Raw genomic sequence first — 144,179 nt, 5'->3', positions numbered from 1 at the left:
CAGAAGAAGAGAGACCATCAATAAGACCATTGTCGTAGTTTGGATGAGACAGGATGCCTTCTTGGACCAAGAATGGTGGCAGTTGGAGATGGAGGGCAAAGCTAAATCCAGAATATAATTTGTAAGTATGAACAAAGGAATTACTAATCATTTGCATGTAGCAAGTGAGAGGAAGAATTTGGGTTTGAATACTTGGGTATGTAGTTCTCAAAATGGGAAAAACCAGAAGAACAAAGATTTTGGGCAGCATCTGGTTAGATGTAGTAAGTTTGAGATGCTTTTGATGGCCTCCAGATTCTCTCCATACAGAAGGGCTTGCTTCACCACTCTCCCCTGCTAAAGCAGCCACTGTCTCAGGCAGCTCCACTGGCATCTGACCCTCTACGAGCAATTACCTCCCAAGTAATAAAGCACAAGATCTCTCCAAATTTTAGAATACTCCAGGCTACCTTTATTTAGAGGTTCTAGAACTCAATATGACAGGAAATCAATATGGTCTTGCATAGATTTTGTAACTAAACTCAAAAGTAAGGCAACTCTATATGACTCAGCTCCCATTCTTCCTTTGACAGATGTCCCAGCAGGAAAATTTTTCAGTCCCAGGTCTGAGAACAAAAGGTTGTTATAAAATTCATATTTAATTGCCTCCTCTGGTATGTCAGATAACCCTAAATTGTCACCAAGAAATTGAATATTCCTTCTTCTGTGGTAGGGAAATGATGAAAGTACCTAGGACAGCCAGTCACCATTAGGGAGATGAAGATCTATTCACAGCCCACAAAATGGAAAGTTCTCCACCTCAAGTCCTTTCTATCTTAACCCTACGGTTGCAAATTGGCAAACTGTCTGGGGAGTCAAAAAGTAGTTTGGGTATGAGAAATAAATTTGAAAACTATGAACTCAAAGGAAGCATTAAAACCCATGGAAAGAAAGAAATTACTCAGAAATGATATAAAGGAAAAAGACACAGAAGAGAGCTCTGGGCTTCATAGGATTTGTGTAGAAAAGTAATCCTATAAGGGAGACTGAGAAAAAGTTGAAGATAAAGGATGAAAATCAAAACAGTATGCTGGAAACTAAGAGGAACTAATGCTTTTTTTGATGAAGAGGAAATGGGCTATTATATCAATTTTGCTGAGGGATTAGATAAAAGAACAGAAATTGAGTATGGCATTATTGGTGATCATGAAAAGAACAGATTCACTGACATGATGAGAGAGGAGACAAAATTACAATTGCTTAATGAGTGACTGGGCTATCAGAGACTGAAGATAGCTTACATAGAAAATGCCTGCCCAAAACTGGGATGTTAACATGAGCAGAGAAATGCAGCAGGAACTGGAAGGGTGTGAAAGGGAATGAATGAAGTAATTATTAGTGTACCAAGAGCTCAGCAGAGAAGGCACGGTAGGGCCCAGCAAGCTGAACAGACCCTTTTAGACAGTGTTGACCAAGCAAATACTGAGCACACTGTAGAGCCATGGCCAGAAGGGACAATGAGATTAATCCACTGGCAGAGTCCAGCATTGGGGCTTCAGGGCTCTGGGCTCAGAAAATGTTCTCCAATAACCTAAGGTAACTTGAAGTCATATTCCTCAGGGCAGTTAAGTGTTATGTGAAACATTATGGGACTCTGAGAGACCAGAGAACTGTGCGTATGACCTTTAGTTACTCCAGTATTCCTGCTAATGATACTTGCTGATGGTCTTTATTATCATGATTATTATTATTAAACCTCTTTATGGGATACTAGTTATATAGTCTTGTCATGTGTTTGGCACTGTCTTAAGTGCTTTTACAAATATTAACTCATTAAGTCCTCATTACAACCTCTAAGGTGCATACGATTATTATCCTTACTTCACAAACTGAGGCACAGAGAATTCTGTAAGGAAAAGACGCCATGACTTCATGCTCTGCATTAAGTTGGTCCTATTTCACTGAAGTACTTGTTTGCAAATGAGCACCATTACCTTCTCAAGATGGAAAGCACTTCCCGCAGCTTCTGGATGAGTGATTCAATCCAAGTGAAGAACACCTCTTCCGTTAATTATATCCAGCGCTCTTGGGGACTTGTGGCACTGCTCACCTGAAAGGTCTGTGAGCAAGCTGCCTTGGCAAAGCCTCCTCCATTACTCATTTTCTTTCACATACATTAGAAGCAAGCATCTGGTTTAAAAGCTTAATTTTTATAATTAATAGGTATGGCTGGTGAATAACTATTTGCTGTGTTTATTTTGTTTCACTTTAGGGGACAAGGTTTCTATCTGATGCCCTGACTCCTTTATACAGTTCTCTAAGAAAGCCTGAAGAGAGCCTCTGTCAGAATTGTTGCACCTCTGAAACCAGAAACTCGTCATGCCCTGTCTGACAAGCTGATTCTTTCTCTCGTGCACTCTATACTATGTGTGTTCTTTGACGTCAAGGTATCGTGATTCCTTTGGCCCTTATTTTTTGCCCTGTCTAGCACCGTACTTCCTTAACTGTCCTCCCTAAATCTGTGTGTCAACTTACCGAATCACTTTCCAGCAACCTCAACTTCTCGATCGTAATATGTTTCTAGTTCAACATGCTGAGAAATGATCCCTTAAACCCAAATATCTGCATGCTCTCCTCTACCACCAGACTTCTGAAAGCCCAGCCATGTCCATGTGGCATTTATATGGACTGAGGATGCTAACAAGTCCGGGCCTTTACCCACTGATCCTTTTAGATGGTTCAGGGCAGCTCTCTTTCCCTTTATCTCCTCCCATTAACACATGGGCTGGACTCCACCTGACTCCTGACTTCACATTACAGAGGGGAATAAAGTACTTCATCTGCTTCCTCACCATCACCTTCACCTTCATCATGTCAGAGGAAAAAACATTTCTTTTTTTTTTCCCAAGGTATTTCTTTCATTAATGCTTTCTCACCCATCCCCAGAGTTTTGTTCCAACCATTATCCAATTGTCCTGTACTGACTTTCTCATTCCAGTAACTCCTTCCTATACATGGAATCCAAAATATAGTCAAATAAGAGATGCAAATAAAAATAAATATTGGGACACTTGGGTGGTTGAGTCAGCTAAGTATTAACTCTTAATCTCAGGTCAAGTCTTGACCTGAGGGTCATGAGTTCAAGCTCCACACTGGGCTCCATGTTGGGCATGGGCTACTTAAAGAAAAAAAAAAAAAAAAAAAGAAGAAGATGATGAAGACGAAGATGAAGAAGAAGAAGAAGGGAAAGAAAAAAAAATTTTTTTAACTAAATAGAATATCTCCTACATACTGTTTCCTTTCATCTGGTCTTTAACTCTTTATATCACATCTACCCATCCCAAAGTATTAATACGTATGAAAAACTTTTAGAACGCTCTGTGTGTCAGGCACAGTTCTAAGAACTTTACATATATGTTAACTCAATCCAGACAGCAACCCTACGAGGTAAGCATTTTATTATTCTCATTTCACAGAAGAAAAACTGAGTCATAGCAAGTTTAAGGACATTTTCTAGGATCACATAGGAGTGTTTCCCATTGTCTCTTTGACTTACTAATAAATTTTATGATAAATTACAATAAATAAATGGGCAGTCACCTGCTCACTCTAATTTTTCCCAGGTTTTAAAAATTTAAGCAGACCACCTCTTTGAGGATACTTTAAAATTTCCTTTTAAATTTTCAGAAATTTTGCTTTCTTAGATTTTTCTGAGTGCTATTTTATATTTCTACCATAACTTCAACTTTACTCATTCTCAATGACTTAAATTGTTAAAAAATAAACTGTAATTAAATTTAAAGTACACAAATATGGATATATTTTTACTCACAATGAAATGAATATAAAAAATATTCCTCATATGTTATCCCTAAAATTATTTTTCCCTCAAATTATTTTTAAGTAATTTCAAAAAAACTATTAAAAAGTAGTTAGGAATAAAATTTTTAAATAAAAAATATTAAATAAGGCCAAATTTTTTTATTTTAAAAGTGGTGATTAATTCTTATCAAATATTTTATAAAAGTACAATTCATCACAATTTTGCATTTAATTTCCATCTAGTTACCAATGTAAAGCAACAATCAGTAACAATACGTGCTATTTGTGAATGTCTTGGGAAACACAATTAGAATGTGAAAAGCAACAAGAAAATAAATGCTCAGCACTACTGAGAAATGACACTATATTTTGCAAGAATCTGTTGGGTTTATACAAGCATTTGATAGGTCAATAGTTGATCTTTTCTCTTATCCAAACCCTTCCCCTGCTCTGATCCTCCCCTCACTCTGAAGCAAAGCCTATTTCCCAAAATGTCATCTGTGGTACAGCCCACAACTTTTGTAGCATTTTGACACAGTTGCTTTTGCAAGAAATGAAGAAAAATATTACCCAGAGGCAGGCATAATACTAGTCAAGAGAGCAGATATTTAGGATAGTATGAGTACAAGCACTGAGTGTTAAATTCCAAGTGAAAGAAAAACCTATTTTTTTTTTTAAATTGATGTGTACCTGTATATAAGACATTTAAGGTCTTTTGGAGTACAGTGCCTCTGGGCAAAGGCCATAGTTGCCTGGATCTAAGGGAGGCTTGCTCTAGGTAGAGACTAAGCTCAGTTGTAGAAAACAAAGAATTATACATTTGTGGTCTACCAATTCATGGCTTGAAAATATATCCAGTACACACTGTTGTAAACTGCAGGTACTTTACAAACATTTATTGACAAATCCTACTAAAGATTCTTACTAAACTACAAGCTTACTAAAAACTAGAATTAGGTCTCAATTGATTACCATAGTCCTTCCTAAAAAAAGAGCCCATCTTCTGGCACAAACAGGAAATACTGCTCTAAAGTGTGCATTGTTTCAAAGAAGGTTAAGCTCAGATCAAGCACATATATGCAATGAACATGCTGAGGGCAAAATAGCCCCAAGTGATTTAAATGAGAGTATTTCAAAAGATAATTAGGTAGCAAATCCAAAGATTATTACTAATATAGTATGTACATTTCTCCTTTTCTCATTTTTTTCTTTTTGAATGAACAATTTCTAATAGTAAATGTAGAAAACCATGAGCTCTTTAACCATTAAGTTTTCTGATAGCTATTACTTGTATGCAGTTGATATACAAGGAAAAATGTTGCTATTAAACTAAATTTTAAGTAAAAGCACATTATAGTAGAAATAAGACCCTCCAGAGTATAATTTTATGAGACCATTATTGCACGGTAGCTTGGGCAGTTGAACTCACATGAAACAAATGGCTCCATAAAACAAGTCCCAAAGTGGCCTATTGCTTAATTAAATTCATATACAAAGCATCCCTCTGCCTTGACATGTGTACATACATATATTAGATATATTTTAAAATTCAGTCTGAAAAATATGACCTCATAAAGATGCAAAGGTTTAGACACCACTTCAAAGCCAAAGAACTTCTTGAAGCAATATTTTACATGGAACTGTGACTTTTAAAATAATTGCTTTTTTTTTTCTTAACACAGTGAGGACAGTCAGTTTGATGTATACAATATGTTTAAGCTTTCTGCCTATAAAGATACACCAGAGTTCATATGAAATGCTTGCATTGAATGAAAGTACTGCTAATTCTTTCTTCTATTTCATCAAAATGGAATCATTTCTAGAGAAGTTGGGGGGGGGGGGGTGTTGGATAGGCACAAACACATTTACAAGATCCATAGCCTAATCCTTCAACTGAAATGTGTCTACTTAGAAGAATGTTAATTTAATGAATGCAAATAAATTAAGACATATTCTTTGCCTTGAATATAAAATTGTTTTGCCACAATGTATTACTCTACTCTTCTGTTTCATGAACCACCTACATGTGGGTAACAGCCCTCCAGGAGCAGAATGTGGTCCAGTCTGTTCAATAGCCTAAAAACATCCTAAAGCCATCTGGTAGTAAATGTGTTCAGGGAAGATGGAAGCAAGGGAGTAAAATGAAGAGACATTATTCAAAACATGTTACTAATTGATTATAAGATTTTGTGTCCACAAATGTTCTATCAGTTTCAGAATTTCACACTAAACAATCTGGAATGAATAATTTTAGCCTCTCAATTTTTACCTATTTTTTGGGAAATTCCTCAATAATGCCTATTAAACTAGTACCCTAAAGAAACAATGCAGGGGCACCTGGGTGGCTCAGTGGTTTAAGCCTCTCTCTGCCTTCAGCTTGGGTCATGATTTCAGGGTCCTGGGATCGAGCCCCACGTCTGGCTCTCTGCTCAGCAGGGCGCCTGCTTCCCCCTCTCTCTGTCTACTTCCTCCTCTCTCTGCCTGCTTCTCTGCCTACTTGTGATCTCTCTCTCTCTGTGGAATAAATAAAAATCTTAAAAAAAAAAAAAAAAGACATGCTTTAAAAAAAAAGAAACAATGCATAAAATCTAGACAAGTACATACAGGTGCTTTTCAAATATGGAAATTAAATAAGGTGAGTTTTAAATGCATAAGTAAGATTTTCTGCATTTGGATAAAATTCTCTGAACTTATAAACAGAAAAATTAAGAGGAATTTGTATGAATAATTTTGGCACCCAGACACTGAAAATGTCCTTCTTAAGAGCAATAGTAATTATAAGAGCAACTATTAATTACTTAGAGTTCATGGGACACCAGGCACTATATGAAGCATTTTACACTGGTTACCTCACTCTAATCCTCATGAAATCTCTATGGAGGTCTTTTTAAAATGAAGAAACTAAGGCACAGAGACTTTAAGCAATTTGCTTAAAATAACAGTAAATAGCAGGGCTGAAATTCTCTTTTTTGTTGATGTAACAGCTCATCCTTTTAACTCCTACCTCTTTTGCTACAAACTTTAACTTCAAGTCATAATCTGGCCACAAGGAGAACCTGGGCAGTGCACCCCCAGAATCTCATAGAAACAATTTCACATTTGGGACACTGACAAGGAAAATAATCTGTTAGAGATATATCCCAAACATTCACCTCACCAAAGGTGAGCACAACCTATATTCACCCCTATAGTTGCAAAGAAATATTTCTGTAAAAGAAGAAGTTTCTGTTTAGAGAAATGGCTCCTTCTGAGTCATTTATATTCATGGAGGAAAAGCACACAGTCTTTTCTCTGGGCCAATCCTCTCAAGGTGTGTGATAACTAAGGAGAGGTCACAGAACATGTACTTTGTGCTATCCAGCAAACAAGGCTGAACAGATGGTGTGAGATTCCAACAGCAGAAAGGCTGAGTGAGCCCCCTGTCTAAATGAAGAGCATGTGTGAGCTGTCATGGCCCTACTTATCACTTCCACCTCAGTCACCCTCTTGACAAATGCTGCAGCTAAAGAAGAAAGGACAGACTCAGTCTAAGAGTAGATGTTACTGCTGCCTTGAAAAAGAAATGTACCCCATATTCAAAATAATGCATAGAGAGTAATGGATAATGTTTACCAAGCAAGCAGAAGACTACGGACACTTGACAAGGAAATGTAATGTTTACTATGTCAGGATATATAATCAAGAGACCAGAGGGTCTTTTTGTTGTGACCATCACTAACCATCACACTTCACCACATGCAGAGATATTACATATTATCCAGATTGTTTTAAGTGGCTCTGATGAGATAAAATGAGTCCACAGCCCTCCTAAAGACTACTTCTGAGGATTTGGTTGTGGTGCCGAAAGCTGGGAACATAGTGATCTGTTTCCAGTCTGCAACTGGAAAATGCTATTCAAAATACTCATAACGGGGCACCTGGGTGGCTCAGTGGGTTAAGCCACTGCCTTCGGCTCGGGTCATGATCTCAGAGTCCTGGGATCATGTCCCGCATCGGGCTCTCTGCTCAGCAGAGAGCCTGCTTCCCTCTCTCTCTCTGGCTGCCTCTCCGTCTACTTGTGATTTCTCTCTGTCAAATTAATAAATAAAATCTTTAAAAAAAAATTTTTTTTAAATTAAAAAAAAAAACAACAAAATACTCATAACAAGGATATCCAAGAGAGGATACCTGAACTCGTGTTCCTCTCTGGCATCACAGCTATGTGTCTGATATTGTCGCTTTTAGCCCGAGAAGATACCATGTGACATAGTCACCAGCGAGACACCAAGACCTGACCTTTACTGCCCACCTGCTTATACTTGTCAATGTTTGTCCCATATTTTTCCTTACGCTCGTCATTCTAGCTTCTCTTAACTCATGCAAATGGAAAGTGAAACTGTCCCTCTTGCAGCTGGCCCAGACCACCCAGACCACCCAGACCAGTTTCAGCAGAACACTTGACTTCCACTTGTGCAGATGGACAATGGAGTGACTTCGAGAATGACTGACAACTACATTTAGCTCATTATAGTATAAAAATCCCCATCTCAGGACCCTCAGCCTCATTTACATAACATGCAATGTATGAACAGGCACACTTCCCTAAGGCACATGCATGGTCTTATGCCCGCTTCTACATATGATAACAAATAGTCCCATCTAAATATTCATCCCCTATCTAAATATTCATCATAATCCTAAACAAAAGGAACACATCCAACCTTGTGGAGTCACAGCTTTGGAAGTCATTCCCCCAGATCTCCTTATTTTTCGATGTGCTACAACTCAACCTGGTGTAGGTTCTGACTCACCAAGGAGCAAACATATTGGTATAGTTATAATAGTAGGATTATTTAGGCACCTCAGAAATTTTAATTAATCTTTCAGTAAGGGTAGAGTCTTTTAAGACCTCAATTGAAAGAATGCAGCACTGAGGCAAGTCAAGATGGTGTAGGAGTACCAGACTGAAATGACATCGATCACAGGAGTTCATCTAGATACTTATCAAGCCATTCTGAACACCTACAAACCAAATGGGAGATCAAAGAGAAGAAGAGTAGCAATTCTAGAAACAGAAAACCAACCACTTTCTGAAAGGTAGGACATGTGGAGAAGTGAATCCCAAGCAACGTGAAGATAGACCTCAGGGGGAGGGGCCAGCTCCTGGCAAATGGTGGAGCAACGAAGCACAAAATCAGAACTTTTAGAAGTCTGCTCCACTGAGAGACATCATTCCAAAGGCTAAGTTGGTGTGGAGCCCTCATGGGGACAGTGTGGTCTCAGTTCCTGCGGGGCCACAGAAGGATGGGGGGTGTCTGAGTGTAGCAGAGCTCACAGGTATCAGAGCGGGCAAGCTGACTACAGAGAAAGAGCCAAGGAGTGAGCTCTCAGTTCGGAGTTACCTTAAACTGTGATCCACAGCACTGTCAGACCGCTGCTCTTTCAACAGGGACCCCACAGTGGCAGATGTGGGGAGACCCACCTTCCTCCACTGGAAGAGCAGTACAGCAGGGATCTGCTGGGTTGGAAGACTCCAAATGGTGCTCTGTGCCAGAGACAGAAACACTCAGTCAAAGGCCAAGTTGAGTTCTGAGCACGGCTGAAGACCAGGGAGACGGGAGTGATTGGGCCTTTCTCCAAGGGCACACTAAGGAATGGGGCCCTGAGCTTTCATCTCCTCCAGGCCAGAGATTGGGAGGCCACCATTTTCATTCCCATCCTCCAGAGCTCTACAGAAACTATTCAGGGAACAAAAGCTCCCAAAAGCAAACCTGAGAAGTTTACTTAGCCTGGCCCCAGCAAGGGCAGTGCAGTTCTGCCTCAGGCAAAGACATTTGAGAATCATGACAAGAAGCCCCTCCCCCATATGATCAGCAGAACATCCAGCCAAGACCAAGCTCACTTAACAAGGAGAACAGTGGAATTCCAGAGCTAGGGGAAAGCAAAGCATGGAATTCATGGCTTTCTCCCCATGATTCTTTAGTCTTGCAAAATTAATTAAATTTTTTTGATTTGATTTTTATTATTATACTAATTTTTTTAACTTTTCTGATTTCCTCTTTTAACATTTTTGAACTAGTTTATCTTAACAATACCTTTCTAAAAAAAAAAAAAAAACTTTTTAAACCTTCATTATTATAGTCATGTTTTGTCCTACATTGTATCTAACTTTATTTTTTGTATGCATATAGGGTTTTTTTTTTCCTAAAACATTTTGGGATATAATTTATTCTAATAGATCAAAGGATACCCTAATTCTAGCACAGGGCTTTGTTCTAGTCTCCAGACTGAGCAAATTCTCTCCACTTTTTTTTTTCTTTATTTTTCCAACCAACTTATCTTATCAATTCTTTTTTTAGAATTTTTTTTTTAATTTTCATCTTTACAGCCATATTCCATCCCTTCATTGTGTTTAACTTGATTTTTGTGTATATATTTAAGTTTTGCTCTCTTTAAAATTTTGGAGGTAGTTTCTTATAAGAGATTAAAATAGACCCAAAATTAAGTGGGTGGCTCTGTTCTATTCACCAGTCTAATAAATGAATAAATATATATATATATATATATATATATATATATAAAATTTTTTTTAATTTATTTTTACCCCCTTTCTTCTCCCCTTGATTTGGGGTCTTTTTTCTCATTTCCTTAGCATACATTTTTCTGGGGCCTTTGTCACCTTTTTACTATTTTATTCTCTCATTCATATATTCTTTTTTTTTTTTTTTAAAGATTTTATTTATTTATCAGAGAGAGAGGGGGGGAGAGAGCAAGCACAGGCAGACAGAGTGGCAGGCAAAGGCAAAGGCAGAGGGAGAAGCAGGCTCCCTGCCGAGCAAGGAGCCCGATGTGGGACTCGATCCCAGGACGCCGGGATCATGACCTGAGCCGAAGGCAGCTGCTTAACCAACTGAGCCACCCAGGCGTCCCTCATTCATATATTCTTATTTGGATAGAATGACAAGGCGGAAAATCTGACCACAAAAAAAAAAAAAAAAGAAAGAAAGAAAGAAAGAAAGAAAAAAAAAGAACAAGAGGCAGAAAGAACAAGAAGTGTAGGGACCTAATCAATACAGACATTGATAATATGTCAAATCTGGAGTTCAGAATGATGATTCTCAAGGTGCTAGCTGGACTCAAAAAAGACATGGAAGATATTAGAAAACCCCCATCTGGAGAACTAAAAGCCCTTTCTGGAGAAATAAAAGAACTAAAATCTAACCAAGTTGAAATAAAAAAAGCTATTAATGAGGTGCAATAAAAAAGGGAGGTTCGTACTGCTAGGATAAATGAGGCAGAAAAGAGAATTAGTTATATAGAGGACCAAATGATGGAGAATAAAGAAGCTGAGCAGAAGAGAAACAAAGAACTACTGGACCATAAGGAGAGAATTCAAGAGATAAGTGATACCATAAGATGAAACAATATTAGAATAATTGGGATTCCAGAAAAAGAAGAACAAGAAAGAGGGGGGCAGAAGGTATATTGGAGTGAATTAGAGTAGAGAATTTCCCTAATATGGCAAAGGGAACAAGCATCAAAATCCAGGAGGCACAGAGAACCCCCCTCAAAATCAGTAAAAATAGATCCACACCTCAACATCTAATAGTAAAACTTACAAATCTTAGTGACAAAGAGAAAATCCTGAAAGCAATTTGGAACAAGAAGTCTTGACACACAATGGTAGAAATATTAGATTGACAGCAGATTATCCCCGAAGACCTAGCAGGTCAGAAAGGACTGGCATGATATATTTAGAGCACTAAATAAGAAAAATATGCAGCCAAGAATACTATATCCAGCTATGCTATAACTGAAAACAATAGAAGGAGAAATAAAAAGCTTCCAGGGCAAACAAAAACTCAGCCTCAGCAACCAGACAACAAAAAGAAATTAAAGGCACCCAAATTGGCAAAGAATTCAACTATCACTCATTGCAGATGATATAATTTATGTGGAAAACCCAAAGGACTCCACTCCAAATCTGCTAGAACTTGTATAGGAATTCAGAAAAGTGTCAGGATATAAAATAAATACACAGAAATCAGTTGTATTTCTATACCAACAACAAGACAGAAGAGAAATTAAGGAGTCAATCCCATTTACAATTGCACCCAAAACCATAAGATACCTAGAATAGCTAAAATTAACAAGTCAGGAAATGACAGATGCTGTTGAGGATGCGGAGAAAGGGGAACCCTCCTACACTGTTGGTGGGAATGCAAGATGATGTAGCCACTCTGGAAAACAGCATGGAGGTTCCTCAAAAAGTTGAAAATAGAACTACCCTATGACCCAGCAATCACACTACAGGGTATTTACCCTAAAGATACAAACATAGTGATCCAGAGGGGCACGTGCACCCAAATGTTTATAGCAGCAATGTCCACAATAGCCAAACATTTGAAAGAACCTAGATGTCCATCAACAGATGAATGGATCAAGAAGATGTGGTATATATACACAATGGAATACTATGCAGCCATCAAAAGAAATGAAATCTTGCCATTTGCAACAACATGGGTGGAACTAGAGGGTATTATGCTGAGTGAAGTAAGTCAGAGAAAGACAATTATCATATGATCTCCTTAATATGAGGAATTTGAGAGGCAAATTGGGGGGGTTGGGGAGTAGGGAAGTAAAAAATGAAACAAGATGGGATCGGGAGGGAGACAAGCCATAACAGACTCTTAATCTCACAAAACAAACTATGGGTTTCCGAGGGAGGGGATTATGGAGAGGGTGTTTAGATTATGGACATTGGGGAGAGTATGTGCTATGGCGAGTGCTATGAAGTATATAAGCCTGAGGATTCACAGACCTGTACCCCTGGGGCAAATGATACATTATATGTTAATAAAATGAAAACAAAAACAAAAGAAGAATGTAGTACTGATGCTTTCGAGTATTTTTCCTGCCACTGTTCCATAGTACTGAGATTTGGAGGATGTTTTAAGTATTTACAGATAAAAGGTTCTTTTGACATGTAATGCTCTTGAATTTTATCGCTTGATTTCCACCACCACCCCCACCCAGGGCAACTCATTTTTTCTTAAATTTATTATTCTTGTTTTTAGTAATCTCTGCACTAACTTGGGGCTCAAACTGATGACCCCCAAGATCCAGCCAGGTGCCCCTCAATGGGAGAAGGGAACTCATTTTAAGATCTGCATTTTTTTTTAATCTCTATTTTCAAAAAATATTTATCAATGCCCATAAAATACGAGGTATTTTTCAGTGGTGTTTCAGAAGACATGAATATATATAAGACACAGATATTTTTGACCTCAGAATTTGCTGTCAAGTAACAAAGGTAAAAAATATCCAAAGGTATAATGCTAAACAGCCCAAGGGAAGTGCTATTTGAATGATAAAAAGTCAATGCCTAGGAAAAATTCAGAGTTTCAATTTAGCTTCAGAATGTAAGAATGACCTTATAAACCCTGACTGAGGCACAGTTCAAAGCACTTGAGATAAGGAAGACTCTTTGTTTTAAAGGTCCTGGAATGTAAATTTCTTGGTATTCCATTGCTACCAGCATCCTTCCTGGCTCAATCCACATGATAAGGAAAGACCAGCCAGTAGTTATAGTGCAATTCTAGCATTGTCTTTTTCCAAAACACCAAAAACTCACTCAACAGTAAGAGAACATCTCTCCTTCATATATTTGAATACTTTCATGAATTAATGGCATAAAAAATATTTAAGTTGCAAGAAAACTTAGAAAGAAAAGAAGTTCTAGATTATAGATGAAATGCTGAAACCCAGGTAAGTGAAATGAATCATAAGCAGAAAGGAGATTAGAACTTGGGTTTCCTAGTTTCTTACTCTAGTGTTGGTTCTACTGTCTTGTCCTAATAAATCATTAAGTCATTCCAATTCATCTAGTCATTGAAAATGCTGTCTATAGGTATTTTTGGTTTGATCATCTTTGACTTATTAACATTGTTCTACAAGTTATATATCTATGTCTAAAATAGATAAACTTGTGGGGCGCCTGGGTGGCTCAGTCCTTAAGTGTCTGCCTTTGGCTCAGGTCATGATCTGAGCATCCTGGGATTGAGCCCCATGTTGGGGTTGGGCTCCCTGCTCAGTGGGAAGCCTGCATCTTCCTCCCTCTCTCCCCCTGGCTGTGTTCTCTCTGTCTGTCTCTGTCTCTCTCTCTCTTTCTCTGTGTGTGTGTCTCTCTCTGTCAAATAAATAAAATCTTTAAAATAGAAAAACTTGAGTACAGAATTCTTAAAGTAAAAGGATAAAACAACTTGACAAAAAAATAACTACTTTCACTCACATTTTATGAAACACAGAAATCTACCTTTAATATGAGAGTTGGTGTGTTATCATTTTTAAATTTTGAAAGATAAAAGCCATAGAATGATAGGGACTGAATCTGATTTTATTTTTGATGCGAATTTGGAGATCCTTAACTGCATGCCTTACCCCTGAAACACCTCTGAAGTTTACATTTCATTTACAAATAAAAATTATCGTCAAGTGGACTCCTTCAACCTGCTCTTACTCAGTTGAAAGCCAACCTATGGTAATCTCTCTCATGGCATTCTGTGGCATGCTATTCTTTTCATTCATAAAAAAGCTTTTTTTTTTAGATTTTATTTATTTATTTGACAGAGAGAGATCACAAGTAGGCAGAGACGCACAGAGAGAGAGAGAAGGAAGCAGGCTCCCTGCTGAGCAGAGAGCCCGATGCGGGGCTCCATCCCAGGACCCTGGGACCACGACCTGAGCCAAAGGCAGAGTCTTTAACCCACTGAGCCACCCAGGCGCCCTATTCATGAAAATTTCTCATGGCAATATCATGATTTGAAATCTTATATCTATTTCTATGTATGTGTGTGTTCAATAGTTCAATATCTGTTCAGTAGCTCAATATCTGACACATTGTAAGCTGTGTGAAATTAGTTAGATGTGTACCAATTTCATCCTGGCATCAGTGGTTACACAGTAAATATTTTTTGAATGGCCAAAGGATAAATGATTGAGTAATCTTCTGAATTTGAAATTTGATGGATATTCTTAAATTTTAGCTAGGTACAATTAATACTATCTTACACACAATAAATATTGTTTTTAGTCTATTAGTGCTTGTATTAGGCAGGGTCATTTTAGGTCCAATTGACAAAACCTTACCCAAAGTCATTTAAACAAAACTGAAAATTTATCAGTACAAAACCGGAAAGCCCAGGGTTGCCACTGAGGTGAGATTTGATCCTATTTTTAATGTGTGGCACTAGAATGAATAATCAGTAAAATTAGAGATATTGGTCTGTTTTGATCAAGTTCCTATGTTAGTGCTTGTCATGTATTAAATATTCAATAAATATTAGTTGACTAAATGAAGGTTCAATCTCTGTCTCTCAGACAAACTTCTTATCTGAATAATCAGATAGGAATAATCACCCCCAAAATGAATCATGAGGACCTATTCATGCAAAAAGAACTTTACTGATATGCTTAAGGTAAGGACCTTAAGATGGGCAGATTAACCAGCTAGGCCCAAACTAAACACGTATATTCTTAAAATCAAGGGACCTTTCCCAATTATAGTGAGACAGAGATATGACAACAGAAAGGAAGGCAGAGAGATGTGACATGAACACGAGATCTGCTGTTGCTGGCTTTGAAGTTTCAGGCTTGGGGGAGATTGGGGCCATGAGGCTGAGAAGCCATCAAATAGAGGAGGAACAGTTAGTAATGGAAGCATTACTGGTTATGTCACCAGAAGAAAGATAAGGAAAACTTCAAATTTCTTGACAGGTTACAGGGAAGACGGAACTTACACATGAAATAAGACAGAATTCAGTTAAAGGCCAAAATACTTGTTACACATAATAAAAACTATACAATCCTAAGAAGGAAAGAAATACCATTAGCCCAAAATGTTACTGAAGCGTACAGAGTAAAAAAACTTAAAGTGGATTTTGAAGATTATGGGAAAACAGAATGGAATGAAAATATGGAGAGAAACATCTAATTAGAACTTCTAATAAAAGCATATCTATCACAGAAAATGTAAAGAGACAAGTAATAATAGGGACTTTTTATAGCCAAAATCTTCAAAATGTTAAGAAGGATAAATGAGAAACAGAATGAAGGCATCAAGGTATTAAAGTTTCAAAAAACTGTCTACAAATGTATAAAAGATTATTTTTATAAGAGTTTTTATAAGAATATATTATAGGGGCACCTGGGTGCCTTGGTGGGTTAAGCCTCTGCCTTCAGCTCAGGTCATGCTTTCAGGGTCCTGGGATTGAGCCCCACGTTGGAGCTCTCTGCTCAGCAGAGAGCCTGCTTCCCTTCCTCTCTCTCTGCCTGCCTCTCTGCCTACTTGTGATCTCTGTCAAATAAATAAATAAAATCTTTAAAAAAAAAAAGAATATATTATAAGGTAGGGTGCCTAGGTTGCTCAGTTGGTTAAGCAACTATATTTGCTTCAGGTCATGATCCCAGGGTCCTGGGATCAAATCCCAATGAGGCTCCCTGCTCAGTAGGAAGCCTGCTTCTCTCTCTCCCTCTGCCTGAGCTGTCCCTGCTTGTGTGCTGTCTCTCTCTCTCTCTCTTTCTCTTTCTCTATCAAATAAATAAGTAAAATATTTAAAAAAAAAAGAATATATTATAAAGCAATATATTATACTTAACTCTATAACCCACTACATACTAAAGCTAAAAAATATGGCTTCTCATTTTGCTCATGTCTCAAAAATTTTACTGAAATACTACTGTCCCAAAAAGTCAAATATTCCAAACTGCAGCAAAACACACTGCTCTGTGTAGATCCAATATTATGATCATAGAAATTCAAGGAAGCAACCTTTCCTATTGAGGCAGGATTAGAAAATCCATGTAGAAAGGTCTGAAAGACTTAAGGGAATCAATGTAATTAAAGAGAAATATTGATATTAAGCTTATAAAACATATGAATCATCCTGTTGCTTCCTAGGGTGATTCTTCAAGTCATCTGATATTTAATCCTTATTTTATTCTCTTCTTCAGGGAGAGAAATGTAGCTGGAGCTATAGCTTCCTATTTGCCATCAACAAAATTATGAGCATTTTCCATCAACCGCACACCATCAATCCCTCCCTCTCTGCACGTATTTCCCCCCAAGCATTTCAAAGAAGTACTTTGCTCTCTAATTTTACTTAAAAACAAAACTAAGGGGTGCCTGGGTGGCTCCGTTGGTTAAGCAGTTGCCTTTGGCTCAGGTCATGATCCCAGGGTCCTGGGATCAAGCCCCATGTCAAGCCCCCGGGCTCTCGGCTCACCAAGAAACCTGCTTCTCCCCCTCCATCTCCCTCTGCCTGTGGCTTCCTCTGCTCACTCGTTCACTCTCTCTCTGTCAAACAAATAAATAAAAAAATCTTAAAAAAAAAAAAATAGAAACGAAACTAAGCTAAGTCTTCTCTAAGTCTCCCTCCACCTACTGTCTAGTCCTCTCTTCCTTCCCAGGCATAACACCTTCAGAAACTAAGCCTCGTTTCCCATTCAGACCTCAAATGGCCGCACTGCGCCTCTGCTTCCAACCTTCCAAAGAACCTGCGTGTGGTGAAGGGACAGGGATCTCTGTTCTTCCCATTAGTTCTCCTTTATTTCACCTCCTCAGTTCTTTGCTCCAAATAACCTCCTCACAGACTTCCTCAGCGCTCCCTCTCCTTTACCTCGGCCCCAGCTTCCCCATCCTAATGCAGAGATCTTTTTCTTAGCAGCTCCTGAACAGTTGGGGCTTCAACCCTCTTCCCAGGTGGTCTTTATTTGCTTCTCTAACTTCAGTTACTATGTGTTCCCTGACTACCTTAAAATGTACGTCTCCACCCAAGCCCCCTGTCTTGAGTTCTCCCCATGGAGATATCTGAAACTAAATAATGCATCTTTTCTCCCCTCCTAGGTAGGCCCTGTGCCTTTAATGTATATATTTACTAATTCCTAATTCATGTCTCCACCCATTCCTTTAGTCCTTCAAGCATTAAGCCTTTTCAGTTTTATCTCATCAAGAGCTCCCAACTGCCGCCATTTTCATCTATCCATGCTGAAGTGGTGATTCCTTAGGCTCTCCTTGTCTCCCACCTGGACCCTTGCCATAGACACTTAACTGTTGTCTTTGCCTGCTGGCCTGCCTACACCCCTAAATAAACTTGCCATTACTGGTTATTAGATTGACAACTTAAAAATTCAAAATAACATCATATAAAAGGCCCATCATGGTATCTTCCTTTTATTTCATCCCCATTACTGTTGAGCACATGCCCTGTGCCTTTGCTCATCTCTGTGCCTTTTTGGGTGCTGCTTCTACTCTCTCTCGGGTTTTCCCCCATCATCTCCACTTGGGTTGGCTAACTCTTACTTGTCTTTCATACCCAGTAGAAATCTTGCTTCCTGCAAGTTTCCTCTTCTGGCTGCTGTTTTCCCCCAACACCCAAAACTATGTTAGGTGACACTCCAATATATTCCCACAGCTTCCTCCCCTTCTTGTCATAGGCCTTTTGTACTTGAATTGACACATTATTAATGCTATGATTTGCTTGCTGTCATCCTGTATCAGGAAGGTAATGCTAGTTGCTGAGATAAACCAGCCTAGAATGTCAGTATTTTATCAATAAAGTTTTATTTCTTATTCCTAAAAATCGTGTCAAAACTAGGACTGGGACAAAATTAACAAAGGCTGTTTATTTATAAATTGGGGCAAGAGAACCCATGTGCCATCATTTTTATTTCATCAGAGGATCAAAGCTGTCAGAAAGGAAAGTACATTTTAAGGACTATAGAGATGAATATAAGTGTCCTATTAAAATGGTATCTTTGGAAGCAGGAGAGACTCTCTAATTGGTCTCCAGATATATTTGGCAGACAGGTTGGCTGGAGGGGAGAAGTGAATAGTTTCTGGGCATTTCAAAAGAGAAAAGGTTGCTCAGTGTTAGGCGTGGAGGGATTTTTGTGTCTGGCGATTTCTTCTAAGAAGTGGAGGTTGATGGGGTGCCTTCTTATGGCTATACTGTCATCACAGTCTTTAGTGGGATGGTTGCCATGGGGGCAAGAAGGTTCTCAGACCAACCACAGTTTTCCTGACAACTGGGTGCCTTTCTTCGATGTGGTGATTGGGAATGTAGGCTTCTTTTTGTTATGTCCCTGCTATCCTCAAGGTTCAATGAGCAGATAAAAAAAATTGGAACTATACTCACAAATCCCAAACAGGAACTAATAAACATCATTTTTTTTTCACGTTCCATAGGCAAAATCTTGTCCTATGGCAATGCCTGGATGCTAAAGGTACTAGGGAAATGCAGACCTCATTAGCCATCTCTCTCCCAGGGACTTCTTTACACTAGGGAGGCAGAACAGAACTTCCAGATAAAAGCCCCTACCTACCCTCTTTACCACACATCCTACTAGATTTTGAATTGTAAAAAACAGACAAACAAACAAAACCCCACACACACACAAAATGAAACAACAAAAAAAAACTATGTATTTCCATTGCCCTGCAGTCAGAATGCCACATATTAGCTGTTCAAACACAAGATGGCTGAATGTTTAAATCAATAAATGTTTGAATGGCTCGGTCATCTGAAAACTCTGAGTTACTAAAATTGTGTCTTTCTATTCTTAAAGATTTACTCAAGCGAATTATGGTTAATAATGAAATAAAATCACATAATCTATAAATATAAGGCTTCATTCTGAAAGCTAATATTGAATATCCTTCTACTTGCAAAAAATGAAAATGAATCTAAGAAGCACTGTATATATATTACATATCAAATAAACTAATAGCAATATTTTAAACAGTAAAAATCAATATTATAAAATAAATTACAAAAAAAAATGTGGAAAACCCTTGCCAAAGAATTATACCTAGTATATTGTGAAGGGAATTCAGAAAGTTCATGGATTTGAGCTTAATAATTAACTAAAAATGGGTTTCTATATAATATTTTGAGATCATTTTTGAGGCACAAGATCATTCTTACCAATCTGTTCTATTTGTCACTTGAAGATATTTCTAAAATAAAATTTTCAAAAGTAAAGTATGAAATAATTATCAGCACATCACCAAGTGAAAAATAGAATAAACAACTTTCCAATTAGTTTTAGAGGTATTCAGGAATGAATTATCCTCTGCTTTCAGGTTTTCATGAATAATTCAAATTCCGCTGTCAGTAGACCTAATTAGTAATTATCCAAACTATTTCTAAATTATCTGGTTTGAAGCTACCTGTGTTGCAACTAGATGTATTTCTGATATAATTATTAACCCCATCTGTGTTGGTCTTATCTCTCTTTCTGTATCTAGTAATAGAAAAGGCATCTCCAGACAGCAGGAAAACCTACAGATTCAGTTTATTAATGTACCATTACCAATAAGCCCTCTAAGAAACTGACAACATATACCATACAAAGAGATATTTTAAGGCTTTTATAAATGCTATATTCTACTGATTTAACTATGTAACACAGGAAAAAAAGCTGACTCTAAAATGAAAGAATAAACCCTCTAGTGGACATATATAAGGATAGTGGGGCATAAAGACTTACTCAGGGATGGAGAGAAACATACCCAGGTAGATATAGAGGACCCCTCCACCCCCAAAGAACCCTTTCCTCTGTGAACCTTGAAAATAATTCAACACATTTAGAAGTAACATGGTACAAAAAGGAAAATCCCTTAGTTTAATGTTGCATTCAATTGCAGTATATTTTTTGGTATATATTCCTGGACAAAAGTATTTTGACTTATTAATATCATCTCCCCCATGAGAAAAACAATGTTTTCAAAATAAATTTTTACATCCCAACCCCAAAACAAACTCTGAAAACCTAAAAATCCCTAACAAGTTTTGGGATAAAACAAAACTTAAAATTATAATTGTTACATAGAACATACCTCACTGATGGTTGCAAGTGCTTCATATACTCTGGGATGAAAATTCTAATTAATCATGGACATATTCCCTGATTCATTCTCATAATTCTAAATTTAGATGAGATTGTATCACCTTTCTCTTCTTAAAAAGTTTTTACTGAGAGCTTGCAGAGATTATAACAAGGTAGGCAATTCTTTCAAAACAATCAAACACATTTAGTTTTAACCTACAGGAGTACATCATAAAATTTTATTTCACAATAGCTATTAATAGCTTTGGCTATTATTGCCATTAATAACTTCCTTCATCTTCATAAACAGGCAAAATAAATTTTTTAAAAACTCTCTTTCTTTATTCTTTTTTTTTTTCCTCATCTAGATTTTGCCAACAACTGAGAAGTATAAAAGATGTGATAGGCTTGTGGTCATTTCTTGAGTCTGCATGCTTAACATTTTTGCTTTACAGTGTTTTTCTCTGTGTTTTGTTCTTTCTCTTGGATGTATTTATAGAAACTTTTCTTATTTCCTTTGAGTCCCTTAGCTACATTATTTCATTTTGCTTTCTTGACTCTCTTATTGTATGCCTGCATTTCTTGATGGCTAGCTTATATCTATTCCTTTCAATCTCCCCTCTTTTCCATTTCCTGTACAATTCTATTTTGTATTTCAGCACTTAGAGAAACCCACCCTCACCCACAGATATTTTTTAATCTTCTCTGTATTTTTAACCTATATTGGAATCGCTGTTGAGCTTTCCATGCTGAGCTCATCTTAAAAACTTATTTCTTCCTCTTTTTCTCTCACCTTAGCAGTCAGCCAGTGATTTCATTTGAACTGATTATGTTGCTCTACACTGTCATTTAAAAAAAAAAAAAAAACCTCTTCAACTTTAGCCACTGTTCATTTTATTAGGAACATTGAAGAGTTATTTAACAATTACAAAGGGCTTAATAGTCTGAAAACAATATGGGACATTTTATACCTATCTCCATGGTGTTGAACAAACAAGCAAATTGGTAATACAGAATTATTGTATTCTAAGTCCTTCTGAGTCATTGAGATAGGACTGATCTCCCTGAGCTAGGACAACAGGAAGTTCAGATGACCTCTTTATAGACAACTACTGTTGATCAGCTCATGGATATAATGGACAAATTGTAAGAGTTGGTACCACTACCATGGCCAACCCCAGGTTCACTTATCCTAGAGCCACTCTGTATTAAAATCCTCCTGGGACTCAGAAAATTTATTAAAGAAAACTTAGCACCAAAGTATATTTTTAAACTCTCAAATTGTATATTATATTTATAAATATAGCGATGGATCCCTAGAAGATGATGTCATAAGAATAGCTAGCCTAAAAATCAAAATTTGAGTTAAAGAACTTTTAAACCTACAGACATATATTTTCAAACAAAAATCTACCAAATGTTTGTGACCAATTTTGGATATCTAAGAAAAGACCTGAACCCTCACAAGTTTTGTTAACCAAAATTGAGCTTTAGATGTTAGACCTGTTCCAGCCCAGACATTTAATGATGTTGTCCCAATAATCCATTGTGTGCTCTTAAATGCATGAACTAAATTCAAGGAAATTAAACTAAAAGCTCAGCCTTCCAAACGTGAAAGAAATACAGGGATGATATGAAAGACATTGCAGCTATAGACTGTTTATGAGCCATCAGAAGGCACATTTATGGAAAGGACAAATATTATCTCATTTTATTTGACTGGCACCAGTTGAAAAAGGAACAGAAAATACATACTAGTTTCAGTGTGGCTATTTAGATACATCAATTTGAATCAGTCTCTCTCTCTCTCTCTCTCTCTCTATATATATATATATATATACACACACATACAATATTATATAACATGTAGACCTCTTACATTTTTGTACACAGATATCCTCAAACATCTGAAAATCTAAAAAGCAAACAATCAAGCATAAAATCAAGCAGTTTCTCACAGGAAGTAGAGGAAGAAAAATCAACTTTAAGAATCTACAAACAAGACTGCCTGCTAAAGAATTACTCTGTCCACTCCCCACCCAAGTAGAAAGGAGGGCATTCTCCATATGCATCTGTAAATAAATTACATATAAACTTAGTCATGAATAAAAGAAAAAGGACAAATTTTTATACCATGAAGAAAGGGTAAAAGTAAAATATCATCAACATTAAGTGGATTTTTTTCTTTTTTATAGATTTTACATTTTAAACACATATGCCATGACATTTTAATGTAGCAGTCTGAAATGGAGAAATAGCACATTGATTTTGTGCCCCAGAGAAAAATAAACAATAGCACTTTCAAAAAAGGTTTTGGCCTGAGATTCTCTTGAACCATATAAAGGACATTTATCCCCAAACTGAATGACATTAGTAATGACTGTACTTCCTTGACTACTCTTTCCATCTAAATATTCTGGTTTGATCCATCAGTGAGGTCACCAGAGTGCCCAAGCTGTAATATAATGCATTGATGAAAAATTACTATAAATTCAAATTGACATAAAGAATACCACCAAATCTAAAATACACTGCATCAATACAGAATTAATAAGGAAAGATTGACTGATATCTTTCATGTATTTAGCCATAAAACCAGCAATTTTCAGAAAAAATTTTAATGAGTGTCATTTAAAAATGTATATCCAAGTAGCATATATTTTAAATATTTTTCTTACCTGAAATTCTTTTCCTTTATATTTTTAGTTTGCTGGAGACAGATCCCGTGTGATGATTCTTAGTAGTCCTAAAGAGAAATGAGAGAATATGCTTTTGTCAGGATCAAACTAAAATGTTAAAATGTTTAAAAACCTGTATACTCTATTAACACAGGCAAAATCTAGTAATGGTGATTTGAGCTACATATGGCCACAGAGGAATTATTTATACCTACTCCTAGGCTTAAATACTGTCATCTAAAGAGTCTTGTTGACACATGTAATATCCGAGGTCTACTGAGGATAAAGAAAATAAAATAATATTTCTATATTTTTCGTTTGTGAAACACACTACTAACTTTGCCAAAAGATATACATTGGAATCTCATTAAAATACTCTAACTGGGATATATGATACAAGACTAATCTTTAGAAAGCATTATAAGCTAATATTCTTCCAAAGCCAGATTTGCAGAATGGAGTATAATACAACCCTAGAGCATATATAAACAACTTGGTTGACTTAGAAAGTATTATTTCAAATGTCAGTTTGACGATGGGAAACTCCCTACCATTTTTGTTTTATTACAAATGAATGAAGCCTTCTTTACCCACTTCTTTATTGTTTTCTCCAATCACAATAGAAACCTGAAGTGTGGTATGCCTTAAAGAAGAAACTCAGGATGACTTATCCTCTGTGTGGCTTGGAAAACATAGGGATGCCTGCATGACCAAGTCCCACCTGACATAGGAAGAGAAGGACCAAAAAAAAAAAAAAAGAGAGAGAGAGAGAGAGAGAAAGAGAGAAAGAGAACGCCTTTCAAAGATATGAAGGTGTTTTGGCCCTTTGCATATAATAGTACTTGCCTACAGTGCTTTAAAAGATGGAAGCAAGTTTGATGGCCCTGCCTAGAATTACCAATGCCATCGCTGTTCTGGACTCCACCCATTTTCCTTGAATGTATACTCCATATGGACAGTCATTTCTAACTGAGTACTAGGCCATAATCTGATGCCAGAGAGGCCTCCAAAACCACTGTGTGTTTTCATTCCCATTTCTATAAGACTTCTTGTGGAAGTTCCAGGGGTAATTTGAAATTTTTTATTACAGTATGCTTCTGAGTTTAAGATTCAAGACAATGAGAACTTAAGTCATCTGGCACTAGAACTATCCAAAATTATTTTTAATCCATAGACTTTTTGTAAACAAACTAATTGGCTGAAATGTGTTAGCCTCACACCCCTGCTGAATAGTTCACATTCAAGAATCTGAGCATCTCAGAAATGTCAGTACAAATCACACACTTAGCCTAATCAAATTCATTTCCAGTACAGGCAAGCCTTTTCCGAAAGACCAAGCAATTTGAAATAAATATTTTTCCTTTCAAATTGGAGACCAACTAAGTCTTGGCATTTTTCAGTAAAATATTTATTTACATAAATAAAATAGCTTGGTACTGGTTGCCTCCTCTTCATGATTCAGACAGTCAAAAAACTATGAACAAGCCCCACGTTAATTAATTTGTCAACACTTTGTCATTACCACAGATTCTGTTGGAGCTAAACTTGTGAAGTTTCTAGATAAAAAATGAAGGAGGATGCGTGCTAAATAGTGTATGTTACATGCATGCATCACTCTCTGCTCTCTCCTGTAAGCTCACTAAAATACAGAAAGGGAAAAAGAAGAGGAAGAGGACAGGGAAGAAGAAGGAGAGGAAGAAGAAGAAGGAAGAAGAAGAAGGAAAAGGAAGAGAAAAAGGAGGAGGAGGAAGAAGAAGGAGGAAGGAATAACCCCAGGACTCAGGAGGAAGAGAAACAGGTAGCCAACAGATGTCAACAAGTTTTTGGAGCATGAAAACCAAGTGGATGAGAGGTAAATAGTTATTAAAGCAGGAGAAACTGAAAACCTAGAAAAGATGAAGTTGAAACCCAGGCAGGAAAGGAGCCATGAAGCAGCCATTTATGTAGCAGAATCCCAGCAAGGCTTTAGGATTGCCAGCACCAGCTATTTCAGAATGTGGAAATCATGGTGAGACTAAAAATAGGAGTATTTAAAAATCAGTTTCAAGGAGCAGGTAGACCTCCTAATTTCCTTTCCAACCCAAACCATTCACAAGACTTCTCTCAACTTTGGTATATTTAGAGGTCTTAAATGAATCAGACTCTGGACACAGGATGGACACATCAGTAACAACTGAGAGTAGGACAGCAATTTAATACTGAAAACAGTATTACACATATAAATTTATGATTTCTCCTCCATTGTCCAGGACTCCGGGAGCCTGGTTGTAATGCTCCAGCTTCTAACTGGAGACTCTTTCCTGGGGAAACAATCAGCCCCCCCCCCCAAAAAAGGTATACAGATAGTGAAATTTGGACATCCCCAACAAATTGGTGGTTCTGCTTGATCACTCAACAGTGAAGTCCAATAGCCAACAAATTCTGCCTAAATACCAGATCTTCTGGGTTTTAAGTGTTTTGATCTTAAATATAAACAGATGGTCGAAGATCTCCCAACACATGAGGAAAACCTTCACCATAAATGTTAGAAATAAACAACAATGACAATAAAACATAAAAACAAGCCAATGCAAAGAAATAGGTATAATGCAGGGGTATAAAAGTCAACTTTGAAAAGTGTATATGATTCATATTCTTAAAGATACTGGTCAGTGAAGAAAACAACAGGGTGCTGTTTTTTTTTTTAAAGGACAGAGAAAAAGAAAGAACTTTTGAATACATAAATATGACAAACCTCCAGTTCAGGTTTTGGAAAACAAAACTCAGAAAGCTTTCAAAAAACAGTACAATAGGAAAAAATAGAGAAAAACAATTAAACAATTCATCTAAGGAGACCAACGGCTGCCCAAAACAAGTTCTAGAGAAAAAGGTAAAAAGAAAATGGAAAGGAGGAATTTTTTCAAAAAACCAAGATAACATTTCTCTAAACTGCAAGACATACAATAGTTATCACCATAACTAATGAAAAGTGACATCCACCAAGGCACATAAACATGAAGTTTCTGAGCTCTGGAGATAAAGATATCCTAAATGCCCCTCGTGATGATGATGAGGATGAGAAGGAGGGATAAACAAAGTGACAAGCAAAAATACAGGAAGAAGGTGGGTGTAGTTTTTTTTCAGAAGTTATTTGTCCTAAAATTTCTTCCAAAATTATTAGTTAAGTGGTAAGGTTGAATAAAGAAATTTTTCAAACAAATACCCAAAAATGTAACTCTCTTGTACCATAAGCTATTCCAAAAATGGTTGGCTGGAGATATAACAAAAAAAGGACATAGTAGGCAGAAAATAATGGTTCTGTTTTAATAGAGAGGTAAAGAGTACCCCCCGGATGATGGAGGGAGGGAAATGCCATGTTGATAACTGAACAGCAGGCCAAGATAACAAGCAGTGTCCATGGGACCAGGAACATGAAGGTCACCAAAAAAATGTTTCTTAGGAAAGGAAAACCCTCTGACAGATTGCCTAATATGCTTGGTCTTAGTACCTGTACCCCTGGGGATATAAATATATGTTTATAAAAAATAAAAAATGATATAAAAAAAAAGATGCATTCTTTTCTTTAAATGAACTTTATATTTAGGAGTAATTTGAGACTTACAGAAGAGCTTCCAAAGATAGTCCATACATTCCCTATATATTTTTCACTGGGTTTGTCATGGTTAACATCTGGAATTATCCTGGCATGTTTGCAAAACTAAGAACTGGTGCTTACAAATTGCTTAAAATCTGGGGCTTTACAAATATCAATGAAGGGAGGAGGCAAGGGAAAAGTGAAAATCATGTTTCAGTTGTCAATTTAGAGCACAAAAAGAGTTAAAACAAGGGGGGAAATATTTAAAAGATTCACATGTCTGTATGCGTGTATGCGAACCAATTTGACTACTTCTATATGCTTTGGTAGGAAAATGACTATAGACACCACACCTTCTTCTACTAATTTAAAAGAATGTTATTATCTTTTTTCACCCATTTCACAGATTGGGGAAATTCCCAACCAGGAAGAATCTGAATAGTTCATGAAACTCACGTTGAGCGCATTCTCAAATGTCCTGTGCTCCAACATACTAGAAAGAAATTTTGATGATACACAAAGCAAAGGGAGGGAAAAGTTTAGAATAAAATAAGTCTATCTTCCTGAATATTCAAGTAGAAATATATTCTCTAAAGATGGTATTGGCATATGCCTGGGACACATGCCTTAGTTCTCCAAAACCCTCCATTTCCTCAGTAATAAAATATGTATAATAATGGCACCTACCTCATAAAGATGCAGTGAAGATTAAGCAAGGTATTATGTCTAATATACTTAAAATTCTGTCCAGAAAACAGAGATCCCTAAACTGTAGCTCGTATTTCTTTTTATAATTTTTTAAAGATTTTATTTACTCATTTGAGAGAAAGCAAGAGAGTGAGGGAGAGCATTAATGGGGGGGGGGGGGGGGGGTAGAAGGAGAAGCAGACTCCCCGCTGAGTAGGAATCCTGCAGGGGGGCTTGGTCCTGGGACCTAGGATCATGACCTGAGCCAAAGCCAGACACTCAACCAACTGAACCACCAAGGCACCCCTAGTATTTGTATTTATATTTATGTACATATTGATATCATTGAACTCACATTAGTATCACTGCTGTTTAAATGAAGGGAATTAGTATAAATGTTAAATGAAGAAAAGGAAAGCCGCAGTGGGTACCTGAGCTATGCATTATCTAGGCCACAGAAAGAGTGAAAACCACATAGGGCCCAGATCCTCTGTCTTTTCCTTCATTCCTCCTCCAATCTATATACCAGGTCACCTATTCAAACACAGCAGATGCAGAAACACAATTATGTATCATGATGGAACATATAAAAGTTTTTAAATACTGATGAGGTCAAAGGATAATAGAGAACTGGACACCTTAAAATATATATGTATATATATTTTAAGAATAAGATCTATCAGGGTGCCTGGGTGGTTCAGTCTGTTAAAGCTTCTGCCTTCGGCTCAGGTCATGATCCCAGGGTCCTGGGACTGAGACCCACATCAGGCTCTCTGCTCAGTAGGGAGCTTGCTTCTCTTCCTCTCTCTCTCTGCCTGCCTCTCTGTCTACTTGTGATCTCTGTCATATAAATAAATAAAATCTTTAAAAAATAAAAAAAATAAAAACAAATTTAAAAAAATAAGATCTATTTCTCAGTTTTGTTTAACTAACTTCAAAGACTTTCTCTTTCTTGTGGCCTAAGGATACTCTGGTTTTTCTGAAGCCTGATTATTTACTATTTCACAGTAATTATGGGAAGTGTTTCCTTGAAAATATGCTCTAGGAATGATAATTTTTGGTGCTTGACTTGGGACCTTCTATGTATAGGAAACAGATAACTACACAATCAGTAATTTCCTTCCAAGGAGTTGAAGTTAATTAAATCCATAAACTAAATTATGAGCATTAATGTCAATACCCCCAACTGGCTAGAGACTGAATTTGTGTTCTAGAAAATTATGATAAAACAAATGCTCAATTGCTGTCAAGAATTGGAAGTTTTGGGGCACCTGGCTGCCTCTGCCTTCGGCTCAGGTCATGATCTCAGGGTCCTGCAATACATCCCCACATTGGGCTCTCTGCTCAGTGTGGAGCCGGCTTCCCTCTCTCTCTCTGCCTGCTGCTCTGCCTACTTCTGATCTCTTTCTGTCAAATAAGATACTTAAAAAAAAGAAAAGAAAGAAAAAAAAAAGAATTAAAAGTTTTGCCTCATGAAATAGATGTATGCATTATAATGTTGACATTGAATCAGTATGGATAGTGTTTAAGACTCAATTTTGCTTTGAACTCCATTTCTGATCTTGAGAAACTGTGTAACACCATGAGCCTTGTATGTTATATGCTATATAGATATAATAAAATAATGCTTTTTAAAGCACTTAATATGAGACCTGCCTTATAGTAAATGTTAAATCCATTCATAATAGACTACTAATTACATCATTATCGTTATTTTAATAGCAAAAAGTATTAAGGCTATTTTGCCAAAGGCACATAGTTATTAAGAAAATAAGTTAATAATTTGTTAGTTTACTATTTATTTTGCTTTTCTAAGTCCCCAAATGTTGGTTTTTCCTATTGAAAACAATTTAAGTGGCAGAACAGAGATTTGATTCCAGCCATTCCATTCATTCTATAAAACCTTAGTTTCATCTCTCAGTCATAAATTGCTAAGGGATTATTTGCTGAAACGTACATTTCTCCCTCTCTCCTCCCCTTTCCTTCCTTCCTTTCTCCCCGCTGCTCCATACTGCCTTCTCTTCCTTCTTTCCTTTGTCTTGGTTGTCAATGAACAGTGCTTTTAGCTAGGGCAATGAAAAGAAAAATATTTAGGGGCTCCTTGATGGCTCAGTCGGTCAAGCTTTCAACTCTTGGTTTTGGCTCAGATCATGATCTCAAGGTCATGAGATTCCCTTCATGGGGGTCCCCACTGGGTATGGGGCATGCTTAAGATTCTCTCTCTCCCTCTACCTCTTCCCCTCCCTGACCCCACTCACACCTGTGCTCTCTAAAAAAAAAAAGAAAAGAAAAAGAAAAATGTTTACCAAGTTACACAGATGGTTCAAACATTCAACACATGCCCACATTAAAGATTTTCTTTTTTAGTCACGAATGGGAAAACCACAATAAGAACCTGTGACTTGCTCTAGGGCAACAATATTTTTATAGCCTGTCAATTGATTGTATCCCCAAAGTTCCCTCAAATTTAAATAGAGAAAAGAAAAGAGAGGATTTTATGACAGGTCAAGGGAAAAGGATTCATGTAGTGGCCTGAAGCTAGGCCAGGGGCACATCTCTCAACAGAGTAAGAAATTATTCTAACAATCTCAAAAATGTTGGAATTTAATGTCTTTTATTATTTTATACTATATTCACAAATCTTTCAAAAAGTATATGATTTTTCTTACCAGAATTCATACAAGTATTTCTTAACAAATCAATCTGTAGTGTAAAATTGAGCCATCTAGCTTAATATAGTTTATAAAAGATTTATAGGCTTTTAAAACCAGAAGATACCCAGACTTTCTTAACTTGATTAGTTCAGAGAATTACTTCTGGGGTGCATCTCTCCCAAGGAAGAAACATGATTGACCAAATAAGCTAAGGAATCATTTGATTAAATAAAGATCAACATTTTTTTCTTCTCTGTTTTTTTTTTTTTTTAACTCCAGAACTTCTTGAATCCTTTAACATGCTCATGTAGGTTGTGAATTTCAAAGAGGAGAATATATATTGCTTAATTTTTCAAGCTTTTGTGACCAGAGATTTTTTTTTCCTAATAGTACATTTATTAAATTTTTTTTAAACAATGTTTAGAAGATAATACTCATGTATTCTGGAAGATTAAACATAAAACAAAACTGGAGTACAAAGAATGAAGCTGTTTTCCTTACAAACAACCAGCTAATTGGTAATATTATAATAATATTGAATTGAAAGTGAACCTTGGTCTCCTGATTCCGAGTCCAGGATATTTTCCACTCTACCATTCTAAATGTTAAATACTCTCTTGAGACAGAAATGTACTTTGCAGCTACAGAAATATTGTACTTTTATATTAAGCTAAATCAAGTTACATGTCAAAAATCTAATGCTTGATGATAGACATGGAAATATCCTGGATGAGCAGTTTGAGATTCTTAACAATAGTCTTGATACTTGTTAACTCAAGTGCCTTCATTTCACTCTTGGGAAAATGGAGACTGGCTTTCATTACCCACGTCCTAAGATTATTATGTAGATAAAATAAAATAGCAGGCTTAAAAATGGAACCATAAAATGATATACAAAGAAAATGCATTGTTACTGGTAATAAACATCATTTCTGTTATCTTAGTTTTCAGAATTTATTTTGGGCATCTACTTTAATTCATTTCCTCTTCTAATGTGTTTTCTCAGATATCTAATAAAGGGCTATTACTAGTCTTCCAAAAAAATGGAAAAATTATCATGTTATACCATTTAATCCCATAGCAAGAAGAAAAATCTTAAAAATACATTGGATAGATAATTGGTCAAGGAATTTTTAGAATATAAGGCACTTAAAATATAAACCGTCATTTTCAAACATTGCAATATTCTACTAGAATATATAGAATATATGAGTATGTACTTGAGAACTTACTGGTGGAATTTCCTCGTTGAATAACATAAGTTTCAGTTTAAGCCCAAGTTTTTTGTGCGTGTGTGTGTGTGTATTTTAAAGATTTATATATTTATTTGTCAGAGATAGAGAGAGCACACACAAGCAGGGAGAGCAGAAGGCAGAGGGAGAAGCAGGCTCCCCACTGAGCAAGGAGTTCAATGAGAGACTCGATCCAGGACCCCGCGATCATGACCTGAGATGAAGGTGACACTTAACTGAGTCACTCAGGTGTCCTCCAAGTTTTGATATATTTAGTTAGCATACAAATATGAAAGAAAGGGACATTTTAGAAATGAGCAACAGAGGATTAATTCTGTTGTTTCATAGGAAAATCTTTCCAATCATTCATTCAACAAGTATCTATTGGCTACTCAGAATGTGCCAGGAGGGGCGCCTGGGTGGCTCAGTGGGTTAAGCCGCTGCCTTCGGCTCAGGTCATGATCTCAGGGTCCTGGGATCGAGTCCCGCATCGGGCTCTCTGCTCAGCAGGGAGCCTGCTTCCGTCTCTCTCTCTCTGCCTGCCTCTCCGACTACTTGTGATTTCTCTCTGTCAAATAAATAAATAAAAAAAAAATCTTTAAAAAAAAAAAAAAAAAAAAAAAAAAAGAATGTGCCAGGAATTATTTTCTCTCTGGGGGTACACTGGTAAACAAAACAAGAAAGAAAGACTCTTGTTCTCATGAAGTTATATTCATAAGAGTAAAATGAAAAATAAACAAGCAAAAAATAGATCATTTCAACAAAGCTCTTGGAAGATAATAAAAATAGGCTAATAAGAAAAAGCAGGCAAGGGAGAGGGATCCCTGGATGGGGAGAAAAATACTTGTGTAAAATAGCAAGGAGGGTCTGTTTGACGAAGTGCCATGTGACTGACATCCAAATGATGTGAACACACTTAAGAGCTGTGTAAAAGTCTGGCAGAAAGAGCTTTCTCTCTGTGGGAGTCGTTCTGTCCCAAGGGAATCAGAAGAATAAGATTAAAATTTCCATAGGAGAAATGAAAGATCATGTGAAAAGCAAAAATAAATGAGAAATAGAGAAGTACAATAATCAAAGAGATTGTGATCCTACTACCACAGCCTGAGTAGTATATATCTCTCTGTAGAGCTACAGAGAGAGCAATGATGAAAATTTATCATTCCACAGACATAAAGGCCTCTCCAAACAGAAAATGAAAAAAGAGTCCTGGGTGCATTTGACAGAATATAACTCACAGATTGGAAATGAAGTAAAAGGACAACCACACACACACACACACATACACACACACACACACACACACACACACACACACACACAAATGGAATACCAGTTAGTTCAGCACATTCTTGAGTGTGACAGGAAAACAAAGCCCAAGAAAAATGAATACAAACTCCCACATATGAAGAATGGCAGTTCTTTGATGGATAAAAATGCCTCCTGTTATAGCAGTATGATGCAATGGTAAAAGACAGAAATGGATGGGAATGCCTGGGTGGCTCAGTTGGTTAAGCCACTGCCTTCAGCTCAGGTCATTATCTCAGCATCCTGTGATCAAGTCCTGCATGAGCTCCTTGCTTAGCAGGGAGCCTGGTTTCTCTCTCTGCCTCTGCCTGCTGCTCTGCCTGCTTGTGTGCTCTCTCTCTCTTTCTCTCTTACAGATAAATAAATAAATAAGTTTTTTTTTTTTTTAAAGTGTAGAAATGGATGAACAAATATATCAAAACAACATGGAGAAATTTTCTAAATTAACAGAAATAGTTCCTAAATTGGATTTAGGAATATTACGAAAAAGCCTGAGGCAGCCAAGGGATTAGAATGTTTCTAGGGAGGTTCCACCCAAGTATTACCTCAAAGAAAGAAATTTAAGAATCCAAAGAGATACCAGTCTAAAAAGCAGGATCCAGAGTAAGACCAAAATTTTGCCTCTTATCACTAAGTAGCTAAAGAATTAAATTTATTCCTTATTTAACAAGGATACACTAAGTGAGACTCTCATTCAGTGTATATGTAGCATTATGGATCTTTTTATTCATCTTTACCCACGCCATCTTTATCCCAGCTCATGTTTAGCACAGTAACCTATGTTTGACATAAGGTAGATGCCAAATAAATATTGGCATATTTTTAATGTAAAGTGTGAGGGCTTTGGAAATGGATCCAGTATCTTAATTTCTTGGGTCTATAATAAAAGGATACTGACCTCTCTTGGAAAAGAAATTTGAAGTGAAAGATATTTTTCCCTTTCCAGTCACCCACTACCTTACTGTTCTCAAACCATATATCAAAATCCAGATACTTTACTTTACCATCAAGGACATGTTGCTCTCAATTAATTCAATTTTGAGGACACTGTTCAGGTCCAATTTACTCAAAGATAGAAGTTTGTAGGAGTCTGGGTGACTCAAACACACATAGACTGGGTGACTCAGACAAGAGAAATTTATTTTCTCACAGTTCTGGAGGCTAGATTTCCAACATCAAAGTGTTGCTAGGGCCGTTTCTAGTGAGGCATCTCAGCCTGGTTTATAGACAGATGCGTTCTTGGTGTGTCCTTGTATATGAGTGTGTGTGCAAAGAGAGAAATCACTGGTGTCTCTCCCTCTTCTTGTAGGAACATCAGAATTAGGGCCCCATCTTTATGAGCTCATTTAAATTAATTACAAAGTTCTTTCTCCAAATACAGTCACACTGGTGGGCTACTGTTCTAATAAAGGAATTTTAGGAGAACATAATTCAGTCCATACAGAGGTTTGAAATAAAAGGACGTGCTAGCTAAAATGTTTCTCTACCTCTTATATCTTCTTTTGCTTCTTAATATTATACATATCTATTGCCTACTGCCATCAAAATTGCTGTGTTACAAACCTATTTTAAACTACTGCCAACAAATTGCTGTTACAAACCTATTTTAAACTCAAAACAGCAAGTCTTTATTCTCACGTATCTGTAGGTAGAATGTGGATGCAGGTTGAGTTCACTTGGGTTAGTGGGCCAGGTCTGGGGCATCCTGGATGGCGTTCTAACCTACCTGTGATGGGTCAGCTCTGTTCCATGTAACCCACCTCCTATGGCAAGTGGGCCCTGTCTTGTTCATCTCATAGCATAGCAGAAGCTCAAAAAACAATGTCTAATCACATTCAGGGGCCTTGCTTGTGTCAAGTCTGACAACACCTCATTGGCCAAACAAGTTATTTGGCTATACCCAGAATTATTGTAGAGAATTACACTACATCCATGGAAATGGAAAAGAGAATCATTTTTTCGATTAATTTAATAAGGCATTGTACATACAACTTTTTGCCACATTCATGTTGAGATCCAAGCCTCTGGTAAAAACTTGGGGGTAGAAATAAACTGAGCAGAACATTAAGCATACTGATAGTTTGGTTTTAGAGTTTAGGAATGGGGTCTTAATACATTATGGCTTAATTAGTTTAAATTCTACACTGAGATTTGGGGGCTTCCACAAGTGTTAATTTGTCTTGCTTAATTAATTATGCATGCATACCCTTCAAATTTTCTCTCAATCCATACTAACCTTTCTTTAAAAGGTATTAAGAACCCAATGAGATTATATATGACAGCAGGAAACACAATGCCTAACGCAAAGCAGGTGCTCATGAAAGTTTTCTTCTGCACTTTGTGTCTGCCTGTTACACAAATGTAATTCAAATTGGCTCATGCACAGCATTGTTTGTTCTTAATGCCTTAGCTTCCAACATTTTGAGCTGCAAAACTCCTTAAAGATTTTAAAAGAGAAACACCTAAATATAGTTGAACTAAACTGACAGTTTGATCTCACTTTTAGTGCCTAGGCAGCAAAACAGTCCTGAGTTTGCCACCCATCGATTTCCAGAACCTTATTCTAAAACCAGTACCCTTTGGGATCATCTTCAATATGGAGAGGCCAAACTGCAGTCTGTTTAATCTAACATATGCCATAAACTTGTAACATTCGCAAGGAATATGTCAAAAGACCTTTGCAAATTCCCAAATGCATAAATGTCACAATAGCATATAATTTCTCATGTAAATCTGTTGGATGTAATGATGCATTTAAATAACCTCTCAGACCTCTAATGAGGGCCTCTGCTTACCTAAAGACAAGCTAAGGACAACAGAACCATGCTGACATCGAGATAGAGTGGTTGAGGAGGCTCACTCACAGCTTTATGATTTTCTCCCCTCAGACTGGCCTCAAGGACACACGATTTAATCATGAACGCCACACATTTATCAGTATCATAAGTCATGAAATTTCCAAATTTCATGTACCTCACCAAAACCACAAATGTTCAATCTGTGAATGGTAAGGGTCCACTCCACCATGAGGGGAATTCAGGGGAATATTAGGAGGTAAAACATATGTGCTAGAAACGGAAATGAAATAAAACACATAAAATCCCCGCAGTGGCACAAATGAGAGATTGCGTATATTCAACTCAGTCTTTCCATGATTGATTAAGATGTGCAACAACTAACAACTCAGTACGAACAGGAACCAATAACCTGAGTTACAAGCTCTGCCATAAGAAATACATATCCCCATGCTCCCATTACACAATGAACATCCATTAGCATATAACCTTCCACTTACAAGTACACATGGGAATCCTGCCAATAGGACACTATATGCTGAAGATGATTAAATCAGCATTACAGAGAGAAGAGCACAAAGAGACCTTCTAAACAATTTAATTACTAGCACCACATTTACTGGAAGACAGAGTTTGAAATCTCCTATCACTGGCTATTTGTGAGATGAAATTTCAGACTTGTAGGAGAAAGACAATACCAGATGCTCTTTATTACTAACCAATTCTGGTTTTCTGTAATAAATGCCCTTTTACTTTAATACTGGTGTGTTCACCTAAATACTAAATTATATTAAGTGGCAGTGGTGATGATGATGATGATGATGAAGAGGAGGAGGATGGTGGCCGACATTCTACCAGGCTCTGCTCTATGTGCTAATCATGAATTATGACGTTTAGATATAAAAATTTTGTAAGATAAATCTTATCACTGTTCCCATTTTATAAGAAAAGAAAAAGATGCAAAGAACTAGTAAGCATAACAATAAATACAGAATTCAAATTAAGAAGATTGGAAAGAGTCTGAGCTCTTTACCAAGACAGTTTACTGACTGTCGTGCTAAAAGTGATTAATAACATTGACTAGATTTCAAACCTCACCTCTTTGGTTTACTTGCTATGCAAATTTGGGCAACTTACAAACAACTCTGAGCATGAATTTTTCATCTGTAAAATGAGTATGAATAAATACATCTAATATCTATTAAGCTGTTTGTAAGGCCTACATGAGTTTAAGCATTGTAAGTCATCTAAAGCAAAATGTGGAAGAAAGATTTCAAAAATATTAGCTCTTATTAAGAGCTCTATTAGCTATTACTTTATTAAAAGGATATTTGATTCATTATAGGCTACTCTCATTTCTAAGCAATGACTCAATATATAAGTTGAATAGTTCTAACAAAACATATGTTCACAAAGCAATTCTTGTTAAAATATAATTTCATGCATTTTAACATGAAAACCTGTAAATTTGGAAGGTGTTGTTATATTTAGGACAATCATTATAAAATGTAATTAGCCTTTTGCTACCCAAACTTGTGACACATCTTTACATTTCTTTTTTCTTAAACTCAGGTAAAAAGGTTGAAATTCTAAGTGAACTCACCTCATATAATGACAGGGAATTTGAAGAAAAATTATTCAATAGCTGTAAGAAATTTCTTTAAGAAAACTCTGAAAAATAAGGGCTTGGCATCATGAAATTACTTTATCAATTAGCTATTGATGTAAAACAAATGAGCACAGAATCCACGTGACATGCCACAGTTTGTAGGATGGTTAGCCAGGACAGCTCTTCTTCAGGCATTGACAGCTGAGGAAGCTCTGCTTCCTCATGAAGATCTGAGGTCAGCTGGGTTGACTCTGCCTCACCTATGTTCTCTCTGGGTCTCAGTGTGGAAAAGCAATTCCACCTAGAGATGGCTCTTCTCATAGTCATGGCAGAGGTAGCTCAAGCAGAACACACAAAGCATCTTAAAGTCTAGGACTGGAACTGATAATGTGTCACTTCCATCTTATTATAATGGCTAAAAACGTGACATGAGCAAACTCAAGTTTAGATGAAAGACATACATGTTTTCCAAGATGAGGTTATTGCAAGGTGTGGATGAAAGGAAGGGTGAGAAATTGGGACCAATAATTCAGTCTAACAAAAACATTAGAATCTCATTTGAGAAAAGAAAAGCTGATAAGCAGTGACTTGGACAAGATGGTCCTTACCAGACCCTGGTCTCTTGGTTTCTTGATTTCTTTACCTCCAGTAAACGTTTTCTGCATGCTATCTCAACCATCAACTACCATCTTCACATCTTTTAATTCAAGCAACCCTCCCTCAAATTATAACGTCTTATCCTTCCTGCTTACCTAGTCACTTAATGTAATTTTATTATTAATGAACATTATGAAATATTTATTTATTTTTTTAAGATTTTATTTATTTTATTTGACAGACAGAGATCACAAGTAGGCAGAGAGGCAGGCAGAGAGAGAGAGAGAGAGGAGGAAGCAGGCTCCCCGCTGAGCAGAGAGCCCGATGCGGGACTCGATCCCAGGACCCTGAGATCATGACCTGAGCCAAAGGCAGCGGCTTAACCCACTGAGCCACCCAGGCGCCCCACATTATGAAATATTTAATATGACTATTACATAAATAATAAACACACTATGTATTATTGAGCACTTCCTAGGGGCCAGATAATGAATGAAATGCTATATGTCAACTTATATAATCCTCATAACAATATGATAAAATAGGAACTATTTTTATCCCGTTATATAAACAAGATAATTGAGGCACAGAGATATTAATAACTTGTTCAGAACATACACTTAAGTGGCTGAGTCTCAATTCAAACCAAGATAATCTGGTTCAGGAATCTGTTATCAGCCAAACCACACATAGCCATTCCATTCTTACATTTCTTTGACAAAATTTAGACCTCCAAAATATTCACCTTCATTCTTTTTTGCTATCAATCACACATTCATGTCTCTTATATCCTCTACCTGTTGATAGTTACTTAGGGTTACCATCACAATCACTCCCTTGTAAATCCCCTCTACTGATTCACCCCTTCCCAGTATGGATTAAAACCAGCTATCATCCTACAACTATACCTGAATATTTCCAGAGAAAGAAACAGATTAATATCAGGCAGTCTTATATTAATTTCTGACCTTATATCAAAACTGACCTGTAACACTCCCTGATGTTCCAGCAATATTCCTCCAGTACTTTTTTTTAAATTTATTTTTTATTTATTTTTAGCATAACAGTATTCATTATTTTTGCACCACACCCAGTGCTCCATGCAATCCGTGCCCTCTATAATACCCACCACCTGGTACCCCAACCTCCCACCCCCCCACCACTTCAAACCCCTCAGATTGTTTTTCAGAGTCCATAGTCTCTCATGGTTCACCTCCAGTACTTTTTTTTTTTTTTTTGAGGGTAGAATGATGTATAGGAATACCAATATTGGGAAAGCAGAGTGGAGTGTGTGTCCTTTCATTATTGTCACTATTGGGTCCTATCAGTTACTGGGCATCCTCTGTGACACAGACCCATCTTTACCTCTGAAGACATTCGGAAAAAGAAGTGTTACACCCTATTGGTTAGCTTTCCACCTAAGGGACAAACATCATACATATATTCACATCTCACAAGAAAAAAAGAGATTCGGAAAAGACAATATAAGTAAAATAAATGTTAAAAACACCAATTATGGACACTTGTGTGGAGACAATTCAGGGCAATGGAAGAAAACTAAGTTATAAGAGGCACTTTATTGACATTCCATTGTCAGTCCCTATTTAGACCCTGATCCTTTTACAGAATCCTCTCTCTCAGTGCTGTTAGAGAAACTTTGTTAGAGAAAGTGGCTTGCAGTCCCCTCTGGAACTTGAGAAAGCAGTGCTAGGACAAAAGCTGGAAAGTTAAACTGTAGAGTAGGGTGGAGATCAGGGAAAAAAAGTCAAAGAAGCTCTCTCCCTTTGGTCATATCTTCCTTGGACCAAAGAAATAGGTATCCCCAATCATACTTTCTCAGGCATACTCATAGGCAGCACAATCTACCACTACTGTCCTTACAGTGGTGAGAGGAGACAAAAAGTTTAAGCAATCTATTTTGATGCAATTCCCTCCTTAAGTTTGTTGAGTTTTTGGCAGTAAAGACATTCAGGAAATAGAGACACTGAGCCAAATTTGGACACTTCACTGAGAGATTATGACTTAAAGGTTGTTACCTTACCCTTTGGGGCTGGCCAGGGAAAAGGGGACAGAGTTTCAGGAAATTGAATATGGAAAGCAGAAATGCACATTAACATCCTATGGCATTTCAAGTTGTATCTTACTTTCAAGGCCTCTTTCTCCATAACTCCTTCTGGAGCTAGCTCAGCTTCACAGACCTGCTAGTGGACAGGCAGGTGACATGAGAATTTATTTGGCCTATTTCCCAACCAATACAAGCCCATTCTTAGAAGATCCATGACAAATGGTCATCAACTCCCCGCAAGGCAGCTTGGTACACTGACCTCTTAACCTCAAATTGATGTACTCTTCTGATTTTTTTTTATATATAAATGACATATAATATTAAATTACTTAAAGGTGTACAACATAATGATTCAATATATACCTAACACTTTTGCTTTCCCACTATCAAAAATAAATATTTTACCAACTTCTTAGTGAAATGCAACTGCCATATTTGTCCATTTTAAGGAATTTTTTTCAAATTTTAAAATCACTTAACAATTGTTATCAGCCCCATGATAAATTATGCCATTGCATATTTATTAGAAAAAAAAAGTCTTACTTTAGAATTTAGAGAATCAGGGTCAATATCTTGGAAAAAAAAGTGTCAGAATCAATAGTGATACATTCTTTTAACCTCTATAAGTCAAACCACTGTGGGATTGGGGAGAGGAAGTGATGGCTCACAGGTATTTAACAACATTCCCAAAAAGCAAGCTCTACAAAATTTCAAGTGCACAGGTTTTAGTTCTTTTATTATTTTTTTGCTTAATTTGCCTTATCTTATTTTAGAATTTTTCAGTACAGTATCATCAATACTCTAGATTACACAGAGGACAGTACTATTAGGGAAAAAATAAACATTAGCAATCATGAGTCAGAAGTAATTTATAAGAGACTCTAAATGTGAAATTTTAAGAGTATCTTAACTCAGTTATCTCACTCACACTTTTTACTTGTATGTGAGTGATATGTGATAAAATATGTCTAAATCTAAAAGTGACTTTCATACACGTAAAATAAAACTAGCTGGAAAATATTATATCACAATTTAATTAGCAATAGTTTTTCTTATTGTACTATAAATGTCTTACATATGAGTTCTAAAAAAGAAATACATTATTTTTTAATTTAAATTCAATTAATTAATGTATAATGTGTTATTGGTTTCAGAGGTACAGCTCTGTGATTCATTAGTCTTATATAATACCCTGTGCTCTTTATATTACATGCCCTCCTTAATATCCATCACCTAGTTACACATTTCCCCTCTCTTCCAGTAACCCTCAGGTCATTTCCTATGATTAAGAAACAAGGGCTTTGAATGACACACTGGACCAAATGGACTTCACAGATATATTTCAGAGCATTCCATCCTAAAGGATGTTAAAGTCCCCTACTGTTAATGTATTATTATCAATGTGTTTCTTTAATTTTGCTAATTATTTTATCTATTTGGCTGCTCCCATGTTAGGGGCATAAATATATATATATATATAGTTGTTAGATCTTCTTGTTGGATAAATCCTTTAATTATGATATAGTGTCCAGCCTCATCTCTTATTACAGCTTTGGTTTAATATCTAATTTGCTTGATAACAGGATTGCAACCCTAGCTATCTTCTGATACTGTCTATTAACATGATAATTTATTTTCCATCTCCTCACTTTGGAGGTGTCTTTGGGTTTATAAGGAGTCTCTTGCAAGCAGCATATCAATGGGTCTTGTTTTTTTATCCAATCTGATACCCTCTGTCTTTTGATTCAGTCATTTAGCCCATGTATATTCGGAGTAATTACTGAAAGATATAAATTTAGTGCCATTGTATTGCCTGTAAGGTGACTGTTTCTGTATATTGTCTCTGTTCTTTTCTGCTCTATGTTACTTGCAGACTCTCTCTTCACTTAAAAGATCCCTTCTAATATTTACTGCAAGGCTGATTTAGTGATCACAAATTTTTTTAGTTTCTGTTTATCCTGGAAGCTTTTAATCACTCCTTCTGTTTTGAATGACATTCTAACTATGTATATTATTCCCATTTAGCACCCTGAATATATCATGCTAATCCTTCCTAACCTGCCAGGTATCTGTGGATAGCTCTGTTGCCAGTTGAATGTTTCTACCCTTGTAGATTACAGACCTCTTGTCCTGAGCTGCTTCCAGGATTCTCTCTTTGTCTCTGAGATTTCCAAGTTTCACTATTATATGTTGGGGTGTGGACCTATTTTTATTGATTTTGAGGGGGATTCTTTGTGCCTCCTAAACTTGAATTCCTGTTTCCTTCCCCAGATTAGGTAAGTTCTCCACTATAATTTCATATATCTTCTGCCTCTCTCCTTCCTCTTCTTCTGGGATATGAGTTATTCTAATATTGTTTTACTTTATGGCATCACTTATCTCCTGAATTGTATGGTCATGCTTCAGTAGTTATTTCTCTCTATTTTTCTCAGCTTCTTTATTCTCCATCATTTTGTCTTCTACATCACTAATTTTCTCTTCAGCTTCATTTATTCTAGTAGTTAGAGCCTCCATTTTTATTGCATCTCATTCATAACCTTTTTTATTTCAACTCGATTAGATTTTAGTTCTTTTATTTCTCTAGAAAGGGATTCCTCATTGCCTTCTATGCTTTTTTTCAACTCCAGCTAGTAGTATCTTCATAATTGTTACTCTGAACTCTAGTTCTGCCTTGTTACTTCTGTACATACTAATTAGATCTCTGACAGTCAGAACTGCCTCTTGTTCTGTTTTTTGCTGTGAGTTTTCCATCTTATCATTATGTCCAGAGAAGGATAGATGAACAATAGAATTAAATACTAAAATGGCAACAACAACCTCACAGAAATATACATTAAACAAATCATAAGAGACTTGAAACAGAAAAAAATTAATATAATCAGACAGTTCAACAGAACAAAGCAATATACTGGCATCCTGTGTATATTTTGGTTTGTTAGAGAACTAGATCCCTAAACTGTAAAGAAAGAGAAACTTAGGGAGGAGTCAAGATGGCAGAGAAGTAGCAGGCTGAGACTACTTCAGCTAGCCAGAGATCAGCTAGATAGCTTATCTAAAGATTGCAAACACCTGAAAATCCATCGGCAGATCGAAGAGAAGAAGAACAGCAATTCTGGAAACAGAAGAACAACCACTTTCTGAAAGGTAGGACCGGCGGAGAAGTGAATCCAAAGCAACGGGAAGATAGACCCCGGGGGGAGGGGCCGGCTCCCGGCAAGCGGCGGAGCAACCGCGCACAAAATCGGGACTTTTAAAAGTCTGTTCCGCTGAGGGACATCGCTCCAGAGGCTAAACCGGGGTGAAGCCCACGCGGGGTCAGCGTGGCCTCAGGTCCCGCAGGGTCACAGAAGGATCGGGGGTGTCTGAGTGTCACAGAGCTTGCGGGTATTGGAACGGGAAAGCCGGCTACAGAGACAGAGCCGACAGTAAGCTCACAGCTCCGTGTTACCTTGAACCGGTCGCAGGCTCGGTGAGCTCGGAGCGCGGCCGGAGGTCAGGCAGATGTGAGTGACTGGGCGCTGTTCTCTGAGGGCGCACTGAGGCGTGCGGCCCTGGCTCTCGGCTCCTCCGGGCCGGAGACCAGGAGGCCGCCATTTGTATTCCCGTCCTCCGGAACTCTACGGAAAGCGCTCAGGGAACAAAAGCTCCTGAAAGCAAACCCGAGCCGATTACTCACCCCGGCCCCGGGTAAGGGCGGTGTAATTCCGCCTGGGGCAAAGACACTTGAGAATCACTACAACAGGCCCCTCCCCCAGAAGATCAACAAGAAAACCACCCGAGACCAAGTTCACCTACCAAGGACTGCGGTTTCAATACCAAGGAGAGCAGCAGAATTCCAGAGGAGGAGAAAGCAAAGGACGGAACTCATGGCTTTTTCCCTGTGATTTTTTTTAGTCTTGCAGTTAATAAATTTTTTTCTTTTTCATTTTTTATTTTTTTCTCGCCTTCTGGTAAATTTTTTAACTTATACCTTTTTCTTTTATAACGTTTTTTAACTAGTTTATCCAATATATATATATATATATTTTCTTTTTTATATTTTTCTTATTTGTTTTCTTTTTTTAATTCTTTTCATTTCTTTTTTTTTCTTTCTTCCTTTTTGAACCTCTTTTTTTTTTTTTTTTTTTGGATGGGTCCTATCATTTTTTTTTTAAATTTGGGGTCCTTTATTTTTATTTTTTTATTTTTTATAAGCATATATTTTCATCCCCAGGGGTACAGGTCTGTGAATCATCAGGTTTACACACTTCACAGCACTCACCAAAGCACATACCCTCCCCAATGTCCATAATCCCACCCCCTTCTCCCAAACCCCCTCCCCCCAGCAACCCTCAGTTTGTTTTGTGAGATTAAGAGTCACTTATGGGGCGCCTGGGTGGCTCAGTGGGTTAAACCGCTGCCTTCGGCTCGGGTCATGATCTCAGGGTCCTGGGATCGAGTCCCGCATCGGGTTCTCTGCTCAGCAGGCAGCCTGCTTCTCTCTCTCTCTGCCTGCCTCTCCATCTACTTGTGATCTCTCTCTGTCAAATAAATAAATAAATAAAATCTTAAAAAAAAAAAAAAAAAAAAAAAAAGAGTCACTTATGGTTTGTCTCCCTCCCAATCCCATCTTGTTTCATTGATTCTTCTCCTACCCACTTAAGCCCCCATGTTGCATCACCACTTCCTCATATCAGGGAGATCATATGATAGTTGTCTTTCTCTGCTTGACTTATTTCGCTAAGCATGATACGCTCTAGTTCCATCCATGTTGTCGCAAATGGCAAGATTTCATTTCTTTTATGGCTGCATAGTATTCCATTGTCTATATATACCACATCTTCTTGATCCATTCATCTGTTGATGGACATCTAGGTACTTTCCATAGTTTGGCTATTGTGGACATTGCTGCTATAAACATTTGGGTGCACGAGCCCCTTTGGATCACTACATTTGTATCTTTAGGGTAAATACCCAATAGTGCAATTGCTGGGTCATAGGGCAGTTCTATTTTCAACATTTTGAGGAACCTCCATGCTGTTTTCCAGAGTGGCTGCACCAGCTTGCATTCCCACCAACAGTGTAGGAGGGTTCCCCTTTCTCCGCATCCTCGCCAGCATCTGTCATTTCCTGACTTGTTGATTTTAGCCATTCTGACTGGTGTGAGGTGATATCGCATTGTGGTTTTGATTTGTATTTCCCTGATGCCGAGTGATATGGAGCACTTTTTCATGTGTCTGTTGGCCATCTGGATGTCTTCTTTGCAGAAATGTCTGTTCATGTCCTCTGCCCATTTCTTGATTGGATTATTTGTTCTTTGGGTGTTGAGTTTGCTAAGTTCTTTATAGATTCTGGACACTAGTCCTTTATCTGATATGTCGTTTGCAAATATCTTCTCCCATTCTGTCAGTTGTCTTTTGATTTTGTTAACTGTTTTCTTTGCTGTGCAAAAGCTTTTGATCTTGATGAAATCCCAATAGTTCATTTTTGCCCTTGCTTCCCTTGCCTTTGGCGTTGTTCCTAGGAAGATGTTGCTGCGGCTGATGTCGAAGAGGTTGCTGCCTGTGTTCTCCTCAAGGATTTTGATGGATTCCCTTCGCACATTGAGGTCCTTCATCCATTTTGAGTCTATTTTTGGGTGTGGTATAAGGAAATGGTCCAATTTCATTTTTCTGCATGTGGCTGTCCAATTTTCCCAGCACCATTTATTGAAGAGGCTGTCTTTTTTCCATTGGACATTCTTTCCTGCTTTGTCGAAGATTAGTTGACCGTAGAGTTGAGGGTCTATTTCTGGGCTCTCTATTCTGTTCCATTGATCTATGTGTCTGTTTTTGTGCCAGTACCATGCTGTCTTGATGATGACAGCTTTGTAATAGAGCTTGAAGTCCGGAATTGTGATGCCACCAACGTTGGCTTTCTTTTTCAATATCCCTTTGGCCATTCGAGGTCTTTTCTGGTTCCATATAAATTTTAGAATTATTTGTTCCATTTCTTTGAAAAAGATGGATGGTACTTTGATAGGAATTGCATTAAATGTGTAGATTGCTTTAGGTAGCATAGACATTTTCACAATATTTATTCTTCCAATCCAGGAGCATGGAACATTTTTCCATTTCTTTGTGTCTTCCTCAATTTCTATCATGAGTACTTTATAGTTTTCTGAGTATAGATTCTGTGCCTCTTTGGTTAGGTTTATTCCTAGGTATCTTATGGTTCTGGGTGCAATTGTAAATGGGATTGACGCCTTAATTTCTCTTTCTTCTGTCTTGCTGTTGGTGTAGAGAAATGCAACTGATTTCTGTGCATTGATTTTATATCCTGACACTTTACTGAATTCCTATATAAGTTCTAGTTGAACCTATTTTTATCCCCTTTCTCCCCCCCTCCTGATTTGGGATCTCTTCTAATTTGGTTAAAGCATATTTTCCTGGGGTTGTTGCCACCCTTTTAGTATTTTACTTGCTCCTTCATATACTCTTATCTGGACAAAATGACAAGATGGAAAAATTCAACGCAAAAAAAAGAACAAGAGGCAGTACTGAAGGCTAGGGACCTAATCAATACAGACATTGGTAATATGTCAGATCTAGAGATCAGAATGACAATTCTCAAGGTTCTAGCCGGGCTCGAAAAAGGCATGGAAGATATTAGAGAAACCTTCTCGAGAGATATAAAAGCCTTTTCTGGAGAAATAAAAGAACTAAAATCTAACCAAGTTGAAATCAAAAAAGCTATTAATGAGGTGCAATCAAAAATGGAGGCTCCAACTGCTAGGATAAATGAGGCAGAAGAAAGAATTAGTGATATAGAAGACCAAGTGACAGAGAATAAAGAAGCTGAGGAAAAGAGGGACAAACAGCTACTGGACCACGAGCGGAGAATTCGAGAGATAAGTGACACTATAAGACGAAACAACATTAGAATAACTGGGATTCCAGAAGAAGAAGAAAGAGAGAGGGGAGCAGAAGGTATACTGGAGAGAATTATTGGGGAGAATTTCCCCAATATGGCAAAGGGAACGAGCATCAAAATTCAGGAGGTTCAGAGAATGCCCCTCAAAATCAATAAGAATAGGCCCACACCCCGTGACCTAATAGTAACATTTACAAGTCTCAGTGACAAAGAGAAAATCCTGAAAGCAGCCCGGGAAAAGAAGTCTGTAACATACAATGGTAAAATGATTAGATTGGCAGCTGACTTATCCACAGAGACCTGGCAGGCCAGAAAGAGCTGGCATGATATTTTCAGAGCACTAAACGAGAAAAACATGCAGCCAAGAATACTATATCCAGCTAGGCTATCATTGAAAATAGAAGGAGAGATTAAAAGCTTCCAGGACAAACAAAAACTGAAAGAATTTGCAAACACCAAACCAGCTCTACAGGAAATATTGAAAGGGGTCCTCTAAGCAAAGAGAGAGCCTACAAGTGGTAGATCAGAAAGGAACAGAGGCAATATACAGTAACAGTCACCTTACAGGCAATACAATGGCACTAAATTCATATCTCTCAATAGTTACCTTGAATGTGAATGGGCTAAATGCCCCTGTCAAAAGACACAGGGTATCAGAATGGATAAAAAAACAAAACCCATCTATATGTTGCCTCCAAGAAACTCATTTTAAGCCCAAAGACACCTCCAGATTTAAAGTGAGGGGGTGGAAAAGAATTTACCATGCTAATGGACATCAGAAGAAAGCAGGAGTGGCAATCCTTATATCAGATCAATTAGATTTTAAGCCAAAGACTATAATAAGAGATGAGGAAGGACACTATATCATACTCAAAGGGTCTGTCCAACAAGAAGATTTAACAATTTTGAATATCTATGCCCCCAACGTGGGAGCAGCCAACTATATAAACCAATTAATAACAAAATCAAAGAAACACACCAACAATAATACAATAATAGTAGGGGACTTTAACACTCCCCTCCCAGAAATGGACAGATCATTCGAGCAAAAGATCAGCAAGGAAATAAAGGCCTTAAACGACACACTGGACCAGATGGACATCACAGATATATTCAGAACATTTCATCCCAAAGCAACAGAATACACATTCTTCTCTAGTGCACATGGAACATTCTCCAGAATAGATCACATCCTCGGTCCTAAATCAGGACTCAACCGGTATCAAAAGATTGGGATCATTCCCTGCATATTTTCAGACCACAATGCTCTAAAGCTAGAACTCAACCACAAAAGGAAGTTTGAAAAGAACCAAAATACATGGAGACTAAACAGCATCCTACTAAAGAATGAATGGGTCAACCGGGAAATTAAAGAAGAATTGAAAAAAATCATGGAAACAAATGACAATGAAAATACAACGGTTCAAAATCTGTGGGACACAACAAAGGCAGTCCTGAGAGGAAAATATATAGTGGTACAAGCCTTTCTCAAGAAACAAGAAAGGTCTCAGGTACACAACCTAACCCTATACCTAAAGGAGCTGGAGAAAGAACAAGAAAGAAACCCTAAGCCAAGCAGGAGAAGAGAAATCATAAAGATCAGAGCAGAAATCAATGAAATAGAAAACAAAAAGACAATAGAGCAAATCAATGAAACTAGGAGCTGGTTCTTTGAAAGAATTAATAAAATTGATAAACCCCTGGCCAGACTTATCAAAAAGAAAAGAGAAAGGACCCAAATAAATAAAATCATGAATGAAAGAGGAGAGATCACAACTAACACCAAAGAAATACAAACTATTATAAGAACATACTATGAGCAACTCTACACCAACAAATTAGACAATCTGGAAGAAATGGATGCATTCCTAGAAACATATAAACTACCACATCTGAACCAGGAAGAAGTAGAAAACCTGAACAGACCCATAACCAGTAAGGAGATTGAAACAGTCATTAAAAATCTCCAAACAAACAAAAGCCCAGGGCCAGACGGCTTCCCGGGGGAATTCTACCAAACATTTAAAGAAGAACTAATTCCTATTCTCCTGAAACTGTCCCAAAAAATATAAATGGAAGGAAAACTTCCAAACTCATTTTATGAGGCAAGCATCACCTTGATCCCAAAACCAGACAAGGACCCCATCAAAAAAGAGAGCTATAGACCAATATCCTTGATGAACACAGATGCTTAAATACTCAACAAAATACTAGCCAATAGGATTCAACAGAACATTAAAAGGATTATTCACCACGACCAAGTGGGATTTATTCCAGGGATGCAAGGTTGGTTCAACATCCACAAATCAGTCAATGTGATACAACACATCAATAAAAGAAAGAACAAGAACCATATGATACTCTCAATAGATGCTGAAAAAGCATTTGACAAAGTACAGCATCCCTTCCTGATCAAAACTCTTCAAAGTGTAGGGATAGAGGGCACATACCTCAATATCATCAAAGCCATCTACGAAAAACCCACCGCGAATATCATTCTCAATGGAGAAAAACTGAAAGCTTTTCCGCTAAGGTCAGGAACACGGCAGGGATGTCCATTATCACCACTGCTATTCAACATAGTACTAGAGGTCCTAGCCTCAGCAATCAGACAACAAAAGGAAATTAAAGGCATCCAAATCGGCAAAGAAGTCAAATTATCACTCTTCGTAGATGATATGATACTATATGTGGAAAACCCAAAAGACTCCACTCCAAAACTGCTAGAACTTATACAGGAATTAGTAAAGTGTCAGGATATAAAATCAATGCACAGAAATCAGTTGCATTTCTCTACACCAACAGCAAGACAGAAGAAAGAGAAATTAAGGAGTCAATCCCATTTACAATTGCACCCAGAACCATAAGATACCTAGGAATAAACCTAACCAAAGAGGCACAGAATCTATACTCAGAAAACTATAAAGTACTCATGATAGAAATTGAGGAAGACACAAAGAAATGGAAAAATGTTCCATGCTCCTGGATTGGAAGAATAAATATTGTGAAAATGTCTATGCTACCTAAAGCAATCTACACATTTAATGCAATTCCTATCAAAGTACCATCCATCTTTTTCAAAGAAATGGAACAAATAATTCTAAAATTTATATGGAACCAGAAAAGACCTCGAATAGCCAAAGGGATATTGAAAAAGAAAGCCAACGTTGGTGGCATCACAATTCCGGACTTCAAGCTCTATAACAAGGCTGTCATCATCAAGACAGCATGGTACTGGCACAAAAACAGACACATAGATCAATGGAACAGAATAGAGAGCCCAGAAATAGACCCTCAACTCTACGGTCAACTAATCTTCGACAAAGCAGGAAAGAATGTCCAATGGAAAAAAGACAGCCTCTTCAATAAATGGTGCTGGGAAAATTGGACAGCCACATGCAGAAAAATGAAATTGGACCATTTCCTTATACCACACCCAAAAATAGACTCAAAATGGATGAAGGACCTCAATGTGCGAAGGGAATCCATCAAAATCCTTGAGGAGAACACAGGCAGCAACCTCTTCGACATCAGCCGCAGCAACATCTTCCTAGGAACAACTCCAAAGGCAAGGGAAGCAAGGGCAAAAATGAACTATTGGGATTTCATCAAGATCAAAAGCTTTTGCACAGCAAAGGAAACAGTTAACAAAATCAAAGACAACTGACAGAATGGAAGAAGATATTTGCAAACGACATATCAGATAAAGGACTAGTGTCCAGAATCTATAAAGAACTTAGCAAACTCAACACCCAAAGAACAAATAATCCAATCAAGAAATGGGCAGAGGACATGAACAGACATTTCTGCAAAGAAGACATCCAGATGGCCAACAGACACATGAAAAAGTGCTCCATATCACTCGGCATCAGGGAAATACAAATCAAAACCACAATGCGATATCACCTCACACCAGTCAGAATGGCTAAAATCAACAAGTCAGGAAATGACAGATGCTGGCGAGGATGTGGAGAAAGGGGAACCCTCCTACACTGTTGGTGGGAATGCAAGCTGGTGCAGCCACTCTGGAAAACAGCATGGAGGTTCCTCAAAATGTTGAAAATAGAACTGCCCTATGACCCAGCAATTGCACTATTGGGTATTTACCCTAAAGATACAAACGTAGTGATCCAAAGGGGCACATGCCCCCGAATGTTTATAGCAGCAATGTCCACAATAGCCAAACTAGGAAAGAACCTAGATGTCCATCAACAGATGAATGGATCTGGGAGATGTGGTATATATAGACAATGGAATACTATGCAGCCATCAAAAGAAATGAAATCTTGCCATTTGCGACAACATGGATGGAACTAGAGCGTATCATGCTTAGCGAAATAAGTCAAGCAGAGAAAGACAACTATCATATGATCTCCCTGATATGAGGAAGTGGTGATGCAACATGGGGGCTTAAGTGGGTAGGAGAAGAATAAATGAAACAAGATGGGATTGGGAGGGAGACAAACCATAAGTGTCTCTTAATCTCACAAAACAAACTGAGGGTTGCTAAGGGGAGGGGGGTTGGGAGAAGGGGGGTGGGGTTATGGACATTGGGGAGGGTCTGTGCTTTGGTGAGTGCTGTGAAGTGTGTAAACCTGGTGATTCACAGACCTGTACCCCTGGGGATAAAAATATATGTTTATAAAAAATAAAAAATTAAAAAAAAAAAGAAGGAGCAACTTATATATGCACAAAAAGAAAACTAAATACAATGAAAGGACAGAATGTAAGTGTAAAAATGAAAATTAAATAAGATTTTAACAAAAAAGAAGTAAAAAAAGAGAGAATATGATCAAACAGGTAAAGAAAACAGAGCAATACACTAGGTTCTGGGTACATTTTGGTCTGTTTGTTAGAAGAAACTGCATCCCCAAATTGTAAAGAAAGAAAAACTTATGTATATACAAAAATAAAATTAAATACAGTGAAAGGACATAATATAACTATAAAAATAAAAATTTGAAAAGAATTTTAAGAAGAGTTGTTAAAAGAAGAAATTGGTTGAATAAAGAAGAAAAACATAAAGTTGAAAGACCAAAGAATCATGGGGCGGAGGTTGGGGGTGGGGACATGAATTCTATATACTATTTTCCCCTAACACTGGAGTTTTGCAGTTTCGTGTGATCAGTAAACTCGGTCTTAGTGATAGGTTCTTAGTAATCTTTGCGGGGGCAGGAGCTGTTGCACTGATTCTCATGTGTTTTCTCCCCAAGCAGAATTGCACTGCCCTTGCCAGGGGATCAGGCTAAGTAAGTGGCTCTGAATTGCTCTATGTGGCTTTTGTTCCCTGAAGGCCTTCCCAGCAGCCTTAGAGGATGAGAATGAAAATGGCGACTTCCCAATCTTTAGCCCCAGAGCTGAAAACTTGCACCCCTGACTCCTCAGTGAACTCTCAGAGAAAAGCAGTTCATCATTCCTGTTTCCTTTGTCTCCATCTGCACTCTGTGCTCACCCAGATTGTGACAAAGCATTTCTATCTCAGGCAAGCAATCTTGTTTCAAGTCTCCAAACCCAGTAGATTCCTATGGTGCACACCTGGGCTGCTCCTCCCAGGGAGGGAGGGGGTCTTGCGATGGTTCTGCCACTTGCTGGGCCCCTACTCAGAGAGTGGTCACCCGACCAAGCTGCAGTTCATGATTTACGGGCAGCACCAACTGAAAGGCCACTCCTGGACTCACTGATTGCAGCTGGCTTCCCCCACTCCAATGCCTGGGAGCTCTGCTGCACTCTAGGCAGCTCTGTCTTCCTGTGACCCTGGAGATCCTGAGACCACATTGTCCCACCTAGGATTCTGTCATTCTTCATCACCTGGTGTCATTCAGGCAGGATGTCCCTCACCAGAACAGACTTCTAAAAGTTCTGATTATGTGCTCCACTGCTATATAACTTTCTAGTACCAGCTTATAGAGGCTCCATCCCCCTGTGGCTTATTTTCCCATATATCACCTTGGATTCACTTCACCTGGCACAAAGTGGTAGTTTTTCTATTTGTAGAGTTGCAGCTATTCTTTCCTTAGATCTCAAGTTGAGTTCACAGGTGTTCAGAATGATTTAATGGCTATCTAGTTGAATTCCTGTGACCAGACAAAACTAAGTTCTCCTACTCCTCCACCTGCTTGGACTCCTCCCAGGGAGAGAGACAAAAACCTTCATTATTGAAGAATTCCCGTAGTTTTCACTCGGTGATGCCATAAAAAAAAAAATGTGTGATAAACAGAATAATGACCCCTAACAATGTCTGTGTTCTAATCTCTGGGACCTGTGGGTAAATTACTTTCCATGGAAAAGGGGACTTGGCAGATACGGTTTAAAAAGCTGAAATAGAAAGTTTATTCTGTATTATTTTAGTAGTCCTGATGCTAAACTACTAGCTTTGAAGATAAAGGTAGAGGCCAAAAGCCAAGGAATGCAGGAGGCCTCTAGAACCTGGTAGAGGAAAAAAAAAAATCTCCTTACAGCCTTCAGAAGGAATATAGAGGAATATAGCCCTACCTACATCTTGATGTTATAAGATTTCATCACCAGAACTGTAAGAAAATAAATTTATATGTTTTAATTCAATAAATTAGAGACAATCTGTTATAAAGCAATAGGAAATTAATACTAAGTATACATGGTCTTAAATATTTTCAAAATTAGTTTGGATAACAGAAGTTTTACCACAGGCTCTCATGATACAATATTCTGAGGAATAATCTTTAGGAAATTCTGCTTTAGCATAATCCAGATGCAGCAATGTTAGTAGTTAAAAGCCTCATATTCTAGAGCAGACTAACTGGGTCCAAATCCTGGACCTCCTACCTACTAGCTGATTCTTTTAACCCCTCCTGGATATTTCAGATTCCTTGCTTGTAAAATGGGAATGATAGTACCTACGTCAAAGACCTTTTATATGAGAATGAAGAGAGTTAATGTATACTAAGACTTTAGAGTAGTGGTTATCCTCCATTGTAAAAACAATGTTTGTTTGTTTATAAAAGATAGTGACACCATGTGAAGTTACTAGGAGATTGGGTAAAAAAGGAAATTACACCTAGCTGTACCTGAATATTAGATAAATGTGTAAGTCAAAGACTCTGTTTTTGTGGTAATAATGGACACATGACTCATATGGTAGTAGGGTTTTAGAGATAAACAGTTTCATCTTAATTTGATACAATAAAAGAAAGAATGATTTTAAGACTTTAATCTGAAAAAAAAAATTTGTCCTGACCTCATGAATTCACATTATCCACAGACCCGAAAAGCAAACTCATTTTAAGAAGCAGCCCTACTTTGCCTACTTCTATTATTTGTTTAAATCTAAATCTCTGAAAACTATTCCCTTCCCACTTATCATTTCAATTAATTAGAAATTGCTTTCTCCCAATTAATATTATTACTTCATCATCTCTGTTATGTTTTTGTATTAAGGCCATTTTAATATAATACCACTTTATTCATTCAAATTCAATAAATAATTATAGTTTTAATGGACACCAGGTGCATCAGTACATGCTTGGGATAAAAAGTGAATACCCTTGGTCTTCGGCCATTTTCAGATTTTTATACTAGATTGCAAAGATTTTACTGAAAGAAAAATTAAGAAACATTTGTTTTAAATTGCAATGAAAATTAAAAATGCTCTATTATGTCTCAAATACTAAAACAAGAAAAATCTATCCTAAAATAATATTACTGACTTTAACCTATAGGCTTTCCACTTTCCCTTTTTTATTTTCTATACAAAAAAATGTTTCATGAAAGAAAGGACAAAGCACTAGCACAACTACTGGAAAATAGTAATTCTTCTTTTCTTGCTCTTTCTTATTCTCTTCTTATTCCTCTTCTTTTCATTCCCTCTTTCTCGTTTTCTCTCCAGGGTTATTATAATTACTAAATGTATTTTCATTCATTGTTATCATCATTATTATCATCACCATCATAATTTTAATCATTATTAATCATCAGTTGTCACCTTCCTAAGAGTAGGGAATTGGACAGAAGGGATCCAGGGATCTGGATGGAAGTACAACAGAAAAAGCTTCAGGAACATTGATAAAAAGCAATACAAAAGACTTTAGAGGAGGGAGATCCAGGACCCTCTTCAACATTTCACTCACCCACCCCCAATGTTTTCACTGTGACAAAATATATATAACAAAAAAATAAGCGTTGTTATCATTTTTAAGTTTACATTTCAGTGGTATTGAGTACATTCGTATTATTGTATAACCATCACCAACATCCATCTTCAGAACTTTTCATCTTAAAAAACTGGAACTTTGTACCCATTAAACAATCACACCCTCATATCCCCTCCCTCCAGTCCCTGTCAGCCACCACTCTGCTCCATTCTTCTTTTCTCTCCGTTTTTCCACATTCCCCAGCCTCTAGGAACCACCATTCTATTCTCTGTTATTGTGAGCTAAAAATTTTACGTTCTTTTCTTTCCTCTTCAGATTCCGTATGTAAGTGAGATCATACAACATTTGTTTTCTGTGTCTGAGATATTTCATTTACTATAAGGTCCTTCAAGTTCATCCATGTTGTCTCAAATATGTGCATATGTATATCTTAAATACATATTATGAATATATAACTTCAGTATATACATTTATATCCATACACATATTATAGCTCTACAACTAAATCTAATAATTAATTTCCAATGACAAAAAAAAATATGGCCTTAGCTAATTGTATCCATTGGATATTGGAATATAAGTGCTTTGCTATTTCTCTTGGAATTGAGATATCTATGTCATAATCTAGAAATAAACTTACTATTTGATTTAAGAATTTCTGGGTGTACGGGAATAGAGAAAAAAATCAGTCGTTTCTTACTAAGAGATTTTTAAAAAGGCACATACAATTCTTCTATGAGTAAAAACTGAATCTGCTGGTGAAAATCAGACCCTTATTAAATTCTATGTCAAAAATAAAAAGTAAGATGACTTCCAGAAGACCAAGCATCATATCCACATGGGCTATGGACATTTCAGTTACAACAGTAATGTAGAATTAATACATCCTAAGTTTTTTCTACCTTTTTCCTTTAAAAAAGTTATGTCTACTTGGCTTTGCTCAGTTTTCTCAGCTATAAGTAAAAATATACACGTGGCCCAATGCTAGGTCACTGTGCAATGGGCATTATTGTCTTTCAGGTATATTTATTTATTTATTTAATGTTCACTTCCCAACTGCTGTACGACAAACACTTTGATAAGCACTAGGAACATAAACATGGACACAATACACTGCTATTCTGAAAGAGACCACATGCCAGTAAATAAGAAAGCAGTTATAAAAAGCGTTAATGACAGGAATTTATGTGGATATTATAGATACCCAAGAAAGAAGTAACCAAAGATGAAGATAAGCACAAGGGGTCAGAGGACTGCCATGGTGGACAGGTCTTTAAGGACACAGGCAATATTATTTCCCTCAATTCTCCCCAGTTTAATGAATGGGACTAAGGTTTTCTATTCACAGAAGATTAAAAGAGTGAGTATGGGATCCAAGCTAAGCCAATTATCTTCTCTCCGCTGTTTCTCAAGAATTTAAACTGAGAGATGTAGAAGTGACTCTGGCACAGGATCAAACTGGTGAAGGACAAGTGTGAATTTCCAGGAACTCTGCCCTTCAAATCCCTGCTGTTGAATTCTCTTCTTGAAGACTTCCTTTGTCAACTTCATTAAATTCTTCCTGTAGGGGTGCCTACGTGTCTCAGTGGGTTAAGGGTCTGCCTTCAACTCAGGTCATGATCCCAGATTCCTGGGACCTAGCCCCATGCTGGGCTCTCTGGTCATTGGGGAGCCTGCTTCTCCCTCTCCCTTTGCCTGCTGCTCTCCTTCTTGTGCTCTCTTTCTCTCTGTCAAACAAATAAATAAAATCCTTAAAAAGAAGAAAGTTCTTCTTGTGTTGCATGAGATTGGAACCCAGAAAATTAATCTTCTTTTACTCGAGGTTTGGAATCCTATCAAGCAAACAAGGAGGGGAAAAGTAATTCAAGCAAAATGATATATAATTAAACAAATATGATAAAACATAAATAGGTATGAGAAAGAAGAATTTAAAGTTCATGTCTCATAAAAATAAAAAATAAGATATGTTTTCTTTCCAAAGTTGGATCTAAGTCACTTATGCCTGTAGGACAAAAAAAATCTAATCCCTTCAATTTATTTCCCACTTCTTAGTTTAAGAGTTCTGAAATATGTGACTACCAAAGCATGGAGAAAATAAAGACACATTTTTTTTCCATGAGAAAGATATTTTCCAGGATTCTGGAGGTAGAATATTAACGTTAAAATGAATTTCATACAATTTAGATACTAATAAAATGAATTCACCAAATTCTTAACCTGTAATGTTATGAATATTTAACAAAAGTTCAATATATTTTCTACAATGTTGCTTATAAAATTAATTTTAATAGCCCAGTCAGAAATATGAAAATTTAAACAGAATACAGTCTAAAAGAGGAAAGGAAAAGTAAAAATCCAGTAATACCTCAAGGTAGGGAAGAATGTGAACAAATGTGTAATGAGGCATTGTTCTGCCTTTGGTCATTATTACAGTAAAAACTGTACAGAGTCTGTCAGTAAAAACAGATATAACATATATTTATGTTATCAAAATATAGTTATACTTACATCAATATGTACTTCCCGTAATTATATGAATATAGTATAAATAATTACACAAAATAATTTAGTTATATATATTTATATATTTTATATAACATATTTTATGTACATACAACTTACACAATTTATATAACTGTATAATATATATATTTATATATATTTACATAACTATAAATTATATTTTTATTGTTGAGTTAATTAAACAGAAGGCTATTAGACTGAGATGACTCTAATGTCATGGCAGCCTACCTAAGCAAATCCAAAGCTACGTGTGTAAATGCTTCAAAATTGCAAAATTGAAACATAAGAGTAACCAATCACAGTCAACTAGGCTTTAAGCTATAGCCAATCAATAATTTCCTTACTTTGCTTCTGCCTTTTCTTTCTGAGTCTCTCCCCAAGCGCCTCTCAGTGGAATGCTCATGATCAATTACAGTTCGTCACTGTCCAAATTTGAACTGATTTTAACTCAAATAAACTCTCAACATTTTTAATATACCTTAGTTTATCTTTTAGCAGTTCATACAGAAACATATATAACATATACACATACATACACATATGATGTGTGTATGTGTATACATAAACAACTGCCAATGTGGGATAAATATGAAACAGAACATTTCTGTATTATATAGCAAACTCGGTAATTTTATTTTATTCTCTTTTACTCTTTATTTTATTTTCCTTTTCTTTTTACTTCACCCCTTTGGAAATGCATGTCATTAAGCTCTGTAGCATATCTTCTAAGCACTAACATTAATAAATTCAGTATTTTGCATTCCTCCTTTAAAGTCTAATTTCTGAGTTTTCTTGTTGTAATTTTCTTCATTTTTTTCTAATGTAAATATATAATGAAATTATCATCAGTGTTTCCCAAACATTTTCAAAATTTTGATGGCTATGATGTGACCTGGATTTAAAAAAAATGCTTATCAAAAGTGGTTGTATTAAACAAAAAGAGAAATAGAAAGTAAACCAAAATTTAATCATGAGTATAGCTATAAAGGCTACACTCCTCCTGCATATGGAGAGGAGAGGAGAGCAATGTTACTTTTGTGATTTTTGTATCCATCTCTTTAGTGCCATAAAATGGTATTAAGGAAATATCAATAAATTTGTTTATTCAAAAATCTATTACTAACAGCTATGAAGTGAAAACAACTTAAATATCCATTAACCAGTTAATGGATAAAGAAAGTATGATTACACACACACACACACACACACACACTCATGCCCAAGATGAATTTTATTCAGCCTTAAAAAAGAAAGAAATCTTGTCACAACATGATTGAGACTTGAGGACATCACACCAAGTGAAGTAAACCAGTCACAGGACAAATACTGCATGGTTCCACTTACATGAAGTATTTAAAGTAGTCAAACTCATAGAAACTGAAAGTGGAGTCTGATTGCTAGAACTAGGGGGAGGGGAATGGAGAGTTACTATCCAATGGGTGGAAAGATGGAGTTATACAGGATGAAAGGGTTTTTAAGATTTATTTTATAACAAGGTGTGTAAACAACTGTACACTTAAATTTTTCTTAAGAGGAATTTCATCTTATGTGTTCTTTACCACAATAAAAAAAAATTATAAGGGTGAAATGAAATGAAAGATAGATGATATTAGAATTCACAAGAGGGAAAGATTAGTATGAGTCAAGGTTATCAGAGCAAGCTTCAGAAAAGAAGCTGAATTAAGTCACAGGCCTTGAAAGTTAGGTAGGATTTGGACATTTAGAAATTGTGGTTTTTTTTTTCAATATTTAAACCAATTTTTTTAATTTTTAATTTTTTATAAACATATAATGTAGTTTTATCCCCAGGGGTACAGGTCTGTGAATTTCCAGGTTTACACACCTCACAGCACTCACCATAGCACATGGACATTTAGAAATTATTGACAAGACTGTTCTGGGCCAAAGGAAAAAGGCAAGCAATAACATGGTGGGAGGGGGCTTAGAGCATTCCAGAAATATTAGTTCATCTGTTCTTGAGCAGAGTGTGTGTGAAATAGGAAAGTAGGAGAAATACAAAGTAGGGTTAAAATAACCAGGTCCTGATTATGGAATAAAGTAGGCTAAGCAGTGCAGATTTCACATTTCTCTATAATAGAAAGAATTGGACATTCTGAGTCTTTAATGAATATGAAATGACAGGAATAATATTTAAAACTTTTAGGATACTATATTTGCAGTTTATAAAAAAAAAACATTGGCAATAATGGGCCTTTACAAGGCAAAAAAAAAAAAAAAAAACATATGCCTATCCATAACATTTTTAATTTTTCTTGTTTTTTACAGATTCATTGATGATATTAATAATTATAAATCCCAAAGGTTTACTGTACTTGTAGGTATACTAGGTGCTAGGAAAATATGAAAGGAACATAAAATACTGCCTTTCCTACTTTATCTATTTAAGAAACAAATCCAAGTCACTCAAAGCAATTGGAATATGACCAAATAATTCATATAACTCTCAAATTAATATGTAGTTTCAGTGAAGGGAAAAGTCAGGGGAGGGTCTGGTTTAATCAAGGAATGCTGGTCAGAGAGTCAGGGTAGGATTAATGGTTAAGAAAACGTGCTCTGGAATTAAAATGAACTGTGTTCAAATCTCTGCTATGTAATTAAGTGAGTGATCTTGGGCAAGTAAATTAACTGCTTGTGATGTTTCTTACTTTATTCAGTTGTGATGTTCTAGAAAATTGTATGTAAAACCATAAAATAACACTTACTACACAGTAGGAATTTAACACAGGGAATTTCCTTTCCTCTACCTTACCTTTTTCTTACCTTTTTCTAAGGATGAATCACAAAAGTCAGAAAAAAAAATATATCAGAAAACATGCTATATATTTTGGGCTATAAATAATAATAAATTTTCAAGAATTAGAATTTTAATAATTAGAAAAAAGACAGAAAAACAAAATAATGAAAAAGATTACCTGTAATTCTACCTCACAGAATAAGTACACTTAGATTTTGTTCTCTGAGAAAGAGTTAGAACGAGAAAGATTCTACTTTTTCACCTAATAATATGAGAAATGCTTTTCCACATGTTTAAAACCATTTTGGAGATGCATCATCTTTAGTAATTGTCCAATTACCCATAATAAAGATTCAGCATACATCTATTTAACAGGTATTTATTGACTATCTCCTATGTACTGGGCACTGTTCTGAACACTCAAAATAGAACAGTTGACAAAACAGACAAAATTCTGGCTAATGATTTTGAATAGTTTGAAATCATGATTGCTTCTAATTTTTCATTATTATAAATCACACAGCAACAAATGTCTTTGTCCATAAAGTTTCATAAACATCTCTGTTTGTTTCCTTAAGAAAGAGTTCTAGAAATAGAAATAAAAATATAAACTTTGAAACGTGATTTCTAGATAAGCTGTCCCAATTTTGTTCCGACCAATAATATATGAAAATGGCCAATTAATCAGTGGCCAGTTATTTTTTCTTCACTTTGATTATATATATATAATATATATATTTTTCTTCACTTTGATTATATATATATAATATATATATAATATATATATATATAATATATATAATATATATATAATATATATATATATAATATATATAATCATCACTTTCAACAACAACAAAAAAATCTAGGCTTATGTAATCATACTAAATATGTGAATCATGTTGCCAACCAGGCTGTGTCAAAGGCCATGTCAACTACATCTGACCCAACTATATCCCAGCAAATAGGATCTTAGATGGGTATTTGACTGATACTCTGGCCAGAAGATATATGGGGTGATGTGGCATAAAGGAATTTAGTCCAAAGCTTAGCCAATTCTATAGAATTTGAAATTAAAAAGAATACATCAATTTTCATGACTGAAGTTAAATATATAAAAAGAGTCTGTGATGCTAGGAAAAGGTCATGCAGTAAATAAGCAATAATTAGGAAATTAAACCTTTGAGCTAGCAGAAACTATGAAATTTAAAAAAAAAAAATCAGTACAGAGAGTACCAGTACAAAAGCAAGAACTGGATCTGAGAAGAAAATGAAACAGATTTACAAAGTAAACTAGAAATCCTTGTCAAAGAACAGGTATGTCCAATGAAAGACATCAAAGAGAGTCCTAAACAATCATAATGATGGCAGAGCTAGTCTGCAAATCTTCCTTCTCCCTGTTCGCTGGCCCAGCAGAGAGAGAGAGAGCTGGAGTCAGAGAGGCAGAGGTAAACAGAATGCACAAAAGAAGTGTGAGGACATGACTGGCAGTGACAGCACTAGAAACATAACACATTGAAAGGTGGAGAGAAAGAGTTTTCAGGGACAAACAAATGGAAGCACTTAGCTTTGCCCTGGAGCAGAACTGCAGTTTGTGCCCTTTCCATGACTCCATTCTTTGAAGGCATCTGAACATCCCAACTCCTTGCAACTTGGAATGAACTAAAACAATAATGCTTTGAAATTTATAAAATAATTTATCCTAAAGTGTCTCATCTAAATTCCCAAAAATCTCATGAAACATTCTGAGCAATTGTTTCTCTCTTATTTTGTTTTGACAGAGCGGGCTCAGAGAGAGTAAACAAGTCATTCCATCAGGTCTACTGATTCCAAATCATTTCCATTCAGAAAAAAAAAAATGTGTCCAGATGTAATAAAAGTAACAGAAATCATACTAGCCAATGGAAACACACATACACACAAAATACAAAGATACAATTCCTGCCATCAACGAGCTCACAGTATAATAAGAGAGACAAACCATAAGTTATGGTACAGTTAATTACAGCAATACTTCTGTGTATAGAATCTTAATTACAGCAGAGATGACTTGAATCCAAATTTTAATGGATAGCAGGGAATTCCCAGTGCTATTCAATGGATATTCAGAAACAATGGGAATGGACACCTCCCCCCAAAAAAGGCAACTGGATGGGAAGACTTCATAAAGAAGAGAGATAACTACCTGGTACATCAAAGTTGGTCCATCAATTTCAACCGAATGAAAAAATGAGTTAATAATAACAATTTGACTCTTTCACAACAGGTTTGCTGCCAGAACACAGGTGTCATGAAAACCACTGCTCAACCTAAACCAGAATGGGGAAGGAAAAGACTCAATATCAACATTGTTGTCATCGGACACGTAGATTCAGGTAAGTCTACCACTACTGGTCATCTGATCTACAAATGTGGTGGGACCGACAAAAGAACCATTGAAAAATTCAAGAATAAAAAATAAAAAATTTTTTAAAAAAAAGAAAAATTCAAGAAGGAGGCTGCTGAGATGGGAAAAGGCTCCTTCAAGTATGCCTGGGTCTTGGATAAACTGAAAGCTGAACGTGAACATGGTATCACCATTGATATCTCCCTGTGGAAATTCGAGACCAGCAAGTATTATGTGACCATCATTGATGCTCCAGGACACAGAGACTTTATTAAAAACATGATTACAGGCACATCCCAGGCTGACTGTGCTGCCCTGATTGTTGCTGCTGGTGTTGGTGAATTTGAAGCAGGTGTCTCCAAGAACGGGCAGACCCATGAGCATGCCCTTCTGCCTTACACACTGGGTGTAAAACAACTAATTGTTGGTGTTAACAAAATGGATTCCACTGATCCACCCTACAGCCAGAAGAGATACGAGGAAATTGTTAAGGAAGTCAGCACCTACGTTAAGAAAATTGGCTACAACCCCGACACAGTAGCATTTGTGCCAATTTCTGGTTGGAATGGCGATAGCATGCTGGAGTCAAGTGCTAACATGCCTTGGTTCAAGGGATGGAAAGTCACCCGTAAAGATGGGAATGCCAGTGGAACCACACTGCTTGAAGCTCTGAATTGCATTCTGCCACCAACTCAGCCAACTGACAAGCCCTTGCGTCTCCCTCTCCAGGACATCTACAAAATTGATGGTATTGGTACTGTCCCTGTGGGCCGAGTGGAGACTGGTGTTCTTAAACCTGGCATGGTGGTTACCTTTGCACCAGTCAATGTTACAACTGAAGTCAAGACCATTGAAATGCACCATGAAGCTTTGAGTGAGGCTCTTCCTTGGGACAATGTGGGCTTCAATGTCAAGAACATATCTGTCAAAGATGTTTGTCGTGGCAATGTGGCTGGTGACAGCCAAAATGACTCACCCATGGAAGCAGCTGGCTTCACAGCTCAGGTGATTATCCTGAACCATCCAGGCCAAATTAGTGCTGGATATGCACCTGTTCTGGATTGTCACACAGCTCACATTGCTTGCAAGTTTGCTGAGCTGAAGGAGAAGATAGATTGTTGTTCTGGAAAAAAGCTGGAAGATGGTCCCAAGTTCTTGAAATATGGTGATGCTGCCATTGTTGATATGGTTCCTGGAAAGCCTATGTGTGTTGAGAGCTTCTCTGACTCTCCTCCTCTGGGCCGTTTTGCTGTTCGTGACATGAGACAGACAGTTGCTGTGGGTGTCATCAAAGCAGTGGACAAGAAGGCAGCTGGGGCTGGCAAGGTCACAAGTCTGCCCAGAAAGCTCAAAGGCTAAATGAATTTTATCCCCAATACCTGCCACCCCAGTCTTTTTTTTTCTTTTAAGATTTTATTTATTTATTTGACAGAGAGAGAGATCACAAGTAGGCAGTAGGCAGAGAGGCAGGCAGAGAGAGAGAGGAGGAAGTAGGCTTCCCGCTGAGCAGAGAGCCCGATGCGGGGCTCGATCCCAGGACCCTGGGATCATGACCTGAGCCGAAGGCAGATGCTTAATGGCTGAGCCACCTAGGCACCCGCTTTGCCACCCCAGTCTTAATCAGTGGTGGAAGAACGGTCTCAGAACTGTTTGTGTCAATTGGCCATTTAAGTTTAATAGTAAAAGTCTGGTTAATGATACCATTGTAAAACCTTCAGAAGGAAAGGAGAATGTTTTGTGGACCATTTGTTATTGTGTGTGTGTATGGCAGTTTTAAGTTATTAGTTTTTAAAATCAGTACTTCTTAATGGAAACAACTTGACCAAAAATCTGTCACAGAATTTTGAGACTCATTAAAACAAATGTTTAATGAGAAAAAATAATAATAATAACACTAGAACTTATTATTAAAGCAAGAGTGGTTGTAAGCTGAGAAGATAGAGAGAGAAGGTCATTTTTAGGGAGATAGGGTGACAATGGACTCTTTCAGGAAGTTTAAGTTATTTGACATGGTTGGGGAGGTGGGAGAATATATTAGAATTTGAATATTGAACGGCAGTCAGGTATCAAATCAGGCAGGGTTACTTTTTTTTAATAATTTTTTATTTTTTATAAACATATAATATATTTTTATCCCCCAGGGTACAGGTCTGTGAATCACCAGGTTTACACACTTCACAACACACACCCTCCCCAATATCCATAACCCCACCCCCACTCCCCCAAACCTCCTCCCCCCGGCAACCCTCAGTTTGTTTTGTGAGATTAAGAGTCACTTACGGTTTGTCTCCCCCCAATCCCATCTTGTTTCATTTATTCTTCTCCTACCCCCTTAACCCCCCCGTTGCATCTCCACTTCCTCTTATCAGGGAGATCATATGATAGTTGTCTTTCTCCGCTTGACTTATTTCGCTAAGCATGATACCCTCTAGTTCCATCCACGTTGTAGCAAATGGCAAGATTTCATTTCTTTTGATGGCTGCATAGTATTCCATTGTGTATCTATACCACATCTTCTTGATCCATTCATCTGTTGATGACATCTAGGTTCTTTCCATAGTTTGGCTATTGTGGTCATTGCTGCTATAAACATTTGGGTTCACGTACCCCTTCGGATCACTACATTTGTATCACCTCACACAAGTCAGAATGGCTAAAATTAACAAGTCAAGAAATGACAGATGCTGGTGAGAATGAGGAGAAAGGGGAACCCTCCTACACTGTTGGTGGGAATGCAGGCTGGTGTAACCACTCTGGAAAACAGCATGGAGGTTCCTCAAAATGTTGAAAATAGAACTACCCTATGACCCAACAATTGCACTACTGGGTATTTACCCTAAAGATACAAACATAGTGATCCACAGGGTTACTTTTTTAACACCATTTTAAGAAGTTTAGTCTTTATCCTAAGATCTCTGAAGATTAAGAAGAATTATTATATAATCACATTTGCTTTTTAGAAATATGTGCCTGGTGGCCTCATGAAGGATACAATGGAGGAACACAAAAATAGAGTGTAGGTAAGAAAGGAGGCTCTCATAGTGGCCAAGGAACAAGTCATGTGGGGTTCATATAAGGTAGGGAGAGTCAACTGAATAACAGGGCACAAATAAAAAAAGTAATTTAATGATTTATTAGCTCAATAATCAATCATCCATTAGTTGCCAAACTGATGGATAAAAGGAATGATAAACTGACCATTGGGTTATATTTGGCACATTCAGATCCTACAAAACAAATATTAAATACCAAAAAATAGAACAAATTAAGAAAAAGCTGAAAAATAAAAGAAAACCCAGGAGACAAAAGTGTTATGGGCTGAGAGAATTTTTTAAAAGGGAATGACCACAATGTCAAACGGCAAAGAAATGTTAAACAAAATAAGGACCAACATGTGTCTATGAGATTTGGCAATTAGAGCATTAGTGTTCTATGCAACAGCTGTTTCAATAGAATAGTTCAGACAGATGGCAGAGAGCAGCTGGTCGAAAGAGTAAGAATGGGAACCAAGGGGAGGAAACCAAAAGCCTAGAGATTTGTTCCTTACACCTTGTTAGTGATATCTTGCAAAAAGTTATCCATATTGGGGAAATATTAGGGTATTCAAGATTCAACTAGTCATTCAAGGGTCATTTAATAACATTCAGAGCAAAACATGCACCACATACTTGGAATAGACAAAGTACATTTCATTTTCAGTGTGAACCAAGCCTGTGAGACTAAAAATTTCAAAACATCAGAAATTGTTCCTATCTTTTTTCCCATTCTGCCAATACCTGGCAATTGTATTATACAGTAGATCACCACCTTCTCATTTCTATTTTTATTCCTTTATCATGCCAGTACAAATGCCACCCATTCTTCAAAATTCAAAGAACAAAATGCCACTCCCTTCAGGAAGTATTTCCTAATCCCTGAGTATCCCCCTTCTCGCCCTGTCCCTCCCCCATGCTTCCAATATACTAGAATGTACATACTATCTTAAAGTTACTTTTATATACATTGCATCTTTATGACTGTAATATTTATCAATCATGTTCCATCAGAGTAGCAGAATCTCTATGGGCAATATAAGGATTCATTTAGAGATTTATTTACTTTGGGTCCATCTGTTTACATCTGCTAGGCCTGATGTAAACTGCCCCAGCAGTCAAGAAGGGAAGATAAATACAAATCAGGAGAGGACAAGGACAAATTAGAATCTACAAGGATAAGCTTTAACCTAAATGGATAAGCAAATCTGCATCTGTCTCTCACCAGAACCTGCCATGGTCATGTACCTCCTCCAAGACTCCAGCCTCCCACTTCTGTGGTAAAAGTTTCCAGAAGTCCTGGTGCACTTTACCAGAGAGCTACGTATGAAGTTCTCCCAGCATTTGGAAAAGCTAAAGGAGGGCATCTAGCAAGACCTGGAGGTGATCCTGCAGACCCATAATAAGACACGTCGTACAACTATGCCTGAGCCTATACCGTGTAATCTCGGCTGCTGCCTCTCTTCCACATTTCAGATCTCACACAAATTGGTCAACCCCAACCCAGAACAATGGAGGGAAAGGAAGTCTGGAAAAGTAGTCCCAGATTAGTTAAGGAGACATATCACAAGGTCACCACAGTGACCCTCTGTTAACTTGGCATCATAGACATCTCCTTCAACCACACTTAACTTCCAAATAAAAACAATAGCAAATTTTTTTAAAAAGAATAGCAAAATCATATACTCACTTCAAATGAAACCACTATCCCTTACACAACCAAAAATATGCTAACCCTCTCCTGCCAAAAAGATGCAAAATCATTCTAAACATCTTTGGATGTTTATCATCTAGCTAAATCATGTTTCTATTTGATACCCTATAATTAAATACCATAATTCAAATATAGGTTAGTTATTATTATCACGTTATGTTAGATACAGAGGAATGGAAGAAGCAAAGAAAAAATGGTTTAAATATACACAAATACATTCATACCAAAATAAGAAAGAAATACTTGCATTATTACAGTCCTCATTTTGCCAACAGGATGCATGATAACTGGTACTCAACTGATACAACTGGTAATAACTGGTCTACTTTCATATATATTTCATGTATATTTTCCTCTCAGCAAGCACATTGGCCAGTGAAGTGATCCAAATCTATATTCTTAAAGGGTCAGGGGCATTAGTCATCCTTTCTGCATGGGATTATTGTTTTTCCATTAAATTAAATGACAAAAATTGAAAGAATTAAGAAGTGTCCCAGAGAGTCTACTGAACTCTGGAGACACTCCTCCTTAAACTGTTTGGCAGTACTAAGCCAATTTCCCCAAAGATAGTCAGGATTAATCACCACAGCCAGTTCAGTAACCTTATTTCTCGGCTGATTTCCAAGTATGAAGCTCCCAAGTATGATCCCAATCTCAACTTCCAGTTTAATGAAACTATTCCTGTGTGCCCTGCTGGAAGCAGTTCTCTCTTGGGAATTATTATCTCTAGACCAGCAAAGTCCAAATTTAGGGGGAGAGAATGAAAAATTTCATTAGACAATCACTGAAAATAATAGAATGAAAAGTCACTCACATGTCTACATCCTGACTCCTATACCCATGAATCTTGCTATGGGAGGACAGTAGCATGTACTGATGGCTGATCTAGAGCATATACAACGGGGCCATCATCCTAACTTGCAAGTTGTTGCCAAAGCAAGCACCAAAACTGAATCTTCAAAACGCTATTCCACATATCTATCAAACCAGATATGTCAGGATGATAGAGAACATGCTAAAACCAGTAAATTCCACAATCATAAGCCCACTGTCACATTTTATTTGCTGTAAAATGAGTCTCTTAGTCAGAAAAAGTACTGTGGGGAATACCATCACAGTGACTGAATCATCTGTAGGTCCATGTGTGATGATTTTGGAGGAACAATTGAGGAGAAAGTATATCCATATCCAGAGTAATGTCTATTCCAGTCAGAACTTATGCTGGCCCTTTCCATTAGGAAAGTGGTTCCGGGGCCTGGGTGATTCAGTGGGTTAAGTGTCTGCCTTTGGCTCGGATCATAATCCCAGGGTCCTGAGATCAAACCCCATGCCAGGCTTCCTGTTCAGCGGGGAGTCTGCTTCTTCCTCTACCTCTGCCCCTCCTCCCCATTCAAATAAATAAATAAAATCTCTCAAATAAATAAATAAAATCCTTAACCAAAAAAAAAGGAAAGTGATTTAGTATGACCAGTCTGCCACAGTTGACTGGCTAATCACCATAAGGAAGATGCCATATTGGAGGCTGAGTGTTAGTCTCTGTTTTTTGTTTGTTTGTTTGTTTGTTTAAATTTTTTTTTAAAGATTTTATTTATTTATTTAACAGAGAGAGATCACAGTAGACAGAGAGGCAGGCAGAGAGAGAGAGAGAAGCAGGCTCCCTGCTGAGCAGAGAGCCCGATGTGGGACTTGATCCCAGGACCCTGAGATCATGACCTGAGCCGAAGGCAGCGGCTTAACCCACTGAGCCACCCAGGCGCCCTAGTCTCTGTTTTTGATAGATCGGGAACTCAGCAGTGGCTATAGCCATCTGTCCTTGGTAACAGGAAGTCCATTTATTAAGGCCATGTATAACTTTAATGTTCAATATCCTGGAAATTTTCTAAGCTCACTGGGCAAGAACAAGAATGTCTGGGGACAGAATGTACCATCTTGTTTATCTTATTTACAATCTTATGTACAATCTTGTTTATCTTATGTACAATCTTATGTACAATCTTGTTTATCTTATGTTATCTTATGTTTATCTTATGTAAAATCTTGTTTATCTTGTTATTACGCTCCTCCTCTGCCGAGGTTGCTCTGTAGAGAATATTCGCACTGCCTTTTCAGAGACATCTATCAGCATAACCCCTAGCACTTTGTTAAATTTTCTAATTGTATTCCTTCTCATTTTCTAACCATCTAGTCTAACCAATAGCCACTGATGACACAGTGCTCTAGCTATTTCTTCTCAAGGTTTAAAGTTCTGCTGCCTAGGGAGATTTCTTGTTCTCACTGTCCCTCAGAGCCACCCAGAAGTGGAGCTGTAGTGGTAGCACATGGTTCAGAGTCAGATTTGAGTTTTTTCAGACTCCTTTAAGGCTGATATCACAACATCTAACACAATTTTATTTGTAGAAGTTACTCAACAAATAATTGTTAACATGAACGTAAAATGCCTCTTCTTAACTAATAATGTTGGCCTATCTCTTGGGAGGAAAAAAACTCAGCAGTTGGAGAGGATTAATGGAAAAGAAATTTACCCCCTTTAGTTCATTTGAATTTTGAAACCATTTGAATATGTTGCTTATTTTTAATTATTTTAAATTGGTAACAACAAACTCAATAATTATTAATTTTCTTAAAAGAATGGTTCTACACTTCACAGTTAAAAAAAATTTAAATGTGATTTATTTATACTGCAACAGTTTTGTATTAGAACTTTTAGATTTAGTATTGACAGAATGGAGGCTGACTTTTTTTATTTTGGGGGGAAATTTTGCACAGCTTTAAAGTAAGCCATGCTTACATAATACATGCATTAACCTTTTTAAAAAATGTCATTATGCATGCATGTTCACATAGTGCCAGTGAATATCAGATGTTACTCAAATCCACTCTACCACTTCTAATCATGTCAAACAAACTTCTTCCGGTTTCTTTCACTCGACAATTAATTGTTTTATAAAAACTCTCAATATGGCTTCAGGGAAAAGCTACACCGTTACAGTCTGAATACTAGCTTTTGTTCTTTTGATTAAAGAAAATTCCAGATAATGTGCTGGCCAATTTTCCCACAGACTGTAGGTTGGGCATCAGTTTCACTCATGTCACCTTGTGCGTCCAATTTCTCTGATGGTGTAGGAACATGCATGAATATACATATATTCTGAGATTTATTAGTAGATCCCAATTATTTCCTGTTCCATACATTTTTTTCTTCATATTTGATTTAGAGTTCCCATACCAGTACTTCTCAATTTTCCCAAATGCATTCTATGACAATCAAGTCTCAGTTCTTATTATGGCTTATTAATAGCATTTGACATATTTGACCACTGCCTCCTTAGAACACATTTTTCTCTTGGCTCTTTTGGTACCTTATCTAATTACTGCCCACTTCTTACCAGACTCTTACCGAATTCTCCTTATGTCTACATCTTCTAAATATTGACATCTCCAAACCTTGGTCTTTTCTTCTTTATCTACTTTTATTCCTATATGACCTCTTGCCTCATGACTTTAAATACCTTTAATAAACTAACTCTCAAATTTATGTCATTCCAGAATTCTATCCAGAATTTCAGATTCATATTTAACTACCAACTCAACATTTCCACTTAGATATCTGATAGGTATCTGAAACTGAACATGTCAAAACTCCTAATTCCCCTAAAATTCAGTAATCCTATAGTCTTTTAGTTTTGATAAGAGACCCTTCTATCCATCTATTTAATCAGGCCCAAGTACTTGACATCTTATTTTCATACCCATAACACTTATCTATCAGCTACCCATCAGTGAATCTTATCAACGACTTCTCTCTCATCTCTCCTACAAACCACCTTGATTTAAACCATTATCACATCTCATCTACCTTATTACAACGGCAAGTCTTTTGTCTTACATCCTAACCCACACACAGCTTCCAGAGTGGTCATTTCTAATTATAGCAGATCCTGTCACTCAGTCCTCAAAATCCTCCGTTGGGACAATTATCACTATTATTATCATCATCATCATCATCATCATCATCATCATCATTAAAATGGCAAGATTCCTGCCTTAATGAACTCATAGAAAAGCGTAAAATGGGGGTATAAGGAAGAGTACATAAATTAACAATTACTCTGCAGGTAAAAGAAGGAAAAAATATTCTGGGAGGGAGAGACAGGCAGGGAAGATGCTATAGAAGGATAATGCTCAATCCAGATCTTGAATAATGGATAATAGAAGCCTCTCAAAGCAGATCTAAAGAGAGAAAAGAAAAGGAAAGGGCATAACAGGAAAGGCAACCCCTTTGAGAAACTGTAAGACTTTCATTAGGGTTGGGCCTCTGGGTTCAAGGTAGAGAAGTGGTAAAGACAAGATTGCATAAATAAATAGCATAAAATTATATATTTTCTATGTCACACAAAGGACTCTGGCCTGTAGCCTTCAAGTTCTATAAACCTATTGAAATATTTTTAACTTGAGAGTGACATGGTCATATCAGCAATTTTTAAGGATGGTTCTGGGCAGATTAATCAGAAAGGGTGGAACTAGGAAGGTGCTAAAATAATATAGCTATAAATTCATAGGATATTTGCCCAAGAAAATGAATGAGAACATGTGATATAGAGGTAGGAGATGGGAAATGGACTGAACCAGCATAATGCTGAAGTTATCTTAAGCAAAAGGGAAAATGGGTAATTTAGGATGATTCCCAAGTTTTCAGGTTAAGAAAGGAGAAATATTTTGATACCTTATAAACTAAAAGAATAGGGATGCCTGGGTGGCTCAGTGGGGTATAGCCTCTGCCTTTGGCTCAGGTCATGATCCCAGGGTCCTGGGATCGGGCTCTCTGCTTAGCAGGGGGCCTGCTTCCTCCTCTCTCTCTCTCTCTCTCTCTCTGCCTGCCTCTCTGCCTACTTGTGATCTCTGTCTGTCAAATGAATAAATAAAATCTTTTAAAACATAAATAAATAAATAAACTAAAAGAGTAAATAGAAAAGGAAGCTGAATCCATTATTTCATTTTGAACATAACTGTATTTAAAGTAAATGCCCAGTCTTAAACTGTTTACTATGGTTGTGGGCTATCCCAGTGGAATACTCAATAAGGTGAAGCAGTTCAGAAGAAATCCGAGTTGCAGGTGGAAATCTGGAGATTGTAAATACATGTGTGCCTATTAAAACCATGACAGTAAGTGGGCCTGTCCATGAAATCTGGAGACCATAAATATATGAGGCCACAGAAACCATCATACTAGGGAGAACATAGCACAAAAGAAGATCCAAACCAAGATCTCAAACACTCACATATAAGGGTCAGATGAAGGAAAAGCAGCCAAAGAAGAGTCAGAACCATAGTTAAGAAATGAGGAGGAGAATCAGGAATATAAAGTACTAGGAAGGTGAAGAGGGAAAGTAAAAAAAGTGACTGCTCAACAGTGTCCTATCCTACGGAAAATCCAAGAGGTTGAAAGGGAACATGCAGCTGTTAATAATTTGGTAGCCACCACACAACTGCTGTACATATGCTACCATTTAGTAGGTATTGATCTTCCCTAGATGCCAATGGGAAAACCATTTTCTTTCTGTTTATTCAATGGGCATTTCCATGTCTCTGTTATATCATGGCTAACATACAGCCTCAGGAATTAAAACAGATCCTCTAAAACAAAGCCCTTTTCCCTCATCATTGAAAGTCTTTGGCTGAGTTTTTGCCCATTTCTCCTTATCAATACAATCTACAATGCAATAAATGTCAAATTTTCAAACATTAATTTTAGTGATCTCTAATTGGACATATATGTATTGTCCTTCAAACAGTCTTTCATCTCTTCTATAGAAATAGCAGCACCCTCATCAAAAGATTTAGATGTTATAGAAGCTTCCACTGGCCACTGTCTGAGTCATGGCCTTTACCTCTCCTTGGGTGCAGCTTACTCATTTTATAAGCCAAAGAGAAAGCATAAGATGAAAGTGAGCCAGATAAAAGAGGATAATAAAAGAAGTGAAGCTGAAAAAAAAGGTGGCTTCCAGCACTCCCGTGAACAATAAGGGGACTTCATTCATAATAAGGAGGCACTTTGCTGGAAGCATTCTTTCAAGGATGTAGTAAGGTGCATAACCTTGGAAAGATAAGGTGAAGTCAAACCACTACAGGGAACTGTTATTTTCCTCCAACCCCAGTATATAAGACAAACTTTTCTTCTTTTCTTGCAATACTCATTGGTGAAGTGACAACATATTTTCAGGACAAATACAAAGTTTCTGTCGTAAATATAGGAAAAGATGCAATCTGAATCAAAAAGAGGGAAACTAAGTAAAAACTGTGTCGATTAGCAGGACACTCAACTCCCTTTCAAAAAGGTGAGAACAGCACAACAGCCTTCAGTTACACCTAAACCACATTGTCCTCACACAGAACATCTGGTAACTTTCAGCTGCAAATTCCCACAGGATTTCACACTTATTAAATTCTTATTAAAATTAATAGCAGGGCTCCAAGGCAGGACAATATTAGAACAGCCCTTTATCAGGAAAATAAAATCAACCGAGATAATAAAGCTACTTTCTACTGTAAGAAAATCAAGGCCAAAAATTATATACAGGAAATTAGTTTAATTTATTCCAAAAGAATGTTATTCCTTTCCACACTGTATTCACACACTGATTGTTTACTTGTAATGCAATGTCATGGATATTAAAGATGAATACTTCTCTATGACTAAAACAGATATTCCCACAAGTCTCAAATTCCAATTATTCTCTTTCATATATTCTCTTATTCTATAATTAAATGGTTTAAGTGACTGAAATATCATTTTACATATTGCATCATTGCTACAGTCAAATATCATCTTTAAAAAACATCATCTTTATATAGCCTAAATCTTCTTTGTTTTTTTTAGCCTAAATCTTCTTTTGGGTTATGTCAATACTACCTATTAAGTAATTTATTTCTAAATTGGAGTTACTGTTTACCTTGATTTGATCATATTTCAATGTAGTCTTTTGCATGCACACTTCAACTCTGATTCCTATCCATTTTCTGCCTCATTTCTTTTTCTCCTTGTATCTATGATTATTTCTCTCTCTCTCTCATTCTCTGTGTAACTCTCTATATATCTTTATTTAGATACCTTTTTCTTCCATGTGTATGGCATGTGGCTATTGTGTTCATGGCTTTCTCTCTACAAGGTTTGTGTGTGGGGGAATGACTCATTTTTTTTAATAAGAAAAAATTCATGTAGCAAAAAACTCAGCATTTTAGCCAGTTTAATTCAGTGGTTTTCAGTATATTCACGATGTTGGACAAACATTACTATGATTTAAGTTCAGAGCACTTTCATTAGTCCAAAATGAAGATGGTAGCCATTAAGCAATCACTCCCATTTTTCCCTTCCACTAGCCCCAGACAATGACTCATCTTTCTGCCCGTACAGAATTGCCTATTCTGGGCATTTCATTTAAATGGAATCATACAGTAAGTGGCCTTTTTTGTCTGGCTTCTTTCACTTAATATTTTCAAGATTCATCCATGTTGTAATATATATGTACTTTGTTCCTTTTTATTTTCAAACAAGGACTGAGCGAGCCACACTTTTAAGTTCCCAGTGTATGTGTTGGAATGTGTGTGTGTGTGTGTGTGTGTGTCTCCCTCTGGGTGTTTTTCTGCTTTATCTCTCACTCTCTATGTATGTTTGTGGTGTCTCCCTATGTCTCTATTAGATAAACATTAGTTAGGCTCATCAATTCTAGTGTAGTTTTATGTCTGTGTCTCTAGGACAGAAAGACACACCCTGCACTAGAGATTCAGATAATTTATCATAAACCTATTTGCAGGGAGCTTGTTTTTAATGGTTATTGTTTTGTTGTTATTTAAAAGCCTGGATTGGCTATTAAGGATAACTGAAGATCCTCCAAAGTGGAGAAGAAGAGGAATCACACCTCATATACAGATTCCCTCTGACATGGACATGGGCAGACCCATACGCTAGACACATTAACACATTAACAATATCACCTGGACAGGGAACTACAAATTAAAATAACAGCTACATGTCAGAAAATATAGAGTTAATAAGTTATACTTGCAGCTTCCTAAATTAAAGTCTCTTCTATATATTAGATTAGGATTCCTTTACATACTATTCTGCATGGTCTCCAAAATCACAGTTGTAAGTCACAAGTCATATTGTGTCATTATCTTCACAATCTATTTCTGTTCCCAATGAACTACCAAAAAAAATCACGAACACCTTACTGTGGCTTATCAGCATACATGCATAACCATGGCTTACCAGAAAATGCATAATCTATCCACAACTTTTAACTTTAAGATTACCTACTCCTTTCTTTCACCCCATCTAAACCTAGTTACTCACCTTGAACGCATCATGCCTCTGCTGGTGTTTCTCAGGGCATCTTTCTTTTTCTGGTCTGTATGACATCTTTTAAATATCAGATCACATGTAACCACCATGTTCTTGTTTCTCCCTATACTCTCATACACCTCATATACCCTATATCTGCCCCCCAGTGAAATTAATTTCACTCACGGATGTGCGCACATTTTAAAAACAACCCTGTTGGGAAGCCTGGGTGGCTTAGTCAGTTAAGCTTCTGCCTTCAGCTTGAGCTAAGACCCCAGGATCCTGGTGGGGTCCCACATTGGACTCCCTGCTTAGCAGGGAGTCTGCTTTTCCCTATCCTTCTGCTCCTCCCCCTCTACTCATACTCTCTTGTGGCTCTCTCTCTCTCAAATAAATAAATAAAATCTTTTTAAAAATAAAAATAAAATTAAAACAACTCTATTGTGGCATTGGTCATATACTTATTATAGTTTTATATATATATATATATATATATATATATATATATATATACATCTGTCCCTTCTAACGTATCAGATTCTTGAGTATTTTATTTAGTTGTTCATATCCAGTGCTTAACACAATGTCTGACACAACTAGGTTCTGGATAAATTTTAGTGGAATTAGATAATTTAAAAAAATTTTTTTTTAGGTAGTGTGACGTTTACACTGCTTTATGATAGCTGAAGCTGAAAGGAAGAAAAAGAGGATAAAATGAAACAGAATTTAAATAAGAACATAATTTTTAAGTCCATCCATAGAGAAAGGATGTCTGGACACTGGCCCATCTATCATCTTTGTAACTGGCAAGCCAAGCAAAGAGCTACTGTGTGTTCAGTTGGCGAACAATGCAACATTAGTGATGACAGTGGATGGGCACTTGGGGAAACGTGTTGAGTAACATGGACCACTGAAGCAGCAATCCTTCTCAGATCAATTTCACTTTCTCAAATGCTGAGTATGTAGTGATATTTCAAAGCAATCTCCAGAGATGCATTCAAGCTGCAGTAGGAGATCCTAAGCTATTGTTCCATTTGCACAGATGATCTGGACCCAAGCGTGGATACTGAAGCATCAAGTGTTGTTTTGATTATTTTTTTTTTTTAAAGAGGACAAGACACAAAAACTTCAGAGAAGGCATAAATTGATATTTTTGGGTCAAGTACAATTATCCCCCTGTTCCTTTTGAGACCCCCCATAGTTTATCACCCCAATACTTAATTCGATATACCCAACCAGCCTAACCCAGTAAATGTGCCTCATTATATAATTTCTGTTTATATGGCTTAAAGAACTATATTCTGTTAGATAAGCAAGGACTGTGTACTTCCTCCCAGCTGAGATGAGAGAATCTGACATTAGGCAATAATCATCCATGTTGCATTGTATTCTTCATCTGTTCTAATGTCAAAGAACTCAGATACTTGTGTAAGCTGGAGAAAGAAAAATTGTGTCTCATGCACTGAAATCCCAGAAACTAAAAACATGCAAGCTTCTTAAGTAAGCAAGGAGAAGAAAGACTAAAATAGCAGTGGTGGTGGTGGTAGGCCAGGGTAGTGGTGGCGATGGTGGCAATGGAGGAGAAGGAGCAGTAGCGGGAGGAAAAGCCACAAGAGCAGCAGCTAAGTTGAGCTCAGTGAGAATATCAAAATATGCTTGAAGAAATGAATATAAGACAGGCTGGTAATAATTTTATACTGACCATATGTCAAAATGATATTTTGAATATATGGGTTAAATAAACAGGTTTTGAAGATTATTTTCACCTGCTTCCTTTTTTCATGTGTTACAGAATTTTAAATCACGTATGCAGCTTGCATTACATTTCAACTAGACATGTTAAATTAAAACAAATCCAGATTTGGGTAAGGAGAGAATTTATTTGAAAGAATTATTATAATAAAAGAAAAGGAGCATTGCAATAGGAGGGGGGGGACTATAACAATAAGCAGAATGCTCTGACCACAAAGCTCTGCAGGCATCTCAAAGATTAGGCAGAAAGGATTTTTTCCCCCCTACAGAGGGGTAAATAAGTCTAGAAAGAACTGAGTATGTGGGAGTGGGCAGCAAGACACTATAGTTGATCAAGGAATGTATTTCTTTGTGGTCAGCCGTTTCTCAGGAATAATAGATAAGGAAGGGTTGCATATTGGTTCAGGCTGAGGGCAAATCGAAAATCAGGGGCTCAGGAGAAGGAGAAAGGTTGAACTCAAGTTGGTCAAGTAAATTAATAAGCACTTTGTTCCACCTGATGAGTTGGGACAAAGAGTTTGGCTAATCTATGAATCAAAGAAATGGGAATTTGGAAGCTCTGTGTCTGGCTTTCGCACATGTAAAGAAGGGGAGGCATCCATCAATCATATCTAAGTCATATAATGAAAGGAAGCTCTTTGCAGGAAGCCAATATCCTGGAAACAAAGAGAGGGGAATTTTTTTTTAACTGCCCCTGTTTTCCAGTATCACAGGGCTTCAGTCAAGTTCAACATTGTTGGCTAGTACAGTTCTGGATCCTCGAATTAACACTATTTCCAGAGTAGTTAATGGTTAAAACAAGCTACAGATTCAGACAAACTGATTTCAGATCTCAGCTCTGCATTAGCATCTCTGTAAACTTGAACAAAGTACATAATTTCTGGCTCAGTGTTTTTATTTGTCATAAGTACTTCCTTCTCAGAGTTGTTACAATTGCGGAGATAAACAAAGACCATGCACATGAGGATAAACAGGTTATTTATCCAGAGCCTGTTATAGCAAGGGAATAGGCTGCCATCAGCTGCATTTGGCAGAGACAGGGGAGTAAAAAAATGTCATAGTAGATAAAAAGAAGGGAAGAAGGCTTCAGACAGGCTCTAATCATGGGTTGTTGGCATGAGGAAGCTGGGGACAGGTCAACTAGAAACAGAGCATCTTATATCATTCATTTGGGGAACATATTTGCTTCTTTTCTTTGTCAGTTGGAACTGGCGGGGGCGTGGGTGTGACATTGTAGAATAGGAAAGCTAGCTATTATTGATAAGTCCTGGTTTCTCTGGCTGGTAGCTTTGAGGATGTGGGTCAGAATTCTACTGTCCTATAAGGTCTGGTTATGCCAACTTGTATATTCAGTCTCTCATGATGATAATAGTGATGGAAATAGTACATATAAAGTGTTCAGCATATGACTTGGCCCACAGTGAGGTTGAGCTTTAATTCTACCACATCTTATTTTCTTAGTAAGTAATACACAATTATTCATTCTTGGGCCAGTTTTCTTATGTGTCAAAGGGAGAAGTGCAGTCAGAATTTATTTAGAATTGGAAGTTTGGCTCTAGGTGAGTCTTTCAATTCAGGGACACGATTAGGATTAGGTAGAAATCATGATATAACCATCCAGGCTTAGTGGAAATCATAAGGCAAGGATTTTGAGGGATTCAAAACATCTCTGGGCACAAAATGTCTGTTTTGATGAGTCTTTTGAGAAATTCCTGTAATGAACAATCATACCATTTGCTTAAGCAGGACAGCCCTGGAAGAATAAAGAAATGCAAATGAATTGCAAAATCATATTAATGTAGAGAGTAAATTACTGTTTCTGTTTTCAGTGCCCAGGCTGAAGTGTGTGGGAAGAAGGTTCTGGTTCTCACATAGATGGTGCCTATTTATGTCTGTAATTTTTTAAAAGAGAGTTACAAAGATCTTGATTTAGCTTAGAAAAATTTAATTTCCCATGGAGTTGCTTTTTATCCAAATGATTCTTTAATGTTTCTCAGTATTTTCCAAAGAACCTCCATTTTTTTTTTCAAGATATGAAAAGGAATTAGTGAAAAAAATGATATGATTGAAAAAGATGGGCAGGTTCTTCCACATCTTCCTTGAAGAGGAATGCACTTGAACATGAAAAAAATCTGAGAAGTTCAGCATTCAAGACTCCTCTTTAACTTTAACTCAGCAGCAGCTTTGAGTATAAGTGGGTTTATTTGGCAGGTCAGAAATTGATCCTAAGAGGCACCATGAGAGTGATGGGGGAGTGAGAAAGTGAAGAAAGAAAGTCAATACAGGCTGCATTAGTGAGTAGCCTCCTGCTGCAGACATCTGGGTTTCTGTCCTTCTGCAAAAGCTAGGAGACAGTGTAAAAAGAACTTCAGAGTTGTCCCATTGTGGGTAGTTATAATCTACAGGCATTTATGCTCCAATTTCCATTCCTCTTTGGTTAAGAACGGTTCTTAAGATATATTGGGGCACCTGGGTGGCTCAGTGGGTTAAAGCCTCTGCTTTCGGCTCAGGTCGTGGACCCAGGGTTCTGGGATCGAGCCCCGCATCGGACTCTCTGCTCAGTGGGGAGCCTGCTTCCCCCTCTTTCTCTGCTGGCCTCTCTGCCTACTTGTGATCTCTCTCTGTCAAATAAATAAAATCTTTAAAAAAAATGAAAAGAAAAGAAAAGAAAAGAAAGAAAGAAAGAAATATTAACTCCCCCACAATTTGTGGCTTGCCCTGGGCAGGGGCTACTAGAAAACCCTCAGGCCAAGAGCCAAAGAATTTAAAACAGATCATCATCAACATATTCTTGTACCAAAACAATGAGTGCTATTGCACATTGAATATTGAAGGGTATATTCTTGGGGCATCAAGAGCATCTGCTATAGTATGCCACTTGCAATGCACAGATTCACCTATTTCCCAAGATAAGTTCAATTTGTCTCATCACTGCTTCTGCAAGTTGATGGTCCGTAACAATTTCTAAAAAACAAATAAGACTTACAATGAGAAGGTTAATGGGGGATTTAAAATAGGACATATAATGGGGTAAGCTACAGTCCTCACTGAAGCAGTTGACACTAAAGCTTTAACTGACATTATACATCTCCTGCTACCACTTGCTGTACTCACTTTAAGTAGCTTAGCCAGTACTTCTGCTTGTCCCTGAGAAGTCCAAGCCCTGATTATATCTCCGCGTTATTATAAAAGCCTCAAGAAAAGACTGTAATAAGAGACAAAAAAGGGCAATACATAATGATAAAGGGACCAATCCAACAAGAGGATATGACAGTCTTTGTTTTAAAAGTCTGCTAAAGCCTCAAGAAGAATTTCTGAGAATTCGTGGGCTTCAAACAAACTCCTGCCTGTCCTGATTACATAGCAGCAACCTCACCTCCTTGCTTTAATGTGGGTTAATTACATATCAGTAGAGTAACTCCTTTGCCTGTTAATCTAATAGCACAAAGAGCTCCAAATGACCTGGTAGCAGCTACTTAGTGAAACCATTACTGCGTCCCCTGATAGAAATACCCATCTCTTCCCCAGAAATCAGGACCTCTAATCCAGCAGGGAGCACAAAAGGCAAAATTTCTCCAAGTAAGTCATTGGGAATAATGGAATGGGTCTCTTCAACCTTCACCCCTGTTTCAAGACCCATGTATTCTATATGAATACAGCATTGTACAGTGGCCACTGGTTGAAGGTTTTACTACATCTTGAAGGACAGTACCCCAATTTGGCCAGGCTGTACTTCACTACATTTTTAGAAGACTTCCAAAATTCCATTAGGCCAGCTATTTCAAGATTAAGAAAGATATATGATAGAACCAGTGAATTTCATAATCATGTGCTTTCTTTGAAAAAAAAAAAAAAAGTGGTTCTCTTTATCCAAAGCAATATTATATGGGATGCCATATCTGTGAGTTCTCAGATAACGATGCCAATCAACAATGTGACAAAGAAAGGAAACCTACACCAAGAATATATATAAACTCCAGTAAGGAAAAATCACTGCCTTCTCTAAGGGTCAGTGCCACTTCCTAGTTTATGCCTTACCTGTTTTCTGCGGAAATCTCAAAAGCAAGGGGAAAGATGATATGATGCAAGAAATAATGGGTGTATTAATAAGCAAGAGAACATTGGGGACAACAGGGGTTTAATTCTGCTGAGGATTTCTGGGATATGTCTGGAATATGCTTGAGAGTTGCCCAATCTAGAGGACAAGAACAGTGAAGTACTTACACTCCAGCTTCCATTCATTATTAACTAAGAATCTCCTGGTGGCATTAATTTTCCAGAACCCACTCTGCCTTGTGCAACGGCTGAATGAAAGCCCTCGGGTAGAGAGATGGTAAGATATCTGGGCATGTAATGAAATACTGTATCCAGAGAAGACATAGGCAGGGTACCCACAGGGTTTCTTATATTTAGCATTTGATGAGATTATCTTAGCTTAAGAGCAGAGCTGATATTCAACTGGTTTGCTCTGCCTAGCTGTTCCAGTTCTTTACAGCTGGTATCTCTTGTGATGGTCAGGAGCAATGCTGTCGGTTAAATGTTACGAATACCATCCTCCTAATGGTATGTGGTAGCTCCCTAATTATTAGTAAATGAGAGACTAGAAGTACAGGATGAGCTATTGTTCAAAACCCAGAGGTCTGAAGAAGAACTCTAAACAGTGGGAAAATACAAAAAGTTGCTAGCCACCAGAACACTTTGTAAAACCATCCATTTATATGGTCAACTGTCTTACTGAGAAAAACTAAATGTTCATGGAGACTTGAAGCAGAAATATTAGGTTTTTTAAACAGGATGAGAGTCTGGGTCCTTGAAGCAGAGTTAATTCTTACATTCACAGTGACAAAGTGTCTAGAGAATAGACAGAAATCCTGAATTTGTTCACAGTTCAACTAAGTGGGCTTGTTAGCAATCCCATGTCAAAGTATATACTTTGTTAATCTTGTGTGGAGTAAAGCTATAAAATTAACATTCACAAAAAGACAAACTTAGTTCTATCTTCCAGAGGGTAACAGCCTTTAAATGTAAGTTGCATGCCCGAGATCATACAATAAATGTATAAATAAAGCCCATCTCTGCACTTTTAGTCCAGAGTTCTACCCAATAAATCACTTTGCCTCTTATTTAAAACTTCTCAATGGTAAGAAATTATTTTTTAGCCCTTTTCAAAAGGGCAAACCTAGTATGAAACTTGAGCCAATACCATATGGAACAGAGAATAAAATGAATTAGCATATTATTAATTGCATACCATTAATTTTCAAGGACAATTGCAAATTAGACCAACTCATTTATTTCTAAAGTGTAGCTTATGCATGGGGAATATCTTCATGTCTCAGACAGGTTACCCATTTATTAAGATTAAAATATTTCCTTTCAATCTCAGTTCTCTGAAGGGTTCCATAATAGGGGGACAGATGTTGAATGGGAAGTGTGAGAGTTTTGTGAGCCATAAGCCTAGCACTATAAATCAGGGAGGAAATATAGCAAGAAAGAAACAAAGAACTAAGGAAGCCCCTGTTGCTATAGCCAAACACCCAGTCCAGAGACATACAGAAAAGAAAAAAAAAACAATTTTAATATCAGTTCTTAGAAAAACTAAGAACTTTATAGCAAAAACTATTTTTCTCTCTTTGCTATTACCTTCATTATTCCACTGATGTCAGTAAGGTAAGACTGCAAAGTTTTACTCCTGAATCATTTGAAACACACTGACAATGTGCTCTGCTCTGTATTGACTTAGAAGGGGACTCGGTCTCTGCCCCAGGCTCTTACAATCTGGTTGAAGTACTCATAGCTATTCAAAAATAAAAATGCCAGCTGAGAAGAGGATTAAATCTCAAGAGGTGCAAGGGCGCATGTAACATTATTAGCCATAACACCACATAGACGGATGGTAATTAAGTAGAGAACACTTCCATTTTGCTACCCTCAGCAGCCCACATCAAAAGGCCACTATTTAAATTAAGTTGACCTATGACCTTGATCTGACATGATTTGCCAAACTCATAATACTGCACACTAGTAATTCAAACAAATTTAAAAAATCAGAATTGTATGCTGCAGATTTAGATGATTTTTTGATATTTTAGAACCAAATCACATGTTAATTTTGAGACTGTGAAACCATCTATCAAGTCATACCACAGAAATATAACAGGAAGAAAGTAAATTTGGTTTTGATACACTCATATGACATGCCCATCAGCTAAGTCTCACCCTTGTGGGTAAATTTATTAAGACTGGTTGAGCAAATCAACAATATATTTGTATTAGGCAACTGTGACAGATTCGATCTATAATTATACATCAGTGAGAATGGACAAATAAAATTAGTCTAATTTTATTTAACTGAATTATATTCTACATCATATAGTATTACGATTGGCTAAGTGGTCAGAACCATCCCTTAATTCAAAATGTTCTTAAGAAGGCTCCATTATTCTGCATATGTATATTATGCTAAGGTACTATTTCAGTTCCATGAAGCTGGTATATCTTAAGGGGATGTAAGGCTGACACTTATTTCCAAAATCTTATCCTTCTCAGCCTTTTCTTAACTCTCTGTAATATAAATGAATATTAAGATATTTAAGCTCATAAACTGGAATAATTCATATTGTTAAAATGCCCATACTACCCAAGGCAATTTATAGACTTAATGCAATCCCTATCAAAATACTAATAGCATATTTAACAAAACTAGAACAAATAATCCTAAATTATTTGTGGAACCACAAAAGACCCCCAAATAGACAAATCTTGAGAAAGAAGAAAAAAGCTGGAAGTATCACAATCTATTGTTTAAGATATACTACAGAGTGATAATAATCAAAATAGTATGATACTGGCACAAAAAGAGATACAGAGACCAATGTAACAAAGTAGAGAACTCAGAAATGAACCCATGCTTATCTAGTCAATTAATGTATGACAAAAGAGGCAAGAATATACAATAAGGAAAAGAGAGTCTCTTCAATATATGGTGCTGGGAAAACTAGACAGCTACATGCAAAAGAATGAAACTGGACCACTCTCTTACACCACACAGAAAAATAAACTCAAAATGGATTGAAAACATTCTTCCCAGAAGAAAACATAGATGGTAATCTCTATGACACTGGCCATAGCAATATGTTTTTCTAGTTGTATTTCCTCAGGCAAGAAAAACAAAAGCAAAAATAAGCTATTGGGACTACACCAAAATAAAATAATTTTGCACAGTGAAGGAAATCATCAACAAATGGAAAGGCAACCTACTGAATGGAAGAAATATGCAAATGATATATCTGATAAGGGATTAATATCCAAAATATATAAGGAATTTCTACAACTCAACAACAAAAAAATGATGATAATAATCCAATTTACAAATGGGCAAAGGACCTAACTAGCATTTTTCCAAGGAAGATACATAGATGGCCAACAGACACATGAATAGAAGTTCAACATCACTAACCATTAGAGAAATACTTTATTGAGGTGCAACTGATATACAAAAAACTTTATGTATTTAATGAGTAAAACTTCATAAGTTTGGAAAAAAATAAAATAAAAATTAAAACTGAGTGAATAAAAAGGAAATGCAAATCAAAACCACTATCATCTTACACCCCTCAGAATGACTAGAATCCAAAAGACAAGAAAAACAAGTGTTGGCAATGATGTGAAGAAAGAGGAAACTTGTACACTGCTGGTGGGAATGCAAATTAGTGCAAACACTGTGGAAAACATTATAGCAGTTTCTCAAAAAACTAAAATAGAAATACTATACAGTCCAGTAGTTCTACTACTGGGCATTTACCCAAAGAAAATGAAAACATTAATTCAAAAAGATATATGCACCCCTATGTGTCCCAAAGCATTATTTACAATAGCCAAGAAAAGGAAGTAACCTACATTTCCACTGATAGATGAATGGATTAAAAAAAATGTGGTATATTTATACAACAAAACAATACTCTGACCAAAAAAAAAAAAAAAAAAAAGAATGAGATCTTTCTATCTGTGACAACATGGATGGACCTAGAAGCTATTATGCTAAGTGATAAGTGCTAAGTGACTTACAGTCAGACAAAGACAAATACTGTATGATTTAATTTATATGTGAAATTTAAAAAACAAAACAAACAAAAACCAGAAACCCATAAATATAAAGAACAAATTGTTGGTTGCCAGAGGGGACAGGTAGAGGAATGGGCAAAATGGGAGAGTCAGAGATACAGGCTCCCAGTTATGGAACAAACAAGTCATCTAATAAAACTATAAAATTACTTTTTATCTCAAGCCTGTTTCTTTTCTTGCAGTAATTCATTTTGATATCAAGAATAAGTTATTTGAAAACAGATTTTAAACTATAATTAAGTATCTTCACTAAGTGTTTCTTATCCAAAAGTGTCACTTATCCAAAATATTTATAAATATTGGATGTGCTCTACAGTCCACTTCCTTATCTACTAAAGACAAGTTTAATCATAACATTGTTCTAAGATCCCAATACTGATAAGCACCAATGAGACACTTTAAAAGGACCTTAAAAACCATATATTATTGACCAAGAGTTCTTTTTATTCAGTTCCATGAATCCTCAACTGAAAATGATATTTACAATCTAAAAACATCCTTTCAGATTGACATGGATGTAATTAATCACTTTATTCTTAAGAAATAATACACTGAATGTGTGATCCGATATGTACTATTCTCAAAAAATACATACTAATATGAAATATTCTCACATATAAAGGAAGAGTAACCAACCCCCTCCCAAAAAATACATAAAAACAACTAATTATGTCTTTGACTAAGTGAAACAATCCAAGCTGGATACTGAGCATGAAGAGCATGAGTGAGCCCAGCTGGATGTGTATAGATTATTAAGAGCAAAGATAGATAAGTAGACCGTAGACCGTGAAGGAGGGACAAATTCTAGCTCTCAGAAGTGGGCCATGCCTTCTAAAGCCTAAATTCATACCGGTATTTTGTAGAGGTAGAATGGAAATGGAGGTTAGTGATTCAAGGAGGGAGAGGAACTAACTATTCAATAAAGAGACTGAATGAACCATCCACAAGAATAGAAGTGGGAGTGAGTTACTAAAGGAAAGGCATAATGTATGCTTTTAGCCTCCTCTATTATTTTTTTCTCAGTCAATTAATGTTGAAATGTTGACCTCACATATTTATTAAGATCATTTTCTATTTTCAATATATGTTTCCTAAATGTATGCAGATATGTTAATTAGTCCACTTAGGTAATTCCACCATACTATAATTATAACTGTTTATATAGTTGGCCAACTAATCAAGGCCATGCATGATAACATTTTTCATAATTTGTCCAAATTATTAGAAATGTTCAATATACTTGACTAAGCACCAAAATATAGCTCCACTTCAATGGAAATAACATCATATTTACTTTTACTTAATATCTTTTTGAACAAAATTAGACTACAGAGCCTCTGCTATTTCTGACACTACTGTGTATCTCTTCATGAAGATGAGTCCTATTTCCCAAACTAAGGGAAACACTGAACACTAAACTGGAAACCTAGACTTGTGATTCCTGGCAGCATTGAATTCACAGTACAGAGCAAATTGCTGAAACAACAAATTTTTGTTGAAATGAAGTTAATTTATTTTTCTACCTATCAATTTTCACAACTGAAAGGCTCGTGTCTTTATTTTTCCCCCTCTAATATTACAACTAATGCCCTGAAGCACAGTGCATTCTAAATTCATGCTGCCTATTTATTCTGTCATACAATTTCTGGCAGTCAGTCAGTCAAATGTAAATTGTCTTTAATCCACTTGTAAGCATCTAAATGAAGGGTAAATATATACTGAAATTTTCATATAAATATGGAAATAAAACCTAACAAATGATAAACTCTTGTGAATTATTTTGATCGCTATTCTTTAGGCTTTTATGGTTTTCAAATAAGCTTTAAAATATTTCTAAAGCCATGATTTCATTTTGTATTGGCTTTATGAACATAATGTGGATTTATCATCATTTTTGTTTCATTACATAAACTGCACTACAGGGATACCTCATTTTATCATGATTTGCTTTATTGTGCTTCACAGATAATGCATTTTTTGGACACATTAAAGATTTGGGACAACCCTGCATCACATTGTCTATCAGCGCCATTTTTCCAACAGCATTTGCTCACTCTATGGCTGTGTCACATTTCTGTAATTCTTGTAATATTTTAAGATTTTTCATTCTTATTATATTTGGTATGGTGATCCAAGATCAGCAATCTTTGATGTTACCATTGTAATTGTTTTGGGGCACCACAAACCATGCTCATATAAAGACAGTGCACTTCATTAAGAGATGCTGTAACATGTGTTCTGACTGCTTCACTGACTGGATAGTCTCCCATCTCTCTCCCTCTCCTTGGTTCTCCCTTTTCCCTGAGACTCAACAATATTGAAGTTAAGCTAATTAATAACCCTACACAACAGTCCTGTGTTCAACTGAAAAGAAGAGCCACATGTCTCTCAATTTAAATCAAAAGCTAGAAATGATTAAGCTTAGTGAGGAATGCATGGCTAAAGCCAACATGGGCCAAATCTTGGCCTCTTGAGCCAAACAGTCAAGGGAGGAATGCAAAAGAAAAGCTTTTGAAGGAAATGAAAAGTGCTACTCCAGTGAATCCACAAATAATAAGAAAGTGAAATGGCCTTATTGATAATATGGAGAGAGTTTTAGAGATCTAGTTAGATCAAACCAGCTACAATATTTCCTTAAGCCAAAGCTGAATCCAGAGCAAAGCCCTAACTCTCTTCTCTATTTGAATGCTTAAAGAAGTAAGGAAGCTAGAGAAGAAAAGTCTGAAGGTAGCAGTGGTTGGTTCATGAGGTTTAAGGAAAGAAGCCCTCTCCATAAAAATAAAAGTGCAAAATGAAGCAGCAAGTGCTGATTTAGAAGCTGCAGTATATTATGCAAAAGATTTAGCTAATTGAGCAAATGAAGGTAGCAACACTTAACAGATTTTCCATGTGGATGAAACACCCTACTGTTGGAAGAAAATGTTATCTAGGACTCTCCTAACTGGACAGAAGTCAGTGCCTAGCTTCAAAGCTTTAGAGGACAGGCTGACTTTCCTGTTAGAGGTTAATGCAGCTGGTGCCTAAGTAAAAGCCAATAGTCATTTACCATTCCAAAAATCACAAGGCCCTTAAGAATTATGCTAAATCTACTCTGTCTGTGCTATAGAAATGGAACAACACAGCCTGGATGACAGCATGTTTACAACATGCTTTACAGAATATGTTAAGCCCACCGTTGAGAACTACTGCTCAGAAAAAAAAAAAAAAAAAAAATCCTTTCAAAACATTACTCCTCATTGACAATGCACCTGGTCACCCAAGAGCTCTGATGGAGATATACAAGAGATTAATGTTGTTTTCATGCCTGCTAACACAACATCTATTCTGCAGCCCATGAATCAAGGAGTAATTTCAACTTTCAAGTCTTATTATTTAAGAAATACATTTTGTAAGGCTATAGCTGCCAAAAACAGTGATTCCTCTGATGAATTGGGGCACAGTAAATTGAAAACCTTCTGGAAAGGATTCATCACTCTAGATGCCATTAGGAACATTTATGACTCATGGGAAGAGGTCAAAACGTCAACATCCACAAGAACTTGGAAGAAGTTGATTCTATCCCTCATGAATGACTTTGAGAGGTTCAAGACTTCAGTGGAAGAAGATGTGGTGGAAAATAACAACAAAACTAGAATTAGAAGTAGTGCCTGAAAATGTGACTGAATTGCTGCAATCTCATAGTAAGACTCTATAGGATGAGAAAGTGCTTCTTACAGATGAGCAAAGAAGTGGTTTCTTGAGATGGAAACTATTCCTTATGAAGATGCTTTGAATGTTGTTGAAATTACAACAAAAGTTTTAGAATATTATGTAAACTCAGTTAATAAAGCAACAGCAGAGTTTGAGAGGATGGACTCTAATTTTGAAAGAACTTCTACCATGAGTAAAAAACTGTCAAAAAGCCTTGCATGCTATAGAGAAATGATTTGTGAAAGGAAGTATCAATTGATATGGCAAATTCATTGTTGTACCATTTTATGAAATCACCACAGCTACTCTAACCTTCAGCAAACACACCTTAATCATTACAGTTTTACTGTGAATATAACTTTTATATGCACTGGGAAACCAAAAATTCATTTCACCCATCTTATTGTAATATCCACTTTATTGCAGTAGTCTGAAACCTAACCCATGACATTTCAAAGTTATGTATGTATGTATTTTTCCATACCAGACCATTCTCCATATGCACATATATAGTATATAAAAAACAATTCTTCTTACATCATAATAGCCAAAACTATAGATGATAACCTTCTTCACTACTGTTGTAATAGGGTTCTCCTAATTCAGAAATTTCATTGGTAAGTTTCCTATTTTTCCAAAGACAGCACAAATTCAAAGAATCAAATCTTGGGACCAAGTAGGACATTAAATACACTCAAATATATTCACCTCTGCTATTTCAACTTCCTCTGAATGTGCTCAAATTCAGCTATTCCAGATAATAGATGAGGATTTTATGTAGATTATAAATCCTCTAGAGAAAGATTGTACAACCTTGTAATATCCCTTTAGCACTTTGGCTGTTAGTTTATTACTTAATCCATCCTATAGTTTCCATAGTATTACAGCTTCTATATCTTAGCCCCTTTTCTTTTGTTTTAAATTCTATGTAAGGCACTCTGAATAGCAGGTCTTCACATGGTGTTAGATCTCAATTTCAATTCCTTAAACTTAGAATAAGAAAGTCTTAACATCACCTAGATACAAGTCCTCCCAAAGTTTCTTCTATTTCCTTGACATGCTTGTCCCTCTCTTGATCAAACACTCCCAGTGACAGGGAGCTTAACACCTTGTGAAGATACCTCTGTGTGCAGATCTTTTCTCCTTCCTTCCACTATTTACCCGTTGGTCATACTATCAGCCTTTCAATTATTTGAAGGCAGTTATTGTACTTTATTTTCTTCTAAGAGAAATTATTGATATTCCTTCTTCATGGAACGAAGTTAAAGATATTTAGCCCTGAGAAAGAGAGCACCCATGTCTAAGAACATATACATCTGGGTACCACTACCCCCAGACCTCAGGCATCCCGCACAGCATCCTATCTCTGATAGCAAATCCAAGGGATTCACTGTAAGAAAGAATGGGTATATTCCCAAAAACACAATTTCAAAAATAATTGTAAGTATAAGATCTCCAATATTTCCTTAATTAATGATTATGTCTTTATCATCAGAATTTAGAAGATCTCTAACCTGTATTTTAGTCTCAACTTTCTTTGGAAGTAACTATTATCCTAAGGCTATAGTTATACATAATAATAAGAGATTTATTTTATTAGTCTTAAACTTAATCCCATTAAGTTTCAAAGTAGCTCCTTAGTTTGAGTTTCCCAGAAAATGGTAAACAAGTCAGCACTGTAGACTATTTTTCTTTCTTCATCTTCCAAGACTGTTTATTCATAATCCTTCTTGTCTGTTCTCATATAATACCTCTTTGCAACATTTTCTCCACCCACCACCTTACCCTAAAGTTTTCTCATTACTAATCTGGAATATGTCCTGATTTTTTTTTTTTAAATCTTTAGGAATAGTGCTGCAGTATCACAAGCTTGGATGTATATATCATTTATGCTTTGGTTTGTGAGACACTGGGTTTTCTGAGAGATTAATAATACTAAGTGTTATGAAGGAGTAACACCTGTGAAAGGAAAAGGTAGGAAACAGGATTGAGTAAGGGAGTCATCAGTCTGAATTGCAGATATGACAAAGTCTACAATGACACAAGAGGAGCTCCAAAGGGAAGAATACCCATTAAAGGAGTTCTAATGCATTGGGCAAAAAAGGGTAGGCCTTTGTACCAGAATCTTTCTCTGTCATTGGCTAAGCAGAAGAAGGTTACCATCACTGAAAATTAGAAGCGAACCCAAAGAAGTTAACAGCTAGAGGCTGTCAGCTAAGCACAGTTCTCAAAGGCAGGGCAATGAGCTCTTTCCGGAGGAAAGACCTGATCTACCACAGTCCCCTCCTTGCACCATATGGATCCATTTCTCCATATATGTGCAAGGAGCTACAGGACTCTGATGGGCTTCTCTTACAAAAAGAAAACTTAGACAAGATTAGGGAGTTAGGGAAAAGAACTGCACACAACTCCTATCACTACAGTTGGTCCCAAGGCTGAAATCATCTACTTCTACCATTTAAATTTTCCTTGCGTCAGCTATCAGTGTTGGTGGTCATAACGGCCTGCCCACAGCTACAACCTCCATCCTCACTTCTTAGAGGTCTGAGCTCTAATAAATATATATTTCTTATTTATGACTTGCAGAACTTGTCTATTTATCATCACAGTTTAGTCAAGAAATTATCAATAGGCACCCAAAAGATGAAGAGTTCCACATATATTATTCCTTGTTCCCACAGCATCCCCACCTCCTCTTGATGATCATGTCAATTATTCCTACCAGGATCTTAATTTCTCTTATTGCCTGCTGGTCTCTGGACATAAGGAGTACAAAGTGCTCCAGCAGCAACCTAGACTATAGTAGAAATGCTGTATCCACTGACAAGAGTAAAGTCCCTTTGGGGACCAGTACCTCTAACTCACAGAGTCCAGAGTTGAAGGGAAAGTTAACATAATCTCTTAGCAGATTATGGAAATGGTGATATTGGAAAAATCCAAGTGAGAGTGGAAGCTCTCACTAAGTCTCTGAAACCATATTGGAAATGGTGATACGTGGAGAAATTCCTGCTTCCACCCCTTTGTAGCTAGACCAATTAATTGAGCTCACAATATCATATATATTCTGTGACTCAGTGGGCATGTTATAACTTGTGGTATGGCCCTACATGCCCACAGCTATTGCCTTTGACTAAGTGCTTCAGCTGTGTCTTCAGTAGACTGTTCCAGTGACCTGTCTTGCTGGCTGCTTCAACTTCAGACATTTCAATTTTATTTAACAAGAGCTACTAAGAGTCACCTTTGCAGCAAGTTTATTTCATCACCTGAGTCCTTGCTAGGCTATTAAGCAAGTATCCTGAGAGTATGTTTCAAGTTAATTTGCTCTTCCTTATTTTAGCCTCATCGATTTAATTCTGGCATGCTGAAAATCCAATCCCAAGTAAACTCCTGCAGCTCTTGCTGATTCATGCTGGTTAATTCTGGAGATCCATTGGTATAGATTCCTTTTCTCCCATATCTTACTCCACATGCCTCCAGCTTAGTTGTCTTTCAGCTTAACTCTAACTCTTGGCCTGAAAACTAAGAGAGAAATGGGGACTAATCCTGAGAGGAGTTCCTGCAGCCTTACAATGAAGAGGCCTCAGTATATCTTCCCGCATGTAGATATGCTAGCTCTTAATAAGGAAGCATAGACCACTTCTAGTGGGCTCTGGGGAATCACAGGAATTTGTGAAGCCAGAAGCTTTAGGCACTCTTATCCAGATGTGTCAGGATACATGTTTTCCCAAACAGGATTTTGACTTTGACCCAACAGTCCAGCTTTGACCGAGGATTCAATCATCTCTGAAGCTTGGAAACTATTAAATCCCGAGTTTGGTCATCAGCATTTTGTACTCTCCCATTCTGTCTCCTTTCTCATAAAAGTTTCCAAAATCACTACTAATGAAAGTTTTAGCAATTAAACAACCACTACCTTATGCCAAGAACAGGTTTCTTATGCTAGGGATACTGCCTCATATAGGATCTTTGCCAACAAGATGGTGGGCAATCCAGACCCCAAATTCCATCTTACTGACTCTTTTATTAGACTTGTTCTAGTACCACTGTCAATTGGGTACTCTAGAAAGCAGATGCTGAGAAAGAATTAGGAATCCAAAAGTTTTATTGGCAAGCAACACCAATGAAAGGAACAAGAAAAAAAAAAAAAAATGAGCAGGAAGCTCTCACTAAGTCTCTGAAAGCCAACAGGGCACTCCAGTAGAAAAATTGTCTATTAGAGAAGTCTCATCTTGGGTAGAAGCAGCCTCCCCCTTATAGCACAATTTGGTTTAGTCATTGGTTAAGACCACCCTGAGAATATGATCTTGACTCAAAGGCTGAAGCAGAAGTGAATTAATCAGCAGAGACTATCTACTTATACATTAGTCCAATGGTACCAATCATTATCTGTCATAGTTTTACTTCCCAGAGCTTGTCAAAAGCACTCAAGATTTTGAATTTTGGATCCACTAGGACCTGAGGCCTCTGAGTAATAAAATTACTAAAATAACCTCTACTGAAGGTCAAATCCTTAAGCTAAAATAAAAACGTAATTCTTGGTGAATCTAGTTGTCTAGTACAGATAGAAAACAATTGTAACCAGTATTTTTCTTCAGTAAAGTGTGATTGTTCCTTAGAAACTTGCTTTCATGAAGGTGTTTGCAAATTGATTTTCTTATAGTTGTTCTTGATGTTTCTTTTGCTGCAAGTCTTATCTGAGTTAATCTATTACCTTATATATTGCTATGACCATAACTCAGATAAAACATAACACATTTTCATTTTGTCACTCCATTATTTTTGCAGTAAGTCAATATAATCTGAGGTGAAGCATGCCTTGCTCAGCATTTATTGATCTGTCGGTTTGTTCATTGTTTACATCAAAACCCCACTTGTCAGTTCTGGCCCTATTACAATTATCTTCACATAGGGAAAATGACAGTTTCAAAGCCCAAATATGAGTCAGTTTCCAAGGTGAGTACTCTCAAGATGTTGGTATCAAATGTATACCCCACTTCCTCCCTCTAGGCATGAATGATGGATGACTTTCATTTTCTAGCTAAAAAAGAAAAAAGCATATATCTATCCTAACAAGATACCACTTTCTCCTATACAGAAGAAAAGTATTTTCATTGCATCACAGTGCATGAGCACATAGTAGATGTTCAATAAATGAAAATCATTATTAATATTGGCTCAAACAATTGTGAGCATGTCTGGTAATTAGCAGGAATCAATATAGTGATGTGGGATGGGAAATGATGAGATAAGGCAGGTTGGAGCAACTTTTCCAATGCACACAGAAGTTAAATTGGTCTTTTCTTACATCTCAGTAGGCAGACAACAAACAGTGCTGAGCTTGAATTCTCAGCTTCCTAAACTTCTTTTTGTTTATTTTAGATTTATTCTGCAGTCACATTAACTCTCTAAAGGCAAGGGAAGCAAGGGAAAAAATGAACTACTGGGATTTCATCAAGATCAAAAGCTTTTGCACAGCAAAGGAAACAGTTAACAAAATCAAAAGACAACTGACAGAATGGGAGAAGATATTTGCAAACGACATATCAGATAAAGGACTAGTGTCCAGAATCTATAAAGAACTTAGCAAACTCAACACCCAAAGAACAAATAATCCAATCAAGAAATGGGCAGAAGACATGAACAGACATTTCTGCAAAGAAGACATCCAGATGGCGAACAGACACATGAAAAAGTGCTCCATATCACTCGGCATCAGGGAAATACAAATCAAAACCACAATGAGATATCACCTCACACCAGTCAGAATGGCTAAAATCAACAAATCAGGAAATGACAGATGCTGGCGAGGATGCGGAGAAAGGGGAACCCTCCTACACTGTTGGTGGGAATGCAAGCTGGTGCAGCCACTCTGGAAAACAGCATGGAGGTTCCTCAAAATGTTGAAAATAGAACTGCCCTATGACCCAGCAATTGCACTATTGGGTATTTACCCTAAAGATACAAATGTAGTGATCCAAAGGGGCACATGCACCCGAATGTTTATAGCAGCAATGTCCACAATAGCCAAACTATGGAAAGAACCTAGATGTCCATCAACAGATGAATGGATCAAGAAGATGTGGTATATATACACAATGGAATACTATGCAGCCATCAAAAGAAATGAAATCTTGCCATTTGCAACAACATGGATGGAACTAGAGCGTATCATGCTTAGCGAAATAAGTCAAGCAGAGAAAGACAACTATCATATGATCTCCCTGATATGAGGAAGTGGTGATACAACATGGAGGCTTAAGTGGGTAGAAGAAGAATAAATGAAACAAGATGGGATTGGGAGGGAGACAAACCATAAGTGACTCTTAATCTCACGAAACAAACTGAGGGTTGCCGGGGGGAGGGGGTTTGGGAGAAGGGGGTGGGATTATGGACATTGGGGAGGGTATGTGATTTGGTGAGTGCTGTGAAGTGTGTAAACCTGGTGATTCACAGACCTGTACCCCTGGGGATAAAAATATATGTTTATAAAAAATAAAAAATTAAAAAATAAATAAATAAATAAATAAAATTAAAAAAAAAAAAAAAAGTCATGGAAATATTAATACTTTACTAACATTTTTACTCAATGAGGGTGCTTTTTCTAACTATTTTACTCTCTACTCTTACTTCTAAAAAAGCAGTTTAACCTGTAATTCAGGCAGTCACCCTACCACCCCAGTTTATGTTAATTAATCACATTCCTAACTACACAGAACTTTGCCATCAACAGCCCTTTTAATAAAAATGCCTTTGCTTTTTTTCTCTACATATGAAAATTAACATTAAACCTTTCCTGGGCTCAGCTCGAAACCTATTGTCTTCATGGAGTCTCACGTTATGAGGACTATCTACACAAATCTCTGTTATCTCCTATAACTTTTTTTATTGTTTCACATACTTCAGCACTTGGAAAAAAATTGTTTTCCATGTCATTTATGTTCATGGAATCACTTTTAGAATGCAGGACTGAAAACACATATGGCACCCTATCAGATTGACAGGATTTGTATGATCTTGGGTCAGTCCCTGAGACTCTCTGAGCCTCAGACTCTCTGACTCTCTCTCAGACTCTCTGAGCCTTTGTCTGTACATTTTCAACTCCCTCCCAACTCTATAATTCTGTAATTTTATGAGTTTGGCTTTACTTCTTAGCCTGATATTATATTCTATACAATTTTGAGGATCCTCTCAGAACCCACCAAAGTAGTTAACTTGGTACATACAGAAGCATAAAAAATATATGCTGAATCAATGTATTAATGAATTCATTAATTTAAGGCTTCACTGGCTTAGAAAGTATAATTTGAGTAGGGAAATTTAGTTATAACTTTCACTATTGTTTATGTTACTGAAAGCTTTAGCCACTATTCCATTTAGGTTTTAAAGTGACGCACTAACTTTTTTTTTTTCCAAAAGAGTTTTTCTAGACAATAGGGTCATTGTTAGATATAGACATACACACCTGAACTTGTTTGAATTGAACAATTGTTTTGAAAGAAAAAATGCAAATGATTGACTTAATTTTTTAATTAAGTCAATCATTTGCATTCTTTTCTTTTTAATATTCTTTTTAGTCAAATTGTTATAAAGGCAACTTCTACTACGTTCAAAACTATTAAAAAAACTTAAGTAGCTCAAAACATCCATGCATGTGTGCATATATATATATATATAAGTTATTGAAAATGGCTGAAAAGCAGTGGCCTAAATCTAAAATCAAATTTTTAAATAGTGTACAAAAATTGCCACACTTTGAAAGTTTATATGTGAAAATGAAAGTGAAATTGGGCTCATGATTGGGAACAGACTCTAAGCTTGATTAAAATCCAGCAGCCTAGGATGTCTTTTCTTATTCTGTGAGGACAGGAATGCGATTGTTTCGGTCATCTCCTATTCACCTGATAGGTCGAGGAAAGCTCTCTCACCCTAAATATTACAAGATGACTGAGCACATGATACATGACACTAGACATATGAAATTAAGAGAAGTTTGTCAGCCTCATATACTCAGAGCTGGAGGAAAGGGACACTGCATACCATGCAGGTCAACATAGGCAACATCTGTTCTCAGGAAAAGAATGTACCCAAAATGGCCATGGGAGAAGTAGGCTTTGTTGTAACAAGAAGGTGAGGTTCCCCTTTGTTCCTGCTGTAGAATGTGACTGGCTTGTTTGAATAATTTATGGGCTGAAAGGGAAGTGAAATCCATTTGGTTGAGGATGAGGTGGAGAGCAGCTAGTCTTGATAAGAGAACTAGCTGGATGGGAAGACTTTCCTCTAATGGGAAGTATATCTGACAAGAGCAGGAGAACTCATAAATAGGTTTCTGGAGCCCTGGGAAGCTCAAATATGTCAAAGAAGTTCTTAAAATTCTAGGCCCTGCAATACATGAGCAAATGCCAATATGACACCAAGATAAGTTTATATGAAAACAGAAACTATTATACATTTATAAATTCTTTCAAGTATTATCATGGATTAGTCCTCTATAAAGAACATTTCATATATACTTAGCCATTCATATATACATGCAACAAGAGATAATATCCAAATTAGTGTTGGAGTACCTTGGTGTCTCAGTCAGTTAAGCATCCAGTTAAGCATCCAAATTGATTTCAACTCAGGTCCTAATTTCAGGGTCATGAGATGGAGCCCTAATCACGCTCCACATTAGGCATCCAGCCTGTTTAAGATTCTTTCTCTCCAGCCACTCTGGAAAACAGTATGAATGTTCCTCAGAAAGTTGGAAATAGAGCTACCCTATGACCCAGCAGTTGCACTACTGGGTATTTACCCTAGAGATACAAATATGGTGATCCAAAGGGGCATGTGCACCTGAATGTTTATAGCAGCAATGGCCACAATACCCAAACTATGGAAAAACCCTATGTCCATCAACAGAAGAATAAATAAAGAAGAGGTGGTATGGGGCCCCTGGGTGGCTCAGTGGGGTAAAGCCTCTGCCTTCGGCTCAGGTCATAATCCCAGGGTCCTGGGATCGAGCCCCACGTCAGGCTCTCTGCTCTGTGGGGAGCCTGCTTCCCCCTCTCTGCCTACCTGTGATCTCTCTCTCTGTCAAATAAATAAATAAAATATTTATTTTATTTATTTATTTATTTTATTAATTTTTTATTTTTTATAAACATATATTTTTATCAATATTTTTAAAAAAAGAAAAAGAAGAGGTGGTATATATATACAATGGCATACTATGCAGTCATCAAAAAACTGAAATCCTGCCATTTGCAATGACATGGATGGAACTAGAGCATATTAAGCTAAGTGAAATAAGTCAATCAGAGAGAGACAATTATCATATGATCCCTCTGATATGAGGAATTTGAGAGGCATGGTGGGGGGTCCAGGGGGGCAGGGTGGGAAGAAATAAAACAAGATGGGCCCAGGGAGGGAGGCAAACCATAAAAGACTCTTAATCTCAGGATACAAATAGAGGGATGCTGGGGGTACAGAGGGATAGGGTGGTGGGGTTATGGACACTGGGGAGGGTATGTACTATGGTGAGTGCTGTGAATTGTATAAGACTGATGATTCACAGATTGTATCCCTGAGGCAAAGAATACATTATACGTTAATAATAATAATAATTATTATTATTATTATTATAAATTCTTTCTGTCCCTCTCCCTTTGCCCCTCCCTGACCCTGCATGCACGTGCACATGTCTGTGTATAGTCTGGCACGCTCCCTCTCTAAAGAAAAACAAAACAAATGAGTGTGAGTGACACCTGAAATTGACTGAATGTTTGGTATCAATAGAGATACGACATGGTAAACATTTTCAAGCAATTTTATGAATTTAAGGAGCAATCTAGTTTGTAAGATTATTTATACTGAATATTTAATTTAGCTAACATGTAAGGTGAAAAAAGAAAAAAAATAGGAAGAGTGGGTAAGAAGAGGAAAAAAAGGAAAAGGAAGAAGATGATGAAAAGGAGGCAGAAAAGGTAGAGAAGTAACAGGAAAGTTCTCTTATCCTCCCTCCTACTGAGCCTTTAAATATAAATATAGAGATCTCACCAGAATCTTTCAATACAGGAATGGTAAAAAAAAAAAAAAAAAAAAATTTGATATGGTTTTCCCTTGAACATCAGAGGTTTGATTTGTAGGGGTCCAGCTATACACAGATTTCTTTTGATAAATACATTATGCTACTGTAAATGTGTTTTCCTTACAATTTGCATTTTAAAAAAGATTTTCTAAATTTATTTATTTGTCAGAGAGACAGAGAGCACAAGCAAGGAAAGAGACAGACAGAGGGAGAAGCACACTCCCCACTGAGCAAAGCACCCTATGCAGGACTCAATCCCAAGACCCAGGGATAATGACCTGAGCAGTCCCCTTACGATTTTCTTATTAACATTTTCTTTTCTAATACTTACTATATGTAATAATACATATAGCATACAAAATATGTGTTATTCAACTATTTATCATAAGGTTTCAACAGTAGGCTATTAGTAATTAAGTCTTTAAGGAATCAAAAGTTATGGCGGATTTTTATCTGTGCAGGAGATCAATGTCCCTAACCCCCATGCTGTTCAAAGATCAACTGTAAATGCAATCAAAAAAAAAAAAAATTAACAAGAGCTTAGGGAACTACAATTAGTATTGTAGAAATGCAAGTATTAAGACCACAAGACCGGGGCGCCTGGGTGGCTCAGTGGGTTAAGCCGCTGCCTTCGGCTCAGGTCATGATCTCAGGGTCCTGGGATCGAGTCCCGCATCGGGCTCTCTGCGCAGCAGGGAGCCTGCTTCCCTCTCTCTCTCTCTGCCTGCCTCTCCAACTACTTGTGATTTCTCTCTGTCAAATAAATAAATAAAATCTTTAAAAAAAAAAAAAAAAAAAAACCACAAGACCTAGCTTGAATATATCTACCGAACTGTCAGAGCCATAGAATAAGCTTTTATCCTGACTTTAAACTGTAAGCACTTCAGAGACTATGAACATCAAGCTTTCCCCCAGGAATTACATTTGCCATTCAATAAGCTCTGGGGAAAATGTTTCAGACAGATAGTGGCTGTGTCCCTGTCAACATCAGACTGGGCTAGGGACAAATCCTAACAATTACACTGCATCTTATAAAACATCCTTATATTCTTTCAGGAAATGAATCATTTCATGCTCATCCATTTTTATTATGACGTGTGCAATACTAGTTATTCCCCAGAAAATAAATTATAGCCATACTTTCTCCCAAAATGCTTGTAATGTCTTCTCCACCAGTCCCCAAAGCAAAGAATGCTGTTAGCTGTTAAGGAGATTCTGGAAATGCTTTTGGATGGAAGAATCAGGAGACTCTGGTGCTTAGAGGTATAGAGCAGGGCAGGGCATGCATAAATAAATATAATCAGTGAAAGCTTTGCTTAAAGGATCAATCACTTTGACTCACAAAGATGAGACATTTCCAGCACCTCCTAGATTTTGACCAGGGTCTCTTAAAGGTAAAGAATTTTAAATTCAAGTAGAATTACCCTATAAATCTGAATGAAGCAGATGGAAACCTAATGGGATTTTTTTTTTAACAAATTTAGTTTTTTGGACTGAGAGTTTATATAAGAAACTGTATCAAATCCCCACATTTTAAAATGGAGCTATAAAACTGAGTTGAAGATTAGTTCCTAAAATGTGAATATTTTTAAAAGACATTTGCCTTTGTTTAGAATTGCAAATTTTCCCAGCCATAGATGTGCACCCCATCTGTTCCTTTTCCCCTCCTGTTGAAACACAGGTCCTATCGGATTCCAGTCTACCCACTTTTTCTTTCCTCTCCCTTTCTTAGAGGATATACTCCTACATCTTCAGCCCTCTCCCTCTCTACTGATTCATCCTTTTCAATGTCCTGTTTTAATTCCATCTGTATCTTAAAAAGTTAAAAACTCTGATCTCATATACCCCACCCTAAGTATCAACACTATTTCTCTTCTCCTCTCCACAAATTTTTCAGAGTTAATACTACCTGCAATTTATTATCTCTTATCCACTCCTCACCAAATTGCATCTACCATGCTACAAATAATCCTCTTTCAAAAGTCACCAAATACCTATGTTGCTATTTCCAGGATACTCTTTTCTGTATGTATCTTACTTGTTTTATCACTCAAAATAGTCTAGGCTTCCTCCAGTAATTAAAGACCCAAACAACAGCAGCAATAATGACTTATTTTCACTCATGTTACATGTCCATTACAGATCAGCTATGGCTGTGCTCCACTTCGCCTTCACTTAAGATCCAGACTGACAGAGCATCCTCTACCTGAATCATTGCTTGTGCATGGCTAAAGGAAATAGGGTAGAGGAAGCCAATGCTAGCTTGAAATGACTCATGTCGCTCTGGTCAAAGTAAATGCATAGGCATGTGTAACTTTAACAGGGAGGAACAGTGAATATTGGTGAAGAGTAAGACAATCTCAGACACTTGGCATTTCAACTGTTTTTTCATAGTTGAATACACTTTAATTTGTGTGACATTCTCTTTACTTGGCTTCCATAAACCTGCTCTTTCCGGATATTCATTCCTTCTACCCCTCTGGCTCCTCCTTTTCAAGTACTTCTTTTGAGTGTTTTTCTTATCCAATCCATTAAGTTTGGAATTCTTCAGGGTTCAGTGTAAAACCTTTCATGATTATACACTCTGTCTCTAAATTTTCTTACCTACTCCCATGATTTAAAATATTGCCCTACAGAATACATCAAAATAAAAAACTACAGCACAGCAAGTGAAATAATCAACAACCAAAAAAGAAAGAAAGAAAGAAAAGTAAAGAAAAGAAAAAACCTTCTGAATGGGAGAAGATATTTGCAAATGACATATCTGATAAAGTGTTAGTATCTAAAACATATGAAGAATTTAGCAATTCTAAATTCTGAAGTGTTGAGTTGCTAACACCAAAAAAATCAAATAATCTAATTAAAATGGGCTGAAGATATGAACAGACATTTCTCCAAAAAAGACATACAGAGGGCCAAGAGACATGTGAAAAGATGCTCAATGTCTCTAATCATCAAGGAAATGCAAATCATAACCACAATGTGGTATCACTTTATATCTGTCAGAAGAGTTAAAATCAAGAAGACAAGAAAACCAAGTGTTGGTGAGGATGTGGAGAGAAAGGAATCCTCATGCATTGTTAGTACGAAAGAAACTGGTATAGCCACTATAGGAAACTGTATCAAGGTTCCTCAAAAATTAAAAAAAAAAAAAAATGCCATTTGATCCACTTCTGGGTATTTACATAAAGAATACAAAAACACTAATTTACAAAAATATATGCACACCTGTATTTATTGCAGCATCTACAATAGCCAAATTACGGAAGCAACCCAAATGTCCATCAACAGATTAATGGATAAGGAAGATGTGGTATATATGTACAATGGAATATTACTCAAAAAGAGTATATTAAAAAAATGAAAAGAGAATGAAATCTTGCCATTTGCAGCAACACAGAGAGACCTAAAGGGTATAATATTAAGTGAAATAAGTCAGTCAGAAAAAGACTAATACCTTATGATTCACTCATATGTGGAATTTAAGAAACAAATGAACAAAGAAAAAAGAGACAAACCAAAAAACAGACTCTTAAACATAGAGAACAAATCAGTGGTTACCAGAGGGGATGTGGGTGAGGGGATGGGTGAAACAGGTGAAGGGGATTAAGAGTATATTTATCTTGATGAGCACTGAATAATGTGTTGAATTGAATCACTGTATTGTACACCTGAAACTAATAGAACACTGTATGCTAATTACACTAGAATTTATATATATATATATATAATATATGGTTAATATTATATATATTACATACTTATGGAATATATCAATATATACATAATGGGTAATGGGTATATGTGTGTGTATGCATATATAATGAGTAGTGAATAAAAATAATGGGTAAATACCAATTTTATAGACATATAATATATAATATATATTATATATGGGTACATATTATACACATATATTCCTCATACATTTATAATTCTTATACCTATTTCCATAAATGCATATATATACCCATATATATGTGTATATGATATAACCCATACATTTAAAATTCTTAAATGTAAACTCCAGTTTTATCTATCTTTTAGACATACTCACTTACATATCACACAAGCATCCTGCATTTAAAAGGTCCAAAATGCAGCTTGTGATCCTCTCCTGCCAAAACCATTTCTCCCTCAGTCTTCTCATGACAGTAAATGGCATTTTCAGTCCCCTAACTGATCATGCCAGAAACCCAGAGTTGTTCTGAACACCTCCCTCTCTTTCACCACCATATCCAATCCATTACAAAGTTCTGATGAGTCTACCGCCAAAAATGATCTCAAATAAGGCTGCCTCCTACTATTTTTAGTCTAGTTTAAGCCAATGATATCTGTTACTTGAATTACCATAGTAGTTACTGTCTTAATTTCTCCTAATCTCCTTTTCTGCCCACTCTCCTGTATCCCTATGATTTCCCCTTAAAGAAATATGGATTATCATGTTTCCAATGTGTCTTCTCCACTCTCAGTAAGCTGTCTTCTCTCTGAGTCTAAAAATATGGCAAAATCTTTCCTTACTCAGAGTCTGCAAAAAGCAGACCTCTCTGCCTGATTATACCTTCTCTTCCTCATCACCCCCATCTTTGTCTTTGCTAACTGTTACATATTTCTCCATCTGAACTAAAGGTCATTGCAGTAAGAGATCCTCCTTGGGAATCCAAATTCTTACTATTTTAACTCTTCCATAGCTCCATAATATTTTCTTGCACCACACTTTTAAAATTGGATATTGCATCAGTTTCCAGAGCTGCTAAGTCACAAACTGGGTGGCTCAAGACAAAAGAAATTTATTCTCTGGCATATATGAAAGCCTGGAGTCTGGCACCAAAGTGCTGAAAGTGCTGTGTTCTCACTGAAAGGTCTAGGGGAAGAGACTCTCTTGCTTCTTCTTTGCTTTTGGTGGTTGGTGGTAATCTTTGGCATTCCTCAGCTTATAAATAAATTACTTCAAGCTCTGCCAGTCTTCACATGGCTGCCTTTGTTGTGTTTCACATACTCCAACCTTCTGTGTATGTCTCCATGTTCAAATTTCCCTCTTATAAAGATACCAGTCACTGGATTAGGGCCTGCCATAATCTGGTATGACCTATCCTAACTTGATTACATCTGCAAAGAATTTATTTCCTTATAAGATCATATTCACAGGTTCTGGGGAGACATGAATTTGGGGGGGGACGTTATTCAATTCAGTACAAGTATGTATGCATTTATTATCCTTGTTTCATATAAAAGGCACATTTTATATTTTGTGTCCCATTATATATGGTCAGTTATAAATATTTGTTGAATGAATCTGAGAATATCTGGATAGTTTAGAAAAAAGTCAGCTAAACTGTGGAAAGAGCCAAGATGCCCTTCAACAGACAAATAGATAAAGCAGATGTGGTCCATATATAGAATGGAATATTACCCATCAGAAAGGATAAATACTCAACTTTTGCATCATCATGAATGAGACTGGAGGAGATTATGCTAAGTGAAATAAGCCAAGCAGAGAAAGTCAATCATCACATGGTTTCACTTATTTATGGAACATAAGGAATAGCATGGAGCATATTAACAGAAGGAAGGGAAAAATGAAGGGGAGAATCAGAGTGGGGAGACAAACCATGAGAGACTATGGACTCCAAGAAACAAACTGAGGGTTTTAGAGGGGAAGGAAGTGGGGAGATGGGTTAGTCCAGTGGTAGGTATTAAGAAGGGCACATATTGCATGGAGCACTGGGTGTTATATGCAAATCATGAATCATGGAGCAATAATGAAAAACTAATGATGTATTATATGGTGACTAACATAACATAATAAAAAAAGGAAGAAGAAAAAAATTAAGGGGCATGTTGAAGAGATAGGATCATATCAATATATCATTTATTGAAAGTAGATTTATCCTTAGACTAGAGGATAATTTTTGTTTGTTTTAATTTTATTGAGGTATAAATACAGATATTAAAATGCATCCATTTTGTTATTTATGTTTTACGAAGTTGTGGCAAATATAACCACTACCACAATTAAGATATTTCAGATATTGCAAGCTAAGGAATGCCAAAGACTCCCAGAGGGGAGGGGGGTGGAGAGATGGTGATTAAGGAGTCCGCTTGTTGTGATGAGCACTGGGTGTCATATGGAAGTGTTGTATCATTATATTGTACAACTGAAACTAATATTACACTATATGTTAACTAACTTGAATTTAAATAAGAACTTCTTGAAAAGGTATGCTATATTTTCATCACTCCAAAATATTTCTTTGTACTGCTTTGCAGTTAAGTCTCCTCCCTAGGCCTACCCTCCTTCCAGCTACAGGCAATTACTAATCTGTTCTCTGTCACTGTAAAGGAACTTTGCCTGTTCTAGAACTTTACAAGAATAGAATCATAAAGTATGCATGCTTTTATATTTTCGTTTCACTTACACAGCATAACATTTTAGGAATTCATCATTGTATTGTTTTTCTCAATAGCTTATTCCTTTACATTGCTTATCAATTTTCATGGCATACATATACTACAATTTGTTTATCCATTCACTTGTTGATGGACATTGTGATTGTTTCTAGTTTTTTAGCTCTTAAAAATAAGGTTTCTATGAACAGTCTCATTAAGATTTTGTGTGTATATGGATGATTTTTTTTAGTTGTTTTTGATAAAAACTTTTGTATAGAATTGCTGGATCATATAAAACTTATACGTTTATAATTGTCAAATAGTTTCTCAAAGTGATTGTAATGTTTTACAGTCCTCTTAGCAATGCATAAGAATTCCAGTTGTTACACAACTTCACTAACATTTTGTCTTTTTTTAGTCTTTTTAATTTTAGCTATTTTAGTGGGTATGCAATAGGATCTCATTGTGGTTTTAATTCATATTTCCCTAATAATCAATGATGTTGAGCTTCTTTATATGTGCTTACCAACCATTTATATGTCTCCTTTTGTGAACTATTCCATTTTTTTACACATTTTACATTGAGCTATTTGAATTGGTGAATAGTTTTATAGTCTACATACCAATCCATTTTTCATGTGCATATAATTCAAACATTTTCTCATAATCTGTGGCTTGACTTTTCATTTGTACCAGTTTTTTGAAGAATGGACATTCATTTTGATGAAATCCAATATATTAATTTTTGTCATTGATAGTTCATGCTTTTAGTGACATAAAAGATCAAGATTTTATTCTATGTTTTTTTTCTAGAATTATAAGTTTTGCTTTTACCTAAGTGTCTAAGGTGTGACGTAAGAGGGATGGTTCACTTTTTTCCATATGAATATCTAGTTTTTCCAATACAATTTACTTTAATGACTATCCTTTCCCTATTGAGTTTCTTTGGCACCCTAATGAAAGATTATTAGACTATATGTAAGTTTCTATATTTTTATAGACAATCCCTCTCTGGTTTTTGACCTATATGTTTTTTCTTACATCAATACCACACTCTCTTGGCTTCCAAAGTTTTAATAATTCTTGAAATCAGGTAGCGTGCATTTTTCAAGTTTCTTCTTTTTCAAAATTGTTTTAGCTTTTTGTATTCTTTCAAATTACAAAAACTGCTTCATAATTTCTATTACACACAGAAATCCACTGATACTTTGAGTAGGATTGTTTGTATGTTTGTATATATATCTCAATGTGAGAACAATTTACATCTTAAAATTTAAGTCTTCTAATTCATGGACATAATACATCTTTCCATTTACTTAGATCATTAATCTCTCTTGGTAATATACTGCAGTTTTTAGTATATAGGAATTGGATATATTTTTATGTTTTGATATTTTATGTTTTAATACACTTACATATGGTATTTTTAATTATTTTCGATTTTTGTTGCATATGCATGATGATAAAATTTTTGTATGCTGACCTTGTATCCTGCAACCTGTCTAAATTCTTTTGTTAGCTCCTATAGCTTTTTTATAGATCTCTTAAAATTATTAACATACACAAACATGATCTCTGTGAATAAAAATAGTTTTACTTCTTCCTATTACGTTTGTTTATCTTTTTTTATTTTCCTTTCATTGTTATACTAACTAGGACACCTACTAAAATGATGAATAAAAGTAGTAAAAAAAAAGCAGACATCCTTGTCTTTTTCCCTAATTTGGAAAAGAAGTAATCAATCTTTCAATATTAGTAAAAATCTTCACCTTAGATTTTTTATAGATATATGTTATTAGATTGAGCAAGTTTTCCTCTATTCCTAGTTTGTCAAGTTTTATTAATGAATGGTTATTTAATTTTCTTGAATGCTTTTTCTGCATTTTTGAGATGATTATATTTCTTGAGATGATCATATTGTTAATTCCCCCTTTTTTAAAAAGACTTTTTTTATTTGACAGAGAAAAACAGTGAGAGAGGGAACACAAGCATGGGGAGTGGGAGAGGGAGAAGCAGACTTCCTGCTGAGTAGGGAGCCGTTGTGGGACTCAATCCCAGGCCCCTGGGATCATGATTTCTTCTATTATTTCTGTTCTTAGTGCATTAATTTCAGACAATTTTCCTTTTTTTAATATTTTTTTAAAGATTTTATTTACTTATTTGACAGAGAGAGATCACAAGTAGGCAGAGAGGCAGGCAGAGAAAGAGGGGGAAGTGGGCTCCATCCCAGGACCCTGAGATCATGACCTGAGCCCAAGGTAGAGGTTAACCCACCGAGCCACCCAGGCACCCCTCAATTTTCCTTTTTTAACATAAACATTTAAAGCTTAAATGTCCCACTAAGCACTCCTTCACTCCATAAAAAAATATATAATTGTATTTAAAAATATATAATTGTGTTCTCATTGTAATTTAGTTCAAAATATTTCCTAATTTTCTTTGTGATTTTTTTTTCCCATTTGGGAACTTTTATAAATTTGTGAAAATCTCTTTCCATTATTAAAGAATTTTAATTCAATCTTTTGTGCTCAAAGAACATACTACATATGACTTCAAATATTTTAGGTATATTATGCTTGGTATATAGCACATTTTATTGAATGTTCCATGTGCATTTTAAAAGAATGTTCATTCTGCTGCTGTTGTGTACAGTATTCTATATTTCTCAAGGCCTATCTGGCAATTGCTAGGTCTAGTTTCCTGATAGTATTACTCAACTACTCTCTTTAGTGATTTTCTGTCTTCTTATTCTACTGACTATCCAAAGAACAGTGTTGAAACCTTCAACAATGATCATGGATTTATTTTTTATTGAAGTAAAACTGACATACAATATCCTACCAGGTACGCACCATAGCGATTTGATATTTTTTATTTTATGAAATGAACCCCCATGGTAAGTATACTACCCACCTGTCACCTTACAAGTTATTATAATATTATTGACTATATTCAGCATGCCATACATTACAGCTCCACAAAAAAAAAAACTTATTTGATAACAGGAAGTTTGTACCTCTTCATCTCTTTCACATATTTTGCCCACCCCTCAGCCCCCTTTCTCTTTCTCTGTCTGATTTATCCTACTCAACATAATTGCCTCTAGATCCACCCATGTCATCAAAAAGAGCAGGGTTTATCTATTTCTTGTTTCCCATCTTTAGTTTTTGCTTCATGTATTTCAAAATTTTGTTATAAGCTGCATATGGTCTTGAGATTTTTATTTCTTGATAAATTAAAGTTTTCATTATTAAAAATAATCATTAAAAATGTGTTTCTGCTGGTTTTTTTATTATTAATATAGACTTTTATTTTCTTATGATTAGCATTTATGCGATATGTTTTCCATGATTTACTTTTTTAAAAGATTTTATTTATTTTTACTTATTTTATTTGACAGAAAGAGAGAGCAAGAGAGAGAGCATAAGCAGGGGGGTGTGGCAGGCAGAGGGAGAAAGAGAAGCAGACTACCTGTTGAGCAGACAGCCCGTTGTGGGCCTTGATCCCAGCAATCTGGGATCATGACCTGAGCCAAAGGCAGATGCTTTAATCAACTGAGCCACTCAGGTGCCCCAACCATTATTTACTTTTAACTTATCCCACCCCCTTTTTTTTAACTTCTCTTTGTCTTTACATATAAAGTGTTGTTGTTGCTGTTGTTTTTGTTGTTGTTGTTTTACAAAAAGCACATAGTGCTTGCTTTTTTTAATGCAGTCTGATCATCTCTGACTTTTAATTGGGTGTTTAGACTATTCATATTTAATGTAATTATCAATAAGTTGAGTTTTTAACTCCACCTTCTTCCTTGTTTCCTCTTTAAGCTATCTGTCCTTTATTCCCTTGTCTTTGCCTGCCTTCATTGTATTAATTGAGTTTTTTCTTAATATTTCATTTTATTCCCACTGTTGTTATTTATAGTTATATTTTTATATATATTTATATATATACATATATATTTTTATACATTTTATATTTTTAGTGATTAATCCAGAGTTTATATTTGCATCTTAACTTACCACTGTCTACTTTCAAATAATAGGATACTATATTGAATAATATAAAAACTCTATAACAACTTACTTATGTTGTCCTTTAAAATTGCCCAATAACATCTTGAAAAACAATTGCCTCACTTTAGAGATTAGCGTTCTAATGTCTGTCATAGGCACTCAGAGGGAACCATAGGGATAAAATAAGATAATATACTCAAAAACACCTTATAATATTTAAAAAGAGTTATACATGACATCTTCAAGTTTACAGGAGTATTTTCTTGAGTAACATATGCAACCCCCATACAAACACAGCAAGGCATCTATTTAAGTTCAGTACTTTGAAATATGTGGCACATGAATGGACATGAACTCAATTCAGGTTTTGAGCCAGAATTTACTTGTGTGCTTTCTGTAAAACGAAATTTGATAAACAAAGAATATTGTCAACATGGCAAATACTTAGCATACCTAACTGTGAAGGACAGCAAACTACTTTGAAGCACCACAGTATCAGTAGCTTTCATTAAAAGAATTAATATGGGTAAAATCTGTTTGAAAAGCACCAATGGATACTTTAAAATAAATGCTCTTCTCCATCCTCCCCCTTCTCAGTCAGCATTTACTCATTTTAGCCCAAAGAACCAAAGCTATATTTCCTTTGGAATATACTATAATTCAGATTTTACATCAAGTTGTAGTGACCTTCCTTTCAGTTAGTGTGAGTTAGTGAGGTTTTAAACCATTTTTTATCACATAAATACTGTAAATAGCAGTTGGGCCTACAGCTCTCCCTCCACACTAGAGAACTGAGTGAGTGTTGGAGGGGGCTAAAGGAAGAAGAATTACTTTCATTGTATCATCTTTGCAGTGCTTAAATTTTTTACCATGAATATAAATTACTTTTTCAATTAAAAAAAGCTGTTTAATAAAACCATTAAGTGATATAATTTTATAATTTCATTGTGCATGGTCCATTATGGATTATAAATTGCCAGTAAGTATGCATACCTACCTTTATTAGCACTATATCTGAAAAGGTATTTGTTGTGCATAATTGACTACTGTTTATTACATTTTAATGATTATAAATGCACCATACTCATATACTAAATATAAATAATTAGTGATGAATAAAAACATTTTTTCTTGACAATGTTAAATAGCTAATAAAATATCAAAATTTCATTGATTCCCATTAAAATTAAAATTCAGTCAGTGGGCTCACACTTAAGGCCACTACGCAGTCAGATAAGAATGCAGTGACTTCTTCTTTGAAATGCCATATGTCCCACACATTTTTTGCAGAACGTTAAAAATGATAAACAGTGGTGTAATGAAGTGGAACCTCCTATTATTTCAGCATGGTTTATCATTATATCACTGAAACAAGGACACTGACTTGTAAAATCTACTAGCTCCCTCCAATTTACATTTAGAATTACAGAAAATTAAATAAGAAATATAATTAAGTTGTTCCTGTGGGAAAACCCAAGAAGCACTCTTTCCCATGCCTCCCTTCACAAATGTTAATGCTTTATTCAAATGTGTTGCCCCTAACTAACACTGGGTTGGGAACTGGGGGAAGCTAACAAACCAGCATTAAGTTAGATACCTTAAGAATGAGATCAGCCCTGAGAACATGGCAAACTAAAGAGAAAATTCCATTTTCTTCTTACCTATTTCTTTCCATTTAATTCTGGAAGCTATTCTAGAACACCAATTCTCAAAGAATGGTTAAGAAGGAAATTATTCATATTCTGTATAGGTTTTTGTCATGTCTAAATAGCAGCTCTGTCTTCATAAGGATTTCTGTAATTGGAAAATAGTTATGTGTCAGTTGATTATTAACATATAGATTTAAAGTAATTTCTATTAAAATCCCAACGTGATTTTTTTTGTAGGTATAGATAGGTCATTCAAAAAATTATATGGAAAAGGAAAGAAATTAATTTTTAAAAAGAAGAATAAACTGGAGGCACCAACTTATTCCATTTTGAGTCTTATTCTACAGCTACAATAATTGAAACTGGATATCACTGGTGAAAGGGATAGATATAGAGACAGAACAAGACCAAGAAGGACAAGAAGAAGAGAAGACAAAGAAGGAGCAGGAGGAGGAGGAGCAAGGAGGGGGAGAGGAGGGAGAGGGAGGGGGAGGGGAAAGGGAGGAGGGAGGGGGGAAGGAAGGAGAAGAGGGGGATGGGAGAAAGTGGAAGAGGAGGAGGAGAGAACAGGGGCAAGGAGAAGAGGAGGGAGTGACTGACTAGCAGGGTCAGCAGCTGGAGGAAGAAAAAAGAGGAGAGGCCCTCCAGGGCATGCTAGAGATTGGCTTGGGGGAAACAGATTGGGTGAACAGTCAGGGGCCAGCCTGAGGAGGAAGGCTGATGGTCAGATGTTCTAGATATCGTCTGAAGCCTTGACGACCAACTCTCATCTCCCTCAAAAGCCTTATTTCCCAAAATTTATCAAATATTTCTCAAATATTATCATTTCTGACTTCCACTTTGAAGAGGAGTAAACTAAGACTAAGGAGAAGGATTTACTTAGGACCAAAGTGAGCCAAAGTGAGACCTGTATGTCACCACAGACTGCAGGACCCTCGGCCCTTTGCAGCCTCTGTATAGGGAAGGAGAAAAGGTGGGAAAAGCCCACTTGCTTTTGGGCTTACATGTACATGGATGAGCATATTTTGGGTATTGGATGAGGTTAGTTACTTGAATGGTGATTTTATTTTCTATTAAAATGCATACACTAAAATTATTCATACACTGAAAAATGAGTAAGTGTCTTTTAGATTTTAAGTAATAGAAAATGTTTAAGTTTAGCTGTCTCCACTCTTTTAGGAGGGTATGCTCCGTTTATCACAACTCATCGGCTTTAGCAGCATCAGAGGCTTCCATGGGTGCCATCTTCTCTAAGTTCATTGATAGATTCTTTATACTCCTTTTTATAGTCTTTGCTTCTCAGATAGTTCAAGTGGCTCTACACTGGCTCTATAATTCAAATAAAACTTCTAGCCTCAATTTTTAAGACTTTACACAACTGGCCCCTCCACTTTTCATTTAGATCCAGATTCCATTCTCTCAAACCACATCCCTCCTCTTCCAACCTTTGCGAGAGAATTCACCTGTCCACTCCAGGTTGTATGCAATCTCTAGCCATTTTGTTATTTACCAGCCGTGCCACTTAAAATCTTTCAGAGTTGTCCTTTAATCTCAGACTAAGAGACAAAATCCTTGAATGTGGTCTGCAAGACCATAAAGGTTCTGCTTTCGCGTCCCTCTCTGGTTTCAACCCCCTACTAATTTCTTCCTTGCTCCAAACACTGGCAGCCAGCTAGACAGGGTGTGTTTAGTTTTTTTGTCTGGTTTCGTTTTGTTTTTCCATTTCTTGTGTGCATTGTGTCTAGGTTTTCCCTCTTCATTCTGTCTGAAAAGGTTTTCCCTCCTTTTGTTATTGAAACATAATTTCCACAGAAAAGCCTTTCCCAGATGCTTTTATGGTAGGTCTGCTGAGTTGGGAAATACAAATGACAATAGTAATAACAACCATGATATACTTAACATTTATTTCACTTTTCTATTGTACCAGGATCAGTTCCAGATATTTTGCACATATTTATCAATTTATCTTTAAAATAACCCCCAAAAATCAACACCATTACAGTCCTGTTTTACAGACAAAGAAACTAGAGCCAGTGAGACGTTCAGCCCATGTCTCACTGCTAGGAATTGAGGAGCTAAGCTTCAACTGCAGGCAGCCTGACTCCAGGTTCCCTGCTCTTAACCAGTGTCACGTTAGGATGCTTCATCTCTCTGAGGCAGAAAATGCAGCAACTCTTTTTATTTCAATGAGACAGAAATTTCAGGACACCAAGATATAAAGATTCATCGAATTCCATAGGCCCTTACCAATGTTAAGCAACATCAAATCCAAATACTATATGCACTGCTTATAGCCTTCTGTTTGAAAGTGGGAATTTTCAATTACCCAGATTTATATGTTCCCAAAGTTGGTATGATTCAATGATTCTTAAGATCCTAGGAAAAACAAGGCAACATTTCTAGCAAACAGTAAGGACCATATTATTACTTTCTCTGCAGCAGAAATTGTAGGGTAAAGTTGAAATCCCATTACAAAAAGGTTTTGGCCCTGTGTGAGACATATATCAAAAAGAGAAGAAAGAAGAAAAGAAAGAAAGAGGGAGAGAGAGGGAGGGAAGGAAGGAAGGCGGAAGGAAAGAAGGTCGGTCTTATACAAATGTTATACAAACCGGCTTTAAGCAAAATAGGATTGTAGTACAGATGCTACTTTTTCTCTTTCCATGCGAATGCCCATAGGTTACAACAACGTTCTCACATCTTATTTTAAAACACAGTAATTACACATTAGTCTCATTTAGTTTGCTAAAAGGGATTGCATTTCCACAGTTATGCCTGTCACTTCAGACCCACTTAGGGAATTTTCCTAGGAAAATTACACCACTCTCCTCTATACTTCCTGAGGGCCCTCCCCGCAATCTCTCATTTGGCCCTCACTGCTGTTTCTTTAATATTCTGCACTTCTCTTTTTTTTTTAATTCTCTTCCTCACTGACCCAGGAAAGCAGAGATCATTTCAGTCTAGTTCACCCATTGGGAAGTGGCCCAGAAAATTTGTTGAGCAAGCTACACTATGAGCAAGTTGATTGAACAATTATTTCATTTATTATTTCAATGTTTTCATTCAACAAATATTCTCTAATATGTAGGAGAATATAAAACACTGACAAGACACAGGTCTTGTCAAGAATTTTATAGTCTAAGGAAAACAAGACAGTTCCAGGACATTTCAGGTAGGTTTATGTTGCAACAAGTAGGAGCATAGAGTGAGAATCCATGGGAGAAAGAAGTACAATCTCAAGCTATTTGTCCAGAGGAAAGATACTCAATTTAATAACTAAAAGAGGACTTGAAGCAAAGGAGGGAGAAGGTATCCCCATGAATAAATATAGAAGTAAAAGTATAAGGATTTGTGGACCTGGGAATGGTGAACCATGGAGTGGGAAAAATGAATCTCAGAGGGAAGAAAGGGCGAAGCAATGGAAGGGACGGTCTAATGTGCTATGGAGCTTATTATAGTAATCCAGGTGATGGATACTGGCACCCCAATCTGGTAAAATCTGATATAAATAGAAATGAGTTTAAGGACCCCTGAAGGAACAGAATCAACAAAACTTCAGGACAGATTCAATGTAACTCCAAGTTTTGTGGCAGAGACTGCTGTTGTCACAGCCTGCATAGCCACATATACAGAAGGTAGATAGTGTGAGTACATATGGACACAATCATTCCTCATGCCGTCTTTCTAATTCCCTCTTATTTAACTTTTTTATAATTAGTTTTTTTTTAAATGTCCATAGTCAGAATATTTTTACCTTTTGGAATTCCTACAGAGCCTAATATCAAGGTCTCTATCCAAGGATTCATCCAATATATCGTGGGTCCACCTTTCTTCCTCAAGTTGCACACCAAGTTCCTACCAGACATTGGGCCTCCTCACTGAATTCTTGCCCTCAAAAACCCTTCCATGTGAAGGTTCAGATTGGTACTTTTTAATGACCCAGTTACAAAGCTCTGATTTGGCCTTCTCCTATGCTTGCCTCCTATGTTTTAGTGACTTCCAATACTTCACCTTCATGTTTATGAAAACAACGAATTACATCCTGGTCTGTATCATCTGGAAATATAGGTCAAATATAAAGAGATGTTCTCTGAAATTCAATTGACTTCAAAAAATAATTTTTCTCTCTACTATCAATATTTTTTTCTGCTATCAACATTTAATATTGCTTTCAGAAAGGGATTCTGCTTGCTTCTCTATTATTTTGGTATTCCACTATTTTTTTAAAGGAGTCAGATGTTCCATATACTGGATGGCCACAGGGGGAATCTAAGCAGAGTTCAGACTTTCATGCATGAGCACCAAAGGCAGCATGAGGGGATTCAGCAGAGTGAAGGCCAGTCCTTTACAAATTTAGGGGCATAAATCAAGATTAGGTAGGGCATGTTTCCACTAGTCCCATGAATGGTACTGCCATGCCCTATAACATTCAGATAGTTGAATGCAGAAAGGAATAGTCTTAAATTATTACTAATGAGATGGCTATCAGAAGGAAGTGCCTAGTGGGATCTGTATTCTTGTTCCTGTCCCTCCATGTTCTGCATGACTTGCACTATGAGTCAAATGCAAGGCAGGAAAGCCAGATCTGACGATGAAACAGCTTCTTCTGATTCCCCCACATCATCCTTCCTGCCTTCTTGGGGAGGCTGTTGACATTCACATAGAACTTCCTCAAGACGCCCTTTTTATAGAATAATAAATCAGACACCATGCTTTCAGTATGGTAGTTTTGCAGAAACCAATATGCCAATCATTCTTTTCCTAACCATATTCTAGTTTCACCCATGATGATTGGCATTAGGACCCTTCACTCGGTAGTGCCTTTAATTACAGCAGAGAGAAGCCCCTCCTGCCCATAAGGTTATTTCACAATCTAGCAGTGCAGTATCTCCTTTGTGGTCCATAGTGAAAGGAATTTCTATTTTGGCAGTGTTGTGTCAAATCATAAGGCAAATTGTAAAGATAATTACTTGATGAATGGTGTGGCAAGACTGTGCTCCTACATTATTAAACCGTGTATAAATACATTCAGCCCACTGTTTTCAAAAGCCTCTTTCACTTAACTACAGTCAGCAGAATTTTCCAAACTTTAACACTTAAATACTTTGAGTATGCTTTGGTAGTCCAAGGAAACAATGGTATAAAATTAGTCTCAGCTTTTAAGAATTTGTGTTGCTTTTTGAAACTGTTTTTATCTTAAACGCTCTTTCTTGTTGTACAGTTTCTTTTCGAGGGCTGGAAATATTGAAAATATCTTGTTATCACATAAATTTTAAATGGTAGGTGGAAAGTCAAAGTACAGCTTCACAAAAGTGCATTTGAAATGGTTAACTAGGCTACATTGAACTGATGCAGCCAAGAGAGTGAGGTTAATGGTTTAATCTGGAGGTGTTATGGAGTCCATACCTCTTGGAGGGAGTAGGAACGTATAAGAGTGACGATTTTTTTTACAAGAAAATCTCAATTAGGAAGCTACTCATTCCCTCCAAGAGGTATTTTAAGTACCCTTTGTTTCATTGTACTGCAGCAGAGAACAAAGGAACTGAACATGTAGGCAATGAGCCAGGGAGCTTAGAGCAGAACTGAAGTTTAAAAATAATAATAATAGGAATAATAATAACAATAATAATAATAATAAAGCCCACACAAAATAAAATGGTAAAACAGCAGTCATTTTGTGAAAATGATTCTCCTTGTTGACATAATTGATAAACATCTTGCTTAAGGAAAACATTGAACAAATGTAAAAACAAAAACCAAATTGTAATAATGGCTCCGATCTAAATTGTACTAAATCACTATAGGCCAATTATATATAAGAACCACCAAGAAGAGTCAGTGGAATTTGGGAATGTTAAAAAATAATTCAAAATACAAATAACCATAGAAATAAAAGTTATCATTTATTGAGTGTTTACTATTTTTCCAACACCATGCTAAGCATTTTGTATGTATTGCATTATTTAATCCTCACAATAAATCTATGAAGTGAGTGCTTATTTTAGCATCAATTTTTTAAATGAAGAATTGATGCTCAGAATGATCACAGAATTTATCAAGGATAAGTGGTAAAAATAAGTTTCTGACCCAGTCAAAAGCTCTGTTATCATATTCTTTATCACTACTCTAAGAAGAAATAGTGTCCAGCTAAAGCAGATTATTATCCTAATTCCCTTTACCAGCTCCTTAATAAAAATGAGTCAAATAAATGAATTAATAAGAGTGAATAAGAATAATTCCAACTTACATCAGAGTCTCAGTAAACAATATTTGTAATTTTTGTATAACCTTATGCTTAACTAGAAAAATGTCTCTACTTATAGCTATAGAGTGAAAGTTTAGTCAGTCTCAAAAATTCTTTCATATTTTCCTTGAGGTTTCTAATTAAAGTCTTAATTTCATTCCCAGATCCCGCATGGGAACAGAACACTTTATAGAATATTTTTACAAAACGTAATTTAATCTGGGAGCATTCCATGGTAAAGAAATACTGACCTGACCATGGCTATAATTAATGTCATTTTTATTGATGGCAAGGTTGCACAAGCTTTATAAGGCAATTTTTAGTAATAATTTATCTATCTTCTATCTAGGTATTTTTGCTTTCCTTGTGTATGATGATCATTTTCCCTATGTTTTATATAAAAAATGGATTTTCTCATGCATTCATGCATAAATGCACATACTTGCAGGCTTCACATATATGTACACAAGCACACATTGCTATAGTTTTTTTTTAATAATTTCAAAGCTATTGTGGTTGAGCAGGTACTTTGATAGCTTTGCAGTTATATTCATGCAGTGTCAGCAACTGCCCCCGCTATGATGATATAAGGACACTAATGATATTATATTCACTGAGCTGCCATAATAAGTTTCCAGAGAAAGATAACTTAATTGGCAGCCTATTATCAGAGTACATATATGGGTGCTCTGGCGTTTGGAATGTGCTCATTGAAGCCAAGGTAATTGAGGCATCAGGTGATTTGAGTAATGGTGATGAGAATCATCTGTGTGCAATGTGCAGTGAGTAAGAACATGTGTAGAAAAGGATCCTTTTTGATGAGACATTTAACTGTTGAGACCCCTGAATAACCTTGCTATTCTTTTACCCTCCTCACTTCTAAATCTGCTATGAATGCAAGTTGGAAATAGTTTAGACAAAGATTCCTGAGATGAATTTTTTTTAACAATTCTCAGATCTTAAAAAAAAATTATTTTTAAGACAATCTCGATACATTTAAACTTTATGTAATACTTTTTTGACAAGCATATATTTATGCTCCTTCAGCAGTCTATACAATAAAAGAATCACACATGATTTTTAATGTGTTAAAACATAACATGATGATAGTTTCTGAGAGAACCAAACAGAATTGCAGATATTGTTAATGAGTAAAAAAAGACTGTGTAAGTACATGGAAAATTCATGAATAACTGAATGTACAACTTATAACAACTTACTACTTCTTAATAAAAACAATCCTAATTATATTTTAAAAACATATATTTATCCTGGAATAGATTGTACAAATTTTAGTATTGTTCTAGTTTACATTAGGCCTAGGGTACTTAATACTGGTGGGAAAACAAAATATAATGCACAAAGAAAGCACAAATCCCTAGTACTTTTTGAATAAACTATCAGTAAAAATTATTATCCTAAACAGAGAAATCCAGAAACGAAGTCTATTGGATGTCTTGTTTTCTCCAATAGGTGTTCACAGATATTTAGTGAATAAATGAACATATATTCAGGGACCAGAGTTTGGAAACCTAATTATAGGATTATATAATTTCCTTTGGAATCATTTTCCAGGAGCAATTACCACCAAATAGTACTAAATTTTAAACATTACATCAAGTCACTAAAAAACTTTAAGTTATGTTACTCTGAATACTGATTAGTAAATTTTATTAAATGAGGGTCCATATGATCATGACTTTATTAGTGAGTACCCGTGTAAAGAACTATTCCCCAAAATGTAGGTAAACAGTGAAAGTTAGCAATATATAGAAATGTAATATTAATGAAGCCTCCAAAATAGCTATTACCATGGCTTATACAGACTATGTGGAAATATCCGAAACAATTCTATGGCAGGTCACTAGATCCTAAAGACCCCTTCTCTTTTTGGGTCCCCTAGGGTCTAGGTCATAGCCTTGCCTATGACCTTTCTATATCACTTTTCTCTCTGAAAAATGAATCATATGAGTAACCTGTAATCCTTTAACAAAAGAGGCTTGGTTGATCAAAAATAGCAATATCTACTCACTAATAAAAGACTTAAGCTTGAAGATAACCTTTCTTTCCTTTAAGTCAGGTCTCTAGTTTTCCTATATCGTGGTTTATCATAACCACTTTATATTTTAGCAGAAAAACTTCCACACTGTTAGAGTCTAATTAGGTAGTGACATTATGGGTAAACTCTGAAGAACAGACGTTTGGAAAAGTAGAGCAAGAGGTCATGTCTGCTAAGCATATCCCAGTGCAGCAGAACTCCTAATGTGTCCTAATAACAGACATCAGAATAACCCTCCTAATAGGTTAATTAATGTTGTCAATAAGGAAAGAAAACAAAATCACTACCTTACATGACTTCTTTCAACTAATATTTTCTATAATAGGTCTGATGAAAAGAGGTTGGAAGTTACAAAGCAGCTGCTGATTTCACGAAAAGACCTTTTTTGTCGATCAGTCGTATACCTCACTGAAGAAAGGAATCATTAACAACCTATAAGGCTTTTATTAAACTTTAATGAAGAGGAGCAGTCGCTAGGATTTATCAGCCTCACAGCTAGCATGGAATCTTTTATAACTTCTCCATGTTCACATTTTTTTTTAATCATCTTTCCTGAAAAATGAATTCATTTTCCTGATTCCCCTGTTTCAGTCAATTCTACTACCATCCAGCATTGATAATTACCCAGAAAGGAAAGTCCAGACATAAAACCCAGATCTGTTCAGTCATTAAATCCTATCATTTTTTTTCCCTTGGGTATTTCTCACATTCAGTCTCTTCCTTTGAATTTCTGTTGCAGTCAACAATGGTATGATTAGATCCAGGAATTCCTAGAACCCAGAGACTAGACACACATTGACAAACAAGATAAAAAAATGTAAGGAAATCTGTTGTGTTTTGGCTGCTTTGTCTTTCTTTTAGTATTTACCCCTTCCACAGTGAATATAGTCTTGAGGACCTCACAGTGTAATGGAAGTCTACTGCATTTGAGCATTTGATCTTGTTAAGGAAGTCAGGGAACACTTGCCCAAGGAATTTAATCTGAAGCTGAGCCACAATTTAAGGAGAAAAAAATCAATCAATAAAGAGAAGGAAGGGTCATCCAGGCTGAGAGAATCTCACTTACAAAGGCTTTTTGATGGTGAATACAAGGGTCAAAAGGAAAGCCTGTGTTGCTCCCACAGAGAGCTTTAGAGAACACAGTCACGCGAATGAGATTGGAATAGAAGGGACAAAACCATGCAGCCTTGAGGGCTATGTTAAAGAATTTTGTCTTTATAAAAAAAAAAATCACTAGATACTCCATGAAACTTCAAATGTAGCATGCTGGAGAGGGGAGGGGAAGCTATCTTAACCTTGAACTCTGATTTCTCCCCCTTCATTTCCTATCTTTTAGTGAAAGGTGTCTTCCATCCACAGTCTAAAACAGAAAACTTGGAGGCTTCCAGATTCAACTTGTCACTAAAGTCAGTCTCTTCTACCTCCTACACATACCTCAAATTTATGCCATTTCTATCACTGCTGTCTAATTCAGACTTCATTGTTTTTCTTGATTTATATGATTAGAATTCTCCCTGTTCTCTAGCGCAGACTCTTTCTAATTCATCCTCCTCACTGCTCAAGACACATTTTAATATTACTAATATAATCATCTTAATCCCCTTCTTAGAATCCTTCATAGTAACACTGACTTTTGGTTTTGATTTCTTAGTTTATTGTAGAAGCCACTACCAAAATCTTTATTCTGTCTTATGACCTCTTTAAATACATCTTGATTTCAATACTGAGCTGCTTATAACATAAATGAATCCTATTGTTTCATGTCTACATGATGTTCTCCTAACTTGGGTTCCCTTCTCCAGCCTTATCAAGATAACAATACCTCGCCTTCAAGACGCAACTAAAGCATTACCTCCTCAAGAAAGACATTGACTCTCCCACTCTGGCTCCATCAACTTTTAATAGAGTGGTTGAAATGTGTAGTGATGGTTGGTTTTAAGTTCATCACTTCAAACAGATAACAGTCCAATTGAGTTCAGGGGCTATCATATTTATCATTATATTTCTAGCACCCAAAGCAATGTTTGAATCATCAAGAAACTTAATTTTTTGTCAAACATTTAATTTTGTAATAATTGTTTGCAGTAAATAATTTTAAAGTTATTAAATTTGAAATTATGATTGAGAGAATGTATCTTGCTCAAGCAGCAATTTGTCAATTAATAAGGAGCTCCCTTTCCCTGTGCAATAAAAAGCCACTATTTATATTATAGAAAACTCTTTAATTTCTGAGACATGATTTAGCCTCACTGTTTACTGTCTTCTCATGGGCCATTATTAACATTAAACATAATGTAATGGATAAATGTAATTCCATTAGAGGATTTTACTGTGAAGAGTCCATATATAATATATGGGATATATAGTATTATAAGATTCTAATATTAATGACAATAGTAATGTATGAAAAGCCTACAATTTCAGGCCAACATCATCTTTTTATATACAGACACAGTACTCCTAACACCACCGAATAATTCTGTAAAGTTTAAAACTCTGAACAGCGATGAATAAGTTAAAAAAAATGCAACCTTATTAATCCCTTAGGTATAGAAAGTTTTCAGGGAAAACTCAGGAGTTGCAGTTTTGTATCATTTGCTCAGCGAAGGTCTCACTGAAAGAGTGACATTTGAACAAACATCTGAAAAAGGAAAGCCCACTCAGCATCCTAACAAAGAGAAATCAGACCAGTAGAGACTGACAAACCAGAAAAACTGAGACCCAAATAAGGTAAAGAGAGAAGAAAGTTTGAAGAGGGAAGGAGGAAGAACAGCTCAAATGCTACATATTGATTATATAGGATGAAAACTGAAGAACATGTATTAGTTTTCATGATGTTTCAATAGAAGTTTCAAGGGAAGGGAAGGGGCAAAGAAATATATAAAATGAAACAACAACCTCATATTCAACAAGTTGAAAAGCAACAAAGAGGTAAGAATTGGAGAGAATTCAATATATATGAACATATTCTTTCTTTCTTATCTTTCTTTCCTTCATTTTTCCATTTTATTCTCTTTTCAGTGTTCCAAAATTCATTGTTTATGCACCACATCCAGTGCTCCATGCAATATGTGCCTCATGGTTTTTCTCATGGTTTTTCTCCCCCTCCAATTTCCCCCAACTCAATTCTCCTTTCCATCTCCCAGTGTCCTCCATGTTATTCCTTATGCTCCACAAGTAAGTGAAACCATATGATAATTGACTCTCTCTGCTTGCCTTATTTCATTCAGTATAATCTCTTCCAGTCCCATCCATGTTGATACAGAAGTTGGATATTCATCTTTTCTGATGGAGGCATAATACTCCATTGTATATATGGACCATATCTTTTTTATCCATTCATCTGTTGAAGGGTATCTTGGTTCTTTCCACAGTTTGGCGATTGTGGCCATTGCTTCTATGAACATGGGGGGACAGATGGCCCTTCTTTTCACTATATCAGTATCTTTGGGGTAAATACCCAGTAGTGCAATTACAGGGTCATAGGTTAGCTCTATTTTTAATGTTTTTAAGGAATCTCCACACTATTTTCCAAAGTGGCTGCACCAACTTGCATTCCCACCAACAGTGTAAGAGGGTTCCCTTTTCTGCACATCCTCTCCAATACATGTTGTTTACTGTCTTGTTAATTTTGGTCATTGTAACTGGTGTAAGGTGGTATCTCAATGTGATTTTGATTTGAATCTCCCTGATGGCTAGTGATGATGAATACTTTTTTATGTGTCTGTTAGCAATTTGTATGTCTTCCTTGGAGAAGTGTCTATTCATATCTTCTGCCCACTTTTTGACATGATTATCTGTATTGTGTGTGTTGAGTTTAAGGAGTTCTTTATAGATCTTGGATATCAGCCCATTGTCTGTAGTGTCATTTGTGAATATCTTCTCCCATCCCATGGGTTGCCTCTTTGTTTTGTTGACTGTTTCTTTGCTGTGCAGAAGTTTTGATCTTAATGAAGTTCCAAAAGTTCATTTTTACTTTTGTTTCCTTTGTCTTTGGAGACATATCTTGAAAAAAGTTGCTATGGCTGATGTCGAAGAGATTACTGCCTATGTTCTCCTCTAGAATTTTGATAGATTCCTACCTCACATTGAGGTTTTTTATCCATTTCGAGTTTATCTTTGTGTATGGTGTCAGAGAATGGTCGAGTTTCATTCTTCTACATGTAGCTGCCCAATTTTCCCAGCACCAATTAAGTGACAATTGCATCACTCTAAACTGAGTCCATCAAGAGATTATGTTGCCATTCTCTTGGACATGTGTCCACATCTTACCACAATTAATTCCCTACAGTGCTACCCCTAATCTAAGCCACCCCCCTCTCTTTTCTGGACAGTTAATGCAGCTTCCTAATTGGGCATTCTTCCTATTTTCTTGCCTTTTTCAAGTCTATTTGCCACTCAGGAGCAAGAATACTCTAGTTAAAATATCACTTCTCAAATCAAAACCCATCAGTAGCTTCCCTTTCACTCACAGTCTCTTCATTGGTCACAATACCCTACATTATCTGTCCCCTACTACCATCTGTTGACTTCAAATTCTACAAATGCCTACTTCACCCACTCAATTCCAGCCATACGGGCCTTTTCATAGTCCTCCAATAAGTCAAAGGAGTTCTTGTCCACGAGCCTTTGTGCATTTTGTTCCTGCTGCTTGAAATACTGTGTTCTTCAGTTATTTTTCTAATTTTCTCCTTCCTTTCCTTCAGGTCTTTGCACAAATAGTACTCTTTCAGTGAGGTCTTCCTGAGAAACTAACATAAAATTGCAAACTCCTCTTCCTTGGTCTCTCTCTATATACCATCCCTACTCTTCTCTTTTTTCCTAGTACTTATCATTATATAAAATTCTATTTTATTTACTTCTTAGTTTATCATATGTCTCCACACACTATAACATTAACTTCGTTAGAACAGGGATTTGTATCTGCTTTATTAACTGTTGTGTCTACAGCACCTAGAATATGCCAATAATATCATAAGTACTGAATTAGTATTTGTTGAATAAATGAAAGAGTGGATGTCAAGAGAAATAAAAAGATTAAATAGAGCAAGCAAAGTTTTATGGAAGGATTTTATAAATATGGGCAAACTACAATGTGTGTATATACTGTTGAAAAAAGACAAAAGTAAAATGTTGACGATACAGAAAAACTAGAAAATTACTGACAGAACAAAGAATGCAAAGCAGCAAAGCAATAAGAAAGCATGAATTTAAGCACAAAGATAAAGTTAAAAGTGAATAGAAGGGTGCCTCATCTATGTTTACTGGGATTCAGTATTCACTGCTCCTCACTGTTCTCAGAAATTAACTTAAATGCAAAAAACGAGATTAAAACAACTTGTGATATATCAAAAATAAGTTGACATGTTTTTCATTGTATTTTCATGAAAAGAAACTTTTTCATGCAAATGGATATTAGGTACTATCCCTAAGAATTACACTAATTAGTGGGGCGCCTGGGTGGCTCAGTGGGTTAGGCCACTGCCTTCGGCTCAGGTCATGATCTCAGGGTCCTGGGATCGAGTCCCGCATTGGGCTCTCTGCTCAGCGGGGAGCCTGCTTCCCTTCCTCTCTCTGTACTGCCTACTTGTGATCTCTCTCTGTCAAATAAATAAATAAAATCTTTAAAAAAAAAAAGAATTACACTAATTAGTTAAACAGTTAAACAGTAATGTGTTTTAAGTATGTACAAACTAACATTTTATTCATGACTTTTAGGAGACCTACCAAAGAATTCAGATCCATCGAATCAAATCCAAGTCTAACTACTAGAAATGATCAACACTTTTTATAAAGATATTTATTAGGTTAATGGGAGATTAAAGGAGACCCATTGTTATCCCATCTGGATCCAGCATTGCACAAATTAACATAAAAGCTTAAATAAAAATGATTCCCTTCTTTACTATCTGCAAAATAATATCAAAGAAATCAAACCTCACATCAAGCAAACTATCATCCTCAAACTAATTTCACATGCCTAGTAGGCCTGATTAGCATGTAAAGAAGGGACTTGTTGAAGTTTTCAAACACTTGGCATCAGATATGGCTCTTCTGCCTACCTTGTCTACTTGCATTTTCCGAGTGTACTTCCAAGAATTTTATATTCCTCCTCTGAAAGCATATCCCATCCTTTAAAAGAACCTTCACTATTTCACTATATCAAGCCCTTGTCACCTCTCTGAGGGACCAATACAGCAGCCTCCTTATCAAATGCCAAGTTTTATGGTTCTTAGGACCAAGTGGCTGCATACATATGTCTAAGTGACTACACTATAGATCTCATATAGTTATGGTATCTTCTCTAGAAGTTTTAATGACAATAGAGCTCCATGTTGGTCAAACTCTGCAATGTCATGTAGAATCACAAATCAACCTGAAGTTGGCTGTGGATGGCATGTCCTTTAGAGAAACCCTTAGGATAATTAAAATAATTTATAAGCCATTTGATCAGATATCTTCTCTGGGAAAAAATACCATTATTCCAAAAGTTAAGTATCATTTTCTCTTGATAGATACATGCATATGTGCATACATACATAGTTGTGACAACTTTTACCCCAGAAATATTTTCCTTCGGTACTCCCACAGAGTATCACAACACATCTGATTGGCTAAGAAGGAATCTGAATGTCATTATGTCACATAAAATGCTATTGGCTGAAAATAAAAATCCTGACTAAAACTGGCTTAGACAATAACATACCACCCCTCATTAGCACTACTATAGTTTTCGTGGAATTATCTTCCTTTGCATGTTGGCTTTATCCCCAGACTAACTGAAAGAAAAGTGGTGGCAGCAGGCTCAAACATCACTTCTAGACATGACAATATCCAGAAGAGAAAAAGGGACTGACTGTGTCTTCATGAATCTCCCATTAGGAATGAGAAAAATTTCCAAAAGACCTCCATAATGGGTTGAATTTTGTCACAGAAGAAGATATCTGTGACTGTGGCCTTATTTAAAAATAAGGTCTTTGGGGGCACCTGGGTGGCTCAGTAGGTTAAGCCTCTGCCTTCGGCTCAGATCATGATCTCAGGGTCCTGGGATCGAGCCCCACATCGGGCTCTCTGCATGCCAGGGAGCCTGCTTCCCCCTCTCTCTCTGCCTGCCTCTCTGCCTACTTGTGATCTCTCTCTGTGTGTGTGTCAAATAAATAAATAAAATCCTAAAAAAAATAAGGTCTTTTCAGGGCACCTCTGTAACTTAATAGGTTAAGTGTACCACTCTTCATTTCAGCTCAGGTGATGATCAGCTCAGGTCTTGTGATCAAGCCCCCTGGAGGGCTCTGTGCTCACTGCAGAGTCTGCTTCAGATTCTCTCTCTCTCTCCCTCCTGCTTGTGTTCTCTTTCTCTTTCTCTCTCACATTCTCAAATAAATAAATAAAATCTTTAAAAAAAAATAAGAAAGAAAGTCTTTGCAAATATAACTAGTTAGGATGTTGTCATGTTCAATCCATGAAAAACAAAACATCAGTATTTTAATTAAAGACAAGTCCTTTAATTAAAGATTAGGGTTATTATTGATTAGGGTTGGTCCCCAAACTAATAACTGGTGTCTTTTAAGAATATCATGGGAACACTAAGAAACAGAGTAGATATACAGAGAAAAGTTCATGTGAAGACAGAGACAGAGAATGGAGGCATCTAGCTGTAAGTAAAGGAATGGCAAGGATTGTGAGCAACCACCAGAACCTAGGAAAGAGACATTGAATAGATTGTCCCTCCGAGCCATCAGCCTACGGACATTGTGATTTCATATTTCTAGCCTCTAGAACTGTGAGATAATCCAGTTTTTGTTGTCTTAAGTTACTCACATTGTGGTAATTTGTTACAGCATCCTTAGGAAATGAATAAAATTTTCAAGCCTATGTTCTTGTGGATCACATTTCCCAAGATTGGGTCACAAATCCATTCCTAAACAAATTACTGGAAAGGAGAATGGATTGGGACCATTTGATTTGATCTAGTCATTCGTGGTAGAAAGAACTGTGGGAATCCAATCACAAGGTTTGCTACAGTAAGTTACTTTTTACTTCTCCTTCTTCCTTACCACATTCACATGCAGTTACCAAGTTCCACAGATTGTGCTTTATGAATCTCTTTTGTATGCATGCCTTTCTTTTAATTCATATTTTACCTTTTGACTCTTCAAAGCATTCATGTTTCAAAAATCAAACTATTACAAAACAAAATAGAAAACTACAAACATCCACCCAGAAGTTTTCCTCTCATCCATGGCCCATTCCTTCTGTTCAACCAGTATCCCACACCTGATTAAACACTGTTATTAGTTTTCTTAAATATTTTTCTAGGATTTCTTATGCAAATGTTTTTAAAAGGATATAATGCCCTTAACATAGAAGGTAGCACTTTGGTTTTAATTTTTTTAATCTCAACTCTACTCTGGGGATCTTTTCTTTAAATGTCTTGGATATCCTTTTACATTTTCCATCCCTTTGACTATTCTCCCACAATAATCCACAATATTTCTCTCGGTGGGGGGGGGACTGTCTCCAAATGATAATGTTGCATTCTGTGTTGGCCCAGAGCAAACAGTAGCAATAGTGATCTTTGTAAACTTTCATCTGTTCCTGTCACTTTACTTGAAAGGCACTTATGATAAAAATCTACCTAAAGACCAGCTATATAATCTGCATGTCCCAGCACAAAGTGACATGTGGGACCTCTGGTTTGAAAAAATTTCAAGATGATGATAACAGAGCATGGAAAAAGCACGGCATTCTTCAAAACAAGGAGTCCTGTGTAACTGGCACAGGTCTCACATCCACAAAGCCATTCTTGAGTCTACATATTATTTATAAATTATACTAATCCTATTAGTATGAAAAATAGTATAAATTTCCAATGCATCATTAAATTTTCAGAAGGTAAGGAGAATGTTTTGTGCACCATTTGTCTTTTTGTGTGTATGGCAGTTTTAAGTTATTAGTTTTTAAAATCAGTACTTTTTAATGGAAACAATTTGACCAAAAATTTGTCACAGAATTTTGAGACCCATTAAAACAAAAGTTTAATGAGAAAAAAGAATTCCTAATCCTGTAATCAAGTTCCCTTGACATTCTGTGCCACAATCATCCTAGATTATATCAACTTCTTATGCCTTAGATTTTTCTCTCAGTAATAAGCTCCGTGCACTACTCTCTCCTCACCTTTCCCACTTCTTCAACTAAGTCTATGTAACCTCTGGTCATGGCTAGTATTTTACTTCCTCTGAGAGACCCTAGGTGAATCCTTAAATTTAAGGTAAGAATCTCCTTACTACATGCCACAAAGCAGCCTACAATCCTACTCATAAGACATATCTGAAATAAATAACTTATGTCTATTTGACCTAATATTAATGTTTTCTAATATTTATTGAGTGTTTACTATGTATCCACTAGGCAGGGACTAAAGTGAAGTAAATGAGGCACTTGCCTTGGTATGCCAAAAAAACATATAAATAAGATTCATAATACTTTGATGTGAAATTTCAAAAAAATAAATTTAAAACCTGAAATACAAAATATTAACATTTTAATTAAAGTGTCCTAAATTAAAAATAGTTTTACTGATTTTTTTTGGCCTCAGGCTACAATATGGCTCTCTAGTAGGGCTCAGCATTGTGCTAAGCCCTCTACATATTTAAAACTAAATTAATTCTCAAAATAGTTCTATTACAAAAAGATAATCATTACCCTTCTTTTACAAATGACACATTCTTAGGCACAAAGAGGCTAAACAACTATGTCAGTGCTGTGGCTAAGGAGTAGCACTTAGATTCATACTCTAGTCAGCCTGCCTCCATGGCCCCTCTACTCTTAATCACTGCTAAATTACCTCCTGATAGGTGAATAATTGAAAAATTTGCCATATACCTTCTGTTTTAAATATTGTTTAGGCATAAATTACCTGACCCCAAGAAATTTCTTAAGGAGAAAAAAGAAATGACGTGAGAGAAAGTTTATAAAAATAAAAACATTTTTACTTAGGTTACAAGGTTAAAATGTAACAAGGAGTAATTATTAGCATTTTAGTCATTTGCTGAATTTCAAATTCCAGCTCCTTCATTCAAGCAGCATTATAAGTTTTAAATTTTTGAAAGATTTTTATTTATCTGAGAGAGAGAGTAAGAGAGAGAGAGAGAGTATGAGAAGGGGGAGGAGCAGAGGGAGAGGAAGAAGCAGACTCCACACTGAGCAGGGGCCACAATGTGGAGCTCAATGTCAGGACCATGGGATCATGACCTTAGCCAAAGGAAGATGCATAAACTACTGAGCCACCCAGGTGCCCTTATTTTTAAAAATCTTAAAAATCTTCCTGTAAAAAACTTTCACTTAGTCAATAAAAATATCTGTATTAAAAATATATCCATTCCAGTTAACATTAACTTATATGATCATTATGGAATAAGGAGAGAGCAAATTTTTCCATTTTCATTTTATACTTGAGGAAACAGATATGCAAATAGGCTCAGTGACTTACCCCAGATGACTCAGAAATCAACATAATATTTGGCTATTATGGCCAAATATTCATATTGTAATATAATTCTGAACCTTGAGAAGGTGAAGAGGAGCACAGGGTTTCTGAGTAAAAGAAAAGAGAATATGTGACAAGTGGAGGGTGAGAGGAGACCATAAACCTGGAACTTAGAAGACTGTAAATTCTGCAAACAAAACTATTTGTATAACAGTGTTACACACAATAGACATAATATTCTATTTTTACCACCACTCATTTAAATAGGGAATAAACACGGGAAAAAAAAATCAATACCACACAATAAGAAAATTATGGAACTAGAACTCATATCTGTCTTTGACCCCAAGATTCTTTTCTTTTTAGTCATACTATAGAACTGAAGAACACTTGCAACATTTCTTAGTAAATTATGGAATCATGAGGTACTATAAATCAATTTACCTAAATTTTTTAAAATTATTTAGGTATTAAAATGAAAACAAGAATGAAAATTTTTAAATTTAATAGAAATGCAGCTATTAAAAATTCAGCTTCAGATATTTGGTAATTTTTAACCTACTTGTAGGTTAGATGAGGTTTAAATTACAAAGCAAATGTGCTTATCTACTCTAACATTTCCTTGACATCAAAATGTTTATCATTCAATAAAGTAGCCCATGGTGCATAATTCCAAGGAAGAGAATGAAAGCTAAAAGTTCTAAATATTTCTGAGTTCAAAAATCTCTAGTAAATAGAAATGGATGCAAGGATTAAGTAATAGCAATTAATGGGGGGGGGGGGGCTGGGAGCAACCCAGGGCAGTGAGAATGAGGGAAAATGGAGTTGGGCATGAAGAATGGTAAGTAATGCAAAGTGATGCGTTTCTGGGCCAGCCACTGCTTCATGAGGAGCTATGAAAAGACACATCTGCCTCTTCAGTAGAAGCATCTGCACAACCATGCAGAATATCTCTAGAAAGTTGTAAGGGGAAAAAAAAATGTGCCTTAGTACATTTCAGTGGAAGAGGAACAAAAGTAAGTATAAATCTTCATGGGTCCTGCCCATCTCTTGTTTCCTGCTGCTTGAAGTTGCCCCTCTAGAACTCACCCCCTCATATATCTGGGTTGCATCCTTCTCCTTTGCAATCTCTTGAGAAGTATAATGCCAAGCCCCAAGTATGGCCAGTAGTCTTATGCAGTTCAACCATACAAGTGCACAAGGAGTAAGTCAACCATGAAGAAGAGCAAGAAGAGAGCAAGAAGTCAGCTACATTCATTCCTTTACATTCTTTTTGCTCCTCTGTTTAAATAACTTCTACTGCCCTGTCTTCAAGTTCACTAATCCTTTTTTCCACTAGATCTAGTGTGCTACTGAACTCTCTATTAATTTCTCAGTTCAATTACTGTATTCTTCACCTCTAGATTTCTGTTTGTTACTTTATTTCCTATCTCTTTGTTGAAATTCTCAGTTTGACCATGCAGTGCTTGTCCTGATCTCAGTGAGCATTACAGCAATTATTTTGAACTCTATTGGATAACTCACTTATTTCCATTTCATTAACATTAGTTTCTGGAGATTTATTCTTTTGTTCGGAATATATTCCTATTTCCTCATTTTCCTGGATTCTTTATGTTGATTTCAGTGCATTAGATAGAATAGCCACCTTCCAGTCATAACAGACTGGTCTCAAGTAAGATATGAACTTTGTCAATCAACCTGACCTAAGTTCCTCTCAAACTTTTGTGATCATCCGAGTCACCATCTTTTTCTTAGTGGTCTCCAGTAGCTGAGAGTGCACCAGAACCCATCAGTATCCCCAGCTGGAATATTGTGGCTGATCAGAAATCAGACCCTCAGGCTACAGTTAGTAAAGTTAACAGGAAAGTCCCTTCCAGAAAAGACTGGGAGATCAATATTTCTGTCTGCTCCCTCTGTGCTGAATCTTGGTGGGGATAGCCATGGTGAGTGCTAGTTTGTCCATTGAGAACTACTTGTTTTTTATAGATCTATGTGTCTAATAGACATTGGCTTCATTAGCTTTCAGAGGTAGATGTTTTGGGAGATTACTTTGTGTGGGAGCCTTGAAGGTTGAGGTGGCAAATGTGCAGATCAAACTCTTTACTTCTCAAAAGAAGCAGGGAGTTGGAGATTCCCTCCCATTTTTGGCATTGACAGGGTGGGTTTTGTGGCAAGAGTACATTTCCATACTTTCCTAGTTCTTTCAATGTGGGTGCTTTCTCTTTCACCTAATGAGTAGGACTCAGCTAGTTTCTGGATTTCTCTCAGAGAGAACTACTCCATGTGTAGCTGTATATTTAATGTGTCCACAGGAAGAGGGAAATTCAAGAACCTATGTCACAGCTTGGTCCAGAGTCTATTGCTATTAATTTAAATTATCTTAGTTTTCTTATTTACTTGGTATTTAATTATAAAATTATTTAAGTTTTATAATTTTCATTCAATTTATAATTATTAGGATTTATATTTGATCTATATATTTATGTGGTATTAAATAATTAAATAATTTGTATCCACACTAGGAATCCAAGAGAATTGTAGTATTTTTTCTAAAAGTGTTTCATATCTTATTTCAGCTTAAAATATGCTGTAATAAACCATTGCCAGGTTAATTTTTCTAAATCATAGTTCCAATTATGTTATTCTCTGATATAAAATCATTATTTATCATTGACCATAATATTAAGCTCAAATTTATGAATCTGGCATTCCTGTATATAATCTCCTTTATTTCATAAGGATTCATCTTTGTTTTCTAAACTTCACCTCACCATATATGCACACAGACACAACATATTCATCCTGTCTTCTTTTGTATTTTTTCTTTGGCCACAATTGTCTCATGACCAATGCCATCCATGCATTAAAATCCATATACCTTGCCTGGTTCTCCAGCACTTGGACCTGACACTATATTAGATGACCTGTGACATTTTGTACATACTAGTCTCATGGCATTTAGCATCTATGCTTTATATTATGGTTGCTTATGTATATACTTTAACAGGTCATCTTATTTTCATCTGTGCATTCTTTAATGGGTGTATATTGGTATTTTTAACAGGTTATCTGTTCAATAAATTCTTATTAAGCTAATGTAAGACCTGAACAAAATTAGCTGCTCACACATTTAAAAATGCCTATGTACTGTGAAAGTAATCACCATGAAATTATTGATGGCTGAAAATGAGGCAAGTAAGGAAAGCTCCAGAAGAGTGAATTTGGGTGTAATTTGTTGAATACCTAGCAAATAATGACCTTCTAAATGCAGGATTTTTATAAGGTAATGGCAAGCACTGGAATCTAGACTTGTATGTTGTCATTGATTAAAATGACTGATGAAGGAGAGAAAAAAACAAATAACAACTGAAATAGTTCTTTGTTGGATACCAATTAACTGCTAATCTGTTTGCTCTAATAGGCCACTATTAGAGGAAATGATAAAATTAGCTATACACATAAGAAACATTTATTGCCTACATATTACTTTTGCCCTGAGACCAGTGCAATTCAGCAATCTCGTACAATAAAATTGTTCATAAAACAGTTTCAAATCACACAAGCTTTTAACGAAATGTACTTGAAATAAAGTTTTTTTAATACTTTAAAATCCTAAACATTTAAGGAGGTAAAAAAAAAAATCTGCTTCTTCAAATTGTGTTAGAATACTCTGATTTTTTTCTTTTAAACTGAATTGCTTTCTGCATCTAGAACACTATCTAAATCCCTGCTGACTTATCCTTACACTTTCAGCAGGATTTCTTTGCTCCTGGGCACCAGACAGTCTTAATAATGGCAAATCCTTTCAGTTCCTGGTTGGTGCAGGTAGGGCTTTGACTGACAAGGTAATAAAAGTGTTAATGAGACAGTGGCCCAGTCAGAGATCAATAGTTGCCAATAAGAAAAACAATTCTGATACTTAATTTTGTAGAATTCCTTTAGTTAAAAATCTTTTGCATCAAAATGGAGACTTTCTATTTCATAAGAGATGATTTTTTTCAAGTCTCCAGCAAAGCTGTCATACACATTACTTTAAAGCATAACCATGCCAAGAATGGATATTGTTCATACAATCATGCCTGAATCCCTTTGCTTGCCATTCACAGATCTGGTGGTCTTCAGATAGTGTGTTGTCACAAAAGACTGCAGTCAAAATGAAACTTTTATCTCCTTTACTCAGCAGTTGGGAGACCTAGGGCAAGTTTCTAAACTTCTCTGTCCTCAGATCCTACATCTGTCAAAAGACTTTACAAATACCTTCCCTGCAAAGCACTCATGAAGGCTAAGTGATGTGAAATATGTAAAGAAGTGAATAGAGTGACACATAGAAGACATTTCAGAAATGAAAGTATTATTACCTTTAAATGCATATATTTTTCTCTCAGTGAAGACTGGTTTTAAACTTTAAGATTGTTTATTGTTTCTTTTATCTTGGGAATCCATGATATATTGAATTAATAGGACCACCATTGGATTCAGGAAATGTAAATGGATATATATGATTGTTTTATGGTGTTTGTTTTCACTTGATCTTTGTTCAATTTTTATTTCATTTCCCACTTTTTATATTGATTAGCATTTGCTTCATAACAAACTATTTCCAAAATTAGTGACCTAAATAATAAACATTTATTATTTCTTACCATTCTATGGCTCTGCTGGGTGTACTTTTGGTCTAGGCCATCCTAGCTGGAGTAGAATGGTATAAGATGACCTCTTTCATATCTGGCAGTTGGTTTATTGTCAGGAAAGGCCACAGAGATGATTTGGCCTTGTGTAGCTCATCACCTAGCTGACTAACCCAGGTTATATGCATGCTATAGTCACAGCCATCCCAACAGAAGCAAGAAAAGAAAAGCCCAGCGAGCTGTACTTTTTAAGTCAGCTTCTGTCACAACTAATATCATCTTATTGATCAAAGTAAGTCACATTGTCAAATCAAGGGCAAGAGCATGAAGGACTACCTCTGAGCACACAAACAGAGGTGAATTGTTGAGGCCATTTCTGCAAAAAGCTACCATACTCCCACACTCTCTTGACTCAGATGTCCTCAAGAAACATGTACATTTTCCTCAAGAAGAATAATTTCACTCATATATAATATTATCAGATTAAATATATCAAAAGTTCTTAATATACCCTCATATTTTGTATTTGCATTGAGTGTCTGATTAGCTTTTAATTATACATAGTGCTGAGAAAGCATATTTGGAAAAAAAAAAAATAGACTCCTTATACTATAGATCACATTTGTTGGAGGCTTTTTGACCATGGAAAAAATGTGAGTTTTATCTCTGCAGTTTAGAAATCACGGCTTTTCCCTTCCTTTCCTTCTTTCTTTCTCTTTTTTTCTTTCTTTCTTTCTTTCTTTCTTTCTTTCTTTCATATATTACTCTTGGGTTAATTATATTTTTTCAGTTTTTGAAGGGAAGTCGAACCTACCTCAGAATCTGAGTTGTTCATACATCTATGTATTGTACCTTGTTTTTATTTGTCAGTTTTCTTCTACATAATATGTCCTTGGAACAAAAAGTATGCCATCTTCAAAAGAGCAAAAAGGACAGGGGAACTGTATTGGTCAACTCAGGCTGCCATAAAAAAATACTATAGACTCTGTGGCTTAAATTACAGGAATATATTTCTCATAGTTCTGGAGATTGGCAAGTCCAAAATTTGAATGCCAGCTGCCTTAGGTTCATGGTGAGAACACTCTTCCTGTCCTGTAGATGACTGCCATTGTCCTGTGTCCTCACATGGCAGAGAGAGAGAGCATATGCTGGGGTCTGTTCTCATAAGGACACTAATGATATCATTATCAGGGCACCACCATTATGAACTCATATAATCTTTACTGCTTCCTCATAGGTCCTGTCACCAAATACAGTCACACTGGAAGTTAGGGCTTCACATAAGAATTTGAGAGTGAAAGAAGGACATAATTCAGTCCACAGCAGAAGACAACTGCCATCTTTTCAAGCCAGACAGCAAGACTAATCCTAATGCCAGATTTTCCTGTTATGACTTAAAAACTGATGGTTCTCACATCCTTAGTTAGGTCATAGTTCTCTAAACTGTAAATTATCATATACTTATTGATTTTGAAACTGTGTAGTGTAGACTCTGCTTTAAGGATCATCTCTGAGAGAAAAGATAAGAGGATTCTTCATCAGTGCTAGGAAACTGGGGATGTGCAATCAAGACATTTCTAAGGGCAAAAAGGGAGAAAGCTTCATTTGTTTCTGATTCCTTCCTATTTTTTCCTTCTATACTCCTATCCTCAGCATATTCTGGAATATGAAACAAATTGTAGAAATTGAAATTTTCCTATTGGTTTTGTACTTATTCATTTATTATTTTATTCAAAATATGTATTGAGTGTTCACTAGTGTCAGACATTGTATTATAACTAGGTGTGAAAATAACATTTATTTGGTCTTTCCATAAATGTTAAACAAGCACCTAATATATGCTAGGCATCTGTGACTAAACAGAAAAAGATTCCTTTATTCCTGGAGTTTATATTCTATGGGAGAAAAACACACAATAAATAATAAATTTTAAAAGTTTAATTATATACATATTAGAAGTTGATAGGTGTCAATAATTATTACAACAAGGTAAGAAGGTAGGAAGTGAAAGGAACAGAGTATGAGCTACAAAAATAACTAGTGTAGTATGCCTCAATGAGAATGTGAAATTTGGGCCAACGAAGATTAAAAGAAGATGAGAATGTTAGATGACCAGACATCTGGGGATAGAACATTCCAAGCAGAGAGAACAACTAGAGCAAAAACTTTAAATCTGGAATGTGCCTACGAAGTTTCAGAAACAACAAAGAAGCCACTGGGGTTGGATCAGGGTGAGCAAAAGAAAGAGAAAATCGTGGTTAAGGGGTCATATCATGTAAGACCTATAAACCACTATAAAGTGTACATTGGAGAGTCATTTCAGCATTCTGAAAACTGGAATGACATGTTCTGATTCACTTTTAAAGCATTGTCTTTAGATTTAAATATTATAAGCAAAATATAATTGCATTTTGGTTTTTAATTCTGTGTTATCAATCTTTAGGTGAAAAGTTTGTCTTGTTCATTTTGATTATAAATTTGGATTTATTGCTACCACCTTATTTTGTAGTCTTCATTTGTCCTTTTTTTCTCTTTGTAGTTGTTTTTTTTTCTTTATTCTTTTAAACTGATTTCTCCCCCTCATGTGTGTATTTCTATTTTTTTTAATAAATTGCAATAATTTTATTCTTTTAGTCATTTCTCCAGAAATTTTAGTATGCTTATTTAGCCTTATTGGTTTTAGCTTTATCTCCCTTCTGAATAGTATAATGACCTTAGGATGTTTGACTTCAATAACTATACTTTTTCCTTGCTTATATGAAATTATTGGATAAGGTTTAATTTCTGTCTTAAGATTTTTATCTTCACTAATTAGACAGTATTATTATTGTTTTATATATTCGTTGTCTGGATTTTTCCACAGGTTTTCCATTGTTTTACCTACTGAAATTTCATGAATTTAAGATCTTTTCACAATGATCATTTCCCCTCTTCTTAAAGAATAATCTTTTAGAAATTCTTCTAGTTAAAAGCTATTGTTAGTTAAGTTTCAGTTTTCATTTGCCTGAAAAAGTATTTCACTCTTATTCTGTAAAATAAGAATCCCAGATTAACAGATATTGCCTTTCCTATTTTGGCTCTATCTTTCTACTATCATTTGACTTCCATTGCTGTTATTGAAAGTCAGCTGTCATTTAAACTGTCATTCTTTCATATATAAAGGTTGCCTTTCCTCTGGTTGCTTTTACATAAGTTTCATTGTAAAGAATTGTATTTTTTTTTAAAGATTTTATTTATTTGATAGAGAGAAATCACAAGTAGACGGAGAGGCAGACAGAGAGAGAGAGGGGAAGCAGGCTCCCTGCTGAGCAGAGAGCCTGATGCGGGACTCGACCCCAGGACCCCGAGATCATGACCTGAGCCGAAGGCAGCGGCTTAACCCACTGAGCCACCCAGGTGCCCCAAGAATTGTATTTTTAAATGTCCTAATAAAATCACTGCATTTCTGCAATAATCCTATAGGCCAGGATTCTAATAATATATTGTTTGATACTATTGCTAATAGCATATGTAGGATTTTTGCTTCATATTAGGAGGCATTTGTTTTACCCTTTGCACAGAATAATCTGTAATCCCCACATCTGGCTTCTTCTTGCCAATCAGACATTCTCCACTGGACCTTCATTTTCCAAGCATTCTAAAAAGAACCTCTTTCACTCTCAATAGCATCACCCTGTTTACATTTCTTGCAACTCTCTTTACTAACAGTGTCCTGCCAATATGTTTGCTAAAGTGTCACTTCTATACCACTCCCCTCCTCAGTTTCTAAATCTGTAGGAGTGCAGAAAATTCTCAGTGAGTCCTCTTTGTCCCCCACAAAAAGGGCGAGAGAGTCCTAAGTTCCTATGTCCTAGCAGCTCAGAGAAAATCAAGAGTCTTTCAGGTTATTGGATTACCATTTTTTATCATTTCTTTTTACTGGAACTGGAAAGTATGCATATCAGTATATGTCACCATGCTGCCTGGGTCATAGTTCCTTACTTTGCCATGGGGCGCCTGGGTGGCTCAGCAGGTTACAGTTCCTTACTTTGCCATGATTATGTTAAAAACAAATGCCCTAATTAATGTAGTATATCTATATATATTGGCAGTGTTCATTTTACATTGTTAAATAACAACAGAATAACTTAAATAGTATGACCCTATTTTTCACAGAATATAAAAATATTTGCATGCTCAGATTTTTTTTACACATATCAAGCTAAAACTGTTTAGAGATAGTAGTATAGGACTAGAGAGGGAGAATTTTAGTTTATTGTAACTTCACCCCAAAAGTTTTAAGCAAATTTATTACTTTAACTTCCTTTTCTGTTTTAGTAAATTTTGAAGCCAGACATTCCCCCAAGGATTCCGCTAACCAAATCTTATACATTAGCTTAAAAATAAAACAAACAGAAAATTACCTAAAAATCTCAACTTTCTTTCTTACTCTAATTTTGGAACTCCATATTTAACTTTCTGTTACTTACAGAAATAAGACACTGAGCTCCCAGCTTTTATTAAACTTTTTCAAAATTCCATTCATTTCTCCAAAATACAACTTCCTATCAGCATCAGTGTTTTGTAAAAGCTTTAGCTACCTCATTAATTGGCAAAAACCAGAATCAAGGGTAGCCCTTATTTACACATGCAATCAAGGGAGTTAGCATAACTTTACTTTCAAGACCTTCAAGCCATAATGCCCAGAAATCTGAGAAAACACTGTTCCAGGCTCCCATCAGTTTGATACCAAACAATGAAATGTATAGCGCAAAAAGAACCTAACTGCACATTTGCTCTGAAAAAGGTCATAAAGAAAGAGTATCCATAAAAAGAGGTCTATATAACTGAATTTCATGAGGGTACAAGAATACATTCTTTTTATGAGAAATTCTTGTGCCTTGGAGCCCAATTGTAAGTGACTACATTTCAACTCTTTCAACTCGTATTACTGGGGAAAAAAATAAAAGATGGATTACTCTCTGATCTAACAAAACTCAAATGGCTAGCAGATTGAGCTCTGATATCTCTGCTCCATTTTTTGAAATATCTGCAATGCAAATAACTGTTCAAGATTCCTTTGGCTACACTAACATTTATGTGTGTCACGCCAAATAAAATAGCTATTTATGTGCTTAAAGGAGAGCATTTCTTGTTCTGTATGTACACACCTGGGCTCACTTCCCTTGAGAAGATGCCTTAACAGCGCTAGTATAACAAGACAATAACAGCAGAATAATAGAGATTTATAGTGATTGTCCAGAAGTCAACAGGGGATGGCTCGCACAGTGAGCATAACCATAACAAGTGTCAGTTTTTTCAAGCAGAAAACAAAAAAAAGCAGAGCTGTTTGATGCAATCTAATGTTTCACCCACAAAGCCACACTGAATCTACAGGCTAATCATAGCTTGCTCTTGTTCCCAGAATGAAAAAGAAAAGTTATAAAATATTAAACTGTAAACCCTATAACCCAAATTGCATGTAAAACTCTCATTTTTCAATGATAATTTTATGGATTTTCATTACTAAAGATCTTTCCTAAAAGTCCAAACTAGGCCACAGATTGTTTTGCTTGACCTACACAGGAACAAGAAAATCGGAACATTTCCACATTTAAAGGTCTAGATTTCCAGCTTCTTTGAATTATCAGAGGATTTAGCAAATTTGGAATGACACTCCTGCATGGTAACAATCAGATCAGCTGAATAACAGCTGCCCTTTCTGTTAGGCATTTCTTCTCTAACTGAGCACATACCCTACTACTCCCTATTGTCTTTCATCTCCTAAACTTTTATAATTTATAAACAGTCATTACTTGTCTGACACTTCTCTGGCATTTGAGTTTGCATTTCCCAGTATATATAAATCTTCTCTATTCCTGCTCCAGAGTCAGGCTTTATCATCAAGGATTTCATATCCCAGGAAAAGCTTTGAAATAGACATTATGGTATGATAGAATTTGCAAGACAGACTAGCTGAGCTTCCAACATGGCTTACCCATGGAAACTAGGAAATATCTTTAGAAGGAAACTCCAAAGAAGAGGATAAAGGATTTACTCTTCATAAGGAATAAATTTTCCAACCTTTGAATCTGGAAGAGAATGCATGATGACACAATGGAATAATCCAGAGCCCAGTGTTAGCCCTGACTCTGTTTTGGGCAGATTATCTTACCTATCTGAGTTTCAGTTTCCTCATCCCAAAGGTAAAGGAATTGTGACCACTGATAATAAAGGAGTATACCTTCCAACTATTAGTTTCAATATAAATCCCAAACAAAGGGGAAAGGACTTTATCTTAAGACTTCCTGGCTCCAGAGGGCAAGTGTAGAAGGAGCAAACATGTTTATTACCTACTTTAGTTGTTTGGCAGCCTTTATAACATGAAAATTACATTTAATCAGTATTCTCCAATAAAATAATAATTTCTTCTTTGCTTTAATCATCTTGAATCCTCACCAGCTAGCACAAGGAAACGTACAAGAAGACATGTGCAAGAAGATCTGAAGGAATGACCCAAAGTATCTAGGTTTCTGCTATTGAAAGAAAATTTTTCACAGACAAGTTCATGATCTAATGGGCCTTAATTCAGTCATTCATGAATCCAGTCTAGTAGAGAGAAAGGAGGTTCAAAGGACTGTTTAAGCTGAGTTGTTTTTTGTTTTTTTGTTTTTTGTTTTTTTTTTAGAAGGGGTGGGGAGGAACAGAGGGAGAAAAAGAGAGAGCATCTTAAGCAAACTCCTTGCATATCACAGAGCCTAACTCAGGGCTCAATCTCATGACATTGAGATCATGGCCTGAGCAGAAATCAAGAATCAGGTGCTTAACCAACTGAACCACCCAGGGACCCCAGGTTGAGATATTTTGTAGATCAAATGGAGCAGGAACAAGAAAGTTATATATCCTGGCAATCTGGGGATTGGTTAAAGCAGGGCTACTTTCCTTGTAGAAACAAAAGGAAATCTTAGAGTTAGGTTAAGTAATTTGAACTGAGCAAGCAAGTGCTGATTGGGTGACTTTTCCTTTCCTTTCCTAGGAGAGCCAAGGATAGAAATTTAGTTGTTTCCATTTGCTTAGAATAAGTGATTTCATCTTGGGTCTAGTCTAAAGCACTTTAACACTGGGATTACTCTGATGATTATAGATATTCCAGTCATGATTTTCTAAAACCATGGTGATGGCTATGGCTTATTGACTCTCTACTAAAGTTTCTGGCAGGTGCTTCATGTGCATTATCTTATTTAATTTAGATCACCATTTCATTAACACAGGAACCGTTCACTTCCAAGCATCTGTATATGTTCCCTCTCAAATGACATTTTCAATGCCATATTATGGAGGTTTAATCAGTGAAGTTTCAGAAATGGAAAAACATAAATCCAGAATGGGACAAAAAGCCTTCCTACTGCATTGATTGCCTAACCAAAATCTTAGTGAGAGTTTATAGACTTAAGGGTTCACATCCACCCATTCCATCAGCATTTTACTTCCTACAGTCTTTAATTGCTTTTCTGTCAACATATACTTCTTGCTTTTGGGATACACAAAGATACACATAATACTTGTAAATCCTAAGATTTAAAATTTATTTAAAAAGTAAACTTTGCTCTCTTAGGGGTGCCTGGGTGGTTCAGTCAGTTAAGCATCTGCCTTCAGCTCAGGTCATGATCCCAAGGTCCTGGGATCTAATCACATCAGGCTCCCTGCTTAACAGAGAATATGCTTCTCCCTCTGCCTCTCCCCAGGCTTGTGTAATCTCTCTCTTTCTCTCTCTCTCTCTTTCATTCACTCTCTCTCTCAAATAAATAAATAAAATCTTTAAAAAAAAAAAAACACTTTGTTATCTTATTTCCAACTTGTCTGTCTGTCTCTCTCTCACTCTCTCTGTATATATATATATGTGTATATATATACACATATATATATAATATGTTAATATTTAGTTGGGATTCTGTTCAAAATTACTTGAAATATAAAAGAAATCAATTAGAAGAGAAATTGTTATTTCAATTAACCTAATGTTCCTTAAAGAAATCACTTAAAAATATAAAGCCTCATTTTTATTATCTACAGCAGGGATTGGCAAATGTTTACTGTTAAGGGCCAGACGGTAAATATTTGGACCTTGCATACTCTATCAGCTCTATTGCAATTATTCACTTCTTCCACAGAAGCATGAAAGCAGCCATAGACAACAGATAGATGAATGAGTATAGCTGTGTTCCAAAAAGACTTTATGGAAACTTTAATCTTATGTAATTTGCACATATTATGGAATATAATTGTTCTTTTGATTATTTTCCCCAAGAATTTAAGAATGTAAAAAACATTCTGAACTCACTGGATACAAAACCTATCCATACACAGACTATATTTGCCCTGTAAGACAAATATGTATGATATGACCATATCAAGCTGTAGTTTGATGACCCTTTAAATAAAGAACAGAGATCAAAAGAATTAGCTTAGAAAGTTAATCATGAAGTGTATGAATATTAACCTATGTAAACTACATAGTGTCATAGTATAGTAGACCCTCGATAGATATCATTAGTAGTTTTTATTATAAATAATCTTTTTTGTTTAATCCATATTCTTTTATAATAGTTTTTTAATCTTAAGAGCCAATAAGTACCAGGTTAGGATTTATCATTTTAATGGAATTAGAAAAATAAAATCCAAGATGTTTCACTATTGCTAATCATAATAAAGACTACATTAGCAAAGTGGTTTTTCTATAGTTCCAGCTTAGACAGCTGTCAACATCATTTTTATAGTAGTTCCATGAAATTGTTTCCTAAATATCTTCAGTATTCATAGTACAACTTTCCTAAGTCATCATGAATTGTCACAGTGAAGAGAAAGTTAACCTCAGAATTTCACAAATATTTAAAATCCCAAAAGGAATATCAAAATCCATGGCTATCCAAATAACATATTTAAAAGGAAAGTTATAGTAAGCTAAAACCCATTATATTTTATCAATAATATATATTACTGTACTTAGTGAGTCAGAGTATTGAAAGATCTCTAAGATGGTCATATACACCAGAGCGAGCTGAGACACAGTATTAATGTTCTTAATCCTTCACGTGATAAGCATAATCAGCAGTGAATGTTAGAAGTTTCTCTGTAAAGAACATTTCAAGAGCCTAGATATCCATCAACAGATAAATGGATAAAGAAGATGTGATACACACACACATACACACACACACACACATACACACACACACGGAGACTACTATTCAGCCATTAAAAAAAATGAAATCTTGCTCTTTGCAACAATGTGGATGGAACTAGAGGGTATCATTCTAAGCAAAATAAATCAACCAGAGAAAGACAACTATCATGTGATCTCTCTGATACAAGGAATTTGAGAGGAAGACTGGAGGGTGGAAGGGGAAGGGAGGGGAAAATAAAGCAAGATGGTACCAGGGAGAGAGACAAACCATAAGAGACTCTTAATCT

At 36.3% G+C, this 144,179-nt stretch overlaps 1 protein-coding gene across 1 annotated transcript; it reads left to right on the top strand.

The window, feature by feature from the left end:
* Positions 1–62,627: 62,627 nt before the first annotated feature.
* LOC131827787 (elongation factor 1-alpha 1-like) lies at positions 62,628–63,903 on the top strand. The gene has a single exon (XM_059168954.1). It carries the CDS (start codon positions 62,665–62,667, stop codon positions 63,901–63,903), a length of 1,239 nt encoding a protein of 412 aa, XP_059024937.1. The 5' UTR covers positions 62,628–62,664.
* Positions 63,904–144,179: the final 80,276 nt, after the last annotated feature.

The sequence above is a fragment of the Mustela lutreola genome, chromosome 1, assembly GCF_030435805.1.
Source record: "Mustela lutreola isolate mMusLut2 chromosome 1, mMusLut2.pri, whole genome shotgun sequence".
Taxonomy (NCBI): Eukaryota; Metazoa; Chordata; class Mammalia; order Carnivora; family Mustelidae; genus Mustela; species Mustela lutreola.
The sequence above is the reverse complement of the archived record's forward strand: the minus strand, read 5'-3'. Positions and strand labels throughout refer to the sequence as shown.

Coding starts and splice junctions, on each gene's coding strand:
- LOC131827787 (XM_059168954.1), top strand. CDS start 62,665: ATGGGAAAAGGCTCCTTCAAGTATGCCTGGGTCTTGGATAAACTGAAA.